The 134419-nt window shown below is 42.8% G+C and overlaps 12 protein-coding genes across 14 annotated transcripts in view; 5 read left to right on the top strand and 7 right to left on the bottom strand.

Moving 5' to 3' along the window:
* Nucleotides 1-4209: 4209 nt before the first annotated feature.
* pargl (poly (ADP-ribose) glycohydrolase, like) lies at nucleotides 4210-9966 on the top strand. Of its 2 annotated transcripts, none has more exons than XM_078286379.1 (16): nucleotides 4210-4359; nucleotides 5377-5717; nucleotides 5817-5936; nucleotides 6937-7029; nucleotides 7163-7234; nucleotides 7349-7435; nucleotides 7523-7683; nucleotides 7771-7850; nucleotides 7943-8015; nucleotides 8102-8177; nucleotides 8272-8419; nucleotides 8503-8590; nucleotides 8774-8882; nucleotides 9017-9113; nucleotides 9209-9337; nucleotides 9464-9966. In XM_078286379.1, exons 2-16 carry the CDS (start codon nucleotides 5379-5381, stop codon nucleotides 9565-9567), a joined length of 1776 nt encoding a protein of 591 aa, XP_078142505.1. In that variant the 5' UTR covers nucleotides 4210-4359; nucleotides 5377-5378; the 3' UTR covers nucleotides 9568-9966. The 2 variants fall into 2 exon arrangements, with proteins under 2 accessions (XP_078142505.1, XP_071755100.2); XM_071898999.2 differs by having other exon boundaries at nucleotides 8503-8591; nucleotides 8778-8882.
* Nucleotides 9967-10022: 56 nt separating this feature from the next.
* ogdhb (oxoglutarate dehydrogenase b) lies at nucleotides 10023-28344 on the bottom strand. The gene is made up of 23 exons (XM_071898008.2): nucleotides 28267-28344; nucleotides 27362-27778; nucleotides 24441-24629; nucleotides 23975-24068; nucleotides 19517-19632; nucleotides 19258-19412; nucleotides 18965-19111; nucleotides 18718-18808; nucleotides 18374-18553; nucleotides 18160-18288; nucleotides 17418-17597; nucleotides 16259-16411; nucleotides 14760-14862; nucleotides 14494-14622; nucleotides 14216-14366; nucleotides 13969-14096; nucleotides 13625-13803; nucleotides 12877-12948; nucleotides 12658-12783; nucleotides 12438-12510; nucleotides 12093-12256; nucleotides 11794-11948; nucleotides 10023-11693 (listed from the first exon to the last, which is right to left on the bottom strand). The coding sequence occupies exons 2-23, from the start codon at nucleotides 27593-27595 to the stop codon at nucleotides 11573-11575; spliced, it is 3069 nt and encodes a 1022-aa protein (XP_071754109.2). The 5' UTR covers nucleotides 27596-27778; nucleotides 28267-28344; the 3' UTR covers nucleotides 10023-11572.
* A 2948-nt stretch (nucleotides 28345-31292) lies between these two features.
* On the bottom strand, nucleotides 31293-57939 carry camk2b2 (calcium/calmodulin-dependent protein kinase (CaM kinase) II beta 2). Its single transcript, XM_071898028.2, has 21 exons — nucleotides 57878-57939; nucleotides 56000-56094; nucleotides 53620-53679; nucleotides 52794-52848; nucleotides 52120-52185; nucleotides 49090-49162; nucleotides 46512-46614; nucleotides 46328-46411; nucleotides 46127-46221; nucleotides 45894-46016; nucleotides 44648-44731; nucleotides 44388-44430; nucleotides 42987-43058; nucleotides 41405-41442; nucleotides 35670-35759; nucleotides 34993-35037; nucleotides 34343-34391; nucleotides 33256-33331; nucleotides 32937-33031; nucleotides 32326-32562; nucleotides 31293-31914 (listed from the first exon to the last, which is right to left on the bottom strand). The coding sequence occupies exons 1-20, from the start codon at nucleotides 57937-57939 to the stop codon at nucleotides 32327-32329; spliced, it is 1644 nt and encodes a 547-aa protein (XP_071754129.1). The 3' UTR covers nucleotides 31293-31914; nucleotide 32326.
* A 4704-nt stretch (nucleotides 57940-62643) lies between these two features.
* On the bottom strand, nucleotides 62644-66946 carry nudcd3 (NudC domain containing 3). The gene is made up of 6 exons (XM_071898971.2): nucleotides 66602-66946; nucleotides 65864-66183; nucleotides 64286-64418; nucleotides 64031-64174; nucleotides 63757-63945; nucleotides 62644-63455 (listed from the first exon to the last, which is right to left on the bottom strand). Exons 1-6 carry the CDS (start codon nucleotides 66797-66799, stop codon nucleotides 63345-63347), a joined length of 1095 nt encoding a protein of 364 aa, XP_071755072.1. The 5' UTR covers nucleotides 66800-66946; the 3' UTR covers nucleotides 62644-63344.
* Nucleotides 66947-67141: 195 nt separating this feature from the next.
* On the top strand, nucleotides 67142-69259 carry mrps24 (mitochondrial ribosomal protein S24). Its single transcript, XM_071899008.2, has 4 exons — nucleotides 67142-67232; nucleotides 67833-67910; nucleotides 68033-68144; nucleotides 68277-69259. Exons 1-4 carry the CDS (start codon nucleotides 67191-67193, stop codon nucleotides 68558-68560), a joined length of 516 nt encoding a protein of 171 aa, XP_071755109.1. The 5' UTR covers nucleotides 67142-67190; the 3' UTR covers nucleotides 68561-69259.
* Nucleotides 69260-69339: 80 nt separating this feature from the next.
* gnsb (glucosamine (N-acetyl)-6-sulfatase (Sanfilippo disease IIID), b) lies at nucleotides 69340-75670 on the bottom strand. Its single transcript, XM_071898752.2, has 13 exons — nucleotides 75450-75670; nucleotides 74755-74814; nucleotides 74405-74608; nucleotides 74022-74087; nucleotides 73814-73912; nucleotides 72143-72310; nucleotides 71907-71989; nucleotides 71454-71572; nucleotides 71233-71336; nucleotides 70950-71051; nucleotides 70746-70856; nucleotides 70536-70643; nucleotides 69340-70425 (listed from the first exon to the last, which is right to left on the bottom strand). Exons 1-13 carry the CDS (start codon nucleotides 75612-75614, stop codon nucleotides 70273-70275), a joined length of 1542 nt encoding a protein of 513 aa, XP_071754853.2. The 5' UTR covers nucleotides 75615-75670; the 3' UTR covers nucleotides 69340-70272.
* A 5137-nt stretch (nucleotides 75671-80807) lies between these two features.
* polm (polymerase (DNA directed), mu) lies at nucleotides 80808-85406 on the top strand. Its single transcript, XM_078287368.1, has 11 exons — nucleotides 80808-81312; nucleotides 81418-81613; nucleotides 81705-81803; nucleotides 82229-82399; nucleotides 82515-82586; nucleotides 83025-83145; nucleotides 83233-83365; nucleotides 83452-83554; nucleotides 83774-84286; nucleotides 84392-84475; nucleotides 84984-85406. Exons 1-11 carry the CDS (start codon nucleotides 81107-81109, stop codon nucleotides 85068-85070), a joined length of 1785 nt encoding a protein of 594 aa, XP_078143494.1. The 5' UTR covers nucleotides 80808-81106; the 3' UTR covers nucleotides 85071-85406.
* A 6162-nt stretch (nucleotides 85407-91568) lies between these two features.
* Nucleotides 91569-92683, top strand: ved (ventrally expressed dharma/bozozok antagonist). The gene is made up of 3 exons (XM_071897868.2): nucleotides 91569-91845; nucleotides 91971-92230; nucleotides 92336-92683. Exons 1-3 carry the CDS (start codon nucleotides 91569-91571, stop codon nucleotides 92681-92683), a joined length of 885 nt encoding a protein of 294 aa, XP_071753969.1.
* A 3865-nt stretch (nucleotides 92684-96548) lies between these two features.
* Nucleotides 96549-97819, top strand: purbb (purine-rich element binding protein Bb). Its single transcript, XM_071898382.2, has one exon. The coding sequence runs from the start codon at nucleotides 96569-96571 to the stop codon at nucleotides 97481-97483; it is 915 nt and encodes a 304-aa protein (XP_071754483.1). The 5' UTR covers nucleotides 96549-96568; the 3' UTR covers nucleotides 97484-97819.
* Nucleotides 97820-109233: 11414 nt separating this feature from the next.
* On the bottom strand, nucleotides 109234-114590 carry il1b (interleukin 1, beta). Of its 2 annotated transcripts, XR_013507175.1 has the most exons (7): nucleotides 114445-114590; nucleotides 113184-113235; nucleotides 112493-112682; nucleotides 112141-112317; nucleotides 111337-111470; nucleotides 109684-110103; nucleotides 109234-109458 (listed from the first exon to the last, which is right to left on the bottom strand). XR_013507175.1 is itself a non-coding variant. In XM_078288327.1 (6 exons), exons 1-6 carry the CDS (start codon nucleotides 114486-114488, stop codon nucleotides 109888-109890), a joined length of 813 nt encoding a protein of 270 aa, XP_078144453.1. In that variant the 5' UTR covers nucleotides 114489-114590; the 3' UTR covers nucleotides 109545-109887. The 2 variants fall into 2 exon arrangements, 1 of the variants encoding a protein (XP_078144453.1); XM_078288327.1 differs by lacking the exon at nucleotides 109234-109458 and having other exon boundaries at nucleotides 109545-110103.
* A 3886-nt stretch (nucleotides 114591-118476) lies between these two features.
* Nucleotides 118477-128394, bottom strand: cnnm3 (cyclin and CBS domain divalent metal cation transport mediator 3). The gene is made up of 11 exons (XM_071897982.2): nucleotides 127684-128394; nucleotides 127250-127584; nucleotides 126992-127168; nucleotides 126237-126394; nucleotides 125394-125537; nucleotides 125113-125271; nucleotides 124390-124559; nucleotides 124156-124252; nucleotides 123701-123831; nucleotides 123491-123617; nucleotides 118477-120763 (listed from the first exon to the last, which is right to left on the bottom strand). Exons 1-11 carry the CDS (start codon nucleotides 128392-128394, stop codon nucleotides 120714-120716), a joined length of 2259 nt encoding a protein of 752 aa, XP_071754083.1. The 3' UTR covers nucleotides 118477-120713.
* Nucleotides 128395-133382: 4988 nt separating this feature from the next.
* The window catches only part of cnnm4a (cyclin and CBS domain divalent metal cation transport mediator 4a), a 19540-nt gene continuing 18503 nt past the window's right edge, over nucleotides 133383-134419 (bottom strand). Inside the window, exon 8 of the mRNA XM_071898186.2 lies at nucleotides 133383-133973. Within this exon, the coding sequence (XP_071754287.2) occupies nucleotides 133383-133973 (591 nt within the window). The remainder of the gene's footprint in view (nucleotides 133974-134419) is intronic.

Raw genomic sequence — 134419 nt, 5'->3', positions numbered from 1 at the left:
ATGCTAAGGCCTCTACCTTGCCCTTATGCTGGTATAATATGCCATCTTTCAGGACATATGTAGCCTCCTCCAGACACCCTGGACTTCCCTGCCTAACACTGTCCCCTGCAGTCACCTTTTCGAACCACAGTTTAAGTGTTGGTTCCTTTCCCTGTAGTGTATCTAAATCAGGAGGAATGTCAAGGTCTAAAGGATGATGTGGTTTAGGAAGCTCCTCAACTCTGTCCCTGACAGCACCCAAAAACTTGTCCCTGCGGCTCTGGGCTTTAGACTTGGGGACCTTCTCTGAGCCTGCCTCCAACTGTGGTTTATAAAAGAGTAGCTCCTTCAAAGCTTCCCTGGCACTTTGAGCACTGGTAGTGACCACATTACAGGACTTGGGCTGCATCTCTGGCTCTGCCTCAACACCACAATAAGGTAGCTCTGTGAGTGATTCTTGTCTACCCTGGGCCTGAGTGGTTACTATCTTGCTCAACCCTGTCTGCTGTGCCATATCCCATATAGTGGGGACATCAAGTCCAAGAATGACTGGATAGGGTAGTTTAGGTACTAAGGCTACTGAAAGAAAGTAAGTTTGCCCCCCTACAATCAAATAGAGCTCAGTGTGATATCCCCGATCATCCCTGTAAACACAGCATATATCAGCTCTGGCATCACTCCAATGGAACTAGACTGGATAAAACTATTGTCTGAAAACAACTTGTGTCTACCAGGGCTTCCTCACGCTGGCCATTAACTAAAACATACCAAACGTACTAAAGGTACCTAGTACCTAGTACCTGGGCATTTGTACTGTGTATGACCTAAAGCATTACACTGGTAACATCTGACTTCCTGTTTAGAGGGCTTAGCGGAGGACACTTTAGCTGGATTGGGCTGGTTCTGACTATCACCCCTCTCACTCCCATTGGACAGAGTTCTTCCATAAAGGCTGTTGTCTTGACTGAAGCCTATGCACCTGGATCCTTTCCTGGCTGACATGAAGACCTCTGCGAGGCGCGTTACCTCCTCTGCAGTCTTGGGGTCACGCTCCCGGATCCACACATCATCAGTTCTGAAATGTCCTTGATTGAGGACTTCTCAGCAAACATGAGCAATTCTTTCAAATGTTGTCAAGAAATGCTCAGTGTCATCATCAGGAGAGAGTAGCAGAAGCTTGGGCTCTCTATGGATGGGTGGCTCCCTCAGAGTTCTTGGTGGTGGTGTAGCCTGTTGGTTAGTCTGGTTTGTCAACTCTGCTACAGTGCTACAATTACCAGGGGTGTTCAAAATCCACATACACCATTAATATACCATACAGAATCAGAATCAAAATCAGTAACCTGCCAGACTAGAGTGATACACAGCCATAATAGCCAAACACCAGCATTCCTGAAATCACACTCGCCCAATCCCTGCAGTCTCACTAATGCCTACCATATATTAGAAGACATTTAGTCTCACACACTCACATTTAACAACAATCTGTCTCAAGTCATGAGTTTTTAGTCCTAGAGGTGCCGACATTTTAAGATTCTGTTAAGACTGAGAATCATGCAGCATCATAGGATGTTTCAGCGATTTGGTAGTATAGTTCCTTGCTTGCATCAGGCAGGTTTTCAGTGCATGTGAAGGATTATACAGGCTCAAAACACTGACAATGGACTATGTTTGAGTGTGAATGAAGCTACATCATCCCCCTCCTCCACCATCTACACACACACACATACAACAAACCACACATACACAACACCTAGAGAGAGATAAAGAGAGGGATAAATGTTGCTAGGTAGCTACTTTAATTCTCTCCACAGCTCCACCGGTTTCTCCTCCAGTTCAACGGTCCAACAGAAACGGGACTTGCACTTTCCCTCTGGCATCATCATGTTTACTACTGTCTGTCTGTAGAGCTTAGGTAGGTAGGTATGGTATTTGTTCCATTTCCATCTTAGTCAGTAATAGTGTATCTAGGGCTGTCGTCATCATTAGAATCTGTATCACTGCCATTTGTCTGTTCTGTCTGCTTTCTGCGTTTATTTCTCCTCTGCGTTTATTTCTCCTGCAATGTTGCTTTCCCCGATGGTGGAGGTATGTCTGCAGGTAAGTTGTTGACGAGATGCAACAGATTCCGATGACCACTGAGATCACTTCATACACAGGGCTGTCATTGATCCGTTCCCCGACTATGTGGATTGTGTTTTCCAAATATGACCTCAACTTTCCAGAGCCAACCCTTTGAGTCAGACTTTGTACCAGTACCTGGTCTCCAGGAGGGAACACAACTCCTTTCAAGTGTCAGTCATAATACCTTTTACTATGTGCACTAGACTGTTTGCTGTTGTCTAATGCAATGCGGTAAGCTTTGGCTATCCTTTCATCCCATTTTTCAGCGTAACCCCATGGCATCTTGGGTTCCTTATGTCGTCAGTCTGAATAATAGGTCTATGGGCAAGCATGGATACTGACCAAAAAGTAAGAAGAACGGTGAGTACCCAGTCGCCTCATGACGCATACAATTGTATGCATGTACAATATGGGGAAGGTACTCTTTCCATATGTCTTTCTCCTTTTCTTCAAGGGTTCTAAGCATCTGCAAGGATGTTAGGACCAAGCACCAGACCTGGGGGGACAGGACCTTTTCCATTGCAGCCCAATCCCTCTGGAACTCTGTCCCCCAACATATCAGAGACACTCCAATTTCTAATTGTTTTGAAGTGCTACATAAATACAGTTTAATTATTATTATTATTAATATTATCATCATTATTATTATTATATTTTTTTTTTTTTAAACTAAAATCTACATAGCTGTATGGATGAAATTTGCTAGACTCCTCAGTGGAATCTTCATAACATCTGGATCAGCTTGACTAGAGCTATGGTATTCTGTTCTTCTGGCATTAAACAAAGGCCTGGATAGGCTCCAAAATGTATAGAACTCAGCTCCAATTGCATTATCCTATCCCAAAACCAAGTGCGGTGATTACCTGTAAAATACCAGATCAGATTGAAGTTACAAAGCTTCCCCTTCAAGTTTCTACTCTATTCCTACATGATTCTAACTTCATTAGGCCTACCTCAATTGCAAGAGCAACTTTTAGATTGGTTTTCCGTAGTGCTGGCTCCACCAGTACCCTCTAATGAAATGATGCCCTTACCTTCAGTGTTTGGCCCCTTTCAGACATTCTCTCTTAATTATGTATCTGCTTGTGTAGCTATATTAAATCCTGGATGTATAACAATAGCAAAACAATACTACTTCATCTACTGCAACTACTTTCATTAGCCTACTACTACTACTACCACCACCACCACACCAATAAACAATAATAGTAATAATACACATTATTGATTTATGGTGGTGTCTTTGTGGAAACTAGTTGTAACTTGTTCACTACTGCCATCCTGTGTTCAAAAATAAATCTTTTGTCTGACTACATGCTACATGCAATAGTTGCTGGAACAATAATGATCCCCTTTGCAGTTTTATTTCTTTACTGTGTAGACAATTTAAATTAAGGACACTTCCACACCAGCATTGAGTTGAACCCTAGAGCATTCAGGTACAAATCTTTTGATAGAAATTAAGCTCCATATATATCATACAGTATACCCTGCAGCTGTAGCCTACACGTTTGAAAAAGTTTATTCCTGCCTGATGCCCATCTGAAAACACACCATTACACACAGGTATAGTGTCATAAAATGATAAACTTGATCACAAATTATTTGATTGTTTGACTGTTGACTTTTTACTAATTATTTTTCGTCCCAGAATCAATTTTTCTATGTATCTGCTATGGTTGTCAACGGAGGGATTTATTTATTTATTTATTTTTATCTTCTAAGGCTTGATAAGGTAGCCTATAGTGGGGAGTTAATGACTTGAGGACCACAAACTGAGGCTCAGATGTCTGAATATTGTTGACTGAGTCAGTCCCCTCAAAAGCAATCAATCACTAACAGCAAACTGACCATAGTTACATTATTCCGAAATCTCCAGGGAGCAACTAGATAAAATTAATTTACACAACTGCATGCTGTATTAAACAATAAACAACTAATTTGGTTTGTTAATTGGCACGCTCAAGTTCTTATTTAATATATAATAATAAAAAAAAACGTATATATAACAAAACCGCAAATAACCACAATTCATTAAAGTATTTGAGTGCCTGTAATGCCTTAGGTTTCACTTACTGCAACACTTCAGACTACTTTCGCTTTCACGTAAGTCTAATGTGAAACTAAACTTTAGCTCTTGACTGAAGGTTGTTTTCCTGGCTAGTGTTGTCAGTCCGACGCGCTTTTCATCGATGGACCTTGTAATTCAAGAATTACATTAAAGTGTAACATATTTGGCGTGCTGTCTGGGGAAAAGTGAGTATCTTACACAGCAATGTGTATTTGTATTCGTTTTATTTCCTGCGCAATGACAGGGCACATCGGTGGTGGATGATTAGGCAATGCGTGTACCTTCGTATCAATTGTTATACTCATTTCAGTGCGATAAAAAGCGATTTTCCCGCCTTTTGCTTTTCGCATTTGGGTTGACACCACACAAAAGACAGCGATGTGCATTTTTCTTTTTTTATTTTAGTTTGTTAGGCTAATACAAAAAAGCAGCAAGTGTTGCGGAGGTGTGGGCTTGTGTTCCGTGAGCCAGAACAACCAGAAATAAGACTTCCGGGTTATGCGTTCAGCCTTCAAAATAAAAGCACAATATTTTTAACGTGCATAAATAATGTTTTATACCAATTAATCTGTATTTGATCGTCAAATCCAATAAGTGAGCACCCAGATTAATATTTGCTGTCATAATAATAAGAAAAATTGCATAATATGTGCAACTTTTTAACTATAAAAGCTGCATAGCCTATATTAAAATGTGTAGAATACATACAGAACACAGACTAAATTGCTACTGCACAAGTTCTATGTCAAAACACTCCTACAGACCTGTACTTTCACAACACACTAACATTTAGGCCGAAGCTATTTAAGAAAAATCACGGACATACAGCCATACTGTAAAACTGTGATATTTTCTGACTAAATTGGACAGTGTAGAGGTCACCTTTCTATTTGGATAGTCTAAATATTACAAAATGACCATTGCATACTCTGTTTTGAGAATTATTTTTTTGCTTGATGGCAAGATTTGATGACATTGGCCATATATTATTGTCTTGAGAATATAATTCTCGAGAATATAATTCTCAAGCCATGCTGTGTAAGATGAGCCAAGAAATCAAATACTGATTATTGTTCATTCTGCTCCTCAAAAGTCTGTATTACTCAGAATCTGTAATGTGTGGGTCAAAATAAAAGTGTCCCATCACAAAATAGCACGCTTCCCATTCTGTGATCCTGATGTCTTGACCCTGATACCCCTAGAGATGGCCAAGCGGTCCGACAAGCACAACGACAGTTCGCAGATGCAGGGGATCTTGCAGCCTGACGTCACAGACAGGTTGGAAAAGGAGGAAAAACACAAACAAGTTGCAGCAGAGTATGACGCCACCGATATCGCGGAACGGGCCAGTTCCTGCTCCTCCAAATCTCCCTGTGCCGGGGTTGAGAGAGGTAGAGAGGGGAAGAGGGACGAACAGGTGTGGAAGCAGCGGGAGGAGGCCACTGATTCCTGCTGTCTGCTGGAGGATCTGAGGCGGCTTCCCCCGAGCCGCGTCACGCCGGAGCGCTTGTCCTTCGACGTGACCCACACTGTCCTCGTAGATGTAAGACCCTGTCCTCTTCTACTCTGACCCTCGATTCTCACAATGGAAACCACAATGGAAACTTGCAATTGTTGTCAAATGTGCTTGTTCTTTTCCTAGGTGGGTGTTTTTAACAGTGGAGGAGGAGTTCAGGCCCAGCAAGGGAGAGATATGTGGCACAGTAACTTTGTGAAACTGCCATGTTCCCCATCAAGTTTGATGACCAAGACCATACTAAAGGTGGGTTTGAGGCAAGCGGTCTCTGGCTGAGCAATGGATTGATTGATTGACAGACAAGCAGACACACACACGCACACACACTTAACTTTTATATGGCAATTATAATACTAGATCTGTGTCGGTTTGTCCCCACCCTGCTAATTTACACATAGTCTAAACTTTGTCTGAAGCTCCTCGGATATTTTTTTTTTACACATTTGGAAAAAAACATACATACCTAACTTGTTTCTCTTACACTTTGCATTCTTGCAAATGTATCAAATAATAATAAATAAATAATAATAAATAATTGACAAACTGCTGCTTTTAAATTCTAACTCTAAATATTTGGAAAAGGGGGAATGTTCAAACTTTCATGAAGAAACGACCTTAAGCAAAGTTAAAAACTAAGCAGACAAATTTGAAAAGGTATGGCACCAGGAAACTGTTGAATACAGTGAATGTCTTAATTCCCATGCAGAGTATCTTTGTCAGAATGGAACTTGCTGTTCCATTGTTCAAAGCCTTGTTTTACAGGGTTTCATCCTCTTCAGTCTCTTCTTGTTGAACTGACTGACTGAAGAGTGTTTTTTCCTTGTTAAATTGCATCTTTCTGAACCTGGCACCCTGTTAGGTTCAAGTGTTTGAAGTTGAGCATGCCATTTTCACTTTTGACATTTAAAGACTGAGCATTCAAGTACCACAAATAATAATAGGATATTTGATATTTGATATTTGAGTGAATAGTTTAATCCACCTGTGTATTACAGCAGTGAGCTGTTCACAAAATCTTACATGGATAAATAGTGTAGAAGATGCTTTTTTCTTATTAAAAAGTCCTGTCTCATCTAGAAAGTCTTTTAATGTTTTTAAAATGGAAAAATGCAGTCCTTAGAGTTAAGCTTGCTACAAATGACATGATCTTTTTCACATCTACAGAGAGTAAATAACACACAAACGTAGCTAAATACACATTTCAAATACATACTGCACTGAATACAATCATGTCTCCTGCCCCTAGATACACACCTCCGAGGTGAAGAGGTGGGAGGTGATTTCTAAGGCGCTGGAGCGTCTGGCCAAGAAGAGAACAGTGACGGTGGACAATGTGGAGGTACATGGGAAGCAGGGACAATCTGCCTCACACACCATTTGTTTTACTGGTCTATTGCCTACTTTGTATTCTCTCGAGGCAGCATGAAATAATTCCTCTCTCTTTCAAACTCTCTGTCTCTCTCTCTCTCTAGGAAGCTATAATGGAATATAACCCAAAGTACAAAGGTCAATGGTCCTTCGATGCCCTCTCTTCATTTGTTAAGGTCAGCTGCCCTGTGTTCAGTTGTGAGAATTGTAATCATCAGTTGTGTGACAGAGTGTATATATGTGTTCTCCAATGACAATGAATGATTGGTCCTAATTCTAATCCTTTCCAGTGCATCCCTGAAGCAGAGAATTACTCCCCCACACTGTTTCCTAAGATCGCTGCACTGGCCTCAAGACTCCATGAACACGTGAAGAAGGTACGAAACTGAACCCGCTGACGTTCAGCTAGACTCTACTGTCACTGACGATAATGGTGATGATGGTGTGTGTGTCCCTGATTGCAGGGTATCCCGTTGCTTCAAAGGGGACGAACTGCATCCATCACTCTGTCACAGGTCCAGATATCCTGCCTGCTCGCCAATGCATTCTACTGCACTTTCCCTCACCGCAACACCTCCAGCCCTGGTGCAGAGTACCACAACTACCCCACCATTAACTTCAACAGGTCAGGCATTCATTTATTACAGCATTACATATTTGATAGCAACTGCTAAATACTACTTAACTCCTAATTCTCATGTTTTGCATACAGTCTGTTTGGGCAGTGGTCAGAGCGGAAAAAAGAGAAGCTGAGGGCCATCATGCATTACTTCAAAACGGTTACCGATGACAGTAAGTTATTGATGATGAACCTCTCCTCCCTCCTGTTTGCGGGATGCCTCAGTGGAAATCCCTGACTGTTGTTGCTGTTGTTGTCTTGGCAGACAGTAAGCCTCGTGGACTGGTCACCTTTGAGAGGCACTGCCTCAAGGACACAGACACACCCAAGTGGAGGAGGTATTTCACACATCAAATCTGCAGTATCTCGCTTGCGGGTCTAAACCAGTCTAAGTTCTTTCTGTTTTTTTGGGTATGTGTGGTAGCTGTAAGGAGAAGATGCCTAAACTCCATGTCACCTCAGATGGCCTCATAGAGACTGAAGGTACAAGCATGCTACAGGTGAGCGCTGATTCATCCGTTTTCTATGATTTAAAGTAAGGATGAGCCCGATTTTTGTTGTGTTTTTTATGATTATGGTTTTGCGTGCACCCAGGTGGATTTCGCCTGCAATCTGATAGGCGGAGGTGTACTGAGCTCCGGGCTGGTGCAGGAGGAGATCCTGTTCCTGATGAACCCAGAGCTGATCGTGTCCCGCCTCTTCACCGAGAAGCTAGGGGACAACGAGTGTCTGATCATAAAAGGTGTTTGTGTGTGAATGTGTTTGTGTGTTTTGCGGTGTTTTCTGGCTGCCGATAACAGCGTGAATCTTGTTCCTTCCTCTCAGGCTCTCAGCAGTTCAGCCGCTACTCTGGCTTCAGTGACAGCTTTGAGTGGGCGGGGCCTCATGAAGACCACCTTACACGTGCCAAAAGGTATGACCAAACATATATATATATATATATATATATATATATATAAAAGCAATAAGCCCCAACAGGCTGTGGTTTACAGTGATTTTAGAACAGCTAAGGGGCGTTGTTAGGCAAATATATATATATATATATTTATTATTTAGTTTGTTTAGTTTTCTCAAAGATTTGATTGGCTGTCTACAGGGATGAGTGTGGCAGGCTGCACAGGCAGATCTTAGCCATCGATGCTCTCCGCTTCAGACACAGAAGGGAACAGTACAGTATGCTACATGTTACACGGGAGCTCAACAAGGTGTGTATAGTTTACTCTTTTCCTCCACTGGAAGTGCAGATAACTAAAAGTTGGACTCATGAAACTCTTGCTGGGAATCTGTATGATACTTACTTATATTTATACATCAACCACTACCTGCTATCTCCTTGAAGGCATTCTGTGGGTTCAAGGCATATGGGCAGAGTGACCCAGACATCGCCACAGGCAAGTGGGGCTGTGGAGCCTTCAACGGAGACCCACAACTCAAAGGTATGCTTTTCTCTAACAAGCGGTTTCAGTGTCGGATCACCCATGAATTGATTCATCGCAACGTCACACTTCCATTTCCGTTATGTGCATCTCAGCTGTGATCCAACTGATGGCAGCAGCAGTGGCCAAGAAGGGAATGGCCTTCTTTACCTTTGGGGATGAGATGTTTAAGGAAAGCCTGCAGCAGATGTACCGTCTCTTGGCCGCACAGGGGATTACAGTTGGTGAGTATTCCCAAGACTTACATCCCATTTTGACTGGAGTTAAAATTTCGCAGATGTTTCTCAAGCTCTTGGGTTTGTTCCTAAACGTCTTTCGTCCTCCTGACCACGTCGCTCTTCTCCTCACAGGGAAACTGTATGGACTTCTGGAGGACTACTGTGCTATTAAGCAGACTGCTGATGTGGAACTGTTCCAGTTCATCAGGAACAACCTTTCCAAGAGTCTACTGTGAGGACACATTAACTTCCATGTCTTCATGCTTTATTGGCACTGAAAAACTAACAGAAACGAAAATGAAGAAATTGTTCATTAATCATCTATTTTTTACTGATAATGTATATTTTGTGGTCAGCTCAAATGGAACTAAAAGATACATATGAGTTACACTTGTGACGACCCTCCCACTCTCCTGGCTCGTCTTGCAGGAGCCTGGTGGGTGGGGTCGTCAGAGCTGATTGAGTGCACCTGGGCCCAGTGTACTCACTGGGCTTAAAAAGCCTTCAGACCATCAGTGTCTCTCTCCCTCCTCACCTATGCACACCTTTTGTTCTGTTCTTTTGGTCTGATGTAGTTTGTGTTGTCTAGTTATTTTCCCTTAGTTTTAGTTAATAAATCGTTGTTTTAACTTTTACTTTGGCGTATGTCTCCCCTCATTGTTACTTCCTTGAGCCGGGTTGTAACACACTACAGTGCTGATTTATAATGATTGTTACTGTGTTCATTAAAATTAACTTTCTCAGCCAATTTATTGGAGAACTGCAAGATGTTGTTGTAAAAGCTTCAAGTAAAGGAGTTGCAATTGCTGGAAAAAAAAAATCTAACTCCAACAACATGGAACTATAATCTTTATTTGTCGAAAACAATAAAATAACATACAACACTACACGAAAATAAATAAATCCTTCACTTATGAGGAGCTGAGGAATTTCATCATGTCTTTACATAAGTCACTACCGTAGCTGGCATGATTTAATAAAATTAAAGAGTGTAATTTCAAGTAATCTCCTGACTGCTACATTTGGCACATGTGGAGAAGTTTACAATGATGGGACAGGAAGATGAGTGAGCCATGGAGGAGATGAAAAATAAATGGAGAAATGGAAGAAGGGATGCAGAATAGATGGAAAATGGAATTAATAGCAGGAACGAAATACAGTGGCTGAATAGGTAGGGGCAAGTATTTGACATATTGTTTAATATAGGTGTTTTCAAAGTCTGAAAGAGTGGGCCTCCCCTCTGAACACATCAAAAACCCATAGTAAGGTGGCTGTTCTGCTCAGATAAAAGTGCAGAATTGTATGAGATGTTCTTTACAAACAGGCTTTTCAACTGAAATAAATTTAAGACAGAAGGCAGGCATGAGTCCTTTCAAAAAAGTTTTACTTTACAAAATGTTATATATCTCAAACAGATAGTAAAGGTGCTTAAAAATAGCCTTATTATTCTCAATTTAATTAGAATTATTTCAGCTGAATAATGATGAAAATCTCAACTTGACTAGGCCTAAACATTTAAATTGATCATCAACAATTGCCATTTTGTTTTACCCCAAATCTAAAATAATGAATTGCAGAGTTGCCAGGTCTCATGCTCTCATTAGCCACATTGTGGTTGTGAAGCATTGCTAGACATCCATATTACAAATCCAATTTAAATGTATGTGCCATCATTTTCAATTTTTGCTGGTTGCCCACTGCCACCACATGCTCTGCCAAAAACCTTTTCCATTTTACGCAATCTGCCAGAGATCAACAGAAGGATTCAAATACTTTTTGAAAGGAGATTGCACATTTCAGTAGGATTCTAGGTGTGCAGAGTGGGGTAGGTTACAATTATTTTTGTCATTAACAAGCATTACAAAAATAAAGGGAAAATGGGTTTTGTTTCATTCAGCAATGTAATGAATACGCCTGTTAAAAATGTAAACTATTGTCCTACAAATTCATTCTGTATATATTCATACATTCAATATAGTATTAATTACATTGTGTCCTATTCCTCATCGTGTCCATCACTGTGGACACATGTTGTCCATGGTAACAGTGCCAGAAGAGAGCCAGTAAGTCTGTGTGCCTTTTTGCTTGAGGTTTACACTGTAAAAAGGTCTCGTATATAAATATGGAGTAGGTAAAGTGTAAGGACAGTCTTGGGGAGCTGCCCAGGCTGAGGGGCGGGATCTTGGGCTTCACAGACAGCACTAAATCTGTGGGAGCGTGGAAGTAGATGTCGAATAGCTGTTACTGTTTTCCTGAGAATGCTTCCAGATTGAACGCAGTGTCCAGGAAACGCTGCAGCTCCATGAGGTGAGTTTGCTTGTTCCCTGTAGCTGGAGCTGCTGCCGGCTCGCGACCGGCATACCTACACACACACACACACACACACACAAGTAAAGTTACTGCCTGAAACCCTTTCTGAGGTGTCTTCCTATGCACCATCAAGGAAGAAACAAAGAGCTTACCAAACAGGGCGGGTGCGGTCGATGGTGGTCCGGATGCGAGGCTTGACGTAATCGTAGTAACCCTGGTTCTTGTGCTCCTCCTGACACCACACCAGATCAGCGTTTAGATAGCGGTCCGTCTCTATTTTCACCAGATCGAAGGGGAACGGTGAGAGCTGAGGAGAGAGAAAAACCAAGTATTTCGATTTTTTTTAAAACTGCAATGCACATTAGGTTCTGATGTAACTATCAGGCCAACAACACCTTCAGGAGGCTCAACATTGCATTATGTCTAAATCTAATGAATTGTCTGTTATCACCTGTTCAATGCGAACGATAGCTACAGCCTCCTCCATGCCTCTGGTCTTGCGTTCACGGGTCAGTTCGTAGTAGACCTTGCCGGTGCAGAAGACCACTCTCTTCACCTTCTCTGGGCTGGCACATGCAGGCCCGTCATCTGGGATTATACGCTTGAAGTGTGTGCCTGAGGGACAAGAAACACACACATATGCATACTCTCACATCACAACACTAGGAAATAACATAGAACCAGGCTACAGTATATTCAGGAGGGGGAGAGATACACTTCATTGCCCCATTTCTTCTCTCATCCTTAATCTCCTACTACGTTTTTCTGCCTTTTTCCCCTTTTATTCACTGCTCACCTGACACCATGTCGTCAAAGCTGGACTTGGCCTCAGGGTGGCGCAACAGAGACTTTGGAGTGAATATTATCAGCTGGAGTGAAAGAAGAGAGAGAGACAGAGCACAGAGCAAAAAAGGGCGGTCAGCAATGTGAGCTACACTATGCCATGTAAGCCATACTGTATTATCTTTCCATGAATGTGTGTTGAGTATGTTGCGGCACATATGTGTGTCACTCACAGGCTTCCTGAAGGGTTTCTGTATCTGTCTGCGGAGCACATGGAAGAAGTTTGCAGGGGTAGAGCAGTTGACGACGATCCAGTTACAGTCGTACAGCTGCTGCACTGCAAAGTCCTCGGACAGTTTCTACCAAAAAAGTGGTGTTGAAAGTTAATGGTGTGTTAACAGCATAGACAGACACAGTGACACACACACACTGTTTCTGGAACACAAACTCACAGGGAAAACATCGGGGTCATCGTTGCACATCTGCAGAAACCTCTCTGGTCGGGCTGAGGAGTGCTCTGGACCCTGAGGGAGGGAGGATGAGTAGAAAACCATCAGAGCAATAAACAGAGTATGCCATGTCTTGTATAGGCTGCACATGTTAACTTGCCTGTCAATGTCAACAATTGACAAACTTGATTTCTTGACCTCGAGCGAGAAGAATTTAAACACGGACTGGACTGGTTCCATGTCCGGGAAACCTGCTCAAAATGTTCTGCACCTCTGAAACAGTTGGGGTCTTACAGCGTCACAAAACTTAAAGGGTCTATGTGTAATTTCTGGTCCAATGCTGGCCTCTATTGTTCAGTGTTGTCACTGCAACAACACTCTAACTTCCATACTCTCAGCATGGTGGGGCAGGTTGGACTGTTTCAGAATCAACAACAACGAACGTAACACTACTTCCATGGCACATAAATGGGCCGGTCTGTTAAAATTAGAGCTATTTGTAGGATAATATACATGCCGAATTTACCAGAACACCCTACTGATTAGTAATAAAGTCTCAAATTATATTTTACGATGCGGCTGTTCCCTTTGTTTCACTCACTACCATTCGGGAACCTCTGCTGATATTTACATCATATCATATTATGCTTCAGTAAAGCAGAAATATTGCACATTTAACCTTAAACTCAGATTGTGAGAGAGAGAGAGAGATAAGTGCAGAGAGCAGCGGATAAAGCAGGTTAGTTCCTACCATTCCCTCCATGCCATGGGGAAGCAGCAGGACTATGCCATTCTGTCTGACCCACTTGGTCTGACCTGGGCTGATGAACTGGTCGATGATGCACTGGGCCGTGTTATGGAAGTCCCCAAACTGGGCCTCCCACAGAACCAGCGCATTGGGACTAGTCATGGCAAAGCCTAACTCGAAACCTGCGCATAGAACAAGAATAAACAGGTGCAAAATAGAGGGTGTTAAGTGATGGGTGACTAAATATACTTTAAATAAAGGCTATACTGTAATATCTGTTATGGTTCAAAAGTAGCATTTGAGCATTAGAGGAGAGGGTACAATTTGTGTGTGTGTGCTTTACTCACCCAGTACTCCATATTCAGAAAGAGAGCTGTTGCAGACAGTATAAGGAGCTTGGTTGGGGGCGATGTGGTTCATCGGGATGCAGATCCTCTTATCAACATTCTGGTCATGAAGAACATGGTGTCGGTGGCTATGAAGCCACGCGGAGAAAAGAGGAAAAAAGGAAGAGGAAAGGGGTAAGAATGGATGAGATGACAGAACTACTTAGCAAAAGTGGATTTGCTTTTCACATGTGTGTATTGCATGTACCTGAAAGTGCCTCTCTCCACATCCTGTCCACTGAGGCGTACATGGATCCCTTCTTTGAGCAGAGAGCCGAAGGCCATGTACTCCCCAAGGGCCCAGTCGCACACTCGCTGGCTCACCATATTTGCACGGCCCTTAAGGATACGACTCAGACCTAACAAATGTGCACAGGCAGAAACAAAAAGAGCGCGTTAAGAGAGCATTCACGTACTGTACTGCTTGTGCTGCGAAGATATAAAAAGAGGGAGAAGAGAGGGAGAGGTAGAGATGGTAGAGAATACCTCCATGTATAGTGAAGTCTTCCACAGGGACAGTGGAGGCAATGTTTCCAATATGGCCGAGGTCCTCTTCACTGATGCCGGTAGAGGGGCAGCTCATGCTCTTTGGCTGGCCGTCCAGTGTGAAAAAACCTGCACACACACACACACACAAAGAAATACCCATGCATACATGCATAAAGAAATATCAATTGTGTGTCTACATGTACTCCGATAAACATTTCATCACATACACACACATATACACAATGAACACAAAAAGCACTCACCAGGCCAGGGTGAGTCTAGCCAGTGCTTGATGTGAAGGATCTTCTCATCTTTGGAGCGAGCATAAGCCTCTTCACAGATTTTGTCGTACTCAGCTACCTCCTCCTGAAAGAGATCAATGTGAGTTGAGGATGTAAAAAGAATAAAGTGGAAGAGAATACAGGTGCCAGTGGATGACTCAGAGACATTTTTAAGCACATCAACGTTGTTGCTGCTCTCACTTGTTCTATTAATTCAGGTTTTTTAAACTCAATCTCAATGAGGGCCACATTGAGAGTGTAAAATGAAGTTTTTGGATGAAAAATTATTCATATATCTTTTAACTGAACAGAGGTCTCTGGCCCTGTTAAATGTTCCATATAATGTTTAACTTTTTACATGTACTATATAGCTAAGTGATACATAGCCTGCTTCACGAGCCAAAAAGTGACACTTAAGTGTGTATATGTGGCATTTAGCCACGCAAAATAACAAATCATGAAGTAAAATAATACATTTCTTGACCATGTTTCAACAAGTCCCATATAACTAACATATACGCTATTTCACAGTCCTAAATATGACAAAGCAATGGTTGCATATTACTCAGCCACAGGCCTGTACAGCTTGTTCTCTGACCGGTTTGCCCCCACCAGACACCTGACACCGTTTCTTTGATGCAAATGCATTAATCTTATAGGAGTCCTGAGCTGTCAAAATGGACATGTTTGTCAGGTGGGACCTGTCGGATGGTTTGTTCATCTCTATCATGGAGAACATTTGCTTAAACAGTCGGCTGCATCCAAACGTACTCAGCACATGGTTGGCCTAAGAGCAGAGCAGTGGCGTTGTGTCTTGGATGAAAGGGGCAAACTTGCCTGTCCTAAGGGATTCAAACTTGCCCTCAGTGTACTGTAATTCATTGATTTATATCTCAAATATACTGGAATTGCTCTCCACAACAACTGCAACTACATTTGCAAAAATTTGAAAACTCAATTTCTGAGCCTCAAGGTCATCAAATATCGTGCTCAAGTCTCGCTCCTACTCCCACCACAGAATAGCGGTGGATAGGGTATTTTCCACTGACTGAAAGGTCAAAGTGAGCGAAGTTTTCCTTTTGTAGCTCTCTGGAAGGCTTTCATTGTATCATACTATTTGTGATCATCCATTTCTGTCCTTGCAGTTTAACATCCAGGGTGTTGAGATGCTCTGTTACACCACACAGAAAAGCCAAGTCCCGTTAAGTCCCAACTTCAAGCTCAGTAACAGCTTCCCCTCTTGCTGACCATGAACAGCAAGGGGACACTCATCTTGCAGAATCTGTGAAGCAGTTTTCCTCAGCTTAAGCAGAATAATGTTACCTTGGTGTTGAATAACATATCTTCAAATTCAGTACTGACACAAGGCAAATGAGACGTAGGCTTTTGTTTACATTTGGTAGAGAAATATTCAGTCTCTCATATTTCTTGAAATTGAAACCATGCATTTTCAGCTACCTAGTTGGTTGAAAATACTTTACCTCAAACTCCTGTCTGGTGACGAGTCCCTCAGCAATGACTTTGTCAGCATACTTCTTCAGAACTCCTTTCTGCTTCTTGATCTGCTTGTACATCAGCGGCTGGGTGAACATAGGTTCATCCATCTCATTATGGCCATTACGCCTGTAGGACACCTGAGAGACAAAGTTTACACAACTTTTGTGAAGACACATTTCTCTTGTTGACACAAACTCATGACCAGCAGATATATTGAAAATGGAATTATTAACATTTAATTATAATTATTAGTTATTATCCAATTATGAACATTAGTATGAGGCTCAGAGCTCTTGATTGATTGGGTCCTAACATAAATTCCACTTCCAAGCTTCCATGACATGAAAAAATTAATTCTTATATAGTCAGGTTTCAACTACCGCTGCAGTCACCAGTGACAAGGCCAACAGTCTTGGTGAATCTTGGTGTGATTCATGACAACCAACTGTGCAATGCCCATATTGCAGCCACAACTTGCAGGTCTGCATAGTAAAGCATCTGCTGTATCAGACTCTTCCTCACCAGGGACTCAGCCCAGCTCCTTATCCCCTACAGATCACATCCCCCTCTCCAATATCTTCCCTCTCTACTTGCCGATGCTCTTGTCTTGAAGTACAAAGATCCTTCATACAGCTTTCACAAGCTCTTATTCCTTTCCTAGCACTTCTTTATCGTCCACAAACATTCTAGGGTCAAAACAATACTTATATCTATTGACCGGGCACTAAGCCTCTGACCTTTGACCTCCTTTGTATTGGTTGCCTGTAATGATCTAGGAATTGAAGCTTGTTCTACTGATGTACTCATTATAAGACGCTCTAGATAAGAGTGTCAGCTAAATTCACCCATTCGTTGTATAATGTCCATTTTAAACGCTTTGATTTAACTCAGGTCCTGATCTCTTATATTGCCACTGAATGAAAAAGCAGCTGATTACAGCCATCTAATGCAATGAATGTTTGTGAAACAAACAGTATAATTTATGTCCAATGACCAATTTGTAAAATGTCTTGACATTCCATGACTTCAACAGAGAATCTATGAATTACTTGATAATCCTGATATTTCATGATCAGGAGGAACCCTCTGCATAACGCACATAGTTCTGAAAAGACTCACAGTCAGTGTCTCCTATATACTTACTAGGTCTACCACCACATCTTTATGGAAGGTGTTCCTCCACTCCGCCGCTACCTTGCACACATACATCACAGCCTCTGGGTCGTCTGCGTTGACGTGGAAGATGGGAGCGTTGACCACCCGAGCTACATCTGTGGGGTAAGGAGACGATCGTGCCATCCGGGGGTCTGTGGTGAAGCCAATCTGTGTGGAAATGGAAACCTCGTGGTCAAACTATACCCACTATAAAAACAACAGCTTCATTTTATTTAGCCCAACTGATACTGTATTCAGTATGGCCAACGCCTTAACAATTTCCAAATTATAGCACTTGATATTGAAATTAAATTCAATAAAAACACAGATTAGCCTATTAAAGACCTAATGAACAAATAATGCAATGATGGAAATCCATATAATATGCTAATTAATAAAAGCCTATCATATAATTAGATATATGGCACAGCTTTTAGGCCTATTTGATCTATGCTATGTCAGGCCTAGAATTTTCAGTTTCTCAAACATTAAAGACTTAGCGCCTAATTAAAGACTTAGAGAATGTGAGTGGCCAGTTGAGAGCGCCAACCCACAAAAATGTACTAATATCAGAAACCTGGCAACCCAGTGGGCTGGTGCGAAAGAGAGGTTATTTAAATATTCTCTCCTTTAAATATTCTCGCATACTTTTTGTCTTGGCTGAGCTGAGGGACATAGTTGCATGACTTATGTGCACCAACTCTGAAACTGGGCCTAAGTGTGTGTGTACCTGGTTGTTGACGACCACGTGTATGGTGCCGTGGGTGGTGTAGGAGGGCAGGTCAGACAGGTGGAAAGTCTCGTAGACAATACCCTGGCCTGCAAATGCAGCATCGCCATGGAGCAGAATAGACATCACCTGGGAAGTCATAGGTTATACGTATGTTATGAACACAAACACAAAAGCTTTGTCCACGTACTTTTCAAAACCTAAACGGACGTACCTTCTTGCCCTCAGTGTCTCCACAGTAGAACTGCTCAGCCTTGGTCTTTCCCTGCACCACTGGGTCCACTGCTTCCAGGTGGGAGGGGTTAGCCATGAGTGACAGTGTGATGTTCCTATCAGTGACCCGGTTTATCCTTCTGTGGTACATGCCCAAGTGATACTTCACATCCCCAGAACCCTAAGAGCAGAAAATAAAGACACAGTTATTGACAAGTAAAGCTAACATATTCAGGGCTGAGCTAACGTGAACTGTTTAGCTTTGATTATCCATGACAAGTTTCATTAATTGTGCAAACCGCTTTGATCAAAATTTTCACTGGACTCTGTAATGAATGATCAAACCTCATCTGCAGCCTCCAGCTTAGAGTCAAATTGGCAAAAGATTTGCTCCAGCTCCTTGCGGATCACATTAGCGAGCACATTCAGTCTGCCTCTGAGGAGACACAAGAGACAGAAAGACATCAGTGAGGAACATTCAGCTGTAACACTGTGCAGTAAAGCAGGTAATACTGCTTTGTTGTGTAGGTGGTTAAAGCAAAGGGCGTTTTCATATGCACAGCGCAGTGCAAAACATGTCAATCATGTGTACCTGTGCGGCATTCCCATGATGACACTCTCCACTCCACTCTCACTGGACTTGTCAATGATGGCCTTGAGGGCGGGGATTAGCGATTCGCAACCCTCCAGGCCAAAACGTTTCTCTGATGACCACTTCCTCTGGAGGAACTCCTCGAACCTGTAAACAGGGGGAAGTCTTAGACAGGTGGGGGTGGTGCTGCTTCATACTGTGGCTCAGAGACAGACCTCCCCCTCCAAATGCTCGGCATGCCTTCCAGCTAATTAGTGAGGTGTGTTTAGGAATGTCGAGAAAAAACACCAGACCTGGTGGATCGGATCATCCTGGCCAACAGGGTCCTCTTCTCTTCCAGACTGAACTGCATAACCCCTGGTCTCTCGAACTTCTGTCTGATCCACTGGCATTGCTCCAAGTCATTAATGAACATAAACTCTACTCCAATATGCTGGCAGTACGCCATCTAGAAGAGACATGTGACATCTTAGGTGCAGTAGGTGCTATTTAGCCTATAGGAATGTGGAGTTTCGACGCTATTAACCAAATGACTAGGCAAGTCTATTTTACCTCGAGGCGGCGTATAATCTCTCTAAGCGGCAAAGCGCTCTCGTTGCCGCCGATAAAGGTGGTGGTGGGGAGCCGAAACACCTTGTCCAAGTCGGACTCATCCAGTCCGTAGAAACCTGTTGTAACCACAGTGACACGGGGAGAACCAGCAGAAGAAGTGGAGGTGTGCAAACCGGGTCGAGGCGGGGGTGGGGGTGGGGGCGGGCGTTGGGGGACAGAAAGTGGAACAGAAAAACAAGAGAGCATAACGTTGAGAGAGAGAATATAACCATTACCAAGAAAGGGAGGAGATAAGGGCAGGTCAGATCTTAAAGGAATAGTTCACCCAAAAATGAAAATTCTGTCATCATCTACTCACCCTCATGCCAAATGAAACACAGGTGAAATTTGTTAGTCCATGTAACACAGGTTGCCAGCACAACTTCGTAGCAGCCTTCTCCAAAACAACTGAAGTCAATGGGGACCTGTTCTTTAGAGTTCCAAAACAAAAACAGCCAAATAATCACACTGTGAATAGAAAGACCTATACACCATTATTTGTTGCAAATCAATCAGCTGTAGTTAAGATTTGCACTAAATTATGGTATAAATATAGGTATTTTTGGAACTCTGAAGAACTGGTCCCCACTGACTTCAGTTGTTTTGGAGAAGGCTGCTATGGAGTTGTGCTGGCAACCTCCCTGTGTGTTATATGGACAAACTTCACCTGTGTTTCAACTGGCATGAGGATGAGTAGATGATGACAGAATTTTCATTTTTGGGTGAACTATTCCTTTAAGGTCAAACTGCCTTAAAGGGAAATTCCACTGAATTCAAGATTACCTGGAAACTGTGACCCGTGCTTTTATTTTGTCACGTGTTGACTATTAAAACTCTGTACAGCAGAGTTTATGCAGATTATAGTTTCTCCAAAATGCCGCAGCAAGACTCCTGACATGAACAGAGACAGCATATTACCGCCATTTAACTAATTGTATTGATCACTTTTAAGGAACATTTTGGACTAGCATCAAGCTCTATCTCTCTCTCTATCTTTTAACCCCTTATGGGCCAAAACACAGCCTAGCTCTGTTTCTGGTCATTCCACAGTCTAGGCTGAAGACGAAAGGTGATTGAGCTTTCTCCACTCTGAGGCTCTGAAGTGATCTGGCCGACAAGATCAGGCAAGCCAACTTCGTGTCCTCCTTTAAAACACTTTTAAAAACGACTTTCGGCTTTCTTTTACTTAAACTACAGTCTCTACTCTTCTATTCTGTGCATTTGCTCTTATGTATTGTATTTTTTTTCTATTATTGTTCACGGTTTATTTTGTAAAGCATGTTGTAACTCTAATTATTATTATTACAAGGTCACATATATGTTATTATGATGGTATGTGGTATGTGTCCAATTGATATTTGTGAACATGGGCAACTCTCTCACAAAGCCAGAAATGTGAGAACTGAAATCTGAACCTTTGACATCAAACCTGTAAAATCTGGAGCTGCTCCACAGAGAACGCATTGGAAAAGACAGTGAGGGAGACTTTGAGAGCCACCCGGGACACTGTCTGGAAACAAGCGTACATTTTCTTTTTCAGCACCATTACACACTATAGAATAAAGCTCAGATGGAACTAAAAAACTCAAAAAAGTCAGTCAGTGAACAAAATTATTATCTCCTTCACTGTTTATGGACCAGCTCTAGATTTTTCATCGTCTAAATCACAGGTTTAAGTCTTTGTCTTCTAGTCTAGCATTGAGAGTTTCTGTTGACAAATACTAACTGGACCATGCTAACACCAGAGGCATACCATATAGGAATTCTTAAATTGAGTGGATTTCCCCTTGTGGTAAACCCCACAGTATGCTAGACAACACACTGAGAAGCAGCTGATCTCCTTCTGAAGCAGTGCAAACAGCAGCTGAAAGCACACACACACTGAACTCAAACACACAGGATAGTTGGGTCACTTTGTTGGTTACGTGGTTAAATGTATACTCTGAGGAGGGGGAGCCTGAGGCATAGGAGAGCTTGTGTTTGTTCAAAACACAGGATGTCCTGATCTCACCGAACAGGGACAAGTCAATATGGGACCTGCAGCCTTGGCAGGGGGAGTATGGGGTTGTATCTATGTCTGTGCTTGTGCATTAATGTCACCTAAAGTGGTGCAGGATGCTGTGCTAGGGACAGGGCTTTTAAATCAAAAATGCCAGAGTCAGCTCTTTGCGTTACATAAGAGATCTTTAGACTTTCCACCCCTCGCATAAACACACACACTTGTTTTCTTGTTGATGGTTCAATGTAGAGGCAGAATCCAGCACAGTAATCAAGTAGTCCGCCTCCAATCTAATCAGGGTAACGTTTTAATGAACCGGGCCGAGATAAGCCCGGATAAGTCCTATCTGACCCCATTGACTCCTGGACAAAGGTTAGGAGGAACCAACACACACACACACACACACACACACCTCTGGGGAGTACTATCCTGCAGGTTCATCCCTTCTTCTCTTTGTGTCATTGTGTCAGTGCCAACATTCTCCCCAAGACCAATACAGAGGACGCTAAAGATAACCCTGCCATCATAAGTATTAGTTAACAGGCTAATGAGAACTCATGGGAAACTGATTTCAAACTTCACCACTGACACCACAGAGTGACCCGCAGCCTACTCCCAAGTACTGTGCTTCTGTATATTTTGTACTGAATGGGCCAGATAGAGCTATTCATATTAATGTACAGTACACTACTTGAAATAGGCCATGGGTCAGTTCCCACTAAGAGAGTAAAGGGAGAAGAGGTACAGTTTATCACTAGGAGCAGAGGTGCAAGGGTCTTGTCCTACCTCCGGCAGCCAGATTACATAGACGCTCTTTATAATCAGAGAACTCTGGAGGCATGGAGAGACACAAACACACACAGGTTAAGCATCGTAGAGCTTCTCACATATTCTCTGAGGGCAATTCTGACTCCATACGGTATGCACCGACCTTTTGTTAGACCTCTCTGTGAACCTCAACACCGCCGGGACAAAGCAGAACTCGGTGAAACGTAACAATACCACTATTAACTGTGGAAACATCCTATTACAGGTTGTGACAATCACCTGGCTTTGGACTCAGAGGCCCAACCTTTTCATTTGGCACACAATGACAGTGTTCTCCACGCACAGAGAGTGCATAACACACCACTGCATACACCACACACACATGCACACACACACACACACACACACACACACACACACACACACCTTCCTATTTGTTCTAAGCCTTGCACCATTATAACAAAACTGCGATGAGAACAGTGGGGCCTTCAGTGCATTTACTGTCCATGGCTAGTTAACACAGTGGAGGAAGGGGGGACTGAATAAGCAATGCACTACATATTTCCAGAACACAACACTATGAATGACTGCTAAAAACCTGGTCTGACTACACAGAGTTAACACAATAGGCCATAACCGTGAGCCTTATCTGAAAAAAATGTCCTGGACTATTTCCGCAAGTGCTTAATTTTTAAAGGGACAGTAGGCGGTGTGTTGCAACAGAGATAAGTTGTTCTTATGTGGCACAAATAAATCACCCGCAGAATGCAATGTGCTTTCTGACAGAACTCGGAAGTGTGCATAATGACTGTATCTCTCCATCTCTATATCTACATCACTTATGAAGCTAACAACCATAACGCATACCTCCTTATCTTATCTCCCCATATGTATGGATCAACAAAGAACAATGAGTTGTTACATGTACTGATAAGAACTATAGTATACACATAATACATAGTCAGTGAGAGAAAATACTGTGCAACACATGCCACAGTGTAGAAAATGTTGAAAATTAGAGGACAAGTAACCCGTAGTAGAAGATGAAGGTTATGAGAGTTGTTACAATGGGATGAGATGGGATTTTGTACGTTTATATCCAATCCCTCTTTTCCAGCCCTCCTGCCGCTCCTTTTCTACTCCTTCCCTCTCCTCACCCAGTTTATCGTGGGAGGTGATGAGATCTGAAGGCGTGGGCTCCAGGTCGGCAGCCATGATGCCCAGTGGGTCCAGCTGAGCCACGTGGTGTCCCCGGATCTAGATTCCAAGGAGGGGCAAGGATGGGCCAGTTGGGAGTAAACAAGACGTAGCGGGAGACGAATGGCGGAGGGGAAATCACTCAAGGATGTGGGGAATGAGGGGGCGTGTCATATGTGAGAAGAAAGGTGATAATAGGCCAAATGAGGAAAATAAATGAAAGGGTAAAGAGAGCAAAGTGGAAAGACAAGGACCAACACCCGAGGAAAGGCGGGAGATTGGGCAAATGTAAGTAATAAAGTGGGACAAAAAATAAAACCAGCATACCAGAGTAGAGTGGAATAAGTACATAAGGACAAAAACGTGCCAAAAACAAAAAATGACAGGAGGAAGGAAGGACAGGGACAGAGAGAAAAAACATGAATGAACATGTAAGCAGGTTAATATTTTCTCACCAACATTCTGGAAACCAACGGTACATGGGGCATCATCAAAGTCTACACAGCTGATGTCCAGGGGGTCCAACTTCGCTATGTGATGCCCTCGTACCTAGGGCACAGGGCAATACAGCTCAGTGAGTGTGCTTTTGTGTGTTTGTGTGTTTGTGTGTAAACGCTTGACCAGGTCAGTTCAGTCTTTCTCAACCCATGTCTACAGACTGGTGTCAGCCTTGTAAACTGCTGACCAGTTCCTCTAACTTTTAGCTAACGCATGTTGTAAGGTTGTAAACAGGCTGCCAAAAAGGAAGCACTATTGCTCGCTGTATACACAAACAGGTCAAAAGAGCCTAAGTGATAGCGGAGGTGTCGCCTGAAAATCAATGTCATGTGACTTGTTTCTGATTGAGAAAGAGAAAGAGAGAGAGAGAGAGAGAGAGAGAGAGAGAGTTTTTATGATTGTAACAGCATGTGTGTAATCTACCTGGTATGCTCGTATGAGTGACTGCACTGCGAGATGATCCTCCACCAGCTTCTCCACGTTGGGCTGAGCCCCCACCAGCGCCCGGGCATTGGCGAGTCCCTGAGCGGTCCCACCCAGGGGTGGAGGGCTCTGGTAGGCTGCACCCGGGGGAGCCCCAGCGTTAGCATTACGGAAAAAAATGTCCCAGGACTGCAGGGAGAAAAGAGAGAGAGAGAGGACATGGGAGAGCAGAGAGGAGGAAAGGAGGATGAAACAACTCAATGACATTTGGTTTTTCAAGCGGTATAATGTGTAATCTGTTTTGTTAACAAGCCATAAGGACTGTTGCAAGAGGACACAGAAGCAGGGTTTGATTTAATAGACTAAATCCTGGGTTTGATTAACACACTGTATTTCATAACCATGGTAATAATGTTTATGTAAGCCCAGACAAACTGCAGGAACGAACAAACCATATAATATAGTGACATTATGGAGCATTTTAGCAAGGTGTAGAGGCACACACCCATACACACATGGTCAAACACATGGTATCCTGCTTTTTTGTGCTCCAGTGAGTCGCCACACCCTTGTCAAAGCAACATTGTGTCACACCAGATCAACTGCTTGGTCACCTGAACAGGCACAACAAACACGCACGCATGAATGCAGTCACACACATGCCTTAGGGTTTGACCTTGCATCTACCTTTCTAACCAGAGAGAAAAGTAATTGGCTTATTGCCGTGAGAGGCTTTAAAGATCAATGCTGTTACAGTATAGAGGAAGCACAAGCCCGTGGCCTACTTCACATCCGCCTCTGTAGAGGGATAGGGGCTTACAGGCAGCGTGTGACATAATGTAGGTTTGAGTAGGGCACCGTAAGACTTGCACCGTAAGGCTTGCAGCGCAACAGCACACAGGACATTAACACCTGGCCGCACAATAATGCGGCTCATTACCAACAGACAACGGCTGGAGGGAGTCTGCTATTAGAGACAGAAAACAGATGGTCAGAGAGAAAGAGAGAGTGAGGGAGAGCGAGGTTCTCCAGCTCTCTACATATTTCCATAGTCCTCCCCTCATATTAACCTCCTGTGGGCGGAGTAGATTGTCTCTCAGTTCATTGTTAGAATTCAAAGCATCCCACACAGTTTACACTCCAGCGTTAATGGTGAAAATAATGGTTATTTAATGATGTGTGAGGCTGTGGAGGGATGTGACTACGGACAGTCATGGACAACATGTTGATGCAAGTGAAATGAGGGACCTGCAAGATGGTGTGTTTGTATATATACTTCCAGTCGGAAGTAATGTATTAATATTAATAATAATAATAACAGCAATAATAATAAGAACTATTATTTTTAGTAATACACGAGTCAAACCCTAAGCTGGCCAGGTCAAAGATAGTGGCCTGCCATTGAAAACTAGTGAATTATGGTCTAGGGCCTGAAATTGAAACATTAGATCATTGACTTCAGAAAATGATACATAAACACTGAATATATATATTATAGTCAATTTAAAAGAAGTAATGAGAAGATGAAGCAATTCAATCAACTGCCTCTAGCAGCAAGTTTGTGATTATGCCCAAGGGTGCCAGGTTAATCAGCTTAATGATCTAATAGTTTGATCAGCTTAATGACAATAAATCTGAGGTTGTTCTACTTAGCCCTCAAAAAAGAAAAGTTTTAAATTCTAGATAGTCTTGGCAACCTGCCATTTTATATCAGGCTTTCTGGTAATTTGGTGTTTTGACAATGTTTTGATTCTGGTCTTAATTATGAGACTGAATTCCAAATAGTTATTCAGTGTTGTTTCTACCATTTGAGAAATTAGAACAAAATTTTTATTTCTGACTTGGAGAAAGTTATTGACACCTTTATTTCAGTTGTCCTAAATTTGGCTATGGGCATTAATGGTGTCAGCAATGCAAATCATGTCCTTGCTATAGGTTATTGTGGATGAATACTGTTTAGTTCCCTTTACAGCACTTAGTAACTTTGTGCTATCAAATATTGTTATTATTATAGCAGTAATAGCAGTAGCACTAGTAATAGTAGTAGTAGTAGCAGTAGTAATAGTAGTAGTAGTGGCAGTAGTAGTAGTAGTGCTCATTTGAGATCCTAAGCAGCAAAGGAAGAACCTATCAACCCTTCCAGTTAATCTCAACTGCTGTACAGTTAGTACCAAAAGAATCTGTCAAACATCTTAACATCATCTTTGAGCTCGACCTTTCCTTGGCCAATCATATCAAGGCAATACAATTATAATAAGCAGCATACTTTCACCTTAGAAATACTTATAACCAGAAAACATGGTCACATGCTGTAGTCTTTCTTCATTATTTGCTTAAAAAACTATATTTCTCTTACGGGAAGCTCGACTGTAGTTCAGCTTCTTCCAGTATGAAGTAAGAGACAGCTTGTGAAACTTGAATTTCAAAGTAGCTTCCTCAACGCTGTCCTAACACCTACAATACCAGCCATTCCTTTCCCTCTGTTCCCTGCCCTGCAGCCTGTCATTTACTTTTTGCTCTGCTGCTTCCTGCTGCGGTGTTGCTCAGGGGCTCTCCTATCCACACACTCTCACACGCACACACGCACACACACACACACACGCACACACACACACACACACAGTATTGATTGTGCCTATTTGTGTAACCCTTACCCTACTGATTTTTGAGAACTCGTCTTTACAAGCCGCCATGAAGAAGGAGACGGACCAGTCAGGACACAGTGACACACATTCAATGCAACAACACAGCCATGTGAGGGTCAGGATTGGGTGGATTGTGGGATAGCACTGCAGGTATGTGTGTTTGTGTGGCCTGAGGGCAAACTGAAGCAGAGTGTCTCACATTGGCTCTCAAAACATAAATCAGGCAAATATCACACACACACACACACACACACACACACACACACACACAATTACCTTGTGCACATTCCTGGGGTTCTCCAGCCACGCATAGTACATCTCCTCCACATAGTTAGAGCTGGTCCCGTTCAGAAAGGGCTCAGCGGCCACAGATGCATTCAGGCGCCTCATGGGCTGAAACGTCCTTAGGGCCCCGTCGACCGCCATGGGTCGGGGCTGTGAGAGGCTCTTGGCAGTCTGTGTGGCCGTGATAGGCCGTAGCCTTGCAACCGTAGTCCTTAATCGGTGCATGGCTGCAGGTCAGCTCCTCTTCCTCTCCACTCCAGGAAGAAGAAGGCAGCACTAATGTCCGGGACAAGGAGACCCTGCGGGCTCCTCAACAGCTGCTGCTCCTCTTGCTCCTCCTGTCTGCCTGGTCCGGTGAAGCCTGCTCCTCCACTTCTGCTCCTCCTCACCAGCCTCCTGACACTGAGTCTGTACAAATGTAAACACGAAGACAGTCAGACACACTCTGCTCCATCAGTGCGATTAAATGCGTACAAATCTTAATGCTGAACTGTTCAGTGCTGTAACTTTATCTTAGTGCCCAAGCTGGCCAGATCAGATGATAAACCTACAGGGTTAGAGTACAGTTCTGTACATCCTAAATTTAGACCACCACTGGAGACTGTGGCTCCTGGAAAGGTCTCATAACCATAAAATGTGGGTACGCAATGTTACCCCCACACCCCCACATACTGTATGTGCCCAGCAAAAGCACATACAAATAGGGTAAACGTGACTGTGAATGGCAAAACTATACAAAGTGCTGTTTTGCCTGCAGAAGTGACGCGCGTGAGTCATGTATAGCGTTCCGACAGTGAATTCAAATCTCTCTCTCTCTCTTCTCTCCATGCTAAACAGTAACAGCTAGCTAAAACTAGGCTAACTCCAGGATTATATAGCTCGGTTAAGCACGTTACCTTTTCCGCAGACTTGTTGGCGCTTTGGCGAGCTTTTTCAACCGCTTCTGCTGTAGTTGTCGAGGAGAAAAACGCACCCTGTCCTGTCCTGAGCAGGATGGTCTGGCGGTGCATAGGTGGTGCCGGTTGATCTGTGGACGGTCGGGCACTGTCTAATCACCCCGGTGCTGATCTGCGTCATGCCGGCCGTGACGTCAGCACGCAAACCTCAATTTCAGCCGGCTGTGCTGTTGGCTGTTACATCAGAAACATGTGTATGCTGTAGTAATAATTAACTCAGTGGAACAGTTTGATTGAATGTTTGTTCATTATATTATTGCTGATAACACTGGTATTTATTGATTGATGTTTAATTACTACTCGTCCTCATGTTTATAATGTTTCCTCTGCCTTTTTGCTTACACTAGGCTTCTGTTCTATTATACCAGTAAAGCATATTGAATTGAATTGAATTGAATTGAATTGAATTGAATTGAATTGAATTGAATTGAATTGACTTGACCTGAGCAGACCTTCTGGTCATTCCTAAATCTAGAATTAAATACAGTTCAGTTCTATTCAGCTCTAAATTAATGTTTTCATGACAAAATACAGTACAGAGAAAAATGTGAATCACATTGCATATCATTTACTGCCATTCTCTTATCTGTCTGTTTGAACATTCCTCCTTGAGTCTCTTTGGGTAAAGTATGATTTGGCTGTGATCTGAGTATAGTTGTGGTTTTATATGGTGCATGTATATGTTCTGGTTCAATGCCAGATGTAGCATAATTCATGAAACTACTAGCTACGACAGAGCTGTAAATGTGTAGTCAACCTTTATCCTGTCATTGATTATGTAAAGACCAAGACTTACACAGAGTTTATGGACTCCCCATGTAGACTTGTTGACATCACTAGAGTCAAGTCCTTTACTAGGCATTGGGATCTCCACATAAAACAACATAGGTAAAAGACTGAGACCCAAAGACTGAGTTTAATTTCCATCTGGTGACCCTCAAAACTATCTTTTGCACAGTGGAAGGTAGAAAAATGTCCTTACTGCAACCTACAATTTCATTTTTATTTTTTTTTATCAGCAGCTGGATATGAATTGTTGCTCTCTTGACTGAAATGGTATTTTGGTAATACTGTTTAATGCCACAGTTCTTGTTGATTCTCTACCCACTGATTGGGTTGTGGCTGCAGTCAGGTTAAACTTTGTCCCTAGTTAAGAGATAGAGGCAGATGGGTATATAAATGAAATGACATGTGTGCTGTCACTCAAACACAGAAGCACATGCACACGTTTACACACACACACACACACACACACACACACACACAAACACACACACACTTTGTTCTTTGGCCACAGGTACAGATAAGAGATAGGAGCGCTCGGGTGCTCTCTGCATTGTAAGTTTATTGGTTCACACACTGATAACATCTGATCACATTTCATTATTGATAGGACTGGGAATGCACACTGGAGGAATCATCATCATCATCATAATAATTAAAAAAAAAATGAAATCAGAAAACAGAAATGTTTGTTTTACATAGCTTTCATATTACCGTTGTTCAATCATCAATCATCTCCTATTCATTCAGCTGAACTGAGAAAGAGAATCATGAGGCTCAGCTAAAGCACTTAAGGTGGAGGTTACCAGTAGCCTTGGATTTGTTTTCCTAAACTCTACACAACTGCCATATAATTATCGGACCATGGGGACATTGACTCCAAGTGACCAGGTTGATAATCCCACTACTGTAAGGATACTATTCGGGTTTATTATGCCGTATAGGAGCAACAGAGTGGCAATGGTAAGAAAAATATACCACACTCAACCTGCATAGTGTCCGTCTGATAAAAATACACTCACTCTTATACCATACCAAGTCATTCACACTATTGCATGATTTTATCCTGTCGGTGTTGTGAGTAGCAGTGATCAGTTAGAACTCACTGACTGAAATGATGTATGTGAAGGCCTGGGAAGACACTTCCGCTCTCAGTCCCAAGACAGTCTGCGTTAGTTTGTTGTTATCTTTCTCCTAGCCTCTGTCTTCTTGCTCTCTGCTTATCAGACCCGGGGGGCCCACCCTCCCCATCACCAGCTGTACTGTATGCACACTGTGTCAATAGTGTTCCTGTGGAAGTCAGCACTGGAGAATTTGTGTGTGGGACTCAAATATAAGCAGCATAATATCAGCAGCTATTCTGATTCTACTTGGACTGTTCACACACTCTTATGATCTGCCTTGGTTGTGTGTTGTGAGATGCTGGCACCCTCTTGAGGAGAGTTTGGTGTATTCCACAGGTGGCACAATTACACCAACTTTTTAAATCTCTAGCCCCTTTGAGTCTCTTCTTTTGCAATGTTAGGTAAAAAGTTGCATTTTGAAAGGTTGCATTTAATCCAACCTGAGAGCCACCAGAGCCAGATAAGGTTTTATTCTTATTACTAAGTTATGAGTTCTAGGATCTTCTGCTTTGCCTTTGATACTGTTAAGAGTCACTTCATGTCTGACCAGGATCCAGGCCAAAGTCATGCTACAACCTTCATCCTCACCCATATCCTCATATCTTACATTATCATCTTAACACAAAAATAGTTTATGCACTTACAAAGCTCAGAAAATAGACAGCAGTTTATAATTCACCAGCAGTCAGTCAAAAAAAAGAGAGAAATCAACAAAACACACAGTAACACCCAACTCACCAACGTATTAACTCTGAATATCATGCAATTAAAATACCATCTACAGTATATTGTAGTTAAGTCACCACGATGAGACTGGAGTTTTACATAACGGCGCGTTACTATAGTTTTAAACATGATATCGTCATTTCTTAAGTAATTACTTGCGATGCTTCATACACAGAGAATCAAGTAAGAACAACAGTAATATCTTATAGCATGCTGCATGATTTTCATTGCAAGTGCGTGGGGGGTCTCACAGAGGAGCTCAGAGGGGGTCGGTCAACATGTGGAGGCGGGGGGGGGGGGGGGGGGGGGTCAACTACACTTCAGAGAGAAAAAGCTCAATTGGGAAAACAAACAGAACCGGTTAATTAAATACACCCACGGGTGCTCTCTGTGAGACACGTGGTACTGTGTGTTCATTTCACACAGGCAGCCTTAGAGTCGTGCAGAAAAACAGCCACTGGTAATATTAATACAGTCATGCTCATGTTAAAAAAAAGAAGACGAAAAGAAAGAAAGAGAGTTTAAAATGAACCATTAAATATACTGTACAGTTTCAAACAGAACGACAACAGACTGCAGCCATAATAATACGAGGAGTAAGTAACGATAACTTTATGTTTTAATAGAATTAAAAGGGGGAGAGTCTGTCCGGTTTCCCTTATGGCTGATATGCTCTTCGCTGTATGTTTTGGTGCGCTGAGGCAGGAGGCGGGTAAGGAGTATGTACGCCGGTGTTATTGTCTGTTGTCAAGGTTTGTAGTGAGGCAGAGAGAGAAGAGCGAGGCGGGTCTGCAGAGAGCGGGACGCCCGTGACGCCCGTGACACCCGTTTGCTTTTCACACTTCTTCAGCCTCTCTCCATCCACCTGCGCTTCTCTCTCGATACCGTTGCTCTCTCTCTCTCTCTCTCGGATTATCCACTTGTTCCTCTCTGCTCCTCTGAGAGTCTCACTTTCCTGGGAAAAGAGCACAATAGTTGAGTTGAGTTGAGTTGAGTTGAGTTGAGTTGAGTTGAGTTGAGTTGAGTTGAGTCTAGTTAAATATGAATATAAAACAGAAAGAAAAGAGAAGAGAAAAATACATATATTGTGAAGGTGAGATTAGGAGACTCCACAGGGCCTATAAAAACATCCCACCAAAATAAATATTACGGAATCTCTTTTTACGTAATCTCTTGTTTGTACGTAATGTATTATAATACTCTGTAAAGTGCATTGTAAACTCTATTTTTGAAAAACTGCTATAAAAGTTATTACTGTTTATTATTTGTATTATCAGGATTCCTGCAGTGTGCAGTCTAGTGAGACTGTGTGAGTCTACATGTGTGTGTGTGAATACTGTGTGTAGTGTGTGTGTCTCCTGCGCACCTCATCCCTGTAGAGGGGCGGCGGGGGCTCCTGAGCAGTGGAAGTGGACGTTTTGCCACCGGCTCTCTCTGCGGTGCCATACCCTGGTCTCCTCCGATTGGCTGGAGCGGGGGCGGCCCTGCCCGTCGACGAACTGCGTGAGGCGGATGTAGGCGATGCAAGCCGCCTCGTCGCCGATCATGTGCACGTGCGGGTTCAGGATGGTGGTGTGGATGGGCTTGCTGTTCTTGGCGAGGACTGACGGAGGGTGACGGAGAGATTTACCACACTGACAACTTGTCAAGTCACTAACAATTTCAATTACAGTTTAAAGGAATAGTTCACCCAAAAATGAAAATTCAGTCATTATCTACTCGCCCCCATGCCATACGATCGCTCTGTGAGTGGAAAAAAACAAAATTTTATCCATTATTTAATCTTTGCAACTCTAAAGATCGGTCCTCATAGACTTCAGTTGTTTTGAGAACGCTGCTACGGAGTTCTGATGGGAAGCTCCGGGACTGTTATATGAACTAACAAACTTCACCAGAGTTTCAACTGGCATGGAGGTGAGTAGATAATGACTGAATTGTCATTTTTGGGTGAACTATTCCTTTAAATTGCAGTCTTACGATTGTCGAAGTAGAACCGATGGAAGTCCATTCCCTCCACCAGGTTGCCCAGCCCCTCAGGCTCAAAGGAGGTCAGACCAGGGTCGCAGATCTTCCTGTAAAAAACATACACATTAAGGACATAATCATCTAATACAGGGATAAAACAATCACTTCAGAGAGTCTAACGCATAGTTTGCTATGGCTCTACTGACCTTTAGCACTCATTTTACACACTAAAATCTTACGTCTCCCCAAAGTGACATACAGTAAATGTAAACAGAAGAGACTCCTGCTTGGAGATGGTTGTGGTACAAGCTAGGATGTGTGCTGCACTCACGCATAGGCCTCAAAGTCTCCATTGTTGACAGCTTCGATAAGCTGCTCTGTGATCTTTATGATCTCCTGTTTGCGAGCTGCAGAGAGAGAGAGAGAGAGAGAGAGAGAGAGAGAGAGAGTGAGAACAACAAAGTATTTCCATCTCACTTGACAATTCACTTACATCATGCAGCCACACAGCCATGCATGCTTCTGCTCTCATGCACACACAGAACACAGTGTGAATACAGCGTATGACACATTTAAAATATTTATTTATGTCCACAAAAATTACAAGCATACAAAGGACATAAACACTATTAATGCAATCAGATATTAGGAGTCAGTCAGATACATAAGTGCCTGATTGGCAGCCACACAAACACACACATACACACACACCAACAGAGAGAGAGGGGGAATTCAGCCCATGACAGTTACTCACCTAAGAGCTTGTTACTCATGGTAAATCTAATTCATTTCTCTTTCATCTGTCTCTCTCCATTGATTTCTCTTTTCAAATCCCCTCCATGGCGAAACACACACCAAAACTACTTCCAAGCAAATGAGGAGTTCCGCGGCTCAGCCCAGCATGGAAGTCTAGAGCAGCATCCACAATAAAAAAAAAAACTCCTCCCAGGGAACACCATACCCCAACTGATCCTCACCTACATGTCTCCCCTTTTCAAAAGAAAAGCCTCCCAGCTCTGTCTACCCACTGTGTCTGTCCCTCACATCTCCCGTGCGAGGCTGCTTGAGCTCATCATGCTATTCTTGTCCCAGCACTTTAGATGAGATTTACTGTGTCCTTCTCCTGCCGCTTCCTCCCCACACTGACAGCCCAGCGGGAGGGCTCAGCTCGCTTTGAGTCTCTCTCTCTCTCCCTCCCTCCCTCCCTGTCTCTCTCTCTCTGTCTCTCTCGCTCACTTTCTGTTGTTTATTCTCTTTTCTGCCCTCCTCATTTCATCTCTCTCTGTCTGTATTCTCTCTGTAGTCCCTCACATCACCACAAAAAAAGCTACAGGAGCCTCCCTGTCATCTACGGTGTGTGTGTGTGTGTGTGTGTGTGTGTGTGTGTGTGTGTATGTGTGTGAGTGCGAGAATCCCACCTTTCACATCTTCATCCTCGATAGTGGTGTTGCTGCTGTCGGTTGATTCCTGTAAACACAGAAACGCAGACAAACATGTCAGTTACTGAGACATACACACACACACACGCACACGCACACACACACACACACACGCACACTGCATGAACATACACTTCTGCATGTGACTCAGCAGCACACCGGCACAATCCGGCATATGGATTGAGCCGTCTTATACAGACAGGTACAGACACAGCTCTACAGCACATCACGTTCAGCCACTGTCACATATGGTCCGAACAGCGGGATGACCATTAATCTCGTAACATTCCTGCTGACACTGGCAGCTCTGAGCCGCGAGAGCCCCATCCATCTGAACACAGAGGGGCAGTAGAAGACAACAGAGACCTCACACAAACACTAATTCACGGGTTCAGCCTCTCTCTCTCTCTCTCTCTCTCTCTCTCTGTGTCTCTCTCTCATGCACAAATATGAATAGATGCACACGGAAATACAGAAATAAACACATCCTGCAAAAAAAAACCAAAAACCAGACCTTTTTCCAATTACGGCTTAACCCACACAGATAGAGAAACAGAGTGAAGACAAGAATGACAAATGACAGAAAGACAAGAAATACAGAGATGGAGGGGAGGGGGAGTAGGGTGTACCTTGGTGCCATCCACTGGATTATGGATAACAGTAGTCTGAGGCTCCTGGGGGAAGATGGGAAGAAAAGGAGGAGAGAGAGAGAGAGAGAGATGGAGAGAGAGAGAGAAATAAAAGAGAGAGGGTGGACGGAGAAATGAGTGGAGATAAAGGAAAGCGAAAGAGCGGATGGTTTGAGGATGACAACATGAGGGAAGAGTTTGAGAGACATAAGGGAAAGGTGGATGGAGAGAGACACAGGAGTAGCAGGTGATAGAAAGAGAAAGAAGTTAATTCTGAAGAGGAGGAAAATACTGATTGTGATAGGATAAAGATTAGAAAGAGTTAATGGTAGAGAATGGCTATAAGAGTGAAACCATCACTGCTATGGCTGATCTATACCAATGCAATACTTATTAAACCTAAGCAAAATCAGACACACACACACACACACACACATACAAACTCACAAAATCTCTCGCTCACTTTGCCCAAGCATCTTTCTTTTTATCCATATCTTTACAAAAATAATACAGAAAGTCATCGCAAAAAATATCCTAAGACCATATCATTAAGATTGAACTCTCTCTCTCTCTCTTTCTCTCTCTCACACACACACACACACACACACTGCTCTTGGAAAGTGTAACAGAGAGACAGACAGTAGAAACTGCAGATGGATAGATACAGAGCTGCATACCAGTGCAGCAGAGGGGATGTTGCCTTTGGGACTGGTGACTATGCTGTTTCTCGTGCTGTTTGTCTGGGGCTGTGCAGGGAACACAAAGGGCTGCATTAGAGCACAGCAGCAATGGTGAGAGGTGGTTGTAAAGCGGGTGATTACTGTATAACAATATAATACATGTATGAATAAAGACAGTAATAGAGTGTTCTATAGACAGAAATAGTGGGTGGAACCAACAGTTTATGGGTTGTTTAGTGCTAGAGAGCGTAAGTGTTTTCCCACAATCCTGACTCCAGCATAACTAACCAGATGTGGCTTTAAAAAAAAAAAAGGCTTTACAGTAGAAATTCAGGAGTGTATTTCTAACTGCAATAAAACCTAAATGAATCCCAGTCAGAGCTCGGATATTCAAGTCTGGGCTACTTTGTCGGGTTTCACTGGCAGGGCGCGCTATTCGGCAGATGGCAAATTAAACCAATGACAGCTGTGCACCTCCGCAACATCTGTCAGATATAAAGACATGAGCACTGAATCCATTTTGTCAAACTGCATTTGCTACTTCCAGCAGACCACAGTACTAAATGTATCTCTACTCAGGACGTTTAACATTTAACAGCCTGGTCCCAACAGCGGGAGAAAGAAAAAGGAGTAGAGACGTGCCAACATGCCAAACATACAAACACCTTGTTCTATAAGCACTCCCATAGACACCATCAACAGCTCCACTACTTGTATGACAACATGCAACAACACACAAATGCAGGCACAGCAGACCGGATCCATGCTCGAAACCAACTGACTCTGTATTCCCTCCTCATTATCTTCCTCAGCAGAGCCGCCTGTAATTGACTGATTGTGGCGTGAGCGAGGAAACTAAATAGAAACAAAAATTGTGGCCAGGATGGGGAAAAGAGTGAAAGGGGTATGAGAGAGAAAGAGCAGTAAGAGATGTGGAGAGAACATATACACAGGATCTGATGTCACTATCCATTGGTGTTTTTGGGTGAGCAGTGAGCACACATGGAGAAACTGATCTTGGGTCTTAGAGGTCATTGGCTTTATCAAGTGGACAGGTATGGACTGAAATGTGCTCATCTATACTCTGAATTCACACTTTGGCTTACACCTAATTCACAGTATGACGCCCAGTTATTACTAACTGCGCTACTTGTTTTAATGCATTTCTCAAGAGTTGTTACTTGATTTACTGTTGTGTGTCTGTTAGTATCACCTCAAATCTAACATTCACACATCTACCTTCCTCTGTTACATTTGAATTCCTCTTAAACTCTTAAACTACATGTGATGAAGCTAGTAGTTGAACTCCATTTTGCTGTGGCTTTAGTCAGTTTGATTTAACTCATATTTGGATAGTGATTTTAGTAGCTCATCACTTTTTTGTTATTTTGACGCATAGTTGACTACTGCAACTACAGTACCAACTATTTTGGATATAAAACAGGCCTTGCTGTTTCTCTATTTTAAGGTTTCATGGAGCAGAAATTTATAATTCCTTTCTCCACCCAATGTTTTCAATGAATTGTTGTTTGTACAGTCAAGCAATTTTTCGGCAATTTTTCAGCAAGTTTACGGCAAGTTTTGAAATCATATCATCTGCTTTAGGAGATTGCATTGAACACTTTTATTTTATTCACTTGTTATTTTGGGCCTAATAATATTTAAAAATAATATTTGAGCCTAATATGCAGTCCCGCAAACAGCCAGCAAATGGTGCTGTAACTACTGCTGCTATAACATTTTTTCAATGCATTTCCTTGCATTCCTTGATTTGTTTTCCTCTTATAGTTTTGTCTTCTTCACTATTCCTCTGAGTTTAAAGGCCACTGTGATAAAAAATATTGTATAATAAAGATCATTTAGATTAGTGGAAAGCAGAGGTGCTGGGGGGAGTTTGGAAGGAGCGATCACAACTGGAACACCCACGTAGTTTCCCAGGTGGGAAAAATCAAATGATCAGTCTGAATAAGCAGAAGGAGACTTCTGCACATTAATTTTGCCAAAGGGTCACCACTGAAAAGAGCTATTTTTTTCTAATAAACATTACTATAAACAGACATCTTCACATTTAAGAGGAGACCCTTAAGGACAACAGAACCCCACATCAACCCCCTCACAGCTGTGTGAAAGCCCTATTTGGTTTGGGCCATTGTAACACTGAGCAGATCTTAGGCCCTAGATGGCTTTGGGACATTGCTGTCTCCATGTGTGATGGTTGCAGGAGGGTGCTGTCAGATTTGGGCATCATGTAGGAGGCCAAATGTAAATGGTGACTGGTCTCCTCTGGACTCATTTCAACACTGCCTCATTGTGTTATGGCTCAAGCACCAATCGGTCACTGGTTTGAATCCTCGGGGACGTGAACTGACTTGACTGGGGCTGTTCAGTGGACAACAGAAGAAGACTGTGGTTGTACTGGGGAGCTGTGCATGAGGTGTAAAAGCCATGGAGAGAGACACCATGAGGACCAAGGACCTGGAGAGGTCAAAGGCCAAAATCCTCCTGCAACAAGCATCCTGGAAGGAAGTAAAGGCTCTGCTGAACCAGATCCAAGAGGCGGAGCAGGAATGGACAGCAGCTCCGCAAGAAAGATGAATCTTGCAAATGAACCAAACCACCCAGACTTCAGAAAGCACAAACATGAGTTTCTGATAAGGAAATAAGGTGATTTGCAGCACTAGATCCTTACTAAATTATTATTCCTTTCTGCTTCAGAAGCATAGAGGACTGAAACACTTTTTCTGCTGTTTGCTTGGCTTGCACATGAATTACATGTTCCATCTGAAAACCCCAGCCCATTTAAGTCCACCATCAATAATGTTTGCCATTGTTTGTTTCACCAAACATCATTTCATTTTTTGCACCTATGCTGTATTACTGATGTCATTTTACTCCACTTATATCCATTTATACTTGTTTAGAATAGATGGTTTTTTTCACTGTTCAATGAATTGTTGTGAGTTTCCATTATCAACATTTTTGGTTTCTGTAAAACAAAGTGTTGAAACTAAATGACAAAACATATTTTATGACCAGTGAGCTGCTCTCTTCTTCATAACCATAACTGTCAGGGAGAAGTTTCACTGCATGGAATCAAACTAGTACTTAAACTACATTTTGCTGTAATAATTTACTGGTAGTTCAACTGAATCAAACATGGATGCTATTTTTTTATTTTTTTTTATTTTGAGGTGTTAACTACTGCAGCTAAAAACTATTTTGACTATAGAAAATTAACAAGTCAGACACTACAAAGACTACCCCATTATTTTTATTTTTTTTATTTACCACACAACAGACAATTAACATTCCTTCTTTTTTTCTGTGAAGAACCCAATTTGGTTTGTTTGTTTGGGTTTAGGAGTGATGGACAGAAAGTTAACATCGCTTGAGGCTTACTTGGCCATTAGAAACACAATCAACATTCCCTGCACTTTATTTTAAAGTGGTATTTTTACAGTCATGTGATTTTGTATTACTGCATATGACATTGCAGATGTAGATATGATGAAAGCTGAATGGGGTGATTAAGTGTAGTAGTGAATGGGGTGATTATGTGTGGTATGCAGTGCAGGATAAATGGACTGTAAGAGGCAAAATGGGAAACACGGATTAGCAGAGTTTAAATATATAATTCATGCTACGTAGGACAGTTCAGTTTGTGAATACTCACTTCTGTTTCTCACTGTCAGAAATGACGGCAGCAGAGTTTCCCCTAATCTGACATGTTGTATAGATATATAGTTTAATTGGGTGTAAAAGCTAAAGTAAATATCCTATCCATTTATCATGTCTCCCCATTCACTGGCAATGGAGCTGGTAGTCCTTGGCCATGCATAAGTGAATTCTTAAACTGACTGGCATTCCCCTTTAAGGATGACAAATGGTCTATTACCGCTGTTATATAACTTGATTTTAACTCTGATTGCCCTTAGATATTGCACCTGCCTGGTCAGAAAAAAATAGCATATTCCCAGGGGATTGTTGGAAACTGAGAAGAGAGAGAGAGAGAGAGAGAGAGAGTGTGTGTGTGTGTGTGTGTGTGTGTGTGTGTGTGTGCACGCGTGTGTGCGCCTATGCTTATGTGGGGATACTGAAATAGCTCCAGGGTTGTGTGCATCCCCGTGACGTCAGGGTGCAGCGAGGGAGAAACCGGGATTATGCAACGACTAGATTAATCATCTGGTGGGAAATAATCTGAGATTAGCATCAAACCACCCGGGGAGAGAGGGATGGAAATGAGGAGAGAGGCTGGAGGGGAGAGAAGATGCAGGTTAATGAAAGAGAGCAGGCTCATGGAAACGGGTCAGCAGAGGCCGAGAGGAGGAGGAGAGAGGGAAGGTAAAACTATTATGGATGCGGATAAATTCACACACCTTTAACTCCCAAAAGGTCTGGATACAACAATCTGCATCTGAGACAAAGTCAGCTAATTACATTGAAAATGCTCATACAGAGTTTTTTACACAGAGGCCACACACTGACTCATGCAAGCATGTATGAGGACACAAACACACTCTAACACACACACACACATACATGCACACCACATACACATTTGCGACAGTGCAGAGTGCATTGTGTACTGTACAAAGACACACAGACTGTGACACAGTGCAGCAAACCACAAACACTCTTGGGACCGGGAAAAGGAGAAAAGAGCGAATAGAGGTGCACCGATAATATCTGTAGCCCAGGTACTCGTACTCGGATATGCAAATGAAGCCGTCCTGATACCGATACTTTTATGAAATACTTTTCCAGAGGGGGGGAAAATGTCTGGCGGCGTTGAGAGTGGAGCAGAGGAGAAGCAGCTCCCTCAGTCCAGCCAGAGGCACTTAGAATATCGGAAGGGAGACGATGCTTCCTTCAAAATAAAAGCGTAATATGTGCCACTGTCACCTGTCAAGTCATGTTGGTATAAATAGCCTACATGGTGTGAACAGGATTATATGTTCATTCACTCTAGAGCCCCCCCCCCCCCCCCATTGTATTACTCAAAAAAACTTAATCAATATGGGTTTTATTCTGAAATTTTGACCAGAAAGCATTATTTTTATTATTCTGGCTGGCTTGACAGTGGTAGATGAACCTGAACATGAAAATGCTGAATCATTGCTGTTTTTGAAAAAGAACATTATAATAATTTTCTATTTTATTAGTATTATTTCATCGATTGAGGCTCGTTGCACAATTTTCATTGCATACTTTGTTGCTGTTATTGTTTTATAATAGGCCAATACTAGAATGAATTAATGTTAATTGCGTGGTACTTGGATAAAGTACTGTGTACTCATTTTGGTTCTGAAAAACTGGCATCGGTGCACCTCTGTGCAGAAAGATAAAAAAGAACAGAGAAAAGAGTGAGGAAGATCATTTCAAACAGTTTTAACTTCCGCTGTGTCTTAAAGGCCAATTTTAATGGAGCAGCTTGGGACAATTTGTGTTGATAAGCTTTTTTTTTTTTTTTAAATCTCATAAGTATTATAGTAAGTAATATTCTACAATACCTGACAAAGTCATAGCAACCTTAAACTGTTGGATGCCCTTGTGATAGAATAATAACAGAATAAAGTATTTCCCTAATGCTGAGGTCAGAAGACAATAGGAGTCGGGACAGTGTGAGGGCAGCCGAGGAGATAAAGAGCAAACAAAGTCGAAACAAGAGAAAGTAAGAGGAGGAGGAGAGGAGTGAAGTGAGGGAGGGCGGAAGAAGAGAAGAGCCGCCTTACCTTGACATCAGCCTTCTTGTTGAGGAGGCTCTTGGCTGCTGGAGAGAGGCAGAAGGAAACTTCCTCAGATGGAAGAGTACACATCATACACCTTCAGATGCCCACAGCGCTCTAAATCTGCTTACACAAACACAGCTGCAGACACACAGTAACGCATGCATGCACTCGCTGGACTTCACCTGCTCATAAAAGCGCTGGATGTCTTAATTTTAAACTTAAAAACTCACACACACACGCACGGTGACAATGCTTATCTATCTCTCCCCCATTCCTCCCCTTTACCACCCTGCAGGGAAAACACTGTGGCAACAGAATTCATCCCTCCCTCTGAAAAACCCCTCCCTCCCTCCCTCCCTCCTGTAAAAAGACATTAAAATCCAACGTATAAACGCACACGGACACACACACACACGCGCATTAAAAATCTCCATCCAACTGGCACCTCCTAACCCTGATCCATTGCCCAAAGCGTTAGATAAGCAGAGGGCATCAGGGATGTGAAAAAAAAAAAAAACAGTCTATCTAACCGATTCACCGTATAATCCAAACACAAACACACACACAAACGCACGCACGGATAGAGGGGGGGATTAGAGGTGAAAGACCATGAGGAGAGTGGAATGGAGATGCAGGTATGCGATAATGGGTTTGTTAATCTCAAGAGTAGGTTGGATTAGTTAGCGCAGCTCATTGATGGGCGGGATGTTGCAAATGGAGCAGGACGCAAAAACACAAAAACACACTTTAGTGATACGAGGCCATAAGTACAAAAATAGACATCCAAAAGCCATAAAGTATATGTTTTGGTCCTGATCCCAGAAGGCTGGGATGTAGGCTTTTTAGTGTGGGTGTCGCATCAGGGGGATGTACACACACACACACACACACACACACACACAGCATCCTTTACAGATGCTACTGTATAACATCAATGCTGTCTTCCCTTAAAACGATTAAAAGAAGGATAAGACAAACACAGAGACGGCTGGGGAAGGTAACGGCACAAAAAGCTGAAGCGCTGACACTAATCAATCGCCATGGCAACCCCCGAGGTTCTGAGTGGGCGCGCGTTCCCCCGCGACTTGCAAAAGCGACACCGCACAATTCTTTTTTTTTTTCTTTTTTTTTTTTTCTTTTTTGCATCTCAAACCTCCCTCACATTTAGCACATCCCTTCCTCCAGCGCATCTGATAACTCGCTACCTGTAATATCCGGCCACATACACACCCAGCAGCGATGCATCTCCATCCATGTGACTGCATTGCACAACACACAAGCCCCTGACCCATGACAGCCAAAAGAAGTCTGAACAGTAATACTCTCTCCTCCCAGATGCGAGACGAGGCTGCTTACCTTGGCAAACATTTCAGAAGCATTAGGGAAAGATTTGGGAAGAGAGATTAAAACAAGCTAAGGGACAGAGGGAGTGTGAGAGAGGAGAGGGGGGTGGGGGGTGGGGGGTGGGGTACTGAGGGATGATGTGAAAGGATAAAACGTTTGAGAGGAGGAAGGGAGGAGAGATATGAAAGATACGTGAGAATGGGAATAACCGTGCGGCAGAGACTAAGAGAGACGAGGCTACCTTGCTCCACGATGCCGGCGGTGGACGCGGCCACGGAGCTGATGGAGGCGGGGGCGGTAGTCTGCCGGCCCACTGAAACACACACAGAGAGAGAGAGAGAGAGGGGGGGGGGGGGGGGGGGGGGAGTTAGTGAGAGGGCAAAGAGGAGAGGAGGAGAAGAAGAGAGACTTTAGACTGGTGTAGTAACTGTTACACTGCAACTTCCAAGATTATGTGAAAAAAACATCATATACCTGTAGTTTTCTGGGTTTGGGTGTGGAGATATAGGGGCACGCATATGTACATATAAAGGGAAGTTAATGTACTGTATATGTGTATGTGCATGTATACGTATATACTGTACACTACCAGTCAAAAGTCACTGAATGCACTGTTTTTTATTCTCTTAAAGCCATTTTGATCTAAAGGCTTCTGCTTAAATGCTTGAAATTTGTTTCTTGGACAAATATAAATAGTGAAGTTGATCCTATGTGTGAATTTCTTTCCAAAGCCTTTGCCTTTCCATCAAGGCAAAGGGCGGCTACTTTAAAGAATCTAATTTTGATTTGTTTAACACTTTTTTGGTCGCTGCATAATTCCATTTGTGTTATTTCACAGTTTTGATGTCTTTACTGTTATTTTAAAATGTGAAAAATAGTAAAAATAAAGGAAAATGTGGAGTCCCCAAACTTTTGACGGGCGGTGTATAAGTGGAAGTTAATGTATATGTGTATGTGCATGTATACTTATATACTATATATATGTGTAAGTATGTATTCTATACTGTATGTGCATATATATAGAAATTGCGCCCCCTCACTCCATCCCCCTGTCCCTATTTTTCTTTTTTTTCTAAAAAACGTACTGATCTTTTACCCCCTAACAAGGCTGATGCCATGTCTTAGAAATAATATAAGCTAATATATAAGATTGTGTGAAGTCCGGTGTATACACCAGAATGAACAGCAATGTCAGTGTAAAGTAGACACCACTATTATGGGAAAATGATTTGATTACGACATATAAGACTAGAAAGATTGTTCTCTACCGCTTCTCTACTTTGTGATTTATCAGGTCTTAATCTATTTGCTTTGTCATCACATAGGGACACACAGTGAATCACTGGCATCAAACTAAGCACAGTTAAGAATGAGCAAACAGAAATGATGCTGTAGGAGATTATGGGTAACGAGGCACAAGACCAAGCAAAGATCTCTGCTCCGCTTCCTGTCAAATTCTACTATGACACCGCCACCCATGAACCTGCTGTTACTGCTGCGTGTGTGTGTGTGTGTGTGTGTGTGTGTGTGAGATGGCAGAAGCAGACAGATGGCGTGTCATCCTGTCCTCCTCTCCTCTCCCCCTCGGGGCCGCTGACTGAGACGCTCCCTTGACTCTCCTCTTCTAACGAGCAGCACTCACCAGAGAAGTTCCTGGACACCAGCATGGTCGTCAGAATGGCGCCCTGCGGAGGCACGAGAGAAGAAAACAGGTGAAGAGAGTGAGATAGAGGAGAGGTGAGAGAGGCTGCAGCCGAGGTTGAGGTGAAGCTGAAACAGGATGGTCAATCATGGTCATCAGAGGAAGAAACCCCCTACTAACTAACCTGCAGTATTACAAGCCTACAAGGATTATTGTCAGCGATTCCTATATTTTGACCAGACATCAATATTCATGCAGACCTTGAGTTTCCTTCTGGCATTGAACTTTTTCAGGCACTCGACTGTCTCCTGTCTGTGCATCATGGAGGCCACAGTGGAACGTTGCTGTGAAGAGAGAGAGAGAGAGAGAGAGAGAGAGAGAGAGAGAAAACATTAGAGGAACCACACTGACTGTGCTTTCATCAGCGGGGAGAGACTTGCTTCCCTGGACTTTGCTGATTTTATGTCTCATTCCATATATTGCAATGCTGCTTTAGGCGAGGACATTTGTGGGGAGAAACTCCAGGTCAACTAAACACAACCTGGTTTTATACTTTCCTGACAATCATCACCCTTCTTAATTCAGTTCAACACCTAGAATCTATTTTACACTGCAAAAATGACAAGCTGGCCAGTGATTTGAACTTGTTTCCAGACCTATCAAGCTTATTTTGTGATATCTTTATTATCGTGATATTAGATTATCTCAGATAATCTTGCTGGTTTCAACATGTCACTTGATCCATGCCAATATGACTTATTTCAACAAATCATCATAAAACAATGAAGAAAATCCTGAAACAAGAAACTTTCTCCAAGACAATTTTACTTTTACCAAGTAAATGTCCTGAAACAAGTTACATTCTCCAGAAAAATAGTCAAATTTGTTGAAACCGGTAAAATTATCTGCCAGTGCAGTGAGATGATTTCACAAAAAAATCCTAAAATGAGCTTGATAAGTCTACAATATAAAATAACTTAACAAGTTTGTCAGTTTTTGCAGTGTAAGTAGTTTTATAATATATCATCCAAAGGAAGCACACATGGCAAAGGCCTGTATGCAGCTAAACAACATTATATTATATTATTGACTGGTGCTGGAGTCAGACAGGTCATCGCTGTATGAATCATTCAAGATTCTTCTTCCATTCCAAACAACCCTGGTGTCGTTTTTGTCAGATGTTTGTCTTTTATATGGATCAAGCCTTCACCGCACATATCAGAGTATCTTGGGTGTGTTTGCTGATATTATTTTTGCTGATGAAGGGCAGAGAGAAGTGCTTATCCCTGCGATATGTTGTTCTTTTGCCCTCTATATATGGAACAAATCTTTTAAGACGAGTTGACCTAGAGTCTGTACATAGCAGAGATTGGATGTGTGTGTGAACAGACGGTCCTGATATTTGGCAGCTTTGGACAGATGTTCGCAAACTTGCTGTTCGAGGCTCTGCAAATGACAAATCGCAGGCCCCTGTTTTCTTTCTGCAGTGACTGAACATGTACTTACGCAGACCCATGGGTGCTTCAAGGCCTCCTGGGCGGTGATTCTCTTGGCCGGGTTGATAGTCAACATCTGGTTGATCAGATTTTTCGCCTCCGGAGTCACCGTGTCCCATTCCGGGGAGGGAAACTAAAGCCACACACACACATACATGCAAGATTTTTGTGTGTGCCATTGAGAATACGGAGAAACTGTAAATGTTTCATCTAAAAGTGAGAATGAGAGAGAGTCAGACTCACATCGTACGCTCCCGCTTTGATCTGCTGGTACAGTTTGTGTTGGTCCTCATCCCAGAATGGAGGGTATCCAACCAAGAGAATGTAGAGGATCACACCTACACACACACACACACACACACACAGACACACACACAACCTTTGATTAAGTGAGAGGAAAGGGAGGCAGTGAGAAATAGAAAAAGAGAGAGAGAGAGAACTTACCACACGCCCAAATGTCTACAGGTTTGCCGTACGCCTCCTTCCTCAACACCTCTGGAGACAAGTACCCAGGGGTCCCGGCAAAACCTGCACTCGCACACACAAAGACACACAAGTGGGGTCAGGTTTTGGGGCCCGGGGCCAGTGTCGGTCTTTAAGTGTATATGTGTGCGTGCGTGCAACATACCAAACCAAGCCTGCTGGTCTCCCTGAACCTCGATGGCCAGTCCAAAGTCAGCCAGCTTCACCGCCGCATTCTTACACTTACTGGCCAGCAGCAGGTTCTCCGGCTGCACACGGAGAACAGGACACACACCAGACACCGTCACCTCAGCAAAACCATCTTCTCACATCAGTTTTACAAGTTGAACAAGTTTTCAAAGTACAAATTATCATGTAAGCATTCCCGGAGTAGATGGATGCATCTCAACGAGCCGGAGAAGCTTCCTTCCTTTTCTTAAAATATTCATTTTCTGGACGGGTGAGAAAAACCGTTTGGCAAAATAGGTGAAAAATGAACTTTAAATGAAATTATTCATGGTTTTCATATCAGGTGAAAAGGAGAGAAAAACAGAAAGGAAGCTGTGACAGACCACTGAGATGCAACCAGTTAAACCCGGATCAGAGGGCTAAAAATAGCGACCGATGCAGCGCACACATATTCATAGCAACACTCACACATATTGAAAGGCGCGTGCATGCACACACACACACACACACGCACACACACACTAAGATGCTGAGACAGACAGATGGGCCCCGTCAAATGACCAACACTGCTTGTCTTTTTTGCAGCAGCTGTGTCTTTCCTATTCAGACACTGATCTAACCCAAACATATATATCTGTCTCACTTTCAGACACACACACACACACACACACACATATATATATATAGTATAGAAAAGCTCTCCCTCCCTAGCAGTGCCTTGCTGTATGTATGTGCACTTATTGATGATAGTGATTGATTTATGTCATCACTAGTCGTTCCTCCACCATGGCACACAGAGGCAAACAGAAACACTGATATGTTCTGCAGCTGCACTGGTTACAGTGAGGAGAGTCGGCATGTCGCCCTCTGCTGGTGGTTTTCAAAACTCAATGAGAACAAGCTTGACTTCTGAACATGAGGTCCAGTGCAGCAGCTTACAAGGAATCATGAAAAAGGAGAACACACTGCTTCCAATGCTTCCACATACTTATTCAACTAATACCTGATGAAGACTAAGGCTCAAGGTAAAAAATAAATTGTTGAATAAATATGTGGCAGCGTTGGAAGCAAGCGGGTTCACTTCTCCAATAAAAATTATATAGCAGAGTACATTGAAATAAACATGACAGTGATTCTTACATTTAAAGACATTGTCATTTAATGATTGTATTTAGTCGTGGGCTGCTAAAGTTGGGTTTGGATTGGATTTCTGCAGTGTTTCTTATTTATTACCTTATTATTGTTTATTACAGGTAATAATAAACAATAATAATAATAGTAATAATTGTTAAAATAGGTCAAATAAATAAAATAACTTACTTTACTTTTAATTACTTGGTAAAATATTTAAATAAATTTGAATAAATTCTTGGGAAACTGAAAAAAAAAAAAAGAAGGAAAAGAAAGGGAGTGAGAAAATAAACGGACGCTTTCTCAGGGAATAAATGCATCCTGCAAGGTGCGCGTTGACATTTTCCCTCCCTGTTACCAAGGTGAGGTTGTTCCCGCTCTGAAGTCAGACCCAGTGGGTGACAAGGTACAAGAGAGAGAGAGAGAGGGAGGATTAGTGGTAAAGAGATCGACAGGGAGAGAGAGAGAGAGAGAGAGAGAGAGAGAGAGAGTGTCTTGGCTCGTTTCCTTTCGTTGCCACATCATGAAGTGGAGGAGTGGGAGCGTTTCTCTTATTGGTGCATAAAAGAATGAGAATTACTGCACTGGAGGGAAATCAGTCAGAAGTGGAAAAACACAATATGAGCTCCCTGTTTTTGCTATTGTTTCTATCACAAAAACCCATGTGACATATATGACATTTACTGCTGCACACCGGGGACCAAAAATATCGATCTATAACATATTAGGTAGCGTTCTTCTCCTGGCCCTCGGGGCGGTGAAGGGCGGGGACGGCACTGGCCTATACCTGTGGGCCTTATTTCGTGAACAGCTGATGAGAAAAACAACAACGATATCTCTGTGTCTTTCTCCTTTTAACTTAATAAAACGCCTCTGGGGAAATCATCGCATCGCAACTGCAGATCATTCCCATTTGGCGTCCTCTGTGTGGGCAAACCTCGACACATTTCTAGGTTAAAGAAATTATAGAGCTCCCACTGCAATAACGTCAGGTGAGTCGAGGCCGGTCTGGAGAAGGATCCACACCAGCGACTTGGAGCCACTTGGAGCCACTTGGAGCCACTCAAATGAACCTGATCTTAACTGAAACATTCTTTGAAGACAATCGATCTAGTAAAATGAATACACTCTAATTAAATACAAATGCACATGTCCATGTCCCCACACACACATACAAAAAGGCACGCACACACACACTCACGCATGCATTGACACATACTGTAGATCGGGCCCGGAAACATGCACAGACATGCGCAAAACAATGACCATGCTTCTTAAAATACTCCTCACCGCACTTACCAGTGTTCACTGTACAGTATGACAGACAGTCGTACACAACCATAAATCACTCCAAACACACACACACACACACACACACACACACACACACACACACACACACACACACCCTGCAGGTGACTCACCTTGAGGTCTCTGTGTACCACCCCCATCTGATGGCAGTGGAGCACGGCCTCCAGGATCTGCTGGATGCAATGACTGCATGCAAACAGCAGGGGGAGCAGGTTAGTCCGAACACATTCAGCCCCCGACTATCAGATTCATGCAAAGGCAGCGAGGTCTCGGTGTCTGTGTGCACACACACAATTTCACCATCGATCACACACTGAAATACCAATTTATCCTCACACACGCACACACACACACACACATATACTGTATATAGTAAAGAAAAGCTCTCCCTCCCTAGGCGCACTGAAACATAGGCATCTGTAGCCTGTAAGCGTCAGTACATACATGTGCACATACACACACACACACACACACACACACACACACACTCTCTAGTGTGAACAGTGGAATCTGCCGGTGCACTACTGACGGAGAAGGTGCGCAATTTGCCGTTTTCTATTTCCAGTGAAGGGCCGAACATTAGTCAGGCGGTGTAGGAGTGTGCTTCAGCTCTGTGTGGGAGGCAGTGTGTCTAACCTGCACATTTCCCTGTGTAATTTATTCAGGGAACGGCAACCAGCGCCTTTGACGAAATTTTCGGAGGTTACCCGGCATCTGAGGGTAGGCCACGGCTCTACCGGATACTCCGCTGAACTCTACTCTCTCTCTCTCACGCTTACTCACTCACTCACTCTCTCTCTCTCTCTCTCTCTCTCTCTCTCTCTCTCTCCCTCTGGTGCTCTGTCTGCCAGGACCCACTGGAAATTGCAATTCTAGTTCAGACGGTCTAAAATAGTGCAACAAGAGTCCCAAAAGCAAAAAGCCCAAAGACAGGCAGACAACGCAAAAGAGACAGACCGCAGGCACAGGCAAGTCATCTGAAGCACAGGCAAAAAAAACAAAAAACAGGTGAGCACAAACAAGCGTGTAAAAGACCAAAAAGCCCTTGTGCAGAGGGTGCAGGGCGACGCGCGCGGTGAGACACACACACACACACACACACCTTGAGGTCCCTGTGCACTATGTCATGTTGGTGGGTGTAACACACACTGTCTAGAATCTGATGGATACAGTGACTGTGGAGACAAAACGACAGGGTGAGGAGTAGATACAGGGAGCAAACACGGAGGATAGGACGCAAGAAGAACGCAGCGAAGAAGAAGAAGAAGAGGGGGGGCTGTGGGAGAGATGGGAAAGGAGACGGGGAAGGAGAGAAGGAAAGTAGGGTGTAAGGGAGGGAGGGAAGAGCAAAGGTGGCTATGTTGGAGGACAAGGGAGGGATAGGGCGATGTAAGTGTGCAGATGGAGTGAGGAGAGAAAACCATCGGTGAGATAATAGTAATCATGCCGTGCTACAGTCGTACGCCCACGCACGGTGATGCACGCCACACACACACACACACACACACACACACAATTTATGTAAAGAGAACAAGGGGGAATGAGGGCAGATGAGGGGGAGAAAAGAGAAAATAGGAGGAGGAAAGGCATAGGATATAGACAGAGGAAAAACAAGGATACATAGACAGGAGAAACACCTCAATAGAAACATCAGGGATCTAAAGTGCCGCCATTTTGGTTGCATGTGTGACCTACATTTAAACTGGAAATTCAATATGGAAGGACTGGCGTGACTACAAACAGCTGTCTGGGTGCCCCCACAGAAAATCCTCTCTGATCGTCTGCCTCATTGCAACTAATCAAACATCAGTTTTTTTTTTTACCTCACTGCTGCTTTAATTGGCTAAAATAAGCAAATGCTTGTGACCATGTTAACATCTCAGAAGATTTTGTTCTGGTTTTCATCATCGATATCTATTGATCCCAAAGTCGCACTAACAAAAGTGATGCTTGTCTACCTTTTATTTCTATTGATCCCTAAGCTGCGCTGACAAGAGTGATGCTCGTCAGACTCAGGAGTGAGTATCCTATTGATTGGTCATTTAAGCCCCTCCCCCTTTCCTGACTGACAGTTTTCCCTTTGTTTATTTGTTCACATTCACATTCTGAATTCACATTGACAGCTTTCCTGTCCAGTGATGATTTCCAGGACCAATCGGCTGGGTTTTGATTGTCTTTTTCTATTGATTCTGAAAACTGAGATGTGTGACAGTAGCTTGATGATGTCATTGGAGCACCTCCCCTTTCATGATTGGCTGTTTTTTGATCATCTACAGTATATCTATTTATCCCACAGTCGCACTGAGATCAGTGATGGCTTGTCGGATCCAGGAGAGTTTCCTATTGATAGGTGACGTTATTAATGACCCTCCCACTTTCCTGATTGGCTGTTTTTCATTGTCTATATCTATTGATCCCAACGTTGCATTAATAACTATGATGAACCCAGTATGCAGGACTTCACTGACAAATGTATCCCGTATTAAAAATGAACCGCTAGCAATTATGTGATTAGAGCAGGATGCATTATTTTAAGTAACCAATAAGCTGCATTCGGCTTTTGGATTTGGTCACACAGAGCCAGTTTGCAGCTTATCATGAGTTACGTGCTTGCTTTAAAGATGGGAGTGAGAGAGACCCTTACAGATATAAAGGAGCAAAAAGAGTCGAAGGAAATCACCTCCTCCTCCTTTTACTGCGTCTCTCGTTTCACCTCTCTCTCTCCTGCCTTCCTTTCATACTTTCTGTCCTCTTCTTTCCTTCTCTCTCTCTCTCTCTCTCTCTCTCTCTCTCTCTCGCCTCCACAAAACGCCTCCACAGCCAAATTGATTCAAGTCTACCTCCCGAGGGGCCGAGGCGGGGGCGTGTGTGTGTATTTGTGTACGTGTCTGTGCGTCCCTCCGTCTGTCTGTGAACCTTGTCACCGGGGGGGGGGAAGCCCGCAAAGCAGCTGCGATTTATTGCGCGGGGCAAACGCGCAGAAAAGGTGGAGAGGCGTTTTTTTTCCGTCTTGTCATGTCAAAACTATCTGTCAAAGCTGTCTGTGAGAGTTCCGGGACGCTTGGGGCCCGGGGACTGCAGAGGTTGGAAGACTGACATACGGAGAGGGGGAAGAGAGAAGAGAAATATATTTGGTTGTTTACCTCGCATCTGCTTCACTGTAGTACTCTCTAGCCACGATGTCCTCGAACAGCTCCCCTCCTGTCACCCTGAAACATGGAAAGACGTAGGTTAAAACATGATATAAGCGCATACACACATTCCTGCACTGAGGCAGCACAGGCACACACACACACACACACACACACACACACACACACACAGAGACAGGAGGGGGATGTCCTCATTAGGGGGAAACCCCGGCTGCAGGATTCACTCTGACTGGGTTGCCATGGAGACTGGCTCCTGTGCGGGGGAGTGTGGCGGTATGTGTGTGTGTGTGTGTGATAGGCTAAAGTGGGAGCTCAGAGGAGGGGGTTGGACTGTTATGTAATGGGGGAAACTGCCTTGGAAACGAGGAAGGATGAGGAGAGCCTTGGAGAAGAAGAAGGAACAGAGAGGAGGAATGAGGAGAGAGAGAGAGAGAATAAATAAAGTGGGGAGTATAAAGGAGGCAGATGCAGTGAGGATTGAGAAGAGGGAGTGGAAAATAAAGCACCAGGGGAGAGGGAGGGAGGGAGGGAGGAGGGAGGAGGGAGGGAAGCACAGTACAGCAGGGAGACTGAAGTAGAGGCATAGCAGTGAGAAGAAGAAGAAGAGATTTCAAGAGATGTCGGCATGGAGAGAGTGGGAGGGAAGAGGAAATGAACAAACTCACAGGTCAAACAGGAGATAGTGGAAGCCTTCTTCTGAGATACTGTCATGGAGACGAACTGGAGAGAGGGAAGGAGAAAGAGAGAGGCAGAGAGAGAGAGACAGACAGAAAGACGTATCAAAAAGATCAGATCATTAAGAATGGTCACAATTCACATATTTTATTTTCATATTCTCTTATTTTCTCATTTGGTACATATAGCCCATACCTTTACATGTTCATACATTTTTATACAGTGTGTTCTACTGCTATTATTTTGTACATATATATAATTCATACCTTTCATATCTTTTCATTTATATATAGATTTCAACTGCTGTAATGTCAGTTTTCTTTCATTGCTGTATCCTGTTATTTGTTGCTACAACCCAATTTCACCATGGGGATTACATCATTAAACCATTTATCTAATCTAATCTAATGTAATCTACACCAGTGGTTCTCAACGTGGGGTCCGGGGACCACCAAGGGTCCTTGACGGGGTTCCAGGGGGTCCCCAGCAAATGGATGAATTGTTAAACTTCAGCATTATTTATTATATTTACAAGAAGTTAGCACAGTTAGAGCATGTAGAAGAATGACTGTTTTGATCATAGCTTCACTGTTATCTCTCTACCTACAATACAGATAGTCATGGGATTCTGGACAAAATCATATCTGACAATAAAAATCTTCTCAGATTTGGGTCCGAGAGACAAAATCTCATCAAATGGGGGTCCGTGGCCCTAATGTGGACTAAATTAGGGTCCTTGATATGAAAAAGGTTGAGAATCACTGATCTAAAGCACACCTAAATAATAAAGGTATTTTAAAAACGGTCGAGTCTCACCGATGTTGGAGTGCTTGAGCAATCTGCAGATCCTGGCCTCCCTCTCCAGTTTCTGATGGTCTACAAGACAGTCAAGCAGAGGCTTTACAACAATACCTCAAAATCGTGATTTATGGTGTGTGCTTATGTGTGTGTGAGAGGAAAGGGTGTGTGTGTGGGGGGGGGGGTTCCCTGATAATTCACAGGATCTCCAGACGCCACTACACCACATGTTATGTCATTGATTGTCTCAAATATTATTCCATAATAAAGATATCATATGCCTGCATCATTTGGGTTTACATAGTATGTGCTGGGTGTGTTGATAGCTGACAAGAAATCTAATGATGAGATATACTGTGATGGGAACTGACAAGCAGTCGTGAGTGAACACACACAAGCATGCTGTCTTACACATGTGACCACACACACACACACACACACACACACACACACATACACACACACACGGACATAGATTGGGTGTGTGTGTACATAGATGAGAATGGCCTGAGGGCTACATTTGTCCCAGTTGCCCATTTAACCCCCATTCCAGATAGCTAAGGAGAGGAGAGGAGAGGAGAGAGAAGAGAGGAGAGGAAAGGAGAGGAAAGGAGAGGAGAGGAGAGAGAGGAGAGGAGAGGAGAGGAGAGGAAAGGAGAAGAGAGGAGAGGAGAGGAGAGGAGGGGGGAGGAGAGGAAAGGAGAGGAGAGGAGAGAGAGGAGAGGAGAGGAGAGGAGAGGAGAGGAGAGGAAAGGAGAGGAGAGAGAGGAGAGGAGAGGAGAGGAGAGGAGAGGAGAGGAGAGGAAAGGAGAAGAGAGGAGAGGAGAGGAGAGGAGAGGAGGGGGGAGGAGAGGAGAGGAGAGGAAAGGAGAGGAGAGAGAGGAGAGGAGGAGAGAGAGGAGAGGAGAGGAAAGGAGAGGAGGAGAGAGAGGAGAGGAGAGGAGAGGAGAGGAGAGGACAGGAGAGGAGAGGAGAGGAGAGGACAGGAAAGGAGAGGAGAGGAGAGGACAGGAAAGGAGAGGAGAGGAGAGGAGAGGAGAGGAGAGGAGAGGAGAGGAGAGGAGAGGAGGGCGTGTCTTGATGAGAAGTTAGTTTGAGCGATCCCGGTGCCTGTCCTGCCTCTGCTCTGTTCTGGCTGCCAGAACGCTGCAGTTAGTCCTGTCCTGCTGAGTCATATTCACACTCACACAGCTCAAATAGAGGGATTTTTCTTTCTCATACAAAAACATAAGTGGTTCTGTGACCCAGCTCCACTGACCTAACAGCAGGGCAAGGGAAGGCTTTGACTCTGTGACAAAACTGAGTAAGGCAGAGCTGCAGAGCTGAAGCCTGAAGCTGAAGAGACATGCTACTGTAGCTACTGTAGCTTACTGTAGCTACTGTAGCTGCTCTGTGTGTGTGGCTGACGGGATTTGTGTTTTTCTTAAAGGTGCTGCTTGTAGCATTTTATCATCAATAAATCATTACCACATTAATTTTGAAGGAAAAACATAAGAGACTGAATCTGGTTCACGGGGCGGGGATTTTGTCAACATCATAGCCAGGGCCAGCTGGCCAAAAATATAACAGGAGCGACATTATGAATAAAGTGTCTTAATTTTGTGTACACATTAGCAGCATAAAATAAAAACTGAATTATAGTGTGAGTACTAGTACTGATTTGCTTAACCTGATTGATTGTGGCGGACATATTCTTCGTTTTTTTGTTAAAGCTGAAAAAAGTTGTGCTAACTTAGCTATTGCTACACCACTGGTCTCCGCCCCCTTCTATCTGATTGGCCAAACACCAGAGGCCAGCCGCAAAAGTTTGACATGCTCAAACGTCAGCGGCAGAAATGGGGAGAAGCTCGTTCTGGTGGGTGGCAAACACACTCCTTCCTGTGCCGCTGCTGCCAAGGAGGGAGGCAGAGCTGCCACCAGGCTGCCATTGAAATACAGAGGCGGCAACCTGCCGCTTCCCGGTGTGTGAGGGCCTTTAGTGTGTGGAAAACAAGCACAAGCTTTGAACTTTTTTATAGCTGTCAGAAAAAATCTGTTTTCGGAACAATTTGTTCAAAAGTATGATCATTTCAACCGTCCTTAAGATGCTCGTGTCCTTCCTCTTGCAGTGGATGTGACAGTGCGTCTGACTAAAACAGTCATCTGCCTCTCTCAGAGGAACAGACGTGAACGCTTCACACACTTGAATCAAACACTCGCTAAAATATGCTAATGTGAGCTTGCAGATCTGGGACACACAGGCAGCATAATGATGAAAAATCACCCTGATGCATCTGCCTCTTCCTATTCTTCTCAGTGTCTGAAAACATACATACCACATTACAGCATCTCTGTGTGTGTTTCTCTCTCTCTCTCTCCCCTGACTTTCTATGTCTTTTTCTCAGTGTGTTTCTCTCACCTCTGGCCGAGAGCTTTTTGGTGTTGATGATTTTGGCGGCATACTCCTGGCCTGTGCAGAGTTTGACACAGCGGCGCACCACTGAAAAGGCCCCCCTGGGAAACAAAGACAGGAGACAGGAGGAAGAGATGGGTCAGCTGCCATATCAGCCTTGTCAGCATCAGAGGGGCATCTCAGCTGTCAGAGTGACCTCGGCTTTCATCGCTGTCCCGGACTCCTCTCTCTCTCTGTAAACCTCCCTGATCTGGTTTGGCTGATGTAGGTTGGAGAGCAAACACCTATCAAACTGGTCCCCATAGGCCCCAACAGAAACCTCACAGGTTTGATTCCTCAGAGACAGAGACAAACAGAAATAACCACCTCTGTCACTTCTCAGTGCTAATTATAGCTCACCTTAGTATTGTTACGCAATGAAACGCCCCCACGCCACGCAGAGCCCCTGTCTCTCATAGACACTCCAGCCCGCATACATTATTATTATGGGATGTGGTGAGTAAGCATGTACTCCGACACCCTTGGCTTTGTGGTAGGGAAAGACAGGAGAGCTGCAGCATAAAGGGTTAACTGCAGAAGTGGAGGAGTGGTGGAAGTGGAGAAAGTGCAGCCATACCTCCAACTCCTCTGTAAGACAAGTTTGACTTACTTGACAAGCTGGACAGCCGACACTTGAAACAGACAGAGACATTTGTAAAGAGATATAAAGCTGAAATATAAAGCTTCTCTCTCTGCTTTTCCCCACACACATTCACACTCAATTCCTAGAAAGAATACCATCTCTAATCGTCAGTTCTTCACCGACGAACTCTTCCTGTCTCCATATCTGCGTCTCACTGTCTCTTTGCCTCACTGGCTGGTTCACACACACACACACACACACACAGACACACACGCACACACACCAAAAAGTGACAGCACAAGCAAAACGGCAATAAGGCTCCGTTATCAGTGAGGGCAGCTGCTGCTACTCCAGCATGACTATTGTCTCTAACTTATCACATCCCACACACACACACACACACACGCTTAGAGACCATCACCAACACTGTCCTCAAAAAGAGACTTGTAACTCAAATCATGACTGTGAAATTTAAGTATGGTATAATATCTTGGCAACGTTGCTGCGTTAAAAAACAGCCCTGGGCTCATAAATGAAGCAATCCACAGCATCGCACTTGTGTGTTTGATGGCTAGAATAAATGTTCCTGTGAGGCAAACATTGCAGAGAGATCCTCTCTACCCACGCACAGCCTGACAGGGACATAAAGTCCACTTTGCGTCTACCCACTGTGGCACCATTTAGCCTCTTCAGTTTCCCTCTCTTTCTGAATCCACCCGCATCCCACTTCCCCCATCTCTCTCTATATATTTATCTTTCTCTTCCCCCCATTTATCCCAAGACACACACCTCACTAGATCAGCAGCAGCATCCTCTGACTTCTCTATGAGGCTCAGTGTCACTTAAAGACAAATGATGATGGAGGAGTTTCCCCTCCACAACCCCTTTCCCCCGATATTAGGCCTATCTGCCTCTAATTAGCCTATCGGCAGAGGGGGGATGCTGTAAAGAGCCATAAGTGCCTCTGGGCTCCTGCAGCCCCATCTGTAAGACGCGACTGTTTATGCAAAATCTAACTCACTGATGCCTTGCTGCTGCATCGAGGAGGTGTTAAGGAATAAAAACCGCCAAACAAGCAATTATCATCATTTAAGTTTGGCAGCGGCTACATTTGGCGTGCAGCGTGTGTTTTGTTTTGAAGGGATGGAGCCGCATCCACCCGCAGATGTGCAAAACCTCCATCCCTCATACATTAGGACGGGGTCAGGCTGCATGCATATATAGGCTACAACTCAGAATAACATAATGCAACAACGGCTTACTTGCCAAGCTCTTCATACAGCTGATATTCATCTGTGAAACGTGTGCATGTAGTCGTTGCCATGATGTTTTCCTCGGACGGTGCGGGTGCGGGTCCCAAAGCCCGAAATAGACGGTGTCGCTGCGGACGGGATGGACCTGAATCTCCGCCCACCTCAAACCTCCGGACGCACGGCTGGGAGGTCTAGCTGCAGCCCGGCAGACGGTCCTGGCTAGGCGAAGACTCCGGGAAGCGAGGACTCTTTAAATACCACACGGAATGGTAATCTGAGCCCACTTCATGACGTGCTCATCTGCTGGGGGGAAGAAAAAAAATCATCGGCGGGAGTTATGCTGATTGAACAGTGCGGGGGAGCATCGCGTTTGATTACACATTAAGGAGGGGCAATAAAAAAATAGAGTAGAAATCACCATAGCCTGCTTGTAACTTGCTGGGGTTGTGGTGCCATGCTAAACTGTGATAAAACCTAACATGACTGCATTACCTTGCAACACCTTTTTTTTCTTCATCGCAGAAAGGATACAGTAGGCTACGTATTATGCATAAACATGTTACAAAGACAGAAGCAAAAAAGAAAAAAGAGGACAAAAAATGTGCAACACCTATGGGGAGTTGCAAAATTTTCAACCTGCACTTGAAGTTTGGATGATGACTTCAAATGGGATAAACTAAGAGCCATTTCTTGTTAAAATATATTTTATTTACATTTTGTATCTCTTGTAGACTTGACTGTTTATTGATTGTATTGATTAATATTGCAAATACTTGTGTAACATGTAGTTTATGCATCAGGTGGATTGCGCATACATTTTCCTTTCCTGTTGAGCTACAAATCAGTTTTTGACCGTGCATTTGTAGGCTACATGTCCTTTTACTGTGCCTTTTTTTCCGAGTCACACGTCAACTGTATGCCGAAGTTCAACAGTTGAAGTGAACTTTATACAGAACCAAGAAATCTGCACTTTCACCTTTGCATCATTGCGTTTTGATGCATAAGTTGCATGAGTAGGAGATATCCTATGTGTTTCATGCATGCATGAACCAAGCCAAATGTTGTTTTGTCCCATTTTTTGGTAACTGTTCAATTTTCACAGACACCTCAGTGAATCCAAGTTGCAATGAAAGTTTATTTTGTAATCATGTAATGCTATAATCAATACATGCCTGATCAGTTTCTTTTCAATACATTTCAGGTGTGGGTTGTTTGCATAGGACTCTGCACATCGTTTGCATCACCATAAATATATGCAGCAGGCCTTCTGTGATCAAGGAGTAAGACATGTCAGTCAAAATGTCTCATAATGCAAATTTCTCATAAGCAGATTTTTTGTGGGGTGTTTTTTGCCTTTATATTTTTTGCATTAAGCTGTTTGAATCAGACATGTGGTACTCTGTGTCCTCTGAGTAATACACACCATGCAAGCTATCATTGACTGTGGCAGTTTGCCACGGTGAGGTTACCTCCCACCACACCAAAAGTAATTTTAAAACAATTACCTCTGGCAAAATGAAGCTGTGCTGAAAAGAGGCAGACAAGGGAAAAACTGTGACGCAGAAAATTGAAGCTTGTAATATCATGGCAGATTATCCCATAGGGCCAAGCATGTGGGCCACTATGGGCCCCTCATTACCACTGTTCTACCTAGTAGCAGCTTTCCTCCTCGTTTCTCAGCATCGCCTCAGCATCGCCTCAGAATAGCGAGCATCAACATCATTATATTTACATCGATATCAGTACACTCTCCTCCACCCTATCTCTCTGTCTGCATAGCAGAAAGATGGATGGATAGATGATATAGGGAATATAACAGCACTGTCTGGGTGTATACAAATGGATGGATGTGAGGAGTGGAGTCAAAACTAGATACAAGATCTTCTCTTTCTAAAGTCCTGGAATGGATAGTAGTTACCCAAATAACAAAGTAGCCTATCTCTCTAGCAATGGGCTAATTGAACCATGTCAATCTGGCTTTAAGTCATTTCACAGCACAGACAGGACTCACAAAGGTACTGACCTACTGCCTACCTCAGATTCCGACTCTTCCTCAGTTTTAGTTCTACTAGATTTGAGCGCTGCCTTCGATACAGTTGATCACAATGTAGGCCTACTTATAAATCACCTTGTGAACAATCACTCTCATGGTTTAAGTCTTATCTGTCTGACAGAAGGCACAGTGTTTCTCACAACAACATCATCTCTCCATCATCTCCAAAGTTAACTTTGGTGTACCACAAGGCTCAGTGCTAGGCCCGTTGCTATTCTCTATTTACATGCTACCTCTTGGCGAAATCATCGATAATTATGTAAATTTTCACTATATGCCAACGATACTCAAATCTACATACTGATTAAGCCTAACGACTGCTCACAACTTTCAAAACTAGAATCATGCTCATCTACAGTCAAAAATGTCATTAAGAAAGTCTTAAAATTTCCTGCTTCCAAATGCCAACAAAACTGAGATGCTAGTTGTTGGCCCAAAGACACAAAGGTCTTGTGTCACAGACGGCACTTAAAATTTTTTGGGACTGCCTAATTACCCAGAGTCCCACAGTTAAAAATCTTGGCATGACATTTGATTCGACTTTCTCGTTCGACTCACATATCAAAGATATTACAAAGATAGCATTTTTCCGCAATATTGCAAAAATCTGTCCTTTCTTAAATATGGCAGACACTGAAACACATGTACATGCATTTGTCTCGTCGAGACTGGATTAACTCATACAAAATGCTGCTGTTAGAATATTAATTAAAAGTAGAGAATTTGATCACATTATACCTATTTTTCACTGGCTCCCAAGCCAACCTAGAGCTGACTTTAAAGTGCTTCTCCCAACTTATAAATCGTTACACAGGCTTGCGCCATTATATTTATCAGACCTCATCGTCCCTTACACACACCCTCATACCCTCTGATCTCAGGATGCTGTAACATTACCATCCCAAGAATCAAGAAAAAAACAGCAGGCAGTAGAGTATTTTCATATCCACATAAATAATTCTTTGCATTAGTGTTTTTATTGAATAATACTTAAAATCCTGAGATCCACCATCCTGGATCAAAGTATGATGGACTGTTCTCCTAGTGAAGCAGGTGTTGGCCTTGGATATGTCCAAATTAATGCCACAGCCCCCCAAAATAGCTTGGGCCCCCTTGGAGAAGATCCAGAAGCTTCATGAAAGTAGCCTATGGTGGGCCCACTACCACAAAGTGGACAGATCCTGGCATTTTGCTATTAAGGAGAGGAGAGAGGCTGTCCCCTCAACTGGAGAGGTACCCTAGCAGGAGCAGGGGTACCTCTGCCAGGACCAGCAACACCTTGACCACAATAGAGGAGGAGGATTCCCTCAATCCTCCCTCATTGCTCAAAATGTCCCTGGGAAAGACTCTGCTAAGACCAAGGTCTCCTTTTGGAAGTGGCTGAGCAACTTCTTATGCTGAAAAAAAAAAAAATCTGGGGAGGCCAAGGTGGAGGAAGTACAGGCGGTCAAAGTGGATGATGAGGTAAAAAAGAATGCCACAACTATGTACATTTATCCTCTTGGTCAGCTCTTTTCTCTGAAAATCTAATTCATCAATGTTTTCTCTCCATAGGAGGTGGTATCTATCACCGCACCTTTTCACTGATGAAATTCAAAAACTTTTCTATGACTTTTTCATGACCCCTTTTCAAATTTCCATGACCAAATTTTAATGAGACTGAATTAGAAAGTAACCATCCACCTACACTAACTTTATTCGTTTTTCAGTTTAAAATCAAGGATTATAATACGATTTCAACTCAAAAAACGGTCCAGCAACCAACAATATTTTCCTCCAACAGGATGGTCTGTTTCAAAGCCAGCCACAGCTTTTTGTGACATTTGACAGTATTCAAGAAAAAAAAAAAATCGTTTAACTTAACAAATAACATTTCATGACTTTTACAAAAGTTTTCTCCCTTTTATCATTTTTCATAACTTCTCCAGGCCTGGAAAATACAATTTTAGAATTTCATGACTTTTCCAGGTTTTCCTGGAGTTATATTTTATTATTCTTAATCATTCTTAATTAGGAGTCCGCCAGGTCAAACATCATGACTTTAATAAAAATATTAAACTTAATACAGATGCGATTGTGACTTTTTCATCAAATACAAGACTTAGAATTGCAGTCACTGTCAACAACTGATAAAATGCTGGGCTTTTGCATGACTTGAAACAGTCTGCAGCAATACTGAAGCATGTAAGCTGTGCATGTCACTGAAAATACAGAGGCAGCTGAAATGAATTAAACTAAACAGTTTAATTCATTTCAACTGCCTCTGTATTTTCAGCATCATAGTGGTGTAAACAGCAATAGCCTAGTTCTTTCTAGCTTGGTGGTGACTGGATCTGTATTGTAGTTGCTCACAATGTGTTGTAGATTGGAAAATATTATCCCTACCTCATTACCCTTTAGGCCCTTTAGTTCAGTAAAGGGAGACTCTTTGGACTAAGTCTTTGATCTAAATAATGAAATGGAAATATTTCTTCAGATAGTCAGGAAGCGATGACACTCCAGTCATCCTCTGTGCATGTAGCAGATCTTTTATTATAATTTGGGGTCAATGGGGCAACACTGGTCATCAACAGCTGGCCAGCTGTGCCATAAAGAGTTGTGACTCAGTTTTGGTGGGTACAGATAAGACTGTGTCTGTTTGTTTCTCTACTTCCTCTATGTACTTCCAATATTGGCAAGAAAGACAACTCTAGCATACAATAATGAGTAAAGACAGCACAGATTGTAACAGAGGAAATTCTTTAATGATTTAGCCTGTTCTTGTTGCTGACCTGTTCTTGTTGCTGCCTATGAATCAATCAAATGTTAATTATAATCTTTTATTATTCTCAGGCATACATATAACACACACCTCGACATAGAGAAAGCAACACCAGGGAGGTCAAAGAAAAACACAAGTCCTGCCAGTGAACAGAGAACACCTTGAGACAGAGTTCCCAGGTCAGAAGTGATTGATTCACCCAGCAGCAGGAATAGATGCTGAATGAACAAATGCTCAACAGTTAGGGGCATCAGTGGAAGAAACAAAAATGAAAAAACAATTCAAATTCAAAACTCAATAAAATAATAATAATAATAATAATAAAGAAACAACTCAGTGGGGCAGACGTAGAGGCAGGCACTGTAGTTAAAAACAATTACAAACGAGCAAAATGGTTGCACAGCACAGGCATTCATCCGTTTCAGTCCTCCCCAAACAGCAAAAGAAATCTTCTTTAACCTGTATCCCCTTTCCTGTTCATCCCGCTCCATAAAAATCCAAATTGGCAGCTTCGCTTCTCACTCCTTTGCTCTACAATTAAGCTGAAACTCAACCGGCATTTCCGTAACGGACTGGCAGGTAAATGTCGGCTGCACCGTGGACAGTCCCGCAAGTCACGTGTAAACTAAAATTCTGTTCATATATTTGGATGTTGGCGTGCCTCAGAACTGCACGGCGCTGGGCGGGATGTCGAACATGGAGGGGTCGAACTGCTGCCCCTTGAACGGCGACCCTTCGGCGTCCCAGCCCTTCTTCAGCATCTCATGCACCTTCTGTGGAGAGACACGCAGAAAGACATGTTCGAACCGGACATATTGGATACGCTACATACTGTATGTGCCGTTCATGGCAGCAAGGACGACAGCACCATCTAGGGGCGAGTCCCTTCGCTACTCTTGACCACCAAGTCCCATGTTAACTATTGCGAATGACAGCTGGGCTCCTGATGACACAAAATTCAAAAAACCTGCTCTCGATTTGGACGATGGATAGCATTTCTACCAGCAAAGTGATTTTAAATGGCTTCTCCGACTCTGTTACACATATGCCAACAAAATGCTTTCAACATCTCACCATTTCATGACTCTGCGGCTTGCCCTGGAGCTTCTGATGGTAGTCGAAGGTGAGTCTGTCCAGAACGGCGTGCTCCTCGTCGTCGACTGTCGCCATGGAGCGCTCGCGGTTAATCTGGTTTATATCGATCTCCTTTTCTCCTTTCAGCACGGCGTTCCACCAAACCTCCGTGCACTTACTGAGCGATAGCTGGAAATGAAAAGAGTAAGCTTGACTAGTGTATTCTCTGGCGTGTGCGTTCATACTTGAGAATTCATATATTGTGTGTACTCACAACCACGCAGCATCCGGGTTCCAGGCTCCATAGAGAGTTTTCAGTGTTGATCTTGTGTGTGAATTCGCCCTCCATCAGTACTTTCTCCTCCGCTCCCTCCCTCACACACACACGCACACTGCTGGTCTGCAGGCTGACAGACACCTGATGACGGCAAGCGCAACAAATATCATATGAAACATCAATCAGTGACTTTGTGTTATGAAATGACTGCGGGCTTCCCGGTATGTCAGGTTGTGAAGAAGCCTTGTTTACCTGTCTACCCTTGACAACCGTTTTGGGGACGAACACACGGATCTCCACGTCAGCGTAGTCTTGAGACCAGCTGTAGGTTTCCCTCACCGCCCCATTGTAACTGTCCGGGTCAGACTGATGCTGGTCCGGGCCCCTGAAACACAACACACACACACACACACACACACACACACACACGCAAATGTAATCGTACACACACAAATAATGCTTTAATTTTCTTCAAAATCTTTGACATATCATACATTGTGTGCTCTAATGCCTAATATAGGACTCTACATTTGAGACACTGAGCGGTGTTTTGTTTGAGTGAGAAATTAAAAACACTATATTATAATATAGAATATTTAGAATATTTAAAATTAGAACAATACAACTTGTAAATGCGCTGGATTATCATGACTGCAGACATTTTGTGTTGTAACCAGAGTGTGGTTATAGAAACAAAAACTCAAAGTTGGAAGCTTTTTATCATATTCATTGGTAAATTTCACTATTGTTGATGGCTCGAATCTTAAAAAGACTGACTGAACGACATCATATGAGAGCTCAGCCTAACTTTATCAGTGCATATACACTACCTGTATAATGAGACTAGGCCTATAGATGCATAATGACAAGAACTGAGACCTATAAATTGATTGTCTGAACCCATCTAGGCCAGCACCTAAGGGAGAGCTCTCTATCTGGGCTGCCTCTCCCTTCTGCTCTTTGGTCTCCTCAACTCAGCCAGGCTCAGTTTTGATCTCCAGCTCTTGAACTGCTCCCTCTGTCCTGCTCTGCCAGCTGTTCAGACCACTTGAACATTTGTAGAGGGAATCAAATATTATCGCAGACTGACAGTGCTGAATATTATCACCCTTCAACTGACGTGACCTGAGAGTCTGCCAGTTTTCATTCCACCCAAACGCTACAGCAGCTCATTTCACTGATCAGTTCCTCCTCTCTGAGTTGAAGTTGGAGTGATTGTTTGCTGTAGTGTTTGGTTTGAATGAAAACCTGCAGACTCTTGACCCTCCATGGACCATGACTGAGAACCACTGGTCTAGGCAACTGGCTATTTTTGTATTTTGTAATCTATAGACTATTTTTTGCTAGCTTCTCTATCTGAAATATATCAACCTATAGTTGTATTCTGGTAATACAACTATAGGTTGATATATTTCAGATAGGTAGGTAGGTAGATAGATAGATAGATAGATAGATAGATAGATAGATAGATAGATAGATATTTCAAGAAAAAGAAACAAAAGAAAAATTGAGTAGATGCAGATACCTAGTGCCAAATATTCAAAGCTGAGTCTACTAAGGCATATGGAGACAGTCATAGACTCAAGAAATGCCATAATAAATGTGTGTAGCTGATGTGATGACAAATTCCATTTGTCACATGTTTCAGAAAAATAATCATAGATGAAAACTTCCCATTGGCTAGTTCTGGTTCATTTACAGAGATCTATTGATGTGCAAAGCCCTTGTCAAATAAAAACAATACTAAACAATCCCTTCAAACACAGTGAGATTTGATCCACCAACAAAAACCTGAAGCCTTGATGCATAAAAGCCCATGTGGCTACTAACCCTTCTGCTGAGTTTGTGCCGGCTGCAGCGGCCTGGTCTCCCTGAGACGGCTGGGCCGGACTGCTGCTGTCCGGCAGAGGGCAGGCGGCCGGTTTAGAGGCTGCAGAAGAAGAGGGCTCCGCGGCACCCGAGGGAGCGCTCTCTGCCTGGGCTGCCTCTGTGTCCCGCTCCACGGCCTCCTCCTCCTCCTGCTGCTGCTCACACTTGACCTCCAGCTCTTGGACCGCAGGAGGGACAGATCTGCTCTCCTCTCTCTGCTGCAGCTCGCTCAGCTGCCTCCCTCTGTCCTGCTCTGCCACCTGTTCAAACAACCTGAACGTCTGTAGATGGAATAAGAGATTATAGCAGACTGACAGTATTGATCATCATCGCCATGGTAGCTCTTATCATTATTGTTGAGAGCAAAGTTAAAGCGAAGGTTTCCAAAAATGTACTAAATATTCACGTCAGGGGAGCATTCAAGGACAACGTTCCCTCTAAACTGGTAGATTGGTAATTTACGTGTAATAATTTATCACATTAACCAAACTAGAATATCATGTAGGCTAGGTGGTCAGTCAATGCTCCACTTGTCCGCAGAAATGTTGTTTATACTATAACCGAGTTTGGAAGTTTTGGTGGCAAATTATATAAAACGCTCGGATTTTGCAACAATATCTTAGGTTTAACTTAATTAAGGTCCTCTTTAACAATGTTAACATAAAACAAATGTCCCTTTAACGTGTTGACAAACTTCACCTTGAGCACCATCTTCTCCGCCACACCAGGGGGGAAACCCATCCGGTCGTTGGGAATTGCTAACAGCCGGTAGAAGTCGGTCTTGCGGTAGAGAAACCCAAAATAGACCTGTAGAAAGTCCTGTATGTTTCCAACATGCTGCAGGATGCCCAGCAGAGCGTTGTCGTACATCTCTGTCATTGCTAGCGGCGACGCCATTGAGGGGTTTAACGGTTTACTCGACTCTGTTAACCTTTTAAAAACTGTATGCCGAAGACTTTCGGACCAATAGGAACCGTGTTTGTCAACAAATACAAGTTGATAGATAAGGAGGGCTGTTGGGCAACGTTAGCTAAGCTATTTTAATTTAGCACATCCGGTTGGTACAGGTCAAAAGTAGTCCGGTGGGAACGTCTGTTGAATAAATAGTTCCTGTTTAAAAGCAAACATGAATGAAAGGAAACTTTGTTGCCATTTTGATATGAAATCTAATTGTTGCAATATTCACGAAATGTATATTCAAATTATATCGGAATGGGAATAGAGACAAATTGGACAACTACCGTTAGCGTTAAACCCTTCTGCTTTTTGTAGTCTTCATACAAAAAAGATGGCGGCGTCCTTGAGCAGCACACGGAGCATAATGTTACTCGTAAGGAAATTATTTAACTGTGGAAATCTCTGTGAAAACATGTTAACAGTGCACGATTTAATATCTAAGTGTGTAGGCTACATGTTATGCGTAAATCCGCTGTAAATTAATTTCGATACAGTCTTAGAAGCGATAACATTTTAATGTAGCGTTAGCTGACCGGCTAGAACACCACAGCTAACGTTAGTTCACTTTAGTTTCATGTATGGCTGTGGCTGTTTGCATGTTTGACATCGCCGATTTGTGCCTTTTCCGAGCTTCTCTCTTAAATGACGTGGGAGACAATGTCACACCAATTGCATGCCGTTATCTAAGAATTTAATGTTTCCACATTCATTTTGCCTAGCAGCTAACGTTATTTCTTTGCCACATCAAAATACAGCACACGGTCCGCCATACTACCTGCTCACTGTTACTTAGTTAGTTGTTTTGGGAAAGAGCATCAGCTAAATGCCATGGATGTCATCGCGAGAGTAATTTTTGACTGATTTTGACTGATACCAGCAGGCAGCAAAACTTTATGTTCTCTGCACCAATCGAGGCTAATTCTGACCGTAGTGTTGTTTGCTCTGATGAGGGTTTTCTCTGTTTCCTCTCCAGAGTGCCTTTGCCAGGTCTGGCACGTTAAGCAGCATCTCTGGCAGCCGAGCCCTCCATGTCACTGCAGTGTGCTGCAAGGTAACACCGAGCTCCACACATCACCACGGCCTGTGGAAAGATAGATTCAACCCGCGGGCTGCTGTAAAATAACCTTTTCCCTGACGTCTTGTGTTTGTTCTCTGTTTATTTTTTTTATTCAGAATCGAGCAGCTCGCATCCGTGTGGGGAAAGGAGACAGACCTGTGACCTATGAGCAAGCGCTTCACCCTCATCACATCGCCCACCGCAAAGGATGGCTGTCCCACCACACTAGTGAGCTTCTTTAGTAGTTCATGACCAAATCCATCAAAACATCCATGGGCTAAAATTCATGCAGATCAGGCAGAAACCAAACTCTAATTTCCATATCCTCCTGTGTCTTTATTCCCCCCCTGTCTCTGCCAGGTAACCTACAAGGAGAAGAGGGAGCAGCAGATCGAACAGTGGAGGACGTGTTCATCAGACGATTCATCTTCGGGACCTTCCATGGCTGTCTGGCCAATGAGATTGTGATCAAGAGGCGCGGCAACATGCTCATAGTGTGCGCACTGATGCTACAGAAACTACCGCCACAGAAGTTTTACTTCTTGATAGGCTATTCAGAGTCACTCCTCGCTCACTTCTACAAATGCCCCGTCAAGTTAGAGATCCAGACCCTGCAGGACAAGGCGGTCTACAAGTACCTCTGATGGATCTGTGGAGTGTGTCGTTGTCTGTGGTGACATGAGTGCACCGGTCCAGCATGATTGCTATGTTAAATATTTCTTCTAAATAATATTTCTTCTTTGTTCAAAAGTAGCTATTAAATTGTATATCATTCCTGCTCACTGGGTGATCCATTGTCCATATTTGTGTGTGTGTGTGTGTCTCTAAAGGTAATTCCACCAAAATTCACTTTTGGGCTTTTCTGTTCTCCAAAAGTAAACATTTTCCTTAAACGTCCCAAGATACCTTTCAGTTTTAATAGTTTTGGGAATTGGCCCTCATGGTCCAGGAAAACGCAATTCTATAATATCATCAAAATGTAATGGCTGAGATTGTTTAAAGATATTCTACCTATCGTCAGCATCTAGAATTATGAAAAAATATACAGGTTTAATATATGTATGTATATAAGTATGGATGACGGTACATTATGTTTTCAACCAACTCTGGCATTGATATTTGATAATGTCATGAGATTGTCCTTGATCCTAACAGTTTATAAATGGAGTTTAAAGTGATAATTCACAAGATTTGTGGTTTTCTTGGTGATAAGAGGACATTCCTTTGGTGTTACGCTCTCAATGTCAGCACTTGCCCAACACACTAATAATAAAGACACTCCATATAGACTGCGGCTTCTTATAATTCATCTACTTTATATTTATTCCAACGAACCGCTGTTGTTGCTTCAGTAAACCTAAAACGCATCTCTTCCTGTGCAGCAGAGGATTAACAATTGTGTGTGTAAGAAATACACTCATGACAAATTTAAAATGGTTCTTTTATTTATTTATTTTTTTTATTGATTTCACAGTGCAAACACATTCACATTTAAGGCACATGAGCCTCGTCAGTGCAAAAACATAAGGCACATAGATTAAAGCTTTCGTTCATATCAAATTTTACCATGTAAGATTTCCCTTGACGAATTCCTCACAATTAGAAAATGTCACAACACATCTCATCAGGATCACAGGACATTTCCCTCTCCAACTTTAAAAACGCTCTCTGCAAATGTCATCATTAATACTCAATGTAAAAAATTTAAACAATCACAAACAAAATTAGACAACAGTATGGCTCCCATTCAAGGTAAAGACTTGCTCCGTCTTCACATCCTTCACTACCTCATTCCATGTAAAAGTGCTGCCAATATAAAATGATGAGAGCGAGTTCTAAGACACTGGACAGAAGTGACCCATGTAGAGCTTCACCCCAAAGACACCCTGAATCAAAAACAGCTGCAATGTCCTCTACCAGAAAACCTTTGGTCATGTACTGCTTAAAAAAAAAAAAAAAAAGAAAGAAACTGAATCCCCACAACCCATAAATACTGCTAAATGATCGGGCCTCTGTGATGAGTAAAATGTCCAGACAGCATTGCAAACCCTGTACTTTGTAAAGAACATTGCTGAAGGAAGTTTACAGTGCAACATATCTGCAAACACACATAGGTCCAATCATCATCAATAAGTCCAATCCACATATGTATAGACCCAGGAGTTCATCTTACAAGGTCATATTTTAATAAAACAAACTCCTGGCACTATGAGTTGTGTGAGTGCAGCTCAGAAAGAAACAAAAAAAAAAACAATTGCCGGTATCATACTCACAACCAACCCCCCGTCCCACCAGGAGCACGATGACATCAGCGGTTCACAGTCTCCTCCAGCCTCGGCCTGCTGGTCCTGCCCGGTTATTTTTTGGTGTCGCGGCAGCTGTCGCCCATACAAGACTGGAGCTTTATCAGCCGCTGGTTCATCGCCTGCAGGAGGGTCGGGTCCACCTTTTTCACGATGTTCTCCAGCTGGTGTGGGTCCGAGGTCAGGTTATACACTTCCACAAACGACTGGCGAGACAAAAGGCGAACAGACACCGACATAAACCTCACAACTGCAGTAACGCATCAAGAAATGACCGATACACACGTCGCTTTTATTCCAAACACCCCAGACTTACCTCACTGTCTGCAAATTCGCAGTACTGCAGGTTGTGCTCGACAAGGGTCCGGACACAGGCGTAGGTGTTGTTGTAGGCGTCCTCGCACACGCAGTCTGGGAAACATTGCTGAGGAGTGATGAAAAGAAATACTCAGTTCATGTATGGCACCGTCAGATAGTGTTTGTGTATGCTCAGATTTGAGGAGAGTTAGTTGGGGCGGCCACTCACAGACAGGCCAGGGCCCAGTTTGGGGCAAGCAGGGTCAGGCAAGGGATGGCCCTCTCCTGTGTATTCAACCAGGAAATAGGGGCGCGCAGTGCCATTGCGCAGTGAGGGGGCCTAAGAGTAAGAGATACATGTTAAAACTTATTTAGGATGGACAAAGGCAATACTTTTGAAAACATTTAAATGCATTTTAAGGTAGCAGCTGACCATCTGAGAGAGGAACGACTGCCCGTCCATGTTCACAGAAGACAGGTTGACGCCGGATATGTCCAGTATGGTGGGACCCAGGTCAATGTTCAACACTGGAGCCTGACAGAAAGTCACAAAGATGACAGTTTAACTACTGCATGTTATACAGATTTATAATGCAAATTACAAGTTTCGGTGCATGAAGTATGGTGAATGTCTAAATTGTATGTGTGACGCAGCCATGAGGAAAACAAAGAGAGAGTGGGGGTGTGTGTGTGTCCAGTGGAGGATTGGTTCTGACCTGCAGTGTCTGCTTCGGTTTGATGCCGGGGCCGCGGACCATCAGGGGGATCCGAATGTCAAATTCATACAGCTGCCTCTTATCGATGGGCAGAGAGAATTGACCTGAAACAGTGAAGGGAGGGAGCTGATTATTGGAAGTCATTTAGGACCAAAGGTGGTTTGGTTTGGTTGTGTTATCGATGACCAAGCTTGGCCTGTTGTGTTAGCGGACAGTCGGACCTGTGTGGTAGCCGTTGTCTGAGGTGTAGAAGATGTAGGTGTTATTGAGTTCCTTCATGTTATCAAGTTTCTTGACCAGCATCTCCACCATATCATCCACAGACAAGAGGGTCTGCCATCTGCAGGAGAGAGGGGAATTCAATGCAGTCACTTCAATGCTCGATATTATTCTTGTCTGTTTTCTTTTAGCATGAAATCAAAATTGATTCATATCAGGGTTTCTCCAACCTATATACATTGACACCCCACAGATAGAAAAGCATGAGGAGTCACAAATAGATATTGGGCCACCATGAGCTGCCAGAACAGTGTCGATGTGCCTTGGCATGAAATCTACAAGAGTCTGGATCTCTATTGGAGGGACCTGACACTGCTTTTACACTATTACATAATGTGGCGTTTTGATGATGGCAGTGGAAAACGCCATCTTAGGCGCATGATTAACAGCTGCACCTTTTCCTGTACGCATCATCCAGGAAGTTTAGCGAAGTATTCGGCATGGGGTTGCTGGGCTGACGCAGCAGCCAGTGTTTGTCCTGAAACACAGACACATATACACAGATGGGGATTCATTTAAAATTATTCATAAATATTAGATCCCCAATAAAACCATTTATCCCACATCTCTGACAGTGAATGTGTGTGTGTGTGTGTGTGTGTAGGTGCATGTGTATTTCCACTATGTGTACCTTTCCTGGTTTGTCGAAGCTGCCGTCCCGAGGGGCTTTGACAGCGCTGAACTCTTTCTGGTACTGAGGCGCTGCGGTCCAGGGAGAGTGAGGCGCCGGAGGAGACAACATCAGGAAAAACGGACGCTGAGCTTTCCTGCCATCCAAGAAGTGAAGCGACCTGTTCAGCTGCAACAAGGGATAAGCACATTTTTACAGTTGATACATGTTGACCAACTTTCATTTCATAGTGTCACCATTCGATAACACAGATGCGGAAGTAAGGAAACTCAGCGAAAACTCCAGCCTCTTCATTTGACCGAACCAGAATCAGACATCCAGAAACAAATACCAATGGTGTATTAGTGGCAGTGTAAGAAAGCTAGTTGAGTGAGTTTTTTAAGGAATGTAGATGGTTGTGCATTTGCTGCATCTGTGAACCATTATCACCCGCAGGACTTCCAATTACAGCTAGCTAAATGCAGGTAAACATTATCTATGACCAGTACTGGATGTCCTTCACTTCTACAAGCCACTTTGACAGTTAACGACCTTTGTTAAATCTATCTTTTCTACTCTAAATGACTTTGGCTGCCAATTAACTTAATTGCCTTACGAAATTTTGAAACCTCTATTCACTGTGGCTTTTTACTTGCCGATTTCATCCTTTGCTCCCTTCCAAAATCAGGATGACTTCTGTGTGAATGATCAGGGAAACTAAATAGCATTGATGTCCAATGTCCTTGTCATCTTTTTGCTCTATAAAATCGAACAATGGAGGATCAAACAACGGAGGGACTAATTATGAGGGGAATTAATTGGAGGATGGGGGTGGGATATGGTTTTTGGTTAATTCAACTTCAATCTATTATTTAGATGCAGTGATAATAAAAGTAACAACCTAACCTACTGTCTTGTATTCTTGACAAGCTGCTAGACCAATTGGGACAAATAAAGTTTAACCATGAACCCAACTGGTGACTGTGATATTATTATTGAAATGAAAATTGTAATTTGTTACAGTATTCGTTGCTTGGAAAAGTAACAATATTACTAGAACGCATTGTAACACTGCTGATGATAAGGGAAAGTTCAGCTGTCATGAACTCTGAACAAGACATTCAGGCTGGCAGGAGGTTTTATTCTGCACAGTCAGCTAGTGAGGCAGAAACACACAGCTGTCACATGATGATGATGTCATGCAATAGCTGCATGAAACCTTACATGGGAAATACATTTGAGAATATACAAAACTGGAGCGAAAAACAGAAAGAAACCAAACTTCTTCACTAAAATATGACTAGAATAATAATTATCAGAATGTCTGTATGTTATTACAGAGACAGAAATTAAATTATATACGTTAGACCTTCAGTTTCTCGTTTCTGACATCGCTAGTATAACTACTGTTTGTTGATCATTAACTTTTTACACTGTTGACGGCTGTAAAAGTATAGGGAAATTCAGAGGAAGAAGGTAAAACGCATCATATTTTATATTTCAGTTATAGACAGTTTGAAGAGGTTTTGTTTTCATCTTCTTCTTATCTGGAAAATGTCCAGGTAAGCAGAACTCCTCCCACAGACCCTCAGTAAATATTCCAAACGCATATAATACTGCTGATTACAGACTCAGCGCATGCAGAAGTCGTTGCACAATGCAAATGGGGTATGATAAGAGAAAAGCACTTACTATGAGGTCTGTGAGGTAGTCTTTTTCATAACTGTCTCCATGCTTTTCCTCTTTGCCGTTGACCGAGAGCGTGTAGTTGTAGTACTGGGAGTTCCCCACCTGCACCCATATAGCACAGGTTGTGACGACGGAATTACTTGGACAAATTGTATTTTGTATGTGTGTGTGTGTGTGTGTGTGTGTGTGTGTGTGTGTGTGTAAGACTCACCAGTGCATGCCACTGGTCCCAGCCGGGTGGAACATGGCTAACGTCTCCTGCTTCCTTTGTGCCATACTGATGGAAGAAGAAACCGTTACTAGTCGCAGCCACTACAAAATAACTATATTTTCCCTATTTTATATATGAAGCTTTAAGTGTGTTGCACTAGATGTGGAGTGGGAGAGCAATGCCCCAGATAGACAGAGAAACTCAATAGAGGCAATCAGCTTCCAGACTATGAAAGAGGAAGAATGGGCTGAAAACCTCTATAGATCATATCCTTTATGGGGACAGCAGTCATATTTTGTGCCAGAAAATCAGTGTTTGTGTATGTGTTAAAGGGGTGGGGGTGAATCTGCTTGAATATATACACAGTGCGCGTGTGTTCAAACCTGGTTAAGGTACTTCCCGGCGAAAAAGGTCTGGTATTTCTGTTTTCTGAGGTAGACAGGGAAGGCCTCGGACTCGGGGCCCTTCTGCCACAGAGGGCTGGAGCAGTTCCCGGACAGCGAGTTGTTCCTCACCGCGTGGTTGTGGGGGTACTGTCCCGTTAAAACGCTGCTCCTGCTGGGGCAGCAGAGCGGCGTGGCCGTGAACTTTGACAGAGGAAGAAAGCGAGAGCGCGGAGAGAGGGAGAAGAGAAGAGAGGAGGATGGAGGAGAGGAGTGAGGATAATTCATTCACGTTTCGATACGCTCCAAAACGAGTCATCATAGGTGACAGCAGTCAGTTCAGGACTCACAGCATTCGAAAATGTCGCTCCTGCATCTCCGATCAAGGCCTTGGTTTTCTTCATAGGGGTCTGTAGAATGCAGACAGGAACAGGTAGACATGGAAATCAATAAACCTCTCAACATGCAAACTGGAATATGTCTAAACCAGTTCAAAACCTCAGAGGATACGCAAACGCTGACCTGGCTTCCCTTTCTGAGGAAGATGCCAAGAAACAAATTCCTAATTACAGATAGCGATGCTGTAATTGAATTGCTCTAATTAATAATAAATACTGTAGGTAGGTCTATGCCACGGTACACATGGAAACAAGGTATGGGAATGGCTGCCAGCTGGTCAAAGGACCCACAACATTTACAGCTGAGTCTGACAACACACAAACTGAGACTAGGTCTCCTTAAAAAGAAGAACTACAGCAGGCCAGGCCTAATCCTACAACACATTTTAGAAGGATACTATGCAGATATCACAGCAAAACTACAAGCCCCTATAGGAATACTGTGAATATTACAGATATTATTGGTGATACAACTATCATCACGTGCGATAAGGTCACTATAAACTCTACACTGAGTATCATAAACACTCTTAAAACACTTCATACACTTCATAAACACTTCACGTCACTGTAAACTCACTATCGAGTCCCTAATCAGTCCCTTTAGGACTATTACAGATAGGGACTTCACAGCATGGCCATCTCACCATTCCCCCAAGCTCTACATCCTGGTCGTCGGTGAGGATGAGGATGATGTTGCTCGGTTTGTCGCTCTCCGCACACCCGAGGACGCAGGTGAGCAGCGCCAGGTGCAGCGCGAGGTGTCGTCGCCGTCCTCTCTCCGGTCCGGATCCGCTCTCCAAACCTGCCATCGGGCCAGCGCAGCCGGGCCGACACGAGCTCGACGTGTGCGAAGGGGAGCTTTCGTTTCCTGCAAAGGTGGGGGAGGATATGTTCAAATCACTTCTGAAGAACACAGAGAGGCTGGTCGGTCAGCCGCACTGGTTGAGCCTGAAAGTTTGAGGAAGTAGACTCGACTTGGTGGAGGTCATATGATCACTTTTTTTTTTTCAGGCTGTGGGTGGGAGGAGGAGGAGGAGGAGGGGGTTATGGACCATGTGCCCACTTACAAGTGTTGCATCACGACACAACAACACTGATAGCCAGACTATCTTGTTCCTGAACATAACATGAAACTCAAGGAAATATTTATTTATAATTTGTTTATGCATTTATAATTTATTTATTATATTCTTATATTTTATATATTTTTTATTTTTAAACTGTCAAATAAACGTCCTGTTTCTGGTTAGGATATGGATACTGTAGAACTATAGAAGCATATAGTACATTCTAATTATATAGTATAGTATAGTATAGTATAGTATAGTGTAGTGCAGTGTAGTGCAGTGTATAGTATAGTAGTATATAGTACAGTATAGTATAGTATAGTATATAGTAAAGTATAGTATGGTATAGTATATAGTATAGTATAGTATAGTATATAGTATAGTATAGTATAGTATAGTAGAGTATAGTATATAGTAAAGTATAGTATAGTATAGTATAGTAGAGTATAGTATATAGTAAAGTATAGTATAGTATAGTATAGTAGAGTATAGTATATAGTAAAGTATAGTATAGTATAGTATAGTATATAGTAAAGTATAGTATAGTAGAGTATAGTATATAGTAAAGTATAGTATAGTATAGTAGAGTATAGTATATAGTAAAGTATAGTATAGTATAGTATAGTATAGTAGAGTATAGTATATAGTAAAGTATAGTATAGTATAGTAGAGTATAGTATATAGTAAAGTATAGTATAGTATAGTATAGTATAGTAGAGTATAGTATATAGTAAAGTATAGTATAGTATAGTAGAGTATAGTATATAGTATAGTATAGTATAGTATAGTAGAGTATAGTATATAGTATAGTATAGTATAGTATAGTATAGTATAGTAGAGTATAGTATATAGTAAAGTATAGTATAGTATAGTATAGTATAGTAGAGTATAGTATATAGTAAAGTATAGTATAGTATAGTATGGTATAGTATAGTAACTGAGAGGCTTCACTTAATGTATGTAGGGTACTAGAAGTTATCAGACTGTCAGTGGAAGTGAATACTCTGATGAGAGGCGTCACTCTCTCTGCTCTCTCCACACCTAAAACATTGACAGACTGCTACAGTCTTCTCAGATGGGGATCCTTGGCACAAAACCTTGATCCAATGGGGCTCTGTGGTCTAAAACCTCTTTACATGGGGGTCCATGACATGAAACAACTGGGAACCCCTGCATTAAATGCAGCCTAATCTGTCCCTAAAACTAGATTTTTGATAAATGGCAAAACACAAAGGTATAGCTATCATTTTTTATTTCCCATATAGCTGTCATTTTGCTATTTACAATTTTCAGTCTTCCAAAACATGTTACCTGTACTATTAATAATATTGAGAAGTTCAGTATTCCCAGGACACACCAGTAAATTTTCCATCAATAACGAGCCAGTCTTGGCCAAATGTTACCAACTATATTAAACAAACAGGGAATTTGTTCTGTCACTGATTTGTGTCTGGTTCAAACAGGTTTTCTGTCAAGAAATAAAACCTAAATAGAGGGAAAACCTAAATGTATAGACAACAAGGAGGATCTGAAACTGCTGTTAAAAGTTGTCAGTGTTGTCTTCTGGTTTTAGATTAATTCTAAGATAAAGTCTAGTAGCTAATATTGTGTATAACGTAATAATAATAATAATAATAATAATGTACAAAACAACACAGTTCAACAACTGCAAAATGCGCTGTCAAATAGAAGCCAAACAGATGACAGCTTCTACTCAACCCACTCAGCAAAAATCATAATCCACAGTGGAACTCATCAAACAAATGATGTATAATGAGATCAATAACTTAGATATATGGAAGTTTATATGATCTCTCCTTGTAGTTTTGTTGCATGAGCCTGTCATAATTGTCATAATTCATATCAGAATCAGAACTTACTCAAATATTTGGCAGCTAGATTGATATTAACAGTCAAGATGTAGCTTAGAGATTGTCATGAATTTTAAAAGTTGCATTTGGTAGTAGCCAAATAGAGCAACCTCAGATTTATTAACATTAAGGTGAAGAGAGTTTTGAGACGTCCATCGTCTGTTAGCCAATAGAACATCCAGTAAGATACACAACTGCACCACAGCAGAATATCTCTGATCTTTTAAGGAAGTGTGTGCACACGTTGATATCAAGATGATCTCTTACTGCGACCGCAAACACATCTAAGTTCTCCTGTGACTCAAACTCAAACACAAAGAAAGTCTTGGTTTGATTGTGCTCATCTACATCATGGGGATTTTTTAACTGGTGGATGATATCTTGTCACCTTGAGTTAAGGATGAATGAAGTTTTCATTTATACATTTGTCTTTTCTTCCTGAGCCATTTAATACCACACACTGTACTCTGCACAATAACTACAGTGCACAAAATATATCAGATGGCTTTCCACTGACTTATTTACTGATCTCTTATTGATATTTAACAAACACAACAAACAAACACACTGTCTCCATCAGATGTTGTTTTTTGCAAAAGAAAATCTATTTAGGGTAACACTTTAAACTAGGGAACACATATTAACTATTAATAAATTGCTTATTAGCATGCACAGTAGTAGTGTATTGGTTCATTATTAGTCATTACAAACCATTTATGAGCACCTTACTCTGCACTATTGTCTTCTACAAGTATAGCCCATTAACTGGCTTTTCCCTCAACAGCCTCCTAATTAGTGCTTATAGCAGTCAGTAAGGACGTGCTGGTTTCTCATGTTTGTTAAATGGATAAAAACATTTCCCGTGCAATTTTGGGAAGGAAACCAATATCTTTTGTTAGTGTATTGTAAACCATTAGAAATGTTCAAATGATTCATATGAATTAAAGTTATTCAGAAAGCCTAAGTTAAGGGAGAATAAGTATTTTTGTGATACTAGCACCTTATAAGCCCCATACTGAGCAAAGAGCCCAATTCATGTACAACAACGTCCTTACTGACTGCTATAAGCACTAATTAGGAGGCTGTTGAGGGAAAAGCCAGTTAATGGGCTATACTTGTAGAAGACAATAGTGCAGTAAGGTGCTCATAAGTGTTTTGTAACAACTAATAATGAACCAATACACTACTAATATGCATGTTAATAAGAAACGTATTAATCGTTAATGTGTTCCCTAATCTAAAGTGTTACCCTATTTAGCTATTTACTCAGATTTTCTCTTTCTTAATTATGCAAGTGTGTAGCACAGAGGCTCAGTTGTATTTAAGTCTCTCAGCACACACACCTCAGCACAGAAGACATTCCCTGACAGGAAGTGGCTCTAGAAATGTGATCACCCAAGTCTTTCAGCACTTCCCTTATATTCTGGGGCCTCTGTCGTCGAGGCTGGCCTGCAGGCAGTAATGAACCGATAGCTTGCAGCACCATAAGCATCTCTGCACTGGAGCTACTGTCTTCCCTCCTTACAGTGTGATGTGATTCTAGAGAAGAGCGAATTGTTATATGGACCACAATTAACTGATAACACAGGCCGTGAGATAAATCTGGAGCATTTTGAGGACAATCAAAGATAACTACCACTCAGTTTAAGAAATCATATATGTTATCAATGTGATCTTGGACTGTCTAATCAATAACCAATTCTCTCCCAAACCCAGGAACCAGCGATTACTTGTCCATGTGATGTTATGGAGGTTTTTGTCTATAACAGCAGATAGTATAGCATCCTTTTCTATACCACTACCTCTGGCCCAGTGGCAGAACCAGAACCTCCTCGCCAACTTGTTCAGCCATGTTGGCTGCCTTCCGCCCTGCTGAAGTGTCCTTGAGCAAAACGCTGAATCCCCACCAGCTGCAGTGGCAGTGTTCAGTAGCTGATCCTGACCTCTGACCTCCCAATGGAGAGAATATCCCTGCAGGAGAAGTAAATATTACATTTCCACAGAGGCGGGGACTCGAGTCACATGACTTGGACTTGAATCAGACTCAAGTCACAATTTTAGCTGCTTGAGACTTGACTTGATGCATGAAGAGAAGACTTGAGACTTGACTTGACTTGGGTTCTGGTGACTTGGGACTTGACTCTGACTTGTACTTTGATGACTTGAAAAGGTTTCTAAAGTCTTGACTTGAGATCTTGTGTTTGTGTAAATGACTTAGATTGAAAGTGATGAGATTTGTTCCAGCAGACGACTGAATTTAAATTCTGTTTTCTGAATTTGTATGGAATGATTGAATTTATTGAAGTTGAAACTGATTCTAGAAATCAAACTCATGATGCTCTTACCAAGTTTTTATCCTATTAAAACCATATTGCATTGAAAAGTCCTAGATACTTAGTTTTCTTTAAGATATTAAATTGATACTGGACTCTTGATTTGTTCTGACTTGACTTGCTGTTCTACATTTAGATTACAGGTGGCTCTCTATACATGACAAAAAGCTCGCACAGGTTTATGTATTCCCCCTGTCTCCCTCTAGCGGATGCGTCCACAGTTCAGTGATAAAGGCTTGACCTATATATAGGGAATTTGATACACAAGACTATACAACAGGGTGCATTGAATGAAAAATAATAATGGTTCTAATTTCCCTGATTATAATTGCTGATGAAGTGGCTGTACTTTACTGTACCTATGCTATATGAAGTAATCCATTTTGTCTATTTTAAAGACGACCGGTCTGGAGAAGTTCGTGCATTTAATTGGTCATGAGAAAATATGTTCTGTTTGTCAGTGTGAAATGAATCATTCTGCAACTCGCAGCAGAAGTTAGACTTTATACCCAAGGGCCACTAATCCGTTTATTTTACAAATACAAAATATTTTCTCATGTACAATTACAGCTAAGTGCACGTACTTCTAAATAAATTACACTAACACTGGAGAGGGTGGCACTCTTGTGGTAGAGCACGGTTCCCAGTCGGAAATATTTTGGTAATGCACTGCAGGACCCGGCTCTGCACAGCCGCATCTGGGTTTAGTTGAATACGTCCACGGTTTAAACTGGTAAACGTCTGTAGATGGAGGTAGAGAAGAGATGATTCATGTCAGGCGGCTTCATTACCTCTCCATCTCTTGGAGATGTTGACATTTAGAGAAAATGATTCCCGTTAGTTTTGCCAGTTTAACTTAACTTAGTTTACAGTCTGTTGATAACCGCTGATGTAGAAGTTGAGAATGACATGGCTAAAGTCATGACTGCCTAACAGCAACATAAAATATGTTTTATTTTTTTGGTAACGTTACATTTTTCCTTGTTTGTCCGTTTATCTAACGTTAGCAAACTTAGCCACCGAGTCAAACATGGTGCCGTTAAAACGAAGAAGAGTTGTCTCCTCAAGTGCTGGCGCTACTGGGACTGACAACAACACGAAACATGGCGGAGGTAAAGTCACCGAGTTCCCCCTGGTTGTTTTATTTCTCTTGGAAAGAAAGATGGGGGCGAGCCGGAGAGCTTTCCTCTCACAGCTTGGACGAAGGAAAGGATTTCAAGTGGAAGAGTTGTTCAGGTACGAGCTGTCGGCACTTCTCTGATAAGTTCCTCCTCTCTGGTTGAAGTGTCATCAGTGAACTCAGCTGCTGTAGTGTTTAGTTGAATTGTCCTCTTTTCACAGCCAGTCTGTCACGCATGTCATTTCCGAAAACAACTCTGGAGACGAGGTCTGGACATGGCTGGACTCTCAAGACGGAGGCAAAGCACAGAGGGGAGACCACTGCAGGCCACCTGTCCACCTGCTGGACATCAGCTGGTACACAGAGAGCATGCGTGAAGGCCGTCCTGTAGAGATACTGGACAGACACAGACTGCAGGCAGGTTTCACTGTAGAGGAGCGCTTGCTGCTGCTTGTGTGTCGCCTGGACATAAGCTGTGAAGTAATGATAATCGCTCTGTTTCTTTCAGGAGCAGAAGAAGAACGAAGCAGAGGCCGCAGCGTTCTCCGTACCCAGCTATGCGTGTCAGAGAAGGACCGCTCTACAAGGACATAACACCCTCCTCACTGTGCGTCTTTTCTACACTTTCCCCTGGCAAACTAAGGCCATCTAGCTACATCAGTGATTCTCAAGCTTATTCATATACCCAAATCTGAGAATATTTTTATTGTTAGATATGATTTTGTCCCGAATTCCATGACTGTCTGTATTGTAGGTAGAGAGATAACAGAGAAACTATGATCAAAACAGTCATTCTTCTGCATTCTAATTGTGTTAACTAATAATGCTGAAGTTTAACAATACATAAATTTGCTGGGGACCCCCTGGAACACCCTCAAGGACCCCTGGTGGTCCGCGGACCCCACGTTGAGAACCACTGTCCTACATTACACCTACTGCATAGATATTAGCTAAATAACGAGTTAGTAGAGAGATTGCCAGTCTATTGACACAGTTTTCCCTCCACTGCTGTCTCGTTCCTCTCTGTCTCAGGATGCTCTGTCCGTCCTGGCAGACAACGCTGAGCTCAGTGAGAACGAAGGGCGAGGCGTGGCATTCAGGCGGGCCGCCGCTGTGCTGAAGTCCCTCCCTGGACCAGTGACGGGCATGGAGCAGCTCAGAGGATTGCCCTGTCTTGGGGAGCATTCACAGAGGGTTATCAAGGTCAGGGGACAGGTCCCGTTTTGCCTTAGTCAGTCATATTAACCCTCTTTTGGTGGCTCTTCATCACACTCCCAAAAGATCTAATAAGCAGATGATTTTGTCTTGATTCCTGTAGGACATTTTGGAGAATGGAGCATCAAGCGAGGCTGAATCTATAAAGCAGTCCGAGTGGTATAAAGCTGTAAAGGTTTGTCAACTGTGTTCCATAATTCATTCATTTTGTGATCTACTTGTCGATTGCAGCGTTACAATCAAATTCAGGATGATTTTGGAAAAATTAGTAAGTGAAATAGAGGAAATTCAATGCATCAGTCAAGTTAAAATTCAGTTTATGAAGAAAAGACATTCCCCATCGAAGTTTCTTTACCTTAGCCATTGTGCAGTCCTTCAACTTAAGCTGTCTGTCAATCTCTTAGTTTTGCATTTACCCCACTTCCATTAACCTGTCAAACAGTAAGTTTGGATGATTCACACTGAACAAACTGCTGAAATAATTGAGCATAAACTTGACATGGCAAGACTCAAGACGGGTTGCTCAGGACGCTGAAAAATTTCAGAGTATTGTCTGTGAATGAGACAAAGCCTTTGTTGTTTCACTGCCTATTGAATGTAAAGTGTGTTTCAGGTGTTAACAGGTATCTTTGGAGTGGGAGCGAAGACGGCAGATCGGTGGTTCAGAGAGGGGATACGCAGCCTGTCACAGTTACAGAGATCAGGACACACACTCAACCACGCACAACAAGCAGGTGTGTGTTTTTCTGCTTGTGTGTGTGTGTGTGTGCATGCATGCTTGCTCCAGTTTCTCTCTGAATGAGCGATCTCTTGTCGTTCAGGTCTGAAGCACTATGACGACATCAACCGGCCAGTCACTAAGGCAGAGGCTGACGCCATCGGTGCGATTGTGGAGGAAGCTGTCAGCGCTGTGTTACCGGGCGCCGAGATCACTCTGACTGGAGGATTCAGGAGGTATCATGTGATAAGTTCCCATCTTCTGCAATTCAGTGGACATTCCAAGGATAAAAACACACTGACCTCACTGACGCTCTTTCCAGAGGGAAGCTGACAGGCCACGATGTTGATTTCCTCATAACCCACCCAGAGGAAGGCAAAGAGGAGGGACTAATGCCTAAACTGGTCTCCTGGTTGGAATCACAAGTAAATCAGACAGTTATGAGATTCAGTGGCTGCTGAACTGCCTTAATAGTAATAATAATAATACATTTATCAAGTTAGTTTCACTGAAAAGGACATCAAGAACCTCAATATTTTTGTTCCTCGTAATGGTTTTCTATGTCCTCACTGACAGAAAACTTTGAGCGGTTGCTGTACAGTCACAGATCTGCAAGTTCATGTCAGTCCCCCCTGTCTCCCTAGGGTTTCCTGCTGTACCAGAAAACCACAAGAAACTCCTACCTCGAGTCCAAGGAGGGTCCCGGTCGGCCCGCCTCCAACATGGACCGCTTTGAGAGGTGCTTGTCAATCTTTAAACTGGCCACTGATAGGCATGTGGGGCAGAGACGAGGAACAAAACTGTCAGAGGCAAAGACAGAAAATGGTCTGCAGACAAACACGCATGAAAACCTCAATACAACCCAAGAAACTCATTCGAAAAAAGTGTGCAGTCTTGAAGCCCCCATGCAGAGTAAAGGGGAAGCACTTACAGACTCTTACCAACAGATAGATCCAAACCCGCAATCACATCCACATCCCTTGAGCCTGATCCACCCTAGTGACATCGCCCCGCACATGCTTGGCCAGGAGGAACGCTTGGAGGCGGACCAGACGCAAACCTCTGGACCCAGACCATGGAGGGCTGTGAGAGTGGACCTGGTCGTCTCCCCTGTCAGCCAGTTCGCGTTCGCTCTTCTGGGCTGGACAGGATCCAAGGTCAGTTCTTATAAGTGACCTCTAGCCTTTGGTGCCTGAGTCTAAAACAACTGTCTGACTCATTCCAGGGAGAATAATACTTATTTTGTGTTTTTCCACTTCCAGTTGTTTGAGAGGGAGCTGCGTCGCTGGGCGGGACATGAGAAGGCCATGTCTCTAAGCAGCCATGCTCTGTATGACAACAAGCAGGTACACACATACACTTTAAAAACACGCTACTAAACATACATGCACATACTTTTTTAATGCTGTGCGTACACATTTAATACTTGATTATGAAGGTAGAGGCTGCAACAGCAGATTGGAGAAGTTGTAATCATGAAGTTGTTCTTGTACTCGAAACATATATTAAAGAAAAACAAATACATTTGAGCAAATATCATATTGCGAGTTTGTAGCTTCTGTTCCATTCATTCCAATATTGACTTACATTTGTACATCTTTCCTGTGAATTCAAATTTAGGACACAGGTGTGTGGATATTTTTGAGAGTGTAACTTCCAACATGCAAGTTCTCAGGTGTTTTGCTACTATAATACCTTCATACTTGCTTGTATGTACTGCTTGCAAATTCGAGACTTGCAGATGTATAATATGATGTGAACCAACTTTCTTTCTTTCTTTCTTTCTTTCTTTCTTTCTTTCTTTCTTTCTTTCTTTCTTTCCTTCTTTCTTTCTTTCTGCTTTCTCACACACAGAGCCTGTATCTGAGAGCTAGTTCAGAGGAGGATATATTTGCTCATCTTGGTCTGGAGTACATTCCTCCCTCAGAGAGAAATGCCTGACCTGCCTGCTTGGTCCACGACAGAGGATTGTACTTTGGAGACAGGAAGGTAGAAGGGAGGGGCATTGAGACAAAGTGTCCTCAGCTGAATAGCAAACCAGAAAGCTCAGTTCAGCATTTAGTTGAACTGAGGGATTCAATCAATTATTCTTTTAATCAAGTGCCAGAGTCTTTTAAACACTAATACTTGACTTAATGGATATTATCAAATGTCAAAGTGTCCTCATCAAAAGTTAGAAGATAAAATCGTAAGTAATGTATTATTGCCTGCTACCTCTTTGTATATGACTATATATTACATCAGTGCCTGTAATTTAAAGTATTTTTATCTGCTGAACTGTACAACCCTCTTGCACTGCTAAGGTTTTGCAATAAAAGATGTATAAATTAAATTAAGCCTTCACATTTATATTTATTTGTTGCCAGGAGATACAGTTATGAGGAGTAGTTAACTTAATGTAATTTAACACCTTTTAGCCAAGTAGTTCAGGTTGTTAACTGTAAACTTAGTTTCCCTGCTTAAAAAAGCGCTATCCTGTGAATTTCTCTTTATCTCTCTATTCATCTTAGTAGCCAATATCCTGTATGTGTAATTCATTTTCCTTATTTAAGACGCTTTTTAAGATGGGAATTCATTTTTCAGTCTCTATCAACTACTGTCAATCTGAACTGAGGCTATTTCAGTACCAGTTCACGGGCCAAACCTCCTTAATCTGCACCTTCAGAGGACGCAAAGGTAAAGAAGGAATGGGCTCATACTCCAAAAAGACAGTAACAACCTGCTTCCTCCTGAATTCTCATCATGTAAATCCAAAGGTTATGAAGCATATCATGGGATTAAATCTTGTAGAACAGGTTTACAGAAGATCATGTTAAAAAGGGAGACATGATAAGACTGTTGCAAGAGCAATTTAACATAAACAAATTTTCAGTGTAGTTTGGTTTCAAAGTGTTTCAAAGTGTTTGTTTGATAACATACATTACATACAATGCAGTCCAGTTTTCAAATAAGTTTCTGTGTAGTTTCCCCAACACTGACGACTGAAAACCCATAAACTAGTGAGTGCATGTGTGAAAGAAGCAGATTGTGGGTTTTTTTTCCACGTTTGCATGGCTGCATTTCCCCACATGCACACCTGTGTACCAGTGACCTGTATTTCACAACATCCATGTCACCTTATCTGTACTTTTTTCAGAAATGTAAACCACACAGTTCTATAGGCTTCTAGAGAGCCTAAATATTGTATGAGATCTCTCTTCTTTGACATGTAGTAATTCCTGAAAAAATAGATGAATAAATCTATTAGAATAATAACAATCATCCTCATTAATTCTTTCCTGTAACAAACAAGTCCTCATTTTTATTTACTCCCAGAGAGGAGCTCAGAGACATTTCCCGTCTCTGTGTGTGTGTGTGTGTGTGTGTGTGTGTGTGTGTGACAGAGAGTGTGAGCTCACAGGCGTTTCCTTCACCTCTTCCTAACAGCCTCATTAACCTCTAAATACCGGTTTAACTTCAAAGGCCGTGTCAGCGCTCACACCTCTATCTCCTCTCACACATCTACTCTCGTTGACATGTGCACACTCCATCCTGTACGGCTGTTTAGTGCAGAAACTATTTTTTCTACTTAAGACATAACATATGAGGGCGACCGAGATCATGTGGAAACACATCATAGCTTATGTCTAGTCAATACAAGACAGAGAGAGAGAAGGGAGAAAAGGACATTCATTTTACTAATCACCATTGACGCATCACTGTTTTTGACACCGTATGTGTGAAGCAAAAGTTTCTGAGTGGGAGGGAGACGACGGAGTGATGTCCTTCTGCACTGGGGAGACTACCAGTCTGCAGTACTGTGTGTGAGAACAGAGATTAGAGTCACTATCATTTGTTTGAATGTAAATAATTGTGCCCATAGATGCCAGAAATTTGCCATATACTGAGCTTTCCACATCTTGTTGGGACCCCATGTAGATTCCCTTGTAGAAAAAAAAGTATTGTGCTAAACTGTAATTTATTAAATAGAATAATACATTCAGGAAGTATATAAACTACTATGGAAGTTGCAGCCTGGCTATTTTATTGGTGTCCCCTAATGAGTAAACAGCATTGAAATCTGTCAGTCAGTAAACATTAATACTACAGTGTGAATGAAACAATATTCTAAATGTTCATTCAGCATTACGGGAATTTCCCCTGTCAGCTGCCATAAAGGCTCGGGAACCTTAAAGCGTACTACAGCTCATAGATTCGGGGGGAAATTTAAATTTCACTCTCCTTCCCTCTTCCCCCTGTCCTCCATTTGATGAGGGGAGTCGCAGTGCCTGCTTGTCCACCAGGACCAGTCCCGCTGGCCCCATCAAAGCCCAGGGAGCCTTTGATGGAGTTGATAGGGATCAATAGGACAGGGGAAGAGGCCTAACTGACTGTGTTACAGACGGGGCGGGCCACTCCTGGAGACTACCGGCAATGCAGATCAATGATTATTAGGCGTCATCACCACCTTGATCTACATAGGGGGATCCATTCATCATCGGAAAGAGTCAAATGTTTGAGAAGGGACTTTTTTTTTTTTCAGCCTCATGCTATGCTGTATCTCTGTTGAAGCATTTTGTAATTAGAAACTATGAAGAAGAATGCTTGAGTTAATGTTTGATTGGCTTACTGTGTGTGTTTGTGTGTGTGTGTGTGTGTGTGTGTGTGTGTGTGAGAGAGAGAGAGACAGAGAGAGACAGAGACACAGAGTGTGTTTGTGACATATTTTGACTGAATGAGAAATATTTTGATATGCAGAAATCCCACTGCACCACTTAATAGAGACAGTAAGAGGCAGTTGTGTTTGGGCATGTGTCTGTCACTGGTCTGCCCGGGGCGGTCCCAGCAGGGGCCCGAGGGGGCTGAGGTGTGTTTGTGTCCATAACAGAGTAGCAAACAGGCCCATTAGAGATGAAAGGGTCTGAATGGAGCCAATCAAAGACGGGCCCAGCGGGAGACCGTTACCCCACAGACAGCAGCCTGGGACTGGGGCCGAGGGGGATGAATGACACCTCGTCATGGATGAGGCACATTTACACACACACACACACACACACACACACCACCATGTTTTGACTTTACTCATACATGAACCATGCTATGTTATGAATATGGAAGACCCTATGAAGTGATGTTTATTCTGTAGAGAGCAAAACACACGGTAACAAATGTAAACAAACAATGACGACAGCTGACACCAAACACTGTGCACAAACCCTAACAGCAAACAGAAAAGTAACACAGTAACTGTGTGTATAGTAAATAAACAAAGAACAAGACAGATACCAACTGAAGTGATGTCGCGTGTGTTCATCCATATGATGAACAGAACAGTGATCAGTAAGAATAGCTAAATATAGTATATACAAAGTGTTTTATTATGGCAGTAGTAGGCTATTAGTGGAAAAGGCCGTAGATTATTATACCACTGCAAAGGAAGCAAAGAAGGCATGACACCTAATTTATGTTATGAGTATAACTGTAAATTAAGTATTAATATGAAAATAATGATGGTGTCAGGATTCTGGGTTTCTAAGAATTTATCCAGAGGCAAAACAAACACACACACACACAGACTGATTACAGTTGAAAGTTCAAAGATCATTTTTTTTCTGTCTCATTTTATATCTATCTGTCCCTCTCACTGTCCCGCTGCCCCACTGTCTGTATGTTGTATAATGGGATGGATGAGTATCAGTCCTGCCATACACCACCCCCCAACCCCCCCCCACCCCCCCACCCCCCGGCTCAACCTTGTCATCTCCCGTCCCGATCAGTGATAGAGGGCTTGGTGTGGGGCTCTTTGATGTGGGGCCTGTTGAGAGAAACAGGGGCAGACAGGGAACAACAGATCTGAGCCAGACGAGAGGCAGGAGACGGTCCAACCCCACCGACAGCCATCCAATTCTCCCTGTCTCTCTCTCCCTCTCTCTCCCTCTCCCTCTCTCTCTCTCTCTCTCAATATTACACCATATTGAAAACACTCATCCACATGCTGAGAAGCCTCCTCTCAAACTCACATCAGGCTTCTCACCCCTCCACACACACACACACACACACTTTCTTTCCCCATCCTCTCATTCTACTTTTCTCTCTTTTTTCTCATATAGTTTCTCCAAAAATGCAAGTGAGACTTCCACCATAATTCATGCGCCTCGATTGATTATTACTTATACATTATACATTTTATAGCATTACAGTGTTTTAACTGTCATCCTTTCAATCATCCTTGTGATTTAGGATTATCTTTATGGGGTGCATTGCTTCTTTAATAGGCTATGTCTTCTTCAATCATGTAGTCATCAGGGATTAATTTAGTGATGAGGGACTGATCAATCGACCATAAGGAAATGAAAAATGAACATGGGCCTACTCTCAAAGGTTTAACAGGACTTTCATGGCTTGGAGCAGCCCACATACATAATGGTAACTGATAGATGCGTCGTTCATCCCCGGCGCCTCAAATCATCTTTAACTATTGTCTCGCTTTCAATGCTAAAATAGGGTTCTCGGGATCAACTTAATCTGTCTCCTTTTTGAGTGATAACGGGCTGAACTGGCTGAATGATCCCACCTGTGAAGCAGCGCAGACCCATCATCATCATCACCGTCCCGGGTCCAGGACTGTCTCGGAAGAGGACGACGAGGAGGGAGGGGGGGGGTGTTTGTGTGCAAATGGAGCATGGGGCCAAATACATTGTGGGTTTAAGGATTAATCGGGTCAATCACAAAATGGTCCATTGATAAGATAATTAGAGTGCCAGAGCCGCTGAATGGATCCGGGGACCGCGCGCTATCTCCGCGCCTCCAGACGGCTGTCTCTGCGCGCACTGGAGAGGCCTGGTGCTAATAGCTCATTACGGATACTGGGCACTTCAAAGGCGCACGGCGCTTTGATACCAGCGCGCCCAGTGTGGGAGATTAGACGACTGTCTTTAAGAGGCAGTAGTTGGTGTTACGGATTGACTTTAAATATCGGCTAATATGTTCTTAAATTTGTGCAAATCCTCCCCAACGAAAAATCACTATGATATTCCTATAGGGACTTATAGTGTGTCACTGGTACTCAGCAGTGGGTTTTATAGCGACCTTACCCTATTTTGTGGTATTTTTTGTGTCTTTTTTGTGTGTGGTATTTTCATATAGTATTATTCCTATGATATTCCTATAGGGACTTGTAGTGTGTCTGTGGTACTCAATAGTGAGTTTATAATCTCCCATATGGTTTCACATCATAACATTCCTTTAATATTCCTATGGAGACTAATAGTTTTGCTGGCTATCCTTATAAAATGAATTGTAAGACATTAAAGTTACCAGTTCTTTTTCATGGGATGGGCTCTTTGTTTTCATAAAATTGAGGACAATTTTCTAGAATTCTGGTTCATTTATTTTGATTTTGAGCCACCACAGCCAAACTTAGATATGGCTCTACAGCAGCAAGGAAGATCACACAAACCAAAACCTATCACTGTAAAAGTTGTCATCAACGGATCAAATCAGTAATATAATGGTAACTTTTAGACAATGCCTTTAATCTAGGGATCATCCTGATGAGCCATTGGCATTATATTAAGCCACTCAATTCTCATTATGTTGCATGTTAACCTATAGGCTATTTTAAGAAGGATGGATTTGGCTCATGGAAATCAAATTATTTTTTCTTAGTAAATGTTAATTATTAGATCAATCGTATAACACTTAATGAAGAGTATATAGCCTACAATAATTAGAAATAAATGCTTGATTAGCTGTAGGCTACACATGAAACAGCAATACTCATGTGAGATTAGGCTACTACTCATGTCAGATGTTACACATATAAACTTTAAAATGTCATAAGAGACAAACAAGTCTCAAATCAATACTCAAGATCCTTTATGCATGTAGGCCTTGAAATATGGATGAGCAGTGTTTTGTGTAATCCTAAAGGTCAGAGAGAAGAAAATGGCTGTTGAATGGAGAAATAAACAATTAACAAACATGCACACAGACACACACACACACACACACACATTTACAGTATGGAGATGAGACTGTAAGAGGAGGTGCAGACAGTTGGGGCGAGGTGTGTCTAGTATCTTTGAGGAGGGGGGGGGGACTCCTTCCCAGACTCACTGGAGCCAGTGGGTAACAGCCTCATTGAGGGTGAATGAGACGTCTTAATTACTCCAGTTGTGAAAACTAAAGAAGGGAGGGAGGGAGGGAAGGGAGGATGTGTGCTTTGATCCTGGGCTGAGGGACTTTTAACTGAGGAGGGATGCCCTGTATAAATAGAGACAAGCTCAGAGGGGGCAGGTCATAACTCTCCAACCAGACCAGGACACTGACCAGCACACACACCAGGGACTCTCAAGAAACTTTTTTTTTTCTGCACTCAGAACATTGCCTGGACTTAGCTTTCTGTGGGATTTTACCCATACAAGCCAAAGGATACATTCTATACAGCACTCTGCGACCATGAGAGGACACTTCTCCATTGAATGGATGGCCCAGAGCAGCCAGCCAGCAGGCACAGAGAGCCTCTCTGCCTCCACCAAGCCCTTGACTGGACTCAGCACCTCCGGGACACACTCAGAGAGCCTGCCCGGCTTCTACTGCAGGCAGAAGTCCGGGAATTGGCCGAATCAGGAGCACCAAGAAAGTAGGAGCCAGGGTTTTGATACGTATGGCCTTTCCAGCCTCACCGGCCCTGAGATGAGCACTCTCCACCACCAAAGCTCTCACAATAAACAAGGTAAGCTTAGTCTAACATCTGCATAAACTGAACATTGATTGATAAATGACGGCTTGTTGCATTGAACACTATCTCATCTTTTCAAGTATCATTTAACAGTATTCTCTTCTTTGTTGCCCTTCCAGTGACGGAGGCCGGCTTCAGCAGCGGGACAGAGGAGGAGACCTCAGGCTACGAGAGCGAAGGGGGTCGTTCCCTCTCCCCCGCAGCCCCTTCGGACGGCGCTCCCGCCTCTCCGCCCTCCCCTCCGTCGGGCAGGAGGCCTCGCACGGCCTTCACGGCAGAGCAGATCAGCAGCCTGGAGAGAGCCTTCAAGAGGAACGCGTACCTGGGCACGCAGGACAAGGCCGAGCTCTGCAAGAAGCTCAACCTGTCGGACAAACAGGTAGGCACCAACTTCAGGGCCACAGGGCTGTCTGTGTTCACTAATACTGAGAAATTTGAATATGCCAGTACGAGAACTTTGCCTCACAAGACTCCCTCTCCTCAGATCCGTAACTGGTTCCAGAACAGGCGGATGAAGCTGAAGAGGACGGTGCAGGACGCCCTGGCTCACGCCTGCCAGGCTAACGTAGCCTCTCAGTTCCTGCATTACCCCGAGCTGCAGGCCTACAGGTCGGGGCCCTACCCCAGATATCACTCTGCACAGGACGGCCCCGCTGCCGCCCCCTACCTCCATCCACACAGCCTGCAGTACGGCTCCCCCTCGGCTCTTCCCAGCGTCCCAGCGTTGCCCCTGGACTCATTTTACCAGTACAGCAGCCTCCCAGGAGTGATGCTGCCTTCAGGGACCGCTCAGCTCATGGGATCCTACCAGACATATCCTCAGCATTACTGATATGTCACCCAGCAGGTTTACTGCCTGTTGTTTTGCAAGGCTTAGTAAAATGAGATTTTATTGCCTGATATTTTTTGACTGTAGTATTCTCATCTATCATATCCTGACAGGATCAGTGCAGATAGAAATAAATGGTTACTGCTGTGAAGGTGAATCATATGAATCAAACAGGGTGGTGTGCAATAATGTGATGTGTGTCTATGTTAGCTCTGCCTGTACTTGATGTATAGTTTTGTTCTATTTAAATTTGAATCTGTACATTGTTTTATTTGATTTTTTGTAGTTATGTCACTGTGGGACCAGAGTGTTAAAATAAAATAATGCCACTGAAATGCTTTGAAACAGTTTGTCCCATGTGTTTTTATGCATATTGTCACAGCTGGTGTTAAATAGTTAAAGCACAAGGTGAAGCTCAGTGTGAGAGTTTGAGACATTTAATCACTAGAAATATGAAAAATAAAACCACTATACAATAAAAAATGTATTATAGCATTTATAAAAGATTTTTTTTTTTTTATAAAACTCACAAAGCAAAGAGTACTTAAGTACTAAAGTTAAGACCTTCCAGTCTCAAGTTTGTGAATATAAAGTTTCCACAAAAAAAAAGGGCTTTTCTTTGTCCTTCAAGCCAGCATGAACACCATACTGAAGGACAAATGACAGGATTTCCCTCAAAATACTTTCTACCACTTCAAATATAAACAAATATACAAAACATGGCTGCCTGTTCCTTCCTCATTGCTGAGGTCATGTCCTCTATGTTCTGCTTGTTCTTCTTCCCAGTTAAAGCCTCATGGCTACAAGACATCATGTAGGAAGAGAGTTGTCTTGTTTGTGTTTTATTGAATTTCATTCTCAGAACAAGGGAGAACTCTCGTCATATACCTATTTTTATTTTGGCTTTAAGACATACATATAATGGCGTTTTTAGCTTTTACCTGTAATGACAAAATGAAACATTAGATAACAGACACAAAAAAGGACAAAGACAAACATATTAGAACCCACAATTCACATTATTTCTGATGTTTACCAAGCCATCGCACCTCCTCCAGCAACGCCTTGAATAGATAGAAATAGAGTGATACACCTTCTGATCCTTTGAGGCTTTTCCTGCCAACTCCAGCACCTGTAATGCGTAAGATCGCATATCAAATATTAAACAGCACATAGAAGGGCTTTTACAATCTTCATGACTATACAAGATAGATCATGCAAATGAGGGTGATAGGGATTAGGGAGGGACACACTGAGGCAGTAGAGACTCCAGAACGGCAGCAGTGTGATGGCAGCGGTGGCTCGGCTTCCCCTCTGAAGCGAGTGCTGATGCAAGTCTTCAGGTGTCAGTGGAGACGTCCAACTGGGAGCTGCAAAGAGAGTGAATATGCACAAGTGATGCACCTGAGTAGCAGGTGAAACTATAGTGCCACCTGTAGACAGGGTTGGGTATCAAGGAAAACAGACAATTCATGACTGTGAGCTTTATTTCCAAGAGGCTCACTAAAAAAAAAGAAAAATAATTTGTCAAAAACGGGTTGTGATACCTTTCTACCTGGTGATGTAGATATAGACAGATATATGTAAAGAAAATGAAAAAGAAAAGTCACTCAATAGCTCTGTGTTGTTGAATTAATTTAGTAAGTCTCAGACAGAGAATGTTAAACTGTCCCATCTCGGCCCTTTTTGGGACAAATGCTGACCAATGCTATGTTGTCAAGGTTTCCTCCAAGGTTTCACATTGTCTGTGGTTGGTCTCACGATGCAAATAAACAAGAATGAACAGTGACATCTTGAGGCTGTTTGGGCCTGATTAACCTTTATTACCTCTGCCAAGGAGGTTATGTATTCGGTGCCATTTGTTTGTTTGTTTGTTTGTTTGTTTGTTTGTCTGTTTGTCAGCAGGATTACGGAAAAACTACTGGCCCGATTTTCGTGAAACTTCGTGGAAGGGTGTAGCATGGGCCAAGGAAGAACCCATTCAATTTTGGAGCAGATCTGTATATTGGTTGCGCTTGCACATTTGCATATCATAGAAGACTGGGCTATTGGCCTTGGCGGAGGTCTGCGCTCTCCGAGTGCCCTTCTAGTTACTGTCATGGTTGGTGATGATAGTACTAGTGGTGGAAGTAGTGAAATACAAAGAAATATGGCACATGAGATACATGTGTGATATAGAACCCAGGAGGCCAAGATTGCGGCCTCTTCCATAGAAGCCTTTATAATTAAAATCAGAGTGGGACATGATATGTAGAAGGAATTTGACTTTGTGTGATTGGTGCTTGGACAGTGATTGTGGTTTACAGTAGTGACACTCAGTTGACCATAAAGGACATAAAAGGCCTTGCATACTGCTACTGGGTAATTTGGGAGCTTTTGGAATTTTTGTTTTGTAAAACTGTGAAAATGTTCTTAAAATCTGCAACTGTGTGTTTCATTCATAGTTCCAGCTGAATGTTCACAATAGCAGAACTTTCACTTCCTTTAATTAATTACATACTGGTCAGTAAACAACAGATGTGATTTGTAGAAGATGATTTGCTGAAGTTAGCGCACAAGTATAGAGGAGTCAAGTGTCTCACTGACTGACCTTAAGTGTGTGTGTGTGTGTGTGTGTGTGTGTGTGTGTGTGTGTGTGTGTGTTTTCAAGGTTGGCACAGCATCTGAACTATTTAGGGTGCGTGGCTTTTTTTTGGTGTTAATATGAAAATGATTTAGTGGTCTTTGAAGTATTTTGCTAACTGTTTAAAGTTTCATGAAAAGCAGATGAGAAACACATGCCTAACACCGCTCCACTCTACCTGACAGCTGCAGCTGGAGTGGGACAGGAGTTTTCAGTTACAGTAGGCCAGATGTTATGGACCAAAAGGAATATGGACAGAGGGAGAAATAAATAAACAGTAGAGGGAAGAGAGTATATGAGAGGAGCAATAGAAGAGTTTAAACAGCAAATAGATGAGAGAGAGAGTCCAGGACCATGCGTCTGGCCAGAAATCACTTTTTTTCTCTCACACTCATGCACATATGCACACACACAAAGTATAGATACTGGCTTTCATCAGGTGAATTTGAGAATGAAACCAACAGATAGGCTTATTTTGGTTTAGTTTTGACTAACATTTTTACTTGGCAAATTTCAGTAACACTGTTTGGCCTTTATGTAGCCTAAAACTATAATGACTGTGAACCTACTAATCTAAACTTTGCCTAAACCCTAATGCTAACCCAAAGTCCCCCCCATCTAATATAATTTTCCACCAAAACTTGGTAACCCACTTATATCGATTGCATCTCTGGGGACAGGAGAAGTGGAGCAATGACTGATGACTGACACAATATTATGATTATTATTTGTTCAATGTAATAAATTATTAGATGTAGGTCACCACAGAAGAACACACCCTAGAGGGATCTTGGGTCCTGAAAGCTCCCCTGACCCCCCTCCATTATAATGGTAAAAGCTACAAGATCAAATGTGGACTCACTAAGGCTAGGTATGGTGTCATACTTTACTATACCCAACTGACGCCAAAGAATCTAATAAAATCATGGTAACTCATGGTATATTATGTCAGCAGTCACTAAATAACGGAATCCTACAACCAGTGGGAGAAAGTTAAAAAAAAAAAAAAAAAAAAAAAGTTTGCCAAGAACTACGTAAACGGAACCTAAATGTGAACCAATGACTCACGAGATAAACGACATGTAGGCGTGATTGACAACATCTACGGACCAATGGGGGAGCCGTAAGCGCGTGCACTTTGTGAAAGTGGCAGCTGGACGGGCCAATGGCAACACTCCGGGAGGCGCTCCCTGATGACCGTGAGGGGGGCGCGCTCTGGCAGTGTGCACGCAAAAAAAGCTACGCAGGAGAGAGGGAGAAGCCGAATGGTGGAGCTGAAGATGGCGGATGGCGACAGCGGGAGTGAACGCGGTGGTAGCAGCGGGGGAGGAGGAGGTGGAAGCGGCTTCCAGCACTTCCAGAGGGACCAGGAGACCCAGGAGCTGGCGTCCAAGCGCCTGGACATCCAGAACAAGCGCTTCTACCTGGACGTCAAGCAGAACAACAAGGGCAGGTTCATCAAAATCGCCGAGGTTGGGGCCGGGGGCTCTAAAAGTCGCTTGACCCTCTCCCTGTCGGTGGCGGCGGAGTTCCGTGACTACCTTGGGGATTTCATTGAGCACTACGCCCAACTTGGGCCTAGCAGTCCGGAGCAAATCGCCCAGTCCACCGTGGGTGAGGACGGCGGGCCCCGGCGGGCTTTAAAGAGCGAGTTTCTAGTCCGGGAGAACCGCAAATACTACCTGGACCTGAAGGAGAACCAGCGGGGGAGGTTCCTGCGGATCCGGCAGACCGTTAACCGCGGACCCGGGTTTGGAGTCGGGGGCCCGGTAGGCGGCATGCTGGCCGGCCAGACCATAGCCCTTCCGGCCCAGGGGTTAATAGAGTTTAGAGACGCCCTCGCCAAGCTGATAGATGATTACGGCGGAGACGACGAGGAGCTGGCCGGGGGCACCGCCGCCGGGGGCTACGGCGAGCTTCCCGAGGGCACCTCCATCATGGTGGACTCCAAACGGTTTTTTTTCGACGTCGGGTCCAACAAATACGGAGTGTTCCTGCGGGTCAGCGAGGTGAAGCCCAGCTACAGGAACTCAATCACCATCCCGTTCAAAGCCTGGGGCAAGTTCGGAGGGGCTTTCTGCAGATACGCCGAGGAGATGAAGGAGATCCAGGAGAGACAGCGGGATAAGCTGTACGAGAGGAGAGATGAGTCCGAGGGAGATGACGTGGATGACGACTGAGAAATGTGTTAGTGAAACAGCTGATAGTTCAGTTTACAGTGAGATCTGCGATAGGGGTATTTTGCAACAACGCAGAAACGACAGATTTAAAGTGCATGACGAATCGAGCTGTAATAGCCTGCTAAAATATCGTGGCGTAAAAAAAAAAAAAAAAAAGTACATTTGCAGGGAACTATTGATGTATTATCCTGAAGTTTGTGTTGAGGGTTGGATTGGTCGTGTGAATCTATTAGAAAGTGATAGTCATGGACTAAATGTGTAAATGAGATTTTTCTCATTGGCTGAAAAAAAGAGTGATTTATGCTTTATTAAAAAAAAAATAAAAAAGGAAAGAAAGAACCTACTAAAACCAGCAAATTGGTTTTTATAACTAGAAAAGAAGCCAATGAAATCTTTCCTATTTGCAACATAGTTTATATTTAAAGAGTAAGGAGTCTACCTTGACCCAGTTGTTATAGATATTTCCATTGCTCCGTGTAAGGAGAGAACCAGCATCCATTGTATTCCTGTTCCAGTCCAGGTCTCTCCTTTGTGGGCAGTATGTGGGATTCTTGCAAGTCAGTCAGATGAGTCTGAGAGGAATGTACAGAAAGCTGCTGTCACTCTGTGGAGGTTTGCATTCGATGTGTTAACAGATGGAGAACTGTATAACATGGGCTGTGCAGTCGCAGGCCCTTAAAATGAAAAGATTACCCAAAATGTTACAAGAAGTTACTGAGAGGATTATGTGTAAGCCCAAACAAGGGCCTCTCTGAGACTCAATCGAAGCTTTGACCTCACATAGTTAATTACAGTCTCGCCATATTCAAACATAGACAATAATAAAAATGGGTCAGTTTGGATGTTTTAAGTTTTACATACAGTCTTAGCAATATTTACAAAGTATCAGCCTTATTGTTTAAGTAATCGCATTGCATCATCCGACATCCGGGAAGATCCACTCGGAGTGGAAAAGCAATGTGTTCCCTCACACCGATGCATCCTGGTGTCTGAGAATGGCAGCTCTGAAAACCAACAAGCAGAGAGAGGACTCTGGGGGAGCCCACCCCACCAGGGACAACACGCAGATATGGGACCTTTTTGATGCACATTTGCTCCCGCACACCACTTGGGTCCAAAGATCTGGCAATTAGGGAGCACTGCATCAAATCCACTGAAGCTTCTCGGACCCTCCAGCTCTGCTCCCAGAGCCGGTGGACTGCGGAGTCGATGATGAGCTACCATCAGCCTCTCTACCGCGGTCAGAGCTGGAAAGACTATTCTCTTGCCAGCGCCTGGCCATGTACTGGCATAGCTTACAACAGCTTCAACACACCAAGACTCTGGACAGAAACGCATGGATGGATGTTTTTTGTTTTGTTTTGTTTGTTTTTCTTTTTTTCAAAAGAGAACTATATTGAAATGAGATTATACTTATAAGAAAGAAAGTACTGAACAAACCAGCAAAAGATATTTTGAAATACTTAAAAAAAAAAAAAGAAAATGTATAATGTAAAGGAATTCCAAGACTAAAATAAAAGGTTAATTTCGTAAAACAAAGCTGGGACTGAAACTTCCAGGTTTTTTTTTTAATTTTCACTTTTGTTTTTCCTAGAGTGAAAGTATAACACTTCCTTAATTAAAACAAATTTAAATGCAATATCCTATGTTGTGACTGTATATTCTTAAAGCCCCGCTCTTGATCTGCCTTCATACAAAAAAATCAGTCCATTCATTCTGCAGCCTAATTTTTTTTTAAGGTGAGCAGGAAGACCTCATATTGTAATCATTCATGAAGTGAGCATCCCTGCCTATATTTTATTTTGAACACTAGGCTAAATATTACAAGGTAGTACAATCGTTTACAATGTTAAAGGTCGGTTGTCAGTTTTCTTTTTTCAAATGTGGAAATTGACATTAACAGGCAGTTGTCCTTTTACTGGCTGATCTCTTTAATTCTCTCGTTTTTTGCTAATATTTGCCTAAACTTGCATGATCCAATTGATCTGGGACAGAGGAACATCTCCTAGGAAGTCCAGCAGTATCCCGGAGCATTATGCTTTCACTTAGAGGTCAGTCTGAAGAATATATCTATGTTTTTTTAATAGATCATACTGAGCTACGCGTTTCGCTTACAGCTTCATCAGGCTCGATTACAGCCATAGATATGTCGCATTTTTTTTGCTCTGTTGATGGTTTTCTTGCTTTTTTCTCTCGACTGACACGCTGTGCACAAGGTTTTTCTCCTTTTTCTGTCAGTCTGAAGAATGTTTGTCTCTATGTCGATGTTGATATTGACACGTAGAAAGTGTTACGCGTTGCAGCTCAGAGAATTCACCATCAGATCTTCCTTCAAGCACTGTATGAGCATGTGCTGTAAAACAGTTGCCCGCCCCCCTCTCCCCTCCCCTCCCAACACACGCCCTGTTTGGTGTGACACAGCAGCTGTCTCTGAAGTGTGTGTACTCTGTGGTCGGGCCATGCCAAGCCTCTCCATTCAACAGTTAATAAAGGATATCTGCAGGAAACAGGCTTCTACAGTCAAGCTCCGCTCGGTCCAGCACAACAAGACCGTGTTCAGTTTGCAGTGGAAAATCAAAAGGATGTGCCATTTAGCCCTGGTCAATCTGTAGTGTACGCCCACCTCACAACCTTCACAGCAGTCAGGAGGTGATTGTATTGTCCAAAAATATACAGCTTAGCCTGTTTTCTGACTCTCGGAGGAGTGAAGAGAGAAGGGAGACTTCAGGGTAATTCGATTCCCTCGTCTCCTCCCCTTGCAGTGATCTCTTCTTGTATTCTCGGGGCCGATTGGGTAGCTCTTCCCTCCCTAAACCCCTTCTCCTTGCTTCTCCTCAATGTCCCCCCCCCCCCCCCCCCCCCCCCCCAATAGCTGTGTAAATCTGGAGTAGGGCAGCTGTTGGGGCACCCATGTGTATGCTGCGGGGCTGTGCTGACAGGGCTTGCCGGTTATTTTAATGTGGGAGGACTCGACAGACTGACATTCCTGGTCAAGGAGTCAGCTGTGCCATCAGGACCTCATTGCCTGGGGACACGCACTAGTACAACGGTTTGATTGTGCCGAGATCCGCTCACACGTGGCACACACACCCACCCAATAGAGGACATGCTCATTGCCTCCAAGGATCACGTACTCTAATATGCAGGTACTATATGAGTGCGCACACAGAGAGGCTTTGTTCAGATGACACCGTCATCTGACGATGTCAAACGCCTCTAACAGGAGGAGTTTGTCCCGGTGGTGAGACCACCGAAGCCTCCAGTCTGATCATACTGTATTCGTCTTGTTCATTCATCTAATCAGCGGCGAGGTAATGCTGTTGTAGTTTCTCAGCGTGGTCAACTGGCCGGTTCTCAGTTTGCAGCGGTCAAAGTGGCCGGTTGATAAATCCCTCATAGCCTTCGTGTTCCCGACACGTTCCTACACTTGCACACTGTCAGTGGGATTCATGTACAAATGACGAAGTATGTTTTCATGTATAACACTGCATTTTGTAGTGTTGTATGACTGTTGGTGCATGTTGTGTATTGTGTGTGTGTGTGTGTGTGTTTTTTTTTAGGGAAGCAGGAAGGGAGATGGAGCTCATAAACCTCATTGGCTATATGCTCAGTCAAGCAAAATAATGTAGCCTACCTTGGAGTACAATAATGAATTTCTCGATTGTGTTTTTATAGGTACAATATAACTAACGAGCCTAAATGTATTCAGTTCATGAGGGTATCCCATATTTGGGAATGCAGTGATGGTGAGCCTGTTTGCCACTGACATACCAGTGTGTGTATAAATGTTGATTTTGCATCCCTGCAGTTCCACAATCAAGGGCACAGAGAAGCTCCAATATATCACACACCCCAAAAAAAAAACAAGTCACAAACACCATTCATCCTCCAGCTCAGTATGGCTTTCCTCTCGCTTGCCATGAAACTGGTGATTGGCGCAGCATTGATCAGCACAGCGTACCTCTGTGTGGAGCGTCACATCTTCAGAAAGGACTTAAGGCAAATCAGACACAGGCTTTTCTTTACACTCCAGAAAGAAGCATTCAGTGTCTCGCCTACCCTGAAATTGACTGGCTTCAGCACAATTTGAGCCATTTTCAGCTAGCTACTGTAGCTAGCTTGCTTATTATGCGGCAGTGAGGAACGGTTAGCTAGGATATGCTTAACATTTTGTTGGAGGGGGTGAGGACTTTGTGTTGAGCAATTATACTCTGCACTCTGTGTGGCAACTGGAACTTATTCCTGTTCTTTGTGGCTCGGAGTCGTAGACTGTAGACTACGAGGCAGGCCAGAGAGAATTAACACCACAGATTCATACACAGGCCAGATCAAAAGCTTTAGATCCTGTAGATCCAGCTCGCGGCCCTTGTGTTCCCCACACGAATTAGTGTGAGCACCTGTGTAGAAATTTGGCTCACATAAAATAAAAAAAGAATGGTGGATGAGAGCAGATTGTTGCCGTTATCGAGTGGGTTCCTCCGTACCACTTTGTTCTGAGTCACATGCAAAGCATAGCTAGCTAGCTAATCAGCGAATGACCTTCTGTCATCTCCACTTCTTCTCCTAATAGTAATGTTGTAAAGTGTTCATGAAGGAGCGCCCAGTGCTTCAATAAGCCCAAAGGCATTGAGGAGAGCCACTCCACCAAAATCCTTTTTTGATCCAGAGCACTATAGCCTTTTAATGCAGCAACACCTGCACTCTGCATTAATGTTTTTTTGACAGATCTGTATAGCTTTATTAGCCTGATATCTAGTTGAATAAAGATATATTTAGTTGAATCAGATTTTGATACGGTATAATGGATTATGGTTTGTCAAGTTTTACTAATTTTACTTTTACTAAAAACGCAGAATGAGTCATCAAGGAATTGGCTGATGATGTTTGCAAGGCATGGCATTATTGTTAGTAAAAAACAATTCACAAGGCTATTAAGAGCTAATGGGCTATACCATCATCAATATGCAATATGCAATATTATAAAGGATTTGTATCAGTCAATGATGATGCTTGCCTTATATCTCCAACACCATGTCTCAGAGAAAGGTAGCCATATTTATTTGTTTCCCTCTGAATCTGGCTTGACATAAGCCTTGACCACAAATCCCTAACTCCCTAAGTAAACTGATAGTGGATCTCTCTGTAAATCCACAGCACACAACTTCCACAGCGCTCAGCGTGGCTTTGCACCCTTTCTTTTCAGCATTGGCTGTTCGTTCAGTGTTTCTAAGGTTCTTAAATGTCTCATCTAGAACATTTTCTGATGGCAGTGTGGGCTTAATAAAGGAGACAGTCCACTGAGTATTGGACTACAATACTAGGTCAGGTCTACATCTGCTTACATGTACCAATCCCAAGCCTCCCTTAGCTCCCCTAATTTCAGCCTAGTAATTCCTTCCTGACTTCTTGTCCTTCATATACAAATCTAACATGATGCTTTGGGTTCTGTTTCCTATTGGGTAAGAAATTCATCTTTGATCATTTACTCTCAATTGCTGATCCCAGGGACTTCAACACTTTGTTATGCTGCCAATTATATTGTCGTCGAGCAAGCTTTTTTAAATATTGCTCTGTCTGAACACAGAGGACATTTAGTTTCATCACCTAGCCTCCGGTTGAGGTTTTGTGGTCATGGCAGTATATCATAAGTTGCTCAAGTATCTAATTTTTGATGCCTTTATATTCTAAAATTCTTTCCAGCTGAGCATCTTCCTTTCTACTCTTTCCAAGTTAATTTATCGCCCCTGCTTAGCTTGAAAAACTGCTCTGGCACATCTTGGTGCTTCTTGGCACTTCCTCATCATGGTGTCTTTGCCCTGCTATCAGTTTCCTCTTTTATTGTGTGTTGCTTTGTTCCATGCAAATCTGCTTGTGCCAAAACGAAGGCTTCCACGGCCCTGTGGCTTGCCCAGCGCAGATTCTGTCCTACTTTTCTGTATTGAAATTCCTCTGTCAGGCTCGCCTGGTGCAACACAAGGACCCCCTTCTGATACAATGTTGCACTATAAAAGCAGTGTGGGACTCATGGCTTTTTCCCAACACATGAACACATCAAGCTGAAGTTTGATTCTTTCTTGCATGGAAAACAACTACAGTATCAGCTACACAAAATTATACTTTCATTTTTTTATTTATTATTCGACTGACCGATGCCACATGTATTTCATGTATCCCATGAATACAATCATCATGAATACATCGCTGTTGCTCCTAACAAAAGCCACTCTAGCTTTTGCACGACTCTACATCACACATCACAAGATTGCACACTTTCAGACAAACCAAAACTGATTCACTATAAATAAAACATTACTTTTGAATGCATTGCTGAAAACCTGTATCACTTGATGACATTTGCAGAGATTTGATTTTTGCAACACTTAGAGTGTGAATGAAAGCTAAAGGAGATGGTATGGATATGCCAGATGCTGGTAACCTAAAATCCACTAAAATCCACTAAAGCAGAGCTCACTGATGTCACTCCTATGATGTGCAACAGCTCAGTCAGTAAACGTGCACATAGTAAGTCTATCCCAAAGATAAAATCCCGAGAGCTCCTCAAGAGACATTTTCTGGAACTGCTCCATTGGCAATGATTGGGAAACAGACTTTGTGAATTCAGGGAAGGTTTTATTGAGCTGTTACACTCAAATGAGCTAACCACTAGTTGTACTCATATCACAGCGCCCACAGTCAGTGTAGCTGTCGATGGAGCAGCTCCAGAAAGTGTCTGTTGATGGCGTCACAGGTTTGAATTTTGCTTTGTTGCCATCTTGTTTATCTACTCAAGGCCGTAGGAGTAACGTGTGAGATCTATTTTAGGCTGGATTTTCTGTGCCAACACTTAGAAATGACCCATACACTCTTTGAAAACATACTAATGTCAAGTCTTACAGACACTGGCAGACCACCCAAATCAGCATTTTGATTCAATCTTCATCAGACTGGGTTTCCAACAAAGGTCATCACCCTGTATTCCCGTAAGCTCATTAATTAGTCATAGAGGCAGCGCCTTTCTCTAACATAATGAAGGGTGGCAATTACAATCTTCCAGTCGGATAGAATGATAGAAGCTGTAATACTCTGCAGGAGATTTTGTTGCACTGTTTGGAGGACAGTGTGAAGGAGATGCATCACTAGGACGAAGGATTTAATCAATATCATAGTACTGCTATGGCTTCATTCATTGTGTTCAGCCCATTAACTCACACTGTCCACCTATTTTACAAAAGAGGTTGTTTGAAAAAAAAAAAAGGCAATGGGTCATTTATGCACTAGTGAATATCAGTGGGAAATGAGCAGGTGTCAGTTGTCATCATAACTATATACCAAGCTTATCTGACTGTTACATTCATTCACTATAATTTACAATTTTTCTATTATATATTGTTGTAAATAAAAATGAGATGGACAACTCTTGGTCACACTTTATTTGCATAGTACAGTGTTGATAGTCAGTGTCCTATCAAGTGACAATAATGTCCGCTGAGTTTCAAGTGATACTCATAATTGTGTGAAAAGTCTAAAGATATTCGATGTCTGGGCTACGGTTAATCTTAGGCTTGGGGTTAATGTTAGAAATAGGCTCAGGGTTAGTGTTGGGTTTAGGTTTAAAAATGGGGTCAGGGTTAGGGTTCGGCTAAGGTCAGGTTTAGGGTTACATAGTCTGTGGATGTGCAGCAAATAGCCAAGTGATACTATTGAACATCTACTTTTTGTCATCTGATAGTTGAGTATCAACATTGGACTATCCAAATAAACGTTGCTGGAAGCCACTCATGGGAGAGAAATGGCACGGAGAGGAGTTGCTACCATGAAGAATGAGAAGCAGGAACAAGACACAATATAGACTCTCAGACCACAAGGTCTTATCTACTGTGGTCCTTTACAAAAACCTCCTTCAGTAACTCACAAGGTTCAAACACCGTTGAATGAGTTTCCACAATGTCTTCATACTACCTCACCATTATATAGGACTGTAATTTCAATTTGTCTGAGATAAAATTTTTGAAATTAAAAATAAGAGATACAACTTTGAGAAGACCAGTTAGGAATACTTTGGGACGCTAACATCAAAATGGTAATTTATAACAAATTTATCTCGTCAAAAGGATCTGCTTATATCAATTTCCTGCAAATTGTGATCAAGCAAGTTTTTACACTGTTTGCTGCCAAGACCACCCCACCCCATGAGCCGTAACCAACAAGTCCAGCGATAATGATCACAAGGATAACACTTGGGTAATGCAGCTAAATGTTGACGCATGTGCCCTGTATGAGTAACAAGTGAACTATGCAATTGTGCAGTGACTCACAGTGAGTTCCACAAGTACTTGGACAGCAGCAGACTTTGTATTTTGGCTTCCTACCCTTATTATTTTGGATGTGACATAACACAATGACTATGCAATTAAAGTGCAAATTGTTGCATGTTGCCTGTAACACTGTTACTAGCTCATATAGAACCTCCTTGCATGTGTCCTCTTCTGGCTAAATGATGCGTAAAATGAAATGTCCATATTCCATGATAAATGTAGTTTTATGAGTTCTGTGTTCTGCAGTTAGTCTCCTAAACCAAGCTGATCCAATACTAGGTTCAGAGAAAATAAGATTAATCCTGCTAACAATAAGCAGAACTGACTTCTGCATACGCTTCTGGGGGAAAGTGTCAAAACCAGTGTTCCTATTGGCTGCTGACATGGCCGTGTAAAATCTACCACAGGTACAGCTGAGGTCTGGGTCTACTTCTTTTCACATTCGCAAAATGTGTTATGCAGCCTCATATCTTTTTGACACATTCACAAATGGTGAGATATTATTCTAACATTTTTTACACATTCACACAGTAGCATCTATTTGAAGAAGATTTTTTGCATATTTACAAATGCAGCGACGTCTCCAGGTGAAACGAACAATGTCTCCAAAGAGGTAACCTTCATTTAGCCTTTCTTATAAGTATTACAAACTCATATAATGCAGTAGGCTGCACGAATTTCGCTCCAAGTGAAGCTGTTGGAAGGAACCAGGAGGCCAGACATGTCTCGCCTTGTAATCAATCAATCAATCAATCAATCAATCAATCATGAAAGTCAGAAAAAACCTCTCCACACCATGACAGACCAGCGTCACTTTGGGAAGTCTTTATGCTTGCTTCCACACTATATTCTGTAAGTATAATTCCCCAAGTATGTTTATCCTCTGTTTGTACCCATTGACCCCCGTCCCGCTCTTCCATCCCACACTGCCCTCCCCAGCAGCGCAGCAGCAGTGTGTGCAAGTGTGCACATGTGAACAGTGGGACTAATGCAGCCTGTGAGCCATGTAATACCTCACTAGGCACCATGCCAAATCAAACCAGGATTATACCACATCCTCCCAGCAGTCCATTACCATCACGCTAGGATCGCTCAGATCCACCCCCATTGACTGGCATGACCGTGTGTGTGTGTGTTGGGGACGGGGTTATAGTAATATGGTCTTCTGCGTGCGTTGGATGCTGTGTGTGAGGAAAAAAATTACAGCTACCAAGACTAATGAAACATCACGTGGAGAGTATCTGAAGAGAAGTGTTGAAGAGGATTGATGGGGGGAAAGTAACAAAGAGGGGGGAAGTAAAGAGACAGAAGAAAAAAAGGAGGAGGAAGGGAGGGAGATAGCGGCATGACAGTAACCCTATGTTTGTAGGAGGGAGAGAGAGAGAGAGATGTGGTGGGGAGGGATCCTGCGTTAGCGAGGGGAAGCATGATCCCGCTGTGATGCCGGGCTACTGGGGCTATATTTAGCTTCTGTTGCCATGTGCCCGGAATGTGCATGGCAGAGGGAGACACACACACACACACACACACACACACACAATGGGCTCACTACTGATGCACTGCTGTACACAAGTGCATGTATGAGTGTGTGTGTGTGTGTGTGTGTGTGTGTGTGTGTGTGTGTGTGTGTGTGTGTGTGTGTACATGCACTTGCATCTGTCTGTATGTCTAATTTGAATGAATGATCAATGAGCCTGTTTAATTTCTCTCATGGTTTCAAATATCTTTTAATTTCTAATGAACACTCCGACTTTCCTTCTCCTTCTCATTACTAACTCATTTCGGTGTTGTCTTGATTACATCACTGTTAAGAATCTTGAATCTTGTGTGTGTGTGTGTGTGTGTGTGTGTGTTGTGAATCTGTGTGTTTGAATGCATGTCTAGAACAATAAGGCACCGTTTCCTCACGAAAATGGTATCCAAGCATCCGGCTATTTCTGTTGCTAGAGCTTCCCAAATACCTGCAGGATAAAATAGACAGTATGAATTCTGTAGGCTGCAAGCTAACCCTAAAAACGGATTACAGTTTGTTTACTTAAACTGCCAAAACGTATTTTAAAAAAGTGGATCCTCAAAGAAACGTTTGTGCGTTTTGTCTAGGCAGGGGGTGTGGGGATATGAAAAGATGAAACATTGGCCTGTGTTTTGACATATTTTCTCTTCAACTTGTCTGTTCTATTTTTCCTCTCAGCGTCAAATCCACATCGCTCCATAATCTGCTACTCACTAGTATACCACATACATTATGTAAAGCCGAGCCACCACACTCAGCATCTCTCATTGGTGGGTACCAGTCAAGAAAAAGACCAAGGTATCACCATGCAAACCCATGCAGGCTGCACCAATGGTAAGAAGTCCGCTGCCTCTAAATTGTCTTTGATTGGTTCAGTTTTCCTACGCCCGCCTTCGTGAAGTTCCAGCATGGATTGACGTTTAATGTGCCCAGTGCTGTGAACTTCATAATACAATTCATCACTCACTCACAACACAGTGTGTGTGTGTGTGTGTGTGTGTGTGTGTGTGTGTGCATGTGTGTGTGACTCAAGTTAATGTGGTATAAATTAAGCAATGCTTCAGAATGATGCCAAACAACACAAATTCTGATTATGAATACGAAAATACAGTAGCATTCACCCTAAGTCACCCTATGTTTGTTGTCTGTTTAATGTGTAAAAGGAGGAAGAACCCAATTCCTGGGACACTCGACTGTCTCCTCCTTGTCCGATATATAATTTGCAAACACAAGGTTTGACATTTTACATGTCCTTCCATCAAAAAAGGTGCTGAAACATGGCAATCTCCCATACTGGCCATCCTTTCTCAGCAAAGCAAGTACATGTATGTTAACATTTGGACACACTGTGCTGTGGGATGGGTGCAAAGAAAGAAATTAAAAGAGAATGCCATCATCTTTGAACCAAATTGATTCAGATAAACGTGTATATGACTTAGTTTGTTAGTTAGTTAAAGTGAAAGTTAAGTGTGTATAACCATGTGACATGACCAGTGATCCAACATCAGTGGTCTGTTTCTTGGATGATTTATGAGTCCAGGTGTAAATTTAGATCTTTGAGCAGATAGTGCACCTGTGCACATTTGTTCTGAGAAACTTTGGTTGTACAATTTAAAAAGAAAAACAATATAAAAAACATAATATCTTGATTCACAGATACAGTATTCCATATAATATATACAGAACTGAGTGGTTAAAAATATTCTTAATGAATGCATGAATGCATTTCACAATATGTTCTTAAAGTAGACCAAAAAGTCAATACAGAAAACAGTAATGTTAGAAATGCATTTACTTATAATAAGAACCAGAAACATTCAGAACATTGCACTTTTAAACAAGCATGTCCTTACTTGTCAAGGCATATAAATAACAAAACAAAACTTGAATAGAAGATAAACATCAAACCTAAACATTTGTGATAACACAATCGAAATAATAGATTGAAAATTACAACTATAATGTTGAGGAATATCCTGTTACAGCTTTCTTCACCAAATAAGAAACAATCCATATGAATATGAAGGGATTTATACATTATTTTGTCAGTGACTAAAAATATTATAAAGTAAAGGTATCAATCATTAGTTAGTTGTACCGTCCCACCAAGTACAGAGAGGATCGTCATGTCAAATTCAGCCCTTAACCTGAATGAATTCTAACATCATCAGCAACATTTTGATCAGATTCCACATATTTATGTGTGAATATTTATTATTATTAGAATTATTCATGTTATTATCTTGTATTCCAGGGGTTAGGTTTAGTGTTGCATGATCTGAATGCTGTTTTAAAAGCTTATCTACTATGCCAAGAATACAATTTGGGGTAAAAAAAAACAAAAAAAAATCATGTCAAATTCAGAGAACAACGCAATGAGGATTGCTCCATCTAGTGGTGAGATTGGCTCAAACCAAAAAAGTACACAGCCCATCCTCAACAGTTTTTAACAGAATGGTTTCTACTAATATAATGTATATAATATAACATGACCTAGGAGCCACTGTGCTGTATCAGTATCCTCAGACTCATTCTGGCTCCACCTGTGCATAGCACATACAACCGAGGAATACGTTTTAGTTAATTTTGAAGTAGGTGAGACGCCTGGCGGTGTCTACCTTGCACATCTCCACAGGTTGGTTTTCACGGTCGGACGAAGTGCTGATGAACCAGCCGCGGTACTTGACGGACTCAAAAGTGGTCTCGGAGTGTCCTTTGATACACTTGTAGAAGAGGAAGCGATCCATGTTGTCATCGGCTCTGATGACTTTTAAATCCTCCTCACTGCAATCCTGTCGGAGGATAGGCAGACAGACAGACAGACAGACAGACAGAGTAGGTAAAGTGTCAGTGCATAAACAGTAAACTGAGTGTCTACTGTGTAATATTGTATATTTTGTCTGATACTGTGAGAGGAGAATCCTGAATCCTGAATCCTGAATCCCTGAGAGAACTTGTTACTTCATACAGACAATAGCAAGAACTGGGCTTCCTGAAGAGCAAGAGCATCTCCTGCCTAATCAAGAACGCCCATCAGAGGATGTTGAACCTGTGGCAACTGAGAAGGGTCAACATTTCACAGCCAAACCTAATCCATTTTTATAGATCAAAAATCAAAAGCATCAACATATCCTCCATTGCTTCGCCTCACATCACAACAAAACTGTCTGTAAACCTTACCACTAACTCTTTTTATTATGATGCTTCATATTATTACCAAAGTGCAAAGTTGCATAGCCTTGCATTGCAGGGTCTGCACAACCCTGTGCACTTTAGACAGTTTGTACCTGACACTTTTCAGCCTCAGGCATGTATATTCTCTCATAGTGGTGCTTTATTTAATGTATCTTATTCTGTTAAGTATGTTAATGTCATCGTGGTGCACTGACCTATGCACTACTGATTAATCGCAACATCTCGCTCAATGCCTGCAACCATACTGCAGCCAACGCTGTGTAGTCTATACTGTCCAAAGTACTGTCCTTTTAGACTGTGTGTATTTAGTATGTGAGATCCTTTTGTCCTTGTGCCGTTTGTGTCAGTATGTCCTGTACAAATTTGTGTACAAATGTGTGTACAGGAAGTTCACAAAATGCCTAGGAAATAAAAACTCAGAGGACAAGAAATACCCCCGATTATTATTATTAGTACCCTTTTTTGCATTTCACTCTGTTCACATTTTGTTCCATTGATTTGTCAGATACTCACACGTAGGTGATGCGTGGGTGTCTATGACTGGTGGTAATTCCTTTACATTGTGGGTGAGAAAATGCAGTGGCTTTTCAAGGCCTGCCGCTAGTCTCCAGTTGTGAGAAACAAGTGTGGGACATGTGGCATATGATTTAAAATGAAACAAATCTTAGTCGTACAAATTGAGTGTTTATTTGTCAATATGCAGGACCAAATTTCCCCTAAAATGAGATTAAGGGGACCAAAAATACCCTCGAGAAAAAAAAGCTAATTTCTTACCCTGATGTGTGTGGTTGTGTGTGTGTGTGTGTGTGTGTGTGTATGTGTGTGTTTACCTCCACATGCAAGACAGCTGCGTCTTCCTTCATAAAGCAGGACATGTAGTAGTTGCTGTTCAGGATTGACAAGGCGACAGTCTGGGCTGGAGCAGTAGGGACATGGCTGATGTACCTCGATAGTTTAAACTTCACTAAGCGAGAGAAACAGAGGAGAGAGAGTGTTGTGAGTGCTTTCTAGTACTGTCTAGGTTTTAATGTGGATGGTAAGCGCTGAACTCAATCCCTACAGCATCAGTACCATGATTAATATAAAGGCACTGAGTTAGAGAGGAGGATAAAAGGTAGATGGGGTATGAAGAACATGGTTTTTGCTATTGATATTTTTGTAGATGAATAGAGTAGGCTTGCCCCCCGCCCACCAAAATAAATAAATAATAATAATTCAAGTGGGTTGACTTTTCCACAATCAGCCCGTTTTTCTGGAAATAGCAGGAATGTGCAAATTATACCAAATGGCCATTGTTTCCTCCAATGCTTGAATAGTAAGATCAAATTTCTAGGCTGTTAATAATAATTACTATTATTGTAGCCTAGACATTTGATGTAATTTAGAAGAAATAAAATAAAATACCCCCCCAAAAAAAACCTGGAAAAAAGAAAAAACAACCTCCCCCCCGCGATAATATCATATATCGCGATATTTTGGCGGGACAGTATCGCGATATTAAATTTTGGATATCGCCCAAGCCTAGAATACACAGTAAATGCACCAGTGTTAGGTTTAGAAACACTGCAGTATAATGGTGTTGGCCCAGTTGTTGGTGTGCACGTTGCCGTAGCAATCTGTTGTGCTCCTCATACCTTTCTGATGGCAATTTCCTCCTTTCAGTGTGATGGCCTGCAGTTTAAGGTCTCCCAGTGGCCGGACCATATCCTTCTGTGAGGTGTCACATATGGTGCACTGCTTCACACTGTTAACACGTCGAAACGTTTTTTTCTCGCTCATGGTGAAGTTCTGACCCTTCTTGACAATTGTTTCTACGGAAAGATGGAGGGGTGAAGAAGGAGAAAAGGGAAGGGAATCACCATGAAGATACTGATGTGCCAGATAATGACAACAGAGTGAAATACCCATTTATCGGCCAAGATGTTGATCAAAGGCTAGAAAATTGTCTTATAATGTGAAACAGAGCGCACTGTCGCTGTAGCCTACCGTCTACCAGGCTCTCCATGATCATGCTGCAGAGTTGCTCATCGCTGAGCTCGCCGCCGCAGAGAGCTGGGGCCTTTTTCATCCTGTTCAGCGCCACTATCAGGTTCGCTACACGCTGCATGCTCTTAGGCTGCCGGGACACCGCCAGGTCGACCCCCTCGTCCAGGTTGAAGAGCCCATCCTCTACGCCCTGCACAAGAGGGTGGGAGTAATTACATTTACTCCTGTTACTGTAATTGCGTAGCTTTTTTGTGTCCTTGTACTTTTTTGAGTAGTTTTTAAAGTCAGTAATTTGACTTTTACTTAAGTGTGTTTTTACTGAAGTATTGTAAGTAATGTTCTCTTCTAAAAAGTAACTCTCCCTCTGAGTACATTTTACTTTTACTTCAGTAGATTTTAACACCAGTAATTTGACTTCTACCTAAGTAAAATATCAGCAAAGTAACAGCACTAACAACACACTACTGGACTAGAATGTTTCCACCCGTCTGTGGGAGAGAAATCACTCATCGGGTATTTCCCCCTAAGCCAAGACATGAGTCATTTGGAGGTGGCAAAGACACTTAATGATTTTTTTTCTTAATGATGCAATCACAGATGGGATTATGGTAGTGCAGCCGCAATCCAATGGTACTTTTTGTTATTCTCATAGACCTTCTGTTAAGTGCTAAATAATAATTCACCATCTTACCATCGGCTCACAGCAGCAGTGTTCAGGTCCTGTCTCATCTGCTTCAAATGAGCTGAAATACAAAGCAGACCAGTGTCTATTATTATTAAAATACTGTAGAGCCTACATTAGAAATTGTTCACAAGCACAGTCAATAGTAAACATTATGATAAATGAAAAATCTACCACTTAATTAGCATGAAACATCTTATTTTAAGAGACTGTGGGTAACATCATTCTACATTTTCTTAACACCTGCAAGGCTAAGAGACAACATTTGTAGGCCATTTTTGCTTTAGGCAAGTAAGGTGATTCTAAGGGAAAGTTGAACCATCCGTTATATTAAGAAACTGCATATGAATAGGTGTAATTAACAAATCAGTGAGGCACCACTTCCCTATATTAAAGCCTTTCATAAAAGGGATCTACTGTAGTAGTTGAGTACTGAACTAGGAACAAATACTGGCTTTTGTCATTTCAAATTAATTTACCCTATCATTGTCATGCTTTTCAATCGCAATGGAAATTCCAAAAAAAAAAATCCTTGGCCTATCCAACATCAGTTTGGAACTAAGCTTTATAGCGGTAGGCCTACAGAACAGAAGAAAAGTGGAGAAAGTAGTTTTCATAGAATAAACAAGATCCCTAGCTAGAAGAGAAACACTTAGTTAGAGAAACTGAAGCAGTTCCCATTTCACAGAATTTCAGGATGTAATGCTTCCTTCAAGTAGGCTAGTCTACCCTGTAACAAAAGTAGTTCATTTGGCTGCTGAATTTTTTATAACTCAAGTTGCACAGACCTACTTTGTGCTGCAGCGGAAGAATGACGTCGAGAAAATGCACACTAGTCATGTAGTCTAGTTGGTGTTTCAATCAATTTATGAACCAAAAGCTGTTGTATAAATTGGAAGTATGCACAAAAATCCATGACAACTAAAAGTTGAACAAAAACTGGAATAATACTGTTTCAAAGAACACAAATAATAAACTACATCCTTTTACCATCAATTGTTGACACATGCAGCTTCCATGCTCAAAGCCCCCTAAACACATCTCAACAAGTCAGGTATCATCTAAAGACTTTCCCAGTTGTATTTACCGCTTTGTTGGGTCGTTCTGTTCTCTAAACTCATAAAAGCGATTTTTCCGATAGTACTTGAACGCAGCATGTAAAGAGGCTCAAACTTCGCTAGAGGCTATAATTACCGGACTTTACTTTTTTTTTTTATCGTAGCCAAAGCCAGACATTAAAAGAGTATTGTAGAGTATTTCTTGAACTTACCCCTCCAGAGCCTGGGACAGATCAAAGTCGCACATTGTGCTCATAAAAACTGTTAAATGGAATAATCGAAATAAGTCTAATGTATTTTTCTCTCTCTCTGAATAAATTTTCTAAAGGCTAAAGTTAATTTGCTAGGTGCACTGGTCGAGGAGAGCTGCAGGTTTCCAGATGAAACTCAGCAGTCTGGGCGTCTCATTTATAGACCAGAGAGCCTCTCCACTTCCTTGTAGTTTCAACATTGGTCGGGACGCTGGTGGTGGTTAATTTACATAAAGGCTTTTTGGTCATATACACCACCTCTTTAAAAAGTGAAACGTTCACGTTTCATGAACCCACTCACAAATCAAACATTTAAGGAGAATGAAGTTTTAAAAAATGAGCAAAACCTCTTGGGGTGAATTATTGTGATTATTCAAAATTCAATAAATTGGTGGTTTTATATGACATTGCAGAAAGTAGGCCAATTGTTCCCAAACTCTGGCCCAATCTTTTAGCAGACATTTTTACAGTGTTTATTCATTTTATGAAGTGGGAGCTGCTGTAGTATGAATGGAGCAAACATATGCTATGATATATATTTGCAGGTGTATTTTTTATTTTTGTGCACGCACACACACACACACACACACACACACACACAGGCATAAGGTCCCTACTCCGCTATGGTGATAAAAAGAGGAAATACCAGACACGGGAAGACAAAAGAAAATTGCATCATCACTCAGTTTGATATTGTCATGGTCAGCATGTAACAGACCAACTCACACCTTTTTTCATGAAGTGTCCACATGAAATTGCAATAGCTTGTCCTGCCATTGGAGTATATATAAGGAGTATATAATATATAGAGTATATAATAGTTTGCGGTAGGTGAAGACTTTCACTTTCTCCATTGCTCTCCAGCAGTGCTTCTTAACAGATTTTATTTCACCCTAGACTCATTTTCCTATTGTCTAACATATCTATTGATTCCCATGGAGAATCCATCATCAGAAGCAGTATTGATGTGCTTCGGATATTACATGAAATACATTTGGTGGATGATTTTATCCAAAGCTTACCCTGAGAATACATTTTGAATATGGGCAGTTCTAATGGGAATCAAACCCTGCACCCTGGCACTGTCAATGCTATAATCTACCCATTGAACTAGACAGGAATACAGGATTTGCATTAAGTTACAATACATTTTGTTGGAGCATATCACGACATAAACAACTGAAACATGACTGAGATACAACTTGTGTAGTTATACAGGTGTGTCATTTTGTTATCCACAACTAAAAGTCTATGTGCCAGATTTCATGATTTCAGAGCCAGCTGTGGAGTACCTCAGGGTTCTGTTATGGGCCCTATTTTGTTTTTATCTGCACTAAGAAGGTCAAGAGGACTGCATCCCCACACATGCTGCAACACTGCAACACATGTTGTGAGGATCTGTGGTTGAGGTGGAGATGACTGCCTGTAACGTAATTATTGTGGTGCCCATGACCTAGATGAAAACTTTCTTTCACGTGCAGGACCTGAGTTACAGGGCCTGTGCGGTATGAACTGGTAGAGGCAAGTTCTAACTTGTTTGAAGGTGAAGTCCCTCGGAAACTGATGATAATACCCCTAAAGTAATGCATAGCAATCATTCAGTAACGATTGCACGATTTGCCACATTAATGTAGTACTGTTATCATGCTGATAATATAATACTCGTTCACTTGAAATCACTGGCATTTAACTGAAAAATTACACAAATTACACGTTATAATTACACAATAGTTACTCATTATTACCAGAAATGTGAAAGAGTTTAGGCCTATCTCAAATCATAAACTGCACACTCGACTGACTGAGTGCAAACAGTAGGCTACTATACCAGTTTCTATGGGAATGTCTTATATTCTAGGGGTGATTGGTGCTATGGTAAGGCCTTGATCAGACCCTGGTCTTGTGAGCAACAGGAATCAAAGAGCAGAGGGACAATGGCTGCATTTAAAAGTGCTGGTTAACATAATGTCTATTCATCAAGAGAGGAAGAGCAAGTAATGTCTCTGCCTCACCAAGGTCGGAGGACTCATCACATACCTAGCCTGCGTGAGAACGATGATTTGTTGAAGAGCCGTCTTATCAGGCCTGCTCTGACAGTCCCGTCTCCAGCTGGAACTGTGCTGCTTCTCAGAACTATTTCAGCTAAGAGCCGCTGATATGACCGAGCCATATTTTTTCCCGCTGTGCCCGCTCACCTCTTCTGACTGATAACTGAGTCATGAACAAATGTTTTTTTTATGCTTTAAAGTGAGAGATTTGATTAGATTTACACCCGCAACTGAATAGAAAAATTAGCAGCAGTAGACAAGAATGCATGGCTCTCCAGGAACAGGTCCTCATCTCTCATTGACTCACAAACTTTCAAATGTGGTCATTTTTATATATCGAGTCGAGTCAAGGCACTCCAGTCTGCCGGGTCACTTCCACATAAATCAGGACTATATGAGGAAGTTGTCTGCAGTGTCTGCATGATGCAGCAATTTAGTTACGAGAATTGGATCTGACATTTTTTCTTGAACAAACTGAACTAGTTAAGAATGGGCAGTAGCTGGAATCAAATGTTTTAAGACAATTTGTGGCTGGCAATGTCTCCAATGCAGGTGGCTCTCCCAGAATTGGTCCCACAAACAGTACAGAAGTACTGCTTAACCTATAGGACTCAACTTCCGCATCTGAATCGCTTGCACTGAGCAAATGACATAAACAAATCACTCATTTCACAGGCTTACATGAAGCTAATTTGTGACTGAAATGAGCCCATCCTCAATACATTTGTGACTGTGAGTCATTTTGTGGTGTCAGGATATTCTGAATTTCTGCACATGAAGACCCAAATCTGGTCAGTGTTGTTCGCTGTAAAAAAGCCTGAAAAGTGTAGTTAGCCAAGATAATTGTTGTAGCTCTGACTACTAGTGGAATTTATTGTAGCATTTATAACCTCTGTTATAAAGAGTGAAGGTGATGAAAGCAGTTAGGCTGAAAGTGACCTATGGCTGATACATTACAGAATATCAAAGGGGAAAGCTCTGGGAAAATTGCTATGCCACAAACTCTCCCCTCTCAGATGGGAAATACCATGTAATTTCCATGACAGAAAGTTATGTGACTGCGACTGCTTCCTCCTTTTAGGTCACCAGACAATAAGAAAAAAATATACTACAAATCAGCTTTATATTGCATTCATTCATTTTGTTTCCCCTTTATCATTACAAAGGATTTCCTTAAAATGTGATCAATTGAGCCATATGTAGATTCAATCTATCCATCTGCCCCATATGCAAGTGCAACATTTCAAGTTTTATTTCAAGTTAAAGAATGAATAATGAACCAGTACTAAAACAAAATGTTGACTAGGTTGTCAAATAGGAAGCAGGCTACATATCCTGCCTTACAAAGCCAAAGAGAAATAATCACATAGTGAGATTACTTGAAAGTGAAATTACTTGAAAGTTAATGTCCTGACCTGACAAACGTATTGCAGGTATAGAGGTGGATAGTGTCATTTAACCTTTTGATATTAAATTAAATTTAATAGTCCTGGCCTTTGACCATGAAAACACACAAATGTAGCTACTGATTGTTGTAGGGCAGGATAGAAGTGTTGCTTCCTGAAAATGTGACCTACACAGGCAGGCGGTATATGGAAGGAAGTTATTGTGAATTTCAGTGCTAGGAAGAGAAGTGCCGCTTTCACTTCTCAGAACTGTTAGGAGCATCTGGCAGCTCAGTGGTCTAAGGTGCATGTCATGTGGTCACAGCATCCTGGGTTCAGGTCTGGCCTGACCTTTGTCACATGTCACCCCTGTCCTAAAAGAAAAACATGTTTGTGTAAATCAGATTTGCTCTTCAGTGGAATGTACCTTTAGCATGATGTTGTTCCACTGTCTGCGTGAACGCCTGCCTCGCCACACGCAGCACTAACACTTAAAAAAGGACTGATCACTTGTGATATTTCCGTGTGTGGGAGTAGACAAGGAAAACAAAAAGAACACATTTCGAACAGGATTGAGTTTATTTCCTACGAAACTTAAGTATTGAAAGTGTTAAATGCAACGGGGTCTCAATGCACCCAAAACCTGGCAGCATTCCAAAAAAAATGAGCTGAGAAATTCTATACAAATGTAACCTAGACAGAAAGAAACTGATAAAAATGTGTGGTTTTCATTAACTCTCATGGTAACAGTGTTCTTGTACCTGAAAACCGAGGCTGACTACCTATTAACTACAACCTTGATTTATATTTTCTCTAAGTATTCATATATTAATATACAGTTCTCCACATCATCAAACCCCCCCGACATTTCTCCCAATCAGTATAAGTAGCACAAGTAATGATTACCTTTTGTACATTCAGTCTTTTGATACCATATAAATGAACTTATTACAACAAAACAAACAAAATATAGGTAAACAGCTGAAAAATATTTACTCCGAATCACACGGTTTCTCCAAGAATATGGCATCATGTTTGCAAATGACAACACTGGATGAACCAAACACACATCTCTCAATGGAATCGAAATGCGAGGAGGCAGAACTGGTGCTAATGTAACACCGTAACATGTTGGAGAGTATCTGGTTGGTGCAGAACATCCTCCTAACTGACCCGTCTGCTACTCAAACACTGATTTTTTTTTTTTTTTTTTTTTTACTCAAACACTGATTTGCCGAATTCATACTCAAACACTGCCGAACGGCTCTCCAAGCCTGATGGAAAAAGTACGCTTTGCCGTTTTTCTCCATTTAACTTTAGGGGTTGTTTCTAGACCAAGATGTCCATATACTGCCGGACGTGCGTGATGAAATGAGCAACATACGACCTGGGTTATGGAGTTTGGTGAAGACTGGATGCTTGCTTGCTGACATGTACTAGTCAAATATTGTATGTCACACACACACACACACACACTCACAGACACAAACAGACACATACACATGTACGCACATGCTGGAATGTTAACATAACCATCTGGGATAACGAGGATGAGATAACAAACAAGGTGCTTTAGGCAATAAGCGAAGCACAAACTCGCACTGTGGATCTCCTTGGCCAAACAAATGGAATGCATGCGTGCAGGATGGCTACAGCTGGAGCTTCCGGTCAGGAGCTGCAGAGTTGAAACCTCGCTGTATCTGGCCCACACCGCCACAGCTCCTTCACTCATTGACTGTTAACCCTGCTTCCAATTCTATGGGTTTAAGATTACAGATGGCCAAGTCAATGCAGGCAGTAAGGTAAGATCCATAGTGCCCTCTGTTGGACCAGATGCAGTGTTGCTGACCTTGCACGTCAAATGGATCTAGATAGGTGCCACAGGGAGAGACTGGGTGCTGGGATTGGTTTCTCACATATCAGACTAAATCACAACGCACAAATCAACATCAGCATCAGGTGAACTCTGACCCTGTGTGAATAGTCGTAGTGATATTCAAATGGCCATGTGAGCCAACCAGTGATCTTTGACGTTTACTCTTCGAAATGTTTTGCAAATCTGACCGGGTGTGTTGATGCTGTAGTCCCCTTGCTTTTCCAGGTTTGGATAAAACGGAGACCGATATGGTGATAATATGTGAGCCTCCTTTTCATCTTCCCGGTCACAAACATATAAGTGTCCCATCAAGGCAGAGCACTGATAGGTCAAAGCTGAAATAACACTATTTGGCTATACACACCTCTATGTGTGATAGTACTGCTGTGTGAGGGTGAAAACAATTGGACGTACCTTACAGCTAGTAAGATAGCTTCATGCTATCAACAGTGCACAAATTTATGTGCAAATCAGCTTTTATCCAATTTATGTTTAGTGTCTAAAATGGACGGATGCTTGAATATGCACGGACATAAACAACAGACACACTGACAGACACAGACACACACACGCAAATGCATGTAGCTTTGGCACCCAGACAGGCAAAAGTGAGGAATGAGCAATGCAACGTTTAGTAAGGAAGGCTAAACTGGGAGGAAAGGCACCGCCCAATTAATAAAAAATGTGTGTATAAAACAGCATAAAATAATTGCAATGAAAAGCACATAAAGGAATGGGGGTGGAGATGAGAATGGCAAAGTGAATGCCATGGATCTATAGATGTACACAACCACTCTCACTCCATTCTAGTCCAATAACTACGTTCCAGCCATAGATAATTCATTGATAAAAACAAATAAGAACAAAAAAAAGTCTCCACTTGGTTGGATCAGGTTTTGACAAAGGGCAGAGAGAACTGCACTACCCATGAGCCTCCTCTTCCGTGGAGCTCTCCTGGGCTTTACTGCCACCTGTGGAACCCGACCAATGAGAGGAGAGCTGGGGTGAGTGAGGGATGATGACATCACAATGACACAACCATACAGAGGGCTTTCAGGTGACGTAACGGCCTCTATGGCGGCCATTTTGGAGGTCTTCAGCTCTAACGGCTGAGAACAGCTGACTGCATTTCTAAACTTACGACTCAGCCGTCTCAACAGTATGGAATAGATTACTTTCTGTGTTGTTTTTGAACGGAAACTCTGATACATCTGATCGATTTTGTGTTCTTTGTATATAATGTCAGCTTGTAAGTTAAATAGCTAACCATAGTACCTGGTCAGCTACTATGACTGTCCTGTTGTTAACACATTCAATTTGCACAATAGCTAACACTATGTAGCTAGTAGCGTCTAGTGGTTGCTTGTTAACATTTACCACTAGTTGCTTTGCTAAATTAGCTAGTTAGCTCCCTAGCAAAGCCAAAAACAACTGTTTGTGTTAGTTAACAACTTGGAGTGCTTTGGAGTAGAGGCTGGATAAAGAAAAAACGGTAAAAGTGAAAAGTCGGACAGGTCGATTTTTTGTACAAAAGTACTGTGACACAGCAAACTGTCTTGGCTCCTTTAGCCCTAGTCTCCACTCCAAACATACTACTTGTAGTAGCTTGAGAAGGGTTCATTCAGCTGACCTGAACTAACAGTTGTTTTTTGGTTTTGTTACCTTGCTACCTAGCCAGTAGTCTAATTTAGCAAAGCCACTAAGGTTATTGTTAACATGCAACTACTAGCCATGTAGCATTAGCTGCTGGGCAAATGAGATGTGTTGACATGACAGTGATGGGCAGCTGAGCAGATACTATGGTTAGCTAGCTATCTAAGAAGCTGCTATTGAACACCAAATCGATCAGATGCATCAATGACATGATCAGTCCCCAATCAAAAATGGCACAGAAATGTCTATTTCATTCTGTTATGGCTGAGCTGTAAGTTTAGAAATGCAGCTTTCCTCAGCTGTTCTTGGGAAGAGCTGTGGACCGCCAATATGGCCGCCAGATGGCACATTACGTCACCTGAGACTGACGTTGCGTTTCATTAGTCATTTAACTCTTTAGCTCTCTGTCACTTCCCCATCATACGCCACGCGAGCGGCCACTTGCAGAGCAGGGGGCGGGGTCCGAGGGAGAGCGGAGGATTTGAAACGGAACGCACTTAACCTTATGCAGGCCTAATAATAATAATAATAATGATGATAATAAATAATACAAATTACACAGAACAATGAGTATTCAAATATTACAGATGCCTTAACTTCATAAATATGCCTATATCCTCAAAATATATAGCTTGTTTACTTTCATTTATATATACTGTATCACTATCAGACATGGGTTCAGGCGGTTTGTGCACAGGAAATGATGGACAATCACAGTGAATTATGGGCAAGCTACGCTCCTGAAGTCTAGGTCGTTGTTGACTCGCTCCCCCGGCCCTCGAAGGCTCGATCTCAGAAACGGGAGTTATCAGAGTAATGGAACGATACTTAAGATGGCGGCGGGTATTCCCCCGAGGGGAAGTGTCGAGGGGAACGAGGAAAGGTTAAAACTTTCCTAAAACGAAGCTGAAGACTAATGAAACGCACCGCAGGTCCTCTATATACCCAATATACCTTTTGACATTACAATGCCACCTATCACAATGGGATTCCTGCCCAGTCTGTGCAACAGTCATATCGGGTCAGACATGCAGAGATAGTCTAGATGTGAAGGAGTGACAGTATAAGTATACATACCCACCAGAGAGAACTGAGATGTGTTCAGGGAAGAGCAGAAATGTGCAATGACAAAGGATGAGGAAACAGAGGATATGAAGCCTCTCCACAAGCACACACACACACACACACACACATATATATATATCTGCACACACCCACATTCTCATTCTGTACAAGAATTTATTTCTCAGTTAAAAATAAAGGACACCAAGTGAAGTGGGACTGAACAAAACAAGGACAATTCTATTGGTTTGACAAAGTAAACATTTCAAAAGGGCAAAAAGAGTCCTGAGAGGCTGTCATACTGTCATACTTTTACCTTTAAGAAGGGACCAAGAGTGGGACATTAATTGTTATTGATTTTGTTTATATATCGATATTGGTATTTCATATATACAAATGTACAAATCAATGTGTATGGTAAACTGTTCTCCTTGGTGCCCTTCTAGTGAAAGAGAGGCAGAGTTAATGTGTGTGTGTGTGCGATTGAGTGTACTATATGTAGGTGTCTGTTGTCATGCCACAGACAGGCGGCATTTTATTTACCTCATGCAAAAAAAAAATACTAACAGTAGTTCTCAATGGTATCAAAGAAAGAAAAGTTTACAGGGAACTCTGGAAGGGCCAGAGGAGGAGAGAAGGAGAGAAGACATGGAGGCAAGCAAGGAGGGAAAAAAGAGAGAGAGAGAGAGAATGATCTTAGTTCAGCGAAAGGCGAACAGGCAAAAGTATATTCTATCAACATATATATGGACAGAAATAGCTACTATTAGAGATATTAAAGATTAAAATTACAATAGAGAAGAAAGGTATCACTTTATTCCCTTATCTGAGGAGGGGAGTCTGTAATACCAGTTTTTGGAAAATCATATTCAAAAGAGTTTTGGTATGACTTTTCATCAACACAGATGTTAGTTTTGGGATCCAAGAGTGTCTTTTGGACAATAGATGTTGGAGGTCAAAGGTTGTTTTGAGAGAGGTTTTACCTTGTGTGGTGTTTCTGTCATTGAGTAGCTTGGTCTGGCTGTTGGGCAGGATCTTAATCTCAGGAGGATCTGGACTCTGAGCCACACGGGATGCCATGAGAGCATTCAAATACTGTAGACGCGTCACCTACAAATTTAAAAAAAGCACGAGACAGTTAGTTGTGACAGCTCTAATAGTGTACACACACACACACACACACAAACGCTTACCCGTATGAGCTGCAGGTCAGTGAGAGCTCGGACGGTGTAGTCAGGACAGTAGCTGGACGGGCTTGTAGCATCTCCTAAATCAAACGGATCCCTGGGAGAGTGACGCTGGGTTGACACTGGAGATTGGTGCACTGTTATTACACACACACACACACACACACACACACACACACACACACACACACACAGAGTCAGCTCATTGTTTGCAATCCTGCAAATTTCCGCCATGATGCTCTTTTCATTTTACAGGCAACTGTGTCAGCTCACTTTTCGGTACTCTATCTACAACCTCAGTTATATAAAACATGGTACAGACAGTGTTATCATTCAAAAGTTGGCTGTATGCTTTAGTAATTTGCTGCTTGACAAATGATCAAACCTGTGCTGTGGAGAAATAGAAAAGAGATGATGATCTCAAGTGGGAAGTGTTTGTCTTCTGCAATTCTACATCTTACCTGAAGATGGTGCTGTGAGAGCGGACACGCCATAGTATGTAAATGCCCCATTCTCAAACTTCAGCCCCTCTTTCCCGATCTCCACTTCCACACGCCCCTGAGAACAAACACCCAGCATGCAGTATTGTATCTTTTTCCAAATTTCATATTTGGCTGGTGAAATGTTGAATAGAGAAAAATGATTTAAATGATGCCATGTATAGCCAAGACAGACTTTTCAAAACCCAAACACACCTGCAGCAGCAGAATGAAATAGTCCACTGGGTGGTTGCGGGTGTACAGATAGTGGTCAGGACTCAGCCGGTTGGTGGGGTCAAAGTGCACTTCCTGGTTGACACTGGGGTGACGGAGCAGGTGGAACAGGACCTTCTCGGACACGCGTCCGGGGCTGAAGTGCTCCACTTCTACAGGGGCCAGGGGTCAGGAACAGATACACTTACTGTCTAGGGTTACTGTCTAAGGTGAAATGTTAGAGGGTTTAGACAGTGATGTCATACGCCAGATCAATCATGTCTAGAAGTGCACCGCCTGGTGACCTTAAGTAGCTGCACTCTGTTTTTCTTCAAGTTTCTTTGCTTGTTTGTCAAAATGTTGCTCTGCTTGATCCTTTACATTGAAATCAAATCAATAAAACTATTCTGCAATCCAACAGACAGTGAATTCTATCAAAATATTTTTTTAGATGCTTCTCTTTCAGCTACCTAGTTGTGCTACTACTGAGATGAGATCCCACATGCTGCCACACACAGACGTTAACAAATAAATGTTGAGCCTTAACCCTCAAGCTCGACTGTAATGTGTAACAGTGATGTAATCATTATATCCACTGTGTTAAACTGTCACTAAATATTTCAATGTAAGGTAGATGGACAACTTTAATCTCATGCACTCTTTCCCTCTGTCTCATGCAAGCACAGGCTCACAGAATATCTCACACACACACACACACACACACACCTCTGGACAGGAAGCGGTGTGTGGCCAGCAGAAGTTGTGGCGAGGTGCGGATCTTGGGTTCCCCTTCAGGCAGTTTGAAGAGAGAAAACTCCTCATGGACGCTCCGGGGCTCCAGTGGGATCTCCAGCGGAGCCAGCGGGCGCTTTACCTTCATGTCCACTGCAGCGGGAGGAGGGAGGGGAAGAGACAAGAAGGAAGTGTGCAAGTTATATTAACCATCTCAACTTCTAAAACAATGACTAAATTTCCACTCAGAGCCAATCATTGTCACAAAAACCTACAGTAGCCGTCAGACTCATCCAGGATCTCTGACTTGATGATCTCCTCGATGACGTCCTCTAAGGTGACCAATCCCAGCACCTCGTAGAAGGGATCGCCCTCCCCCTCGTTGTTCACCTTCTGGACGATGGCCAGGTGAGAGTTGCCTGACAGGAGGAGAGAGGTCAGAGGTCAAATCACATAATATAACCCCTGCTCAGGTATCTGTTCGGGTGCATGACGCCCAGAGCACCCGATACGCACTGAGAGACAATTTTTAAACATGGAGAAATCTCTCTGAGGTGGCAATGTTCTTCTTCTCTCCTAACATTTCTGGTACAATAAATGCTGTGCCAGTGAGATGACAGGACGTTAGAATGGGCCGCACTTTTTCTGCAACTCTAAAGCTAATGTTAGCTGCCTAGCACATGTTATATTGGTGTTTTACGTTGGCTAAAACGTGTAATTTTCTGTAAATATTTTAAATAAATTGCAAATTGGAGCATAATTATTGTATCTGTTTCTTTGATTATCCTTATTTTCACAAGATGGTCTCTATAACATTGTCATTGTTGTCATCAGATGCAACTGAAATTGTTTGCTGCCATGGCAAGGTGTTTGGCAAAAAGGAAAAGGGGTGAAAGTACAGCTCAAGTACAGAGAATTTAGGAATCTTTTATGGTTTACCTCCTGTGGATTATATTTGAAATTTGAGCGAAATTCTCATGCCATGTACACTGCCCTGCAAATGTCCCTGTGCCGGTGCCTAGTGGACATTTGAAAATGTACCAACTGCTAGCCTCCCACTCACTCACTCACTCACACACACACACACAAAGCAGTTGTGAGCATGTGTGTAAGCACACCTTTCTTGAACTCCTCCAGCATGGCGTCCAGCTTGGTGTCATTGAAGACAAAGTGCAGCGGGTGATTGTAGAACTTGGTGATGGTTGTCATGGGGGTGCAGTCGTCTGGGTCGACCAGAGCCAAGTCTTTCACATAAAGGATTTCCACAATGTTAGACCTGGCAAAACACACACATGCTGAATGGATATGTAGAATGTGATGCAACACACCAAAATCCACTGATCTACTGTCTATTGTAGGCACAGCGCTAACTCCTGACATTGAATGTGAGGTCGAGTTGTCCTTGTACCACGTGTGCCAGTATCTACCTTTGTTACCACATGAGTTGTGATAGGTGCCTGCACCAATATCGCCAAGGCAAATAACCGTACATGAGGAAAAAGAGATTCAAGGCACTCCAGAATAAGTTTAAAAAATAATAATAGAGGCTTTTATTCTATTTGCCTATTCATTTTGAAACGTTTAAAAATTGTTTGGGTAAGGAAAGAGGCTTTTTAACCAATTTTGGAGTGCGTTCAGTCTCTTTTTCCTCATGACTAGAAGACCATTTTCCCAAACTTCTATCTTTAACATCATAACCTAAGAAGCTTTCCAGACTCCTATCCATTTCTCCACAAATGACTGTACGTTTGTTGTACTGTATCCACTGTTTACATCGACAGACACTGTGCACCGCTTCCTTTAAAGTAACGCTTGCTGTCCAAGTTGATAAAACATTCAAAAGGTCACATGAGTGTCATTTGGCTGTGCCCACCTCTCCTCTTCGTAAATGGGCACACGCGTGTAGCCGCTCTGCATGATCTCGGACATGGTGGAGAAGTCCAGGATGGCCGTGCTGGGCAGCATGAAGCAGTCCTTCAGAGGAGTCAGTATGTCCTCCACCGTCTTGCTGCGCAGAGCCCCGCGGCTGAACTCCTCCTTCACAAACTCACTGCAGAAACAAGCCCAAGATGTGAGCGGGACACGGACATGACATGGTGATGATAACAAGGAGTGGCAGTGTGTGTGTTACCTGTAGGGGTCGTTGACGCTGGTGCGGATCATTTCCATGGCCCTCTCCCTCACTCCGCAGGTGCTGATGTCCCGCCTCAGCGCCAGGTCCAGGATCAGCCCCAGGGGACAGGACAGGGGGCAGGTCAACACCATACACACCTGGGCCAGCCAGGTCAGACCCGGCGCTATCTGGAACCCGTAGCCGGAGCAGACTATGTGAGGCACCATCTCAGCCAGGAGGAAGATGAGGAAGCCGCTGGTGAACACGGCGGCGGCGATGGAGCCCAGTGCCCGGTACAGCAGCACCCCCAGTGCCGAGTGTCCCACGGCACAGAGGAACAGCAGGGAACACACCTGACAAGTGGAAAAGGAGTGAAAGGAGAGATTAAACATTATGTCCCACCTATGGTAAGTCCACAGCTGTGAAATGCTGCCATCGTCCCAGAAACTCACCAAGAAGTTTCCTCTCCTCCGGATGGGCTCCAGGCGCTTGGCGGCCCGTTTCTCCTCCTCGGAGCCGCAGCTGTGAAGCACGTACAGCTCCAGGGGATCCAGCCACAGCAGGCTGAGGTTCACCGTCCTCAACACCCCGCAGACCAGGATCAGCGCCACTACCAGCACGGCCAGACCCCACGGCGGGATGTAGTCTGCGGGGAGAGCCTTGTCGGTGTTTATCCGCAGTCTGTCCGGTCCCACAGAAGCCCATCTCCCTCCGCTCAGCACACACAGGTGGTGGTAGGTGGGATTGCCTCCTACCCCCTGGGCTGAGAGGCTCTCTTTCCGAGCCTGCACCGTTATCAGCCCGCTGTTCGCCTCGTCCGCGGAGAACTCCCCCGTCACCTGGAAAGCGGACGCTCGGCGGCGGGTCTCCTGCCCACATGGGTCCGCCGCGTCCCCCACCGCCCCGGCCTCCCCGGTAGCTGCCCCGGCGAACGCCGCCCACGGCCAGCTTCCATTCAGCAGCTCGGACCCGAAGAGACGGAGCTTGAAAGTGGCTCCTTGCGGTGCTGAGATAATCCGCTCCTTCATGCACACCCGACCTGCCGGGTCTTCCAGTCGCAGCCCCAGAACCAGCGGGGCTTGCTGGCTGCAGGCGCCGTACCTGATCCCGCAGAACAACAATATCATCAACAAGAACCGTAGACCTGCCAAGCTGGCCACCATATTGGAATTGGTCAGCTTGGCTCTGCGCGAATCATGTGACTCTACCTCCGCAGCGTGGCCCCGCCCACCGGGGCCGAGCCAGCCAAACACAGCGCGCGCAGAAACTGGCTCTCAGTCGTAACCATTTTGGCTCGAAGAAATAACGGGCTGCGTAGACGGGACTGTACATTTTGGGGCGCAATTCTGGATGTTTTCTCTCGCACGGCACCGCCCCTTCTTAAAAGCTGACGAATCGGAGTAGATGTGTGGTCGTGGCCAGTGGAAACTAGGAAAACAAGAAGGGATGCCACGCCTATCTTTGTTTAGTTTCTTGAAAACAAGTCATTCATCACGTTGGATCTCTCTGTCTGTGTCTTTGAATGTTCATTGAAAAAGTAGGCTACATGTTTAGACTCACTGTTCAAAATATTAGGAAGACATTCCTAAAAGTGAGTTGCACCTTTTGGCACAAAATCTTATAAGATTGTCTCAGGGCTTGAAGGGCCTTTTGTGCCCTATCTCCCCATCTTGTGCTTTCATAACTCTCCTTCATGACTAATAAGTGAAATCATTATAGCTTTTACTTTCAATCATATGGTCGGTATTTTTAACTGAAATAAAACTGTTCCTAATATTTGTACATTCAGTGCATCTCTCACCGATTATGGCTTTTCTTTCATATTTATGTTTTAATCTGTGCAGTGTATGAGAACCACAGGACTGAAATATTACAGTTAAAACCTTTTTGATTTGAGGATCTATTCCCATCTCATGTATTGCTCACACCAGTTAATGTGCAATGAGCAAACCCTAGTTAGTAAGCATGTGAACCAAAAGGAAGCACAGCTTAAAACTTCATTCTAGCCATGACAACTGCACTCCTTACAAATGAGAGAACAAACACACAGACAGATTTTCAGTAGAGAAATATATCTCAGGTTTATTAACCTTATAGACTTCTTCAAAACGCCTAACAGTCATTATAAAACAGTATGTACACATTGCTTTAAGTTAAACAATCCAAGTTTGGAAATGCTCCTCCGTCGTTGGTCACCCATTCCAATAAAAGAAGAAACTAACAATAAAAGTCAAACATGTTGCAACAATATCTGAATATTAAATGATGTCAAACCAGTAATTTGGACTGAATAACTTGGGGGAATGAACAGACAAAAATAAAAACTTTAATTCTGAAGTAGTTTTGGAGTATGAAGGCCATGAAGCTGAAAAGGACATGGTGATAGATGCAGAAATACAGTGTGGGGTCACTACTCTTCCATCTGGGGGCCCACTCCCCTCACTCTGGGCTCTTCTCCGCTGCTCCACAACTCCACATGCATGAAATCTAATTCAAACCATCCAAGTTGTGAATTATACACAGTGGAAAACTCACTGGCCTGAGAACCCTGCTCCAGAAATCTTTAACCTTCCTCCAGGTCTAATCATCACACTGATGTGGAGCTAAAAAAACAACACTACAGGAGTTGCTGATAAGCCCCGCTCCCCCGCTCCAGTCCCATGATAAAAGGGTCCGAACAATAAAAACGGCTTAGCGGGTTGGACAAGCAGTCAAAGCCAGAGGAATTTCAATATTTCCGAGCGGCGGGAGTGGAGGGAAGATAAGGGCGGAGAGTGATAAATAGGAGGGCAGGAAAGGAGCGAAAGTTGAGAGGGAAGCGTGGGAGGCTGGAAGACGAGAGCGGGACAGACGATAAGGAGGACAGTGAGAAACCGGATGGCAGTGGACAGCGAGGAGGGAAGGATGGGAAAGGAGTCTACCTCACGAGCAGCAGTAGGCCCATGAAGGCCAGACATGCCTGATAGGGGGTCAGGGAGGGGTAGAGGACTTTGACTGAGACGATGCTTTGGTTAGTTTTTATCACGTCTGATGACAAAGTATAGCAGAAATCTATGCAAGAGCGGAGGAGTAAATTATTGTTTGAGGTCAAGTCTGTGCAATGTTTATTGCTATGCAATGCCTTACTAGTAAAACAATGGAAACAAAACAAATGAAATAACACATCTCAACATCGCACCTCTCCTCATAAATAGATGCGAGCTATTTTCAACATCTCTCTCACCATCACACAAATGCCCATCTCGTCATGTACAGAGTATTTACAGTAATATAACACAAATAGCAATTAGGGAACTGAACACAGTCTTTCATGTGACCCGCTGAAAGCTGGAAGCCCGTTGGAAGCCCGTTTCACAGAACTACACCCTCGGGTGCGAGCCTATAACAAAAACAACAATAAATAGAATGTTTACAATAAATACAACATTACTAAGTCAGAACAATTGTTTTCACATTTCCCAGTACACAAACTGGTAGTCACACAGCCAACCAGTGGCTTAACTGGAAACCAATATAAGACCAATTGCTACATGAGACCTATATGAACCAGCAGGCAGGTCTAAGATTTCTTCAAATAGAGGGTAAGGCTATGTTGACTATAGACTTTTGTATTTAAAGAGCAGGTATTCCCTTTTAAATCAGTGAGGTCCTGTCTTTGCCTACAAAATCTAACTCTCTGGTCTTCACAGAGTGCTCATCTCCTCATTCAGGACATAATCCTGCAGAGGAGAAACGCTTTGGAGTCAGTATCATGTTAAATATTCACTTCTTCTAACTTAATGCTATGTAACTCACTAGTTTAAAGTGTTTTCAAATCAGTGCTAGCTTATACAAATAAAGTCTTTTTTTTTTTTTAAGTCGCAACTTTTCAAAGTAAATAAATCACTGTCACTATCAACAAAATAATTTGTCTTTACAGTCACTTAAGTTACTTCAATGTCACTGCATACATAGGAAAAATAGGTAGATTACATGCTAGCAGCTTTAATGTCTGAGCTCCCAATCACCCACGGAGAGTGAGGAGTGAGGAGCTGCAGTCGTCTTCATGGTAATCTCTCTCTCTCTCTCTCTCTCTTTCTCCCTCTCTCTCTCTCTCTCTCTCTAGTCCACTGGAACAGAACCCAACAGCTTCTTTAAATCACTCCCACTGCATCACACACTCCCTGTCTGCTCTACACATGGGTCGACTAGGTACAGTATCATTTACACACACAATAAAATGTACTTCACATTGTATCAAGTGCCATGTATGTATTCATCCCTGGTCTGGAATGTCATCATCAGAACACACACAGTAGGTAAAATCGTATGGAACGTTTCCGCCACCCATATACTTTTTCTTTGCGATAATCATAACCAAAACTCACCGGGAATGGCATAAAGACAAAGAACTTTGGAACGCCATTGTGACATCTGAATTCCACCGTCACCATGGAGACGTGGAATTTTAAACTGCATTGTGACATGCAAGCAAAACAGTTCAGAGCCTTTGACAGAGAGAGTTTGGCCAGGTTTTACCATCAGAGCTATGCTGCTTCCCCGTTCCCCATAACAAAGCAGCTTCGGCGGCAAATATGTAACAACACCCTCATTAAAATTGCCCTCACATTCATAACATCAGATGGCATAGGATTAAAAAGTCAACCATAGTCTATCTGTGGCTCTGGAGCGTTTTGTATGCATGTCACTATACTGCTTGTTTTGTGATGCAATAACCAATGTCAAACTTGTCTGGTGAGACACAACTCAATGGAAATAAATAACAAAATCCAGTGTGATATAAAACCACGAGTTCTGAAATCCATGGAATCACTGTATAGCAGTCCATCAATTCGTTTTCAGTGAATCCACAGTGTCCCAGCAACTCAAGATGAAGGCTAGTCTAGTGCTCATGTCTTGAAATGGTGAAACGAGGAGAGGGAGCTGGTGCCACACACAGCTCTATTCACAGTGAGGGTGTACTGGTGGGGGTGCTACGGGGGAGTTGGTCACAATAAACAGTCTCTGTGCGGTTAGCGTCATCTGAAGCACGCAGCCCGTCCTTGAACTCGTTACTTCAGTGTCCTCAAGAACCAAAGTGTCCAAAGAAAGCAAAAAATAAAATCTTCGAGTATACAAAACAATAAATCGAATAAATCTCCAATACGTACAAATTAAATAAATATATTACTCTTTAAAATGAAACAATTCATCATATATTGCTGTGGTCAAGAGGTAGGCCAGCGAGACACCCACCTTTCCGCCCAGTCTTCGATCGACTTAACTTTCACTTCAGCTTCAGACTGAGGAGCCGTTCAGTACATTTGGTCATGTAAAATCTTTGATGGAACCTGTGAATCTCATTAATGCCCGAGGAAACATCAAATCCGGTCGATTCGCTCGCTAACTTGGTCAAACAGACGTCTCACTGAGAGTCCGGAGGCTGCGGTGTCACAGACGGCGGCGAAAGACATCTGACGCATCGACAGAAAGCCAAGTAATACGCCGAGGTTCATCTGTCAAGGTTGTGCCTTAATTAACCCAAGTCATCTCATTTCCAAAGAACACACGATAAACCAAACATGCACTCTACAAAGAGGCCTATCTAAAAAAAAAAAAAAAGCGTACTCATCAAAATCAGACATAAAACCTTGACCGTTAACTTTTGTCGTTTTTGGAAGCTTCAATCTTTGGAAAAATAAAGGAAATTCAGAGACGAAGAAAAAAAAAATCAACAGAACAGTAATCACTGATCACGCTATATGGTTGTCACAGAAACTGGACATGCCATGTGGGAATGGAAGTTTCAGAGATGACTTAAGAGCAGCACAACACTGACAACCCCGTCACTTTCCCCACTTACAGACACACACACACACACACACAACCATATTGAAATTTCTGGGCAGCTTCATTAGTGTTCCCTGTGCCTCGCTCCTCTTTGTACTCTATTCGTTCACTTTGTCGGGGTTGGAGAGGGGACATGCAGGAAGGTACAAAGGAGGATCCGTTCACAAAATACATATGATGTACTGATCCTCAGCATCCCGCAGACATCTACAAGTTGGGTAATCGGGGGACAACAAGCAAACGAGATCAAGGAGTAATGCAAGTGTGTGTGCGTGTGTGAACAAGTGAGTGTAATATTCTCAAACCCCCAAAGGGATGGGAGTTAGATGGTGCTTTCAGTGTGTGCGTGACTGATGGTGTGCACGTGCGAGTGAGGGTGGGGGTGGGGGTGAGGGTGCATGTGGGGGTGGCTTGGCCTGCGAGGGCCCACACAGTTCTGCTGCTCACTGAGCAGAGTGGTGGTTTCTCCCGGCCCATTCTCTGGACCAGCAGAGGGCAGAGGAGGCGGCTGGGACTTGGAGGGGAGAGAGGAGGCTTTAGTCGGGTGGGGGTGAGGGGCGCATGTACCTGCAGAGGACAGAGGGGTGTGGGACAGGGGGGCGTGGTTGCTCGGAGGGGGCGCCGGCTGGGGCAGGGATTGACTTGGCCTGGGGCTGGAGGAGGAGGGGGCGGTTTGGGGCAGAGCGGAGCGGCTGGTGGGCGGTGTAGGTTGAGGGTGAGGGTGGGGGTGGGGGTGGGACAGGGGACGTTTCGCAGGCGGGGTGGCCAGGGGCAGCGGAGCGCGCGCCGCCGGTGGCGTCACGGGGGGCAGGGAGACGGACGTGTCCAGGCGAGAGTGACTGCCCTCTGGAGACTGGGGGGTGCTGTCCAGCCTGGAGGCCAGGAGGCCGTTCTGGTACTGGGAACGAGTGATCTGAGGAGGACAGAACACAACGATGAGGTTTGTTGAGTGCTCAGTTCTGATTGGCCAATGAACCCATTCTGAGGCCTCTGAGCAACAGACCACTGTTTCACATCTTATCATATCACTCCACACTCAAGAAATCCAGTCAAGTTTGTTGATTTTTAATCAAATTACATAGCAACACCTTATCGTTAATCCCTGCTGACTGCAAAACCCAGGTTAGACAGATTTTGGAAGATTTTTCATTAATTTTTTTCATTAATTTTTTTCATTAATTCGGACAGAATTAAACTTTTGATTGCTAGATAGAGGTTGAACAACAATCTTACTGGAATATGTTGCTATGGTTACAGTTCTGCTGCCCATGTGTATAGCCCATGGATGTTAGCTAAAGACATTTTATGGTTGCAGTGGTTGCAGGGAAAAGCTTGTAAAATACTTAGGCTTGTAATAAA

This window comes from Centroberyx gerrardi, chromosome 2 (assembly GCF_048128805.1).
Source record: "Centroberyx gerrardi isolate f3 chromosome 2, fCenGer3.hap1.cur.20231027, whole genome shotgun sequence".
Taxonomy (NCBI): Eukaryota; Metazoa; Chordata; class Actinopteri; order Beryciformes; family Berycidae; genus Centroberyx; species Centroberyx gerrardi.
The sequence above is the reverse complement of the archived record's forward strand: the minus strand, read 5'-3'. Positions and strand labels throughout refer to the sequence as shown.

Bases quoted from the DNA above. Each gene is read 5' to 3' on its own strand.
- cnnm3 (XM_071897982.2), bottom strand. From the start codon at position 128,394: ATGGTGGCCAGCTTGGCAGGTCTACGGTTCTTGTTGATGATATTGTTG. The intron at 125,538-126,236 runs GTGTGCTTACAC...TCCTCCTGTCAG, and splicing joins GCTGGAGGAGTTCAAGAAAG to GCAACTCTCACCTGGCCATC. The intron at 120,764-123,490 runs GTAAAACCTCTC...CGGGTTCCACAG, and splicing joins TGACAGAAACACCACACAAG to GTGGCAGTAAAGCCCAGGAG.
- mrps24 (XM_071899008.2), top strand. From the start codon at position 67,191: ATGGCGGCGTCCTTGAGCAGCACACGGAGCATAATGTTACTC. The intron at 67,233-67,832 runs GTAAGGAAATTA...TTTCCTCTCCAG, and splicing joins CACGGAGCATAATGTTACTC to AGTGCCTTTGCCAGGTCTGG. The intron at 68,145-68,276 runs GTGAGCTTCTTT...TGTCTCTGCCAG, and splicing joins ATGGCTGTCCCACCACACTA to GTAACCTACAAGGAGAAGAG.
- nudcd3 (XM_071898971.2), bottom strand. From the start codon at position 66,799: ATGGCGTCGCCGCTAGCAATGACAGAGATGTACGACAACGCTCTGCTG. The intron at 66,184-66,601 runs GTGAAGTTTGTC...TTCCATCTACAG, and splicing joins CGGAGAAGATGGTGCTCAAG to ACGTTCAGGTTGTTTGAACA. The intron at 64,175-64,285 runs GTAAACAAGGCT...TGCCGTCATCAG, and splicing joins CGGTTGTCAAGGGTAGACAG to GTGTCTGTCAGCCTGCAGAC.
- camk2b2 (XM_071898028.2), bottom strand. From the start codon at position 57,939: ATGGCAACGACTACATGCACACGTTTCACAGATGAATATCAGCTGTAT. The intron at 49,163-52,119 runs GTAAACAACCAA...GTTTGCATGCAG, and splicing joins TACAGTGAAGCAGATGCGAG to TCATTGCATCCAGCAGATCC. The intron at 33,332-34,342 runs GTGGGATTCTCG...CTCTCTCTGCAG, and splicing joins CGAGGATGAAGATGTGAAAG to CTCGCAAACAGGAGATCATA.
- il1b (XM_078288327.1), bottom strand. From the start codon at position 114,488: ATGAGCACAATGTGCGACTTTGATCTGTCCCAGGCTCTGGAGGG. The intron at 112,318-112,492 runs GTAGGCTACAGC...ATCTTTCCGTAG, and splicing joins CATGGAGAGCCTGGTAGACG to AAACAATTGTCAAGAAGGGT. The intron at 111,471-112,140 runs GTATGAGGAGCA...TCTCTCGCTTAG, and splicing joins AGGAAATTGCCATCAGAAAG to TGAAGTTTAAACTATCGAGG.
- ogdhb (XM_071898008.2), bottom strand. From the start codon at position 27,595: ATGCACCGATTAAGGACTACGGTTGCAAGGCTACGGCCTATCACGGCC. The intron at 19,112-19,257 runs GTCTGGTGTTTT...CCCTGTTTACAG, and splicing joins AGGATGATCCGATCCACCAG to GTTCGAGGAGTTCCTCCAGA. The intron at 18,554-18,717 runs GTTTGATCATTC...TTCTGCTCTTAG, and splicing joins AGCTGGAGGCTGCAGATGAG to GGTTCTGGGGATGTGAAGTA.
- ved (XM_071897868.2), top strand. From the start codon at position 91,569: ATGAGAGGACACTTCTCCATTGAATGGATGGCCCAGAGCAGCCAGCCA. The intron at 91,846-91,970 runs GTAAGCTTAGTC...TTGCCCTTCCAG, and splicing joins AAGCTCTCACAATAAACAAG to TGACGGAGGCCGGCTTCAGC. The intron at 92,231-92,335 runs GTAGGCACCAAC...CCCTCTCCTCAG, and splicing joins TCAACCTGTCGGACAAACAG to ATCCGTAACTGGTTCCAGAA.
- pargl (XM_078286379.1), top strand. From the start codon at position 5,379: ATGGCCAAGCGGTCCGACAAGCACAACGACAGTTCGCAGATGCAGGGG. The intron at 5,718-5,816 runs GTAAGACCCTGT...TTCTTTTCCTAG, and splicing joins CCCACACTGTCCTCGTAGAT to GTGGGTGTTTTTAACAGTGG. The intron at 8,178-8,271 runs GTGAGCGCTGAT...GCGTGCACCCAG, and splicing joins AAGGTACAAGCATGCTACAG to GTGGATTTCGCCTGCAATCT.
- gnsb (XM_071898752.2), bottom strand. From the start codon at position 75,614: ATGGCAGGTTTGGAGAGCGGATCCGGACCGGAGAGAGGACGGCGACGA. The intron at 74,609-74,754 runs GTGAGTCCTGAA...CCTCTGTCAAAG, and splicing joins GAGCGACATTTTCGAATGCT to TTCACGGCCACGCCGCTCTG. The intron at 72,311-73,813 runs GTAAGTGCTTTT...CCCTTGTTGCAG, and splicing joins ACTACCTCACAGACCTCATA to CTGAACAGGTCGCTTCACTT.
- purbb (XM_071898382.2), top strand. From the start codon at position 96,569: ATGGTGGAGCTGAAGATGGCGGATGGCGACAGCGGGAGTGAACGCGGT.
- polm (XM_078287368.1), top strand. From the start codon at position 81,107: ATGGTGCCGTTAAAACGAAGAAGAGTTGTCTCCTCAAGTGCTGGCGCT. The intron at 83,555-83,773 runs GTAAATCAGACA...CTGTCTCCCTAG, and splicing joins TCTCCTGGTTGGAATCACAA to GGTTTCCTGCTGTACCAGAA. The intron at 84,476-84,983 runs GTACACACATAC...TCTCACACACAG, and splicing joins CTCTGTATGACAACAAGCAG to AGCCTGTATCTGAGAGCTAG.